Below are 121,896 nucleotides of genomic sequence, written 5' to 3'. Positions count from 1 at the left end.
CCTTCTGCAGAGCAGGACCGATGGGGCCCCTGGCGGCCCCCTGCAGGGCGAGCAGGGTCAGGGTCTGAGGGTCAGGGGCATTCTAGGCGGCAGGCACTGCAGGGGCGGCCTCGGGCAGGTAGGTCCCACCTCTCTGTGCCACGAGCAGATGGGACAGAGGCCTCCACGGGCCCTCGCACGGTGCCTCCGGGTGCCTCGCACAGTTGACTGCCTGCACCTCGTTTGCATCGCTGGTGAATAGGGCCCTGATCCCACTGTCCACCAGAATCCTCCCTTGGCTAAGCGAGGGCTCGCTTATGGTGCACTTCTGTTTCGGTCATGGCCCACAGCTGAGCAAGGGACAAGCCTCTCAGTTGGCTTCTGCAGGAAGGGGCGTGTGTCGGTCCCCGTCACCGATACCCTGATGGGTATCACTTGCCATCTCTCAGCCCTGCTCTCCTCTGTGTGGTCTCCGGCCTCCGGAGGAAGCCAGCACCTGGTCTCGTAACAGCCCCACTGCAGCGACAGCCAGAGCCCCACCACACGCCCACCCTGGTCTCACTTATGAAACACCGGAAGCAGCATCTAGAGGTGACTCCCAAAGGTTGAGGGTCCTGCAGGGGCTGGGCCTCCAACCAGCCCCTTACCTGCCACTCCCAGGGTGCACCACTGCTCCCAACACGTCCGCCAGGAGAGGACAGCAGTGGCTGCGGACAGCTGCTGGGCTCTAAACGCTCATCAAGAAGCCTTCGCAAAGCAGGTGTTAGTAAGCATACCACCAGGACCGAAGTGAGACCAAAATGTACAAATACAGTCACAGCGTTCTCCTTCAGGCTCGTGGGCTCAAATCTCAGCTCTGCAGCTCCCTGGCTGTGTGAATAAGCCGCTTGGTGTCTCCGAGCCTCAGTTTACTCCCCTGTCAAATGGGGATGCCCATATCATCTCAAACATGAACGTACCTTTTTCAAGTGTACTTAAAAAACAACTGAAAGGGGGGCGCCTGGGTGGCGCAGTCGGTTAAGCGTCCGACTTCAGCCAGGTCACGATCTCGCGGTCCGTGAGTTCGAGCCCCGCGTCAGGCTCTGGGCTGATGGCTCAGAGCCTGGAGCCTGTTTCCGATTCTGTGTCTCCCTCTCTCTCTGCCCCTCCCCCGTTCATGCTCTGTCTCTCTCTGTCCCAAAAATAAATAAACGTTGAAAAAAAAAAAATTAAAAAAAAAAAAAAAAAACTGAAAGGAGTTTTATAATTTTGCTCTGGAATTTACTTGGCTTCCTGATTCTGCCTTAAAAGAAAAATTTTTTTTCATGTTTGTTTATTCTTGAGAGAGAGGCAGACAGAGACAGAGTGTGAGTGGGGGAGAGTCAGAGAGAGACGGAGACACAGAATCCCAAGCAGGCTCCAGGCTCTGAGCCGTCAGCACAGAGCCCAACGCGGGGCTCGAACTCACGAACTGCGAGATCGTGACCCGAGCCAAAGTCGGACGCTTAACCGACTGAGCCCCCCAGGCGCCCCCTGATTCTGCTTTTGATGACTGTGGACCAGTCACCTAGCCTCTCTGTACCTCAGCCTGCTCATCTCGGAAAGAGGGATAATGAATGATGGCCCCAAGTCCCAGAATTCAATGTCAGCACTTGCAAAGTCAGAAAACATGGTAAGTCCTGCATCCATGTTTGCTAAATAAGATGAAATACATATCAGTACACTTTAGTTTCTGATTTCCCATTGGCTGTCTGGCATTCTCAGAATCCTTGCTGCATGAGAAAATCGAACCCACAAAGAGTTCTCAAATGTCGTGAAACTTCTATGAATGTCAAACCACACATAAAGATGATCCGGTGTCATATCTTGTAGGTATTTAATGAAGCATCTATTAATTTTATTTATTATTTTTTAAAAAATTTAACGTTTATTTATTTTTGACAGAGAGAGAGAGAGAGAGCGTGAGTGGGGGAGGAACAGAGAGAGAGGGAGACACAGAATCGGAAGCAGGCTCTCCAGCTCTCGGCCCTGGCTCACCCCGCCGGTCTTTCCATGATGTCGGGGCTGGAAAGGTACAAGGGGACATTGAGTCAGCCTCCTCACTGACAGACGGGAGGCCCAGGGCTCTGGAGCGAAGGAGACTAGACAAAGTCCAAACTGTGTTGGTCCCAGGTCCCCGCTCCTGATGATAAAATTTCTTTCCCTGTTTGATCCCTGCCCACACTTGGCCTCGTCCCGGGGTAGCCCAAGACTGTACTTCCCAGCAATGACCCCGGGGCCTTGCAGCTCCTCGAAGCGAATCTTCTCCCTTTGAAACTCATTACCCCACGTCCGTTCTCCAACGGGCCTTGCCTCCTAGAACGAGATGAGTTGATGCCGGATGGTGTGTGTGTGGCTGCCTCTCCCTTCCTCCTTCGGGAGCTTCAAATGCTGGCTCCAGATCTCACTTGCTGTGTGATGTTAAGCATCACTCAGCCTCTCTAGGTGGTGCTGGTCTTACCCAACACATGAAGACAATACTAGCCGCCTTCCAGGGCTCAGGACCGTACTTGTCCACATTCAAGGAGCTTCCGGCATAAAGCAGTTCCTTGGGCAATGTGGGCACGTCCCCCGTCCCCAGTCCTATCAGGCATGTCTTCCTGCAAACCTTCTTGGGTCCTTTCTTCTCGCTACTGTGTCGGTGCCTAAAATAACTTTGAGGTTATCCCCTCCAGGAGAATTTTAGCAGGGATCTATTTTGAAAAAGCAGAGCAGCTGAGGATGTGAGAGTATTTCGTGTGCGGCGGCGCGGATGGTGGAAAGAGGGCCGGAGGAGGGGAGGAGGGAGGCGGTGAGCCTTCTCAGGCGGTACCCCTACCCTGGCGGCAGGTGAGAAAACCCCAGTGTTTCGGGAGCTGTTGCAATCGAGATCTGGGAGCGGTCGGGTTTCGATCTCCGGAAAAACAGAAGGATGAGGGACAGGGATCTCAGCAAAGGAGAACCGTCAGTGAGTCACAAGGAGGGAGAAGTCAGGCCAGGAAACTCACATGACTGTGAAAAGTATTTTAATAGATTCTCTGGAATGAATGAAAAGCCTCTGAACCTGACCCTTGTGGTTCTTGTGCTTAATGATCGAAGGTGGGGCTGTGCAGACCTAACTTACCCCCGGGGAACCGTCTTTTCTTCTTGAGGACCAAGGAGAAAAGATCAGAGCCCAAGTCTAGACCCACGGAACTGTACGGGCAGGAGGGAATCTCAGCCGTCATCCGGTCCTGTCCACCCTCGTACGGACAGTAGACAGAAGCCTGGAGAAGAGAAGGTCGGTGGCACCACTTCACACGAGCCCCTGAGGCCTTCAGCTATGTAAGAACCACCGGGAGAAGGGTTCTCTGGGAGCATCTCTTGGTGACACTGGCTCTTTGAATCCGTTCAGCCCCCAAACATTAGGGCTAGAAAAGAGAGCTGTATACACAAGAATGGTGCTTGGGCATTGCCCCGGCAAGAACGTTGGAAAACGAGAAAACTGACCTAGTAAAGCAGATGGGTTGTGGCTGACTTTTGCTTCTGCTCATCGTTGCTTAATGGTTGCCCTAGTGTGTTTTGCAATCACCACTCGGGGAAAAGAGGCTTCAGCTGTAGGGCTTTCGTGATTCCCTTTGTTGGCTCATTGTATTGTTTTTCTCTCGCTGCCCTAACTCACAAAAGAAGTACCTCGAAACAACGTAAATTTAGTATCTCACAGTTCTCTGAGTATGACTGGGGTCACACTTTGGGCTAAAACGAAGGTGCAGGCAGGGCTGTGTTCCTTTCTAAAGGCTCTAGGGGAGAATCTGTGTCCTGGCCTTTTCCAGCTTCTAGAAGCTGCCTGTGTTCCTTGACTTGTGGCCCCTTCCTCCACCTTGTGTGATTAGATTGGGCCCCCACGGATAATCACGGAGGATCTCTCTGTCTCAAGGTCCGTACCCTTAATTCCAGCTGCAAAGTCCATTTTGCCCTGTAACAAATATTCACAGGTTCCAAGGATTAGGGTTGGACATCTTTGGGGGACATTATTGGGCCTACACTTTTTTTCCCCCCACGTGGCTTTTCTAAAAGCACAGCTCATGTATTTGCAGAAAAGAACATTTTCATCATCATAGGAATATGGCTAAACCAGAATTTTTCCAAGGATCTTTTATTGTGTTTTAAATGTATTTTATTTTATTTTTATATTTTTATTCTTTTATTTTTAAATTTTATGTATTTGATTTTTTTTTTATAAAATTTTTAACGTTTATTTATTTTTGAGAGAGACAGAGTGTGAGCAGGGGAGGGGCAGAGAGAGAGGGAGACACAGAATCCGAAGCAGGCTTCAGGCTCTGAGCTGTCAGCACAGAGCCCGATGTGGGGCTTGAACTCATGGACCGCAAGATCATGATCTGAGCCAAAGTTGGGTGCTTAACTGACTGAGCCACCCAGGCGCCCCTGTATTTGATTTTTTAAGTGTATTTATTTATTTTGAGAGCGAGAGGGAAAGAGAGAGAGAGAGCAGGGGAGGGGCAGAGAGAGAGAAGGAGAGAAAGAATCCCAAGCAGGCCCCCCCCCCCCCCCCCCCCGTCGTTGTGGAGCCCTGACGCCAGGCTCGAACTCAGCAACTGTGAGATCGTGACCTGATCCGAAATCAAGAGCTGGACACTTAACTGAGCTCCCCAATAACCCCTTAAATCGTTTATTTTTAGTTCTATTTTATATTCTGAATATTTATATACACAAAAATACCTAACTCACGAAAGTACAGCTCCTTTTGTACATCTTCCATGTAATCAGCCCCCACGTCAAGAAACAGAACATGTTCTACGGTCCCTGCTCACACCCACTTTAAGTGAAAGACGCGATTCAACATTCGCTGATATTTAAAAGTTCCCTATGTGGACCATACCTGGGGTATCGTTGAAACAAAAACCAGAGGGCACAAGCGATGTTCATTTATCCATTCAACAAATTAAAAAAAAATTTTTTTTAAGTTTATTTATTTTGAGAGACGCAGAGACAGGGGCAGTGGGGGGGGGCAGAGAGAGAGAGGGAGAGAGAGAATCCCAAGCAGGCTCCTTGCTGCCAGTGCAGAGCCCGACGCGGGGCTGGAACCCACGAAACCTTGAGATCATGAGCTGAGCTGAAACCAAGAGTCGATGTCGAACTGACGGAGCCACCCAGGCGCCCCCATTCAACAGATATTTTCTGACACCCGTCCTGGGCTGGATACCGGGGTAAAGACCGTGAGCCGGTCCAGTGCTGGTCCTATGGCACAGTCTATGGAGGTGACCGTGAGGGGAGAGGTGGAGCTGATGACGAAGCAGGTAAGAACACAAACGCATTGGCCAAAACTAACCAGAAGGCTTACCGGTTGACGGTGGGCCTTGAAGCCAAGCTCAGTGGAGACGAGGGGATTTCAGGCCCCGGGGTGGTGGTCGTGGGGGGGGGGCGGGGGGGAGGACAGCATCAGCAAGGGGGAGGCAGGGGGAGCAGGCAGGGGTATGACCATTGGGCTTGCCAGCCTGGCAGCCCTCGGCAAGTCTCATTTCCCGTTTCTACCAGCCCGAAGCCCAGCTGCCCAGACTCAGAACTGGTGGCCGTAGCCCTCAGGCCGGTGTCCTCATTTTACAGGAAGGGACACAGACCCAGAGGGGAAGAGAGGCCTGCCGATGGCCAAACACGTGCTTCATGACCTCTCTTACCCCACACTTCCGTACAGAGTGCCCCCCACCCCACCCCCAGGCCTGGCCAGACACGGGCCCAGGGCCCCCAAACCAGCAGTGAGGACTGAAGCAGGGTCCAGACCACCCATTTCCTCCCCCAGGCTATTATGCCCCATGGTCCCAGGCCTCCTTACTGCCTCGTCCAAGAGGCTTTCCTGCTTCCTATCAGGCCTCCGGTCCATTCTTTTTTTTTTTTTTTTTAACGTTTATTTCTTTTTGAGACAGAGAGAGACAGAGCATGAACGGGGGAGGGGCAGAGAGAGAGGGAGACACAGAATCCGAAACAGGCTCCAGGCTCTGAGCGGTCAGCACAGAACCCGACGCGGGGCTTGAACTCACTAACCGTGAGATCATGACCTGAGCCGAAGTCGGACGCTTAACCGACCGAGCCACCCAGGCGCCCCTCCGGTCCATTCTTAACACATTCCTCCCACATTCATTTACAGGGCATCCGCCATGTCTCCACAGTGTTCTAGGTACCAGCTGTGAGCTGTGCAGGAATCAGACACTGAACAGAATTCACAGCTATGCAGTGTGATGTCCCCGGAGGTGCGTGCTGTGCTGTGAAGACAAATAAAGCAGGGTAAGGGACTAGAGGCGGAGGGAAAGCGGGGTTTCAGGTGAGATGGTCAGGAAAGGTGCCACGGGGACCTGAGGGAAATGAGGGAACAGGTTTCACAACGATGGGGGAGAAGAGCACAGCTGACCCTTGAGGGATGTGGGGCTTTAGGGATGCCATCCCCCACGCAGGTGAGAATCCCCGTGTAACTTCTGACTCCCCCCAGACTGGACCGCCCGGTGCTGACCGATGGCACCGTCGCAATGTGTGTTAGGTTTGTGTTACGTATTCCACGTGTCTGTGTATGTATTTGCATACTGAATTCTTACCATACGGTAAGCTACAGGAAAGGAAATGTTAAGAAAATCACAAGGAAAATACATTTATAGTACTGTACTGTATTTCTCGAAAAATATCTTCCTGTAAGTGGACCCTAGTCGTTCACACAGTTCACATACCCGGGGGTGTTCAAGGGTCAACAGCACTTGGGCGGGTGGGGCGGGGCCTGGAGGCAGGACTTCCCTAGAGGGGTCAGAGCTGAGACCCCACCCCCACCCCAACAAGGTCTCTCCATTTCTACCGCCCCCTAGAAGTGAGCTGGCAGGCGTGGGTGCCCGCGGAGGCCTCTGGCTGCTTCTTCCCTGGGTCTCCCTCTATCAGCGGGGGCCGGCTCACCAGGGGCGCCTGGCTGGACCTTGGCCTTCATCAGGACCATATGCACAGCCGACCTCCTACCTCCCTACTTCTCAATCCCCTCATACATAGTCAACACTCAGGGAGATACCCCCTTGCACAGCTGAGGAAACCGAGGCTCAGAGCCTTTCTCAACACCCTGCACTGCACTCGGGCCAAGGACTCAGCGCGGGGAGGGAAGCGCTTTGCCTCGTGGCCCCTTTGACACTTCTTCATGGGGAGGGATGAGTTCTTCCTGGGTTCCGCGGAGGATGCTCCCGGAACTGGACGGAGAGAAGAGTGGCAACGGCGGACGGAGGTGACAAAGTGTTGTCTCGAGGGACGAGGGTGGGGTGGGGAGGGGGATGGGAGGGCAGAGGGGGCGCAGAATAGGCCCCGAAGGGGTGATGGGAGGGGCTCAAGGACGCCAAAGTGCTGGATGATGTTTGCGGGCGGGGAACGGCCGCGGGGGTTGGGCCTGGAGGAGGCGGGCGCAGGGGCTGAGGGGCGGGGGAGAAACAGCAGACGAGGCGCGGGAGGTCGAAGCGGGCTCAGGGAGGCCGCTGTGGGTAGAGAGCGGCTAGAGAGTGTCGGAGGTGGGCGGGGCCGGAGCGGCCGCGGTCGGTGGGGGTGGGGAAGGAACCCCACCCGCCAGGCTCGGGGCCCTGGAAGCCCGGCCTGGGGCGGGGCCTCATCGGTCGGGGGCGGGGCCTACCGGCCCAGGGAGGGTGGGAGGTGGGGCGAGCAGCGCCGGGGGGCGGGACGGGACGTGCCGGGAGGGGGCGGGGTCTGGAGGGCCGGAGGCGGGGCGGGAAATGGCCGGGGGGCGGGGTCTAGCAGAAGGCGGCGTGGGGGCGGGGCCCGGCGGGCCGGGGGCGGGGCGGAGCCGGGGGCGGGGCGGGGCGGGGCGGGGCGGGGCCGGGCCGGGCCGGGCGGGGCGGGCGGTGGCCCGGAGGCGCGCGGGCGGCCGCGGCGGCGCGGATCTGCGCTCGTTTCCCCGGACTCGGCAGGCGGGCGGCGGCGACGGCGACGGCGGCGGCGACGCGCACAAAGGCGGATTGTGGCTTCACTGGTGCTCGCGGCAGGCGGCGCCGGGGCGGGGGCGGCGGGGCGCGCCGGGGGCCCCGGCGGGCGCGGCGCGGGCGATGAGCCGGGGCCCGGCATGGCCTCTGCGCGGCCGCCGGGCCGGGCCTGCGCCTCGGCGCCCGCGGCCGCGGGGCTCCGGGCCGGGCCGCCCGCCCTCGCCGCCGCCGCCGCCGCCACCTCCCCCGAGCCTGCGGGCGGCGCCGAGGCCGAGGAGCGCTCGCTGCAGCGCATGCTGCGCGCCATAGCGGAGGAGCGCGGCCGTCTCAGCCTGCGCCGGGAGGTCTGCGGCCTCGGTGAGTGGGGTGGGCCGGGGCCGCCAGCGCCGCGGGTGTGCGCGCCTCGGTCTGTGCGTGCGACCCTGTCTCTGAGCCTGTCTCGGTCTCTCTGTGTCTCCGTCTCTGCGCCTCCGTCCGTCTCTGCGTGCGTCTCGGACTCTGGGTCTTTCGGTCTCCGCGTCTCTCTCCGCCTCTGCGTGCGTCTCTGTCTCTGGGTGTCTCCGTCTCTGCGCCTGTCTCCGTCTCTCTGTTAACGTCTCTGCGTGTGTCTCTGGCTCTGCCTGTCGTGGCCTCCTCCATGCGCCCCCCAGGTCTCCACGTATGGGTTTTTCCTGTGTCCCTGTGTGTTGGTCTCTGATTTTGGTCCCAACAGCGGCTCTGCACACTCACGTCTCTGTGTCTCTTCCTCTTTCCCGGGTCACTCGGCGTCTCCCTCTGTCTGTCCCTTCGAGTGTGTCTGTCCATCCTTCTCCTTCCTCTCCGGGGTTGTGACAGGTCCCTTCCTTCTCTGGGAAGCCCTCCCCGGGGCTTCGGTGCCGCTGCAGGGAGTGTGGGCGTGGGATCTGGGGAGACCCTTGGCCCATCACCAGGCGGGGGCGGAACAGGCCCCCAGTGGGCTCTGGGCGGACCTCCCTGTCAGCGTGTCCGGGCCACCGTCCCCCGCTTCCTGAAGCCTTTGTCTTCCGGCACCTCTCCACACTGCCATTTCTTCCTCTCCCATTAGCTCCAACTGGGGACCTGTTGGGCCTTGCCCCCCCCCCCCCCAACCCACCTACTCAGCGGAGGGAGCAGGGACTGCCGCCTCTCTGGGTGTGATCCTGCTTAGCTGAGGCCCTGAGTCCTACCTCTGCTGGTGGGGTGGGGTGGGGGGCACCTGGTATTGTTTGGAAACGCCTGGGGCTGAAGGTGTGGGTGGGGTCTCCCGGAGTGGCTGGGTATGAGGTAATCACTACTGTTGGATCCTGCCCGACCCGAGCCGAGGAGCCCCCTTCCTTGTAGTGTGTGGTTGTCATTTTTTTTTCCATGAAAAGACCCCTCCCTTCTTCGTGCCGGCATGATTTCATACCACATTGTCAGCCAACACCCCCCCTCCCCACCCCAGTCTGAGCTGGGAGTTTCAGAGGGGGTGACAGCGTTGTGAAGGAGGGGATGCCAGCCTTGGAAATTCTACCCTTGCCCCCTTCCTTCACCACTGGGGAGTCCCAAAGTGCCAACATATCCCCTCTAAGGTCACACAGCAGCAGGGACATGGCATCCCTAGGGGTCCGGGCCCCTCAGCAGGCCACACCCTGAGTCTAGAGAGGAGAGGAAATGAATCCGAATCCTCGTTTTTTTTTGTAGTTACCTTAGCAGAAGACTACGTGTCCCCTCAGGAAGCAGGTCCCAGCCCAGCCTGCCCCAGGAATGACCTTTCCTGGAGCGAGGGTGGGGTGCCTTGGAAGTAGGGACGGGCCAGGAAATGGGTTTCTCAGGTTTCTTTTCTGATAAGGCGTCAAGACTCAGTGTTGAGCAGACATTGAGGGACCCTCATGAGTTCATTCTAGCGTTCACTGAGCACCTACTGTGTGCCAGGCTGCGTGCCAGGCCCACCTGCCACCTGGCCCAGGATGTCTGGGATGGGAGGGGTCTGACGGACCATCTGCTCCAAGCCCCTCCGCCCAGTTTGCTCCCAAGCTCCAGGCAGCCCCTCCCCACCTCTCTGAGCACCTTCTCTCCTCTGCCAGGCCCCGCCCCCAGGAGCCCAGGGGGCCATTCCCTGAGGCCGATCCTAATGAATTCTAGCACCTGACATTTCCGGAGCTGCTCACCCTGTGCCAGGGCCTTTATGCGCTCTGTCAGTTCCATTCTGACTTGGCCTGATAGGAGTGTCATCTCAGTTTCACAGATGAGCAGGAGGTTCTGGGAGGGGGGAGGCTTGCCCAGGGAAAGCCAGTGAGGAGGTGGCAGAGCTGGGGTTGACCTGTGGCCAGTCTGACAGCAGAGCCTGCTGTGTCCCTCCACTGCTCCCCAGATGTCCCTGGCCGGGCCTCGCCGTGCCTGTCGCCCTGCATCTGGGGGAGGAGAAATGCCCCGTAGTTCCCGTGTCTCCTCTCCGGGCACGCGGTCCCCACTCCCACACCCTTCCCCCCCCTCCCCTCCTCCCTCCTGCCTTACCCACCCCCCAACCCCCGTCCTGAACTCCTGAACTCCTGAACTCTGTCCCTGTGGCGCTCTGATGCTCTGTGCTTTTATGCCCGCTCTCTTCTCCTCCCGGAAGGCCGCCCCTACTCCCCTGCTCCACGCACACCTACAGGGGTCTCTCCAGGCCTCAGCTCCAATGCCACCACCCTAGTGGCCCCACCTCCCCTTCCTGTGCCACTGCCTAGGCTCTTTGTGCCCGATGCATGTCTTCTGGATCATCAGGCTGATTGTGGCGCCGTAACAGTCTGTGTGACCGTGTCCCCGGTTAGCAAGCGAGCCCCTTGAGGCCACTGCCCAGTCTGTGACTCCTCAGTGCCCAGCACAGGGCACGTGCAGAGCAGGTGCCCAGTAAACATTTAGCAGCACCAGGGAGAGGCTTTCTGGACGAGTAAATAAGGGTATGGGTGTATAGAGAGTAGGCTCTTAGCCTCTTAGAAGGGTGCACTTTGTCCCTCTTTCATTTTTCACGAGAGAAATGCTGTGTTCAGAGAGGGCCAAGCTGAATAGTGACCTAATGCCAGAGTAGAGTCAGGACCCAGTGGGTGGCCTGCCCACCCAGAACGCCGCCCCCAAAGAACCTTCGCGTGTCCAGCAGATCGCCCGGCCCTTTCTTCTCCACTTCACAGCTGTGACAACCTGTTACGTTCCTGCATTTTAAACCTCCCAGATTGTTGCCGTGGTTGTTCAATTAAAGCTGAGGCTCTTGAGAACCATGCCATGTTCTCTGAGGTTGTTTTGAAGGTGTGAGGGAGCCTCTGGTGGAGACGCTTGACCCTAGACACACTGTTGTCATTTCTGAGTCACAGCGTCTGTCTAAGATGGGAGAAAGCGACTGCTTCTCCCCCCCCCCCCCCGCCCCCGGGGCTTGGGCTCTCTCCCGGGCCCTGGACGTCAGCTGAAGCGTCCCGTACCGGGAAGGCTCCCTCTCAACAGAGGCAGCACCCCGCTGACGTTCAATGGGGCCGCGTGGACTTGACCTGGCCCCGGGGTCTGGTGTGCACCGTGGACAGGCGCTGGGAGGGGAGGGGCCTACATCGTGCTGAATGTCTTTGGGCTCTGCCTGGGCCGAACACCTTTCAGAGCGGCTCTGCCTGGACCGATGTCCCCTTTTAGGTGGCCTAGGGCATTCTCTCTCTGGCCGGGAGTGCTGGGGGGGGGGGGCGGGGAGAGGAGTGTTCCGTGTTCACTGTTTCCTTTTATTCTTGAAATTGTCCTATAAGGTGGGTATCGGTACGCTCTTCTCTTTGTCCTGAGGACCAGATGCAAGTTTCGAGGTGAAGTAATGTGTCCCCGGGTCCGTGGCTCGTAAGTGGCAGGATGTGTCTGAGCCTTAGCTCTCAGCGGCGTTGGGACCCACCCATACCTGTCCTCAGGGTGCTGGTGGTCCAGTCATCTCAGGTGTGCGCAGGTGGATTGAGGAAGGGCCCAGGTGGAGGCATGAGAGGTTCCCTCAGGGGCCACAGAGGAGGGAGCCACCACGGCTGCTCAGGGGCATTGTGCAGTGTGGGGCCTTTGAGAGGGGCCACGGCAGGGCAGGACTTGCCTGGGCGGAGGGGGGGAGGCTGGCCCGGCTGGAAGGAGAGTGGAGGCTGCAGCAGTGGTCTGGGCCCTCGGCCCGGCCTCGGGGGGTTTTGTGGCCATTGACTTGGGCTGCCTGCCCTGTGCCCGTCGCACGGCAGCTGCAGTCACGCCCATGGGGGTAGGGTCTGTTGGCACCCCATTTTGCAGGTGAGAAAAGCAAGCTTCAGGAAGCCAGGCGACTCACCCAAAGTCATGTCGCTGGGAGGTGGCAGAAGTGGGATTTGTGGCGTTCCAGCTGCGGCCCGTCAGATGCCGGTAGCCATCCTGCAGGGGGTTCGTGGAATGAGCCAGAAGGAATGAAGTGGGGAAACTGCCTTCCAGGGAGCCTGCCAACCTGGCCCTTTCTCATTTTGCTAGGTGCGGCGTAGCTGGGCATCGGGGGGGGGGGGGGTTAGCGGGAGGTGTGCCTGGAAGGGAAGACCGGGGCGGGGCTGAGCCTCTGTGAAGTGGCCACCCAGAGTCTGTGGCGTCACGGGAATTGCAGGAGAAGTGACAGCTTCACGGGCAGCGTGAGGAGCAAATGAGACAGGGCAGGTCCAGACCCTACACGGAGTCGGACCCCAGCCTTGCTTTTGCTGTTGCTGTTACAGAAGATACAGAGCACCCGGGCCGGTGCCCGTGCGTGGAATTGGGGTTGTGCTTGTGCGGTCCCTGAGGACAGTTCCCCGGGGTTCCCTGGGGCCCCAAGCCCTCCAGCCTAACCGAGGCAGGCTGGGCCGGGTCTGGGCCCGTGCTGTGGGGAGGAAGTGTAACCGTTTGCGTGGTGAGCGGTGCCTCTTTCGGTTCCTGGGCCTATTTTTAAGGCCTGTGGGTTCCGGCCTCTGTCTGTTTCTGGGGCTGGAGGAGGCCGCCCTGTGGTCTCTCCTGAGGCAGGGACTCTGTGTCCTTTCAGGGAAACCTGAGGACTTTGGACCTCACACTTCAGAGACCAGGCAAGGGGCGCCTGAGGGCTCAGTCGGTGGAGTGTCCGATTTTGGCTCAGGTCATGATCTCGCGGTTCATGAGTTCGAGCCCCACATCGGGCTCGCTGCTGTCAGCACAGAGCCCACTTTGGATCCTCTGTTTCCCCCCCGCCCCTCCCCCACCTGTGCGCGTGCACTCTCTCTCTTTCAAAAATAAATACACATTAAAAATAAATAAATAGGGGCGCCTGGGTGGCGCAGTCGGCTAAGCGTCCGACTTCAGCCAGGTCATGATCTCGCGGTCCGTGAGTTCAAGCCCCGCGTCGGGCTCTGGACTGATGGCTCAGAGCCTGGAGCCTGTTTCCGATTCTGTGTCTCCCTCTCTCTCTGCCCCTCCCCCGTTCATGCTCTGTCTCTCTCTGTCCCAAAAATAAATAAACGTTGAAAAAAAAAAAAAATTAAAAAAAAAAAATAAATAAATAAATGAGGAGACCAAGGGTCACATCTGCAGGGCTGTCTCTGCAAGGCAAGAGTGTGAGAGGTTGTGTGGCCTGCCCAGGGTGGGTGCCGTGGCCCCTCATGGCCATATTTGCCTCCTTCCCTGAGCCTGGAAGCCTCGGGAATACCCGCTGAGCCGTGAGGCCACTCAGGAGACTCTGCACGCAGGATACTTGTTAAAAAAACAGCCTCAGACGCCCAAAACCAAAATTTTTTTTTTCCATTGAAAAAGTGTTCCACGCACATTACAGAAACTGGAAAATTTAAGAGGATGGGAAAAAAAAAAATCACAGTTCCAATCGTGCAGAGACGACCGTTAACTTTGCAAAGTCTTGCTTTCCAATCCTTCTAAAGCCTTCTTAAGGAATACTCGACATTCCAGACACAAAGTTTCCTAGTCACGCTTTCTTACTCAAAACTCCTGAAGCATCTTCCGTGTTGTTCAAACGAAACACCGTCGCAACGACCGCAAGGTCATTGGGTGGCTGTGCCCTCGTTTCCCGGATTGGTCTTACCTCGTGGGAAACTTAGCTTGGATCCAGGTTTTCAGCCGGCCTCCTGGTTTGGGCTCAGGCAGCAGAACGTCCTGTGGGTCACAGCCCGGCCTGGGGAAGCCGGATGGACAGGAAGGATCCGGAAGTCCACCGGCCCGACCCTGTGTCTGCACAGACAGCGGGGTGAGGCTCAGAGAGGACCCTGCCACAGGTGGACCACAAGGGGCAGGGTGCCTGATCTGACCCACCTGTAGCCCCCCGCACAGGTGAGAGAGAGAGCTGATTAGCGACAGGGCAGAGGCAGAGGCTCCCTTATCTTCCGTTTGCAGTGACAGGGCCAGGACGTGTGACGGGGAGTAGCTCAAGTGCACCCCTTTCAGGGCCCCCGTCGGCTACAGACGGGGGCTGGGATGTTGCTTTTGGACCTACAGGTAAGGGGTTGGAGCGGCTGGAGTTGAGCCCGCAGCGGTGGGGGCCAAGGTCGGGGGCCACCCAGCTTGGAAGGAGCCTTTGCCCAGCCCAGGCTGGGCGGCAGGAGCATCAGCTCAGTTAGAGAGGGACCCCCTCCTTTTAAAAAGGGAGTCCTGGGGCGCCCGAGTGGCTCAGTCGGTTAAGCGTCTGACCCTTGCTTTCGGCTCAGGTCATGATCTCACGGTTCTTGAGTTCGAGCCCCAAGTAGGGCTCTGCGTTGCCGGTGTGGAGCCTGCTTGGGATTCTCTCTCTCAGAATAAGTAAAGAAACTTTGAAAAAAAAAAATAAGTAGAAGGGAGTCCCGTGTCTGACATGACATGAGACAAACATCCGGCCAGCTTGAGTTTTTAAAAGAATATAGGGGCGCCTGGGTGGCTCAGTCGGTTGAGCGTCCGACTTCGGTTCAGGTCACGGTCTCACGGTTCGCGGGTTCGAGCCCCGCGTCGGGCTCTGTGCTGACAGCTCGGAGCCTGGAGCCTGCTTCGGATTCTGTGTCTCCCTCTCTCTCTGCCCCTCCCCCACTCATGCTCTGTCTCCCTCTCTCTCTCTCTCTCTCTCTCTCTCTCAAGAATGAATAAACATTTAAACAAATTAAAAATATATATATATATACATATATATTTCCCTCCCTTGAACGACCAGCAAATACTTGAAAAATGTCTGTTGGCAAAGCAGAGAAGAGGGGGCTTAGTTTTCAGGTTTTTGTCTTGGTGGTGGAGTTGTTGTTCCTGTTTATCTTTCAGGTAAAACCCCTTTGCTTTTGGATGTGCTTTGAAAAATCTTGAAAAACGCCTTTTAGACTTGGGTTTCTTAAGACAGTGCGGAGGCAGGATCCTCTCCCTCCCTCGCGGAGGAGGGAAACGCTCCCTCTGCCTGGGTCTGGCCTCACCCTGTCTGCTGGAGATCTGCGCCTCTCTGTGGCCCTTGGTGGGGGGGGGGGTGGCTCTCCGGCCACTTCCTGACCCCTTGACAGAATCAGTGCCCCTGCCACTCCGCCAGTCCCACCAGTCCCGTGCCGCTGCTCTCCCTGCTCTGTGTGTGGCCTCCCCTCCCTCGCCCCCGCCCTGCCAGGCCTCCCTTCCCTCCTGGGTTGTCAGTGCTGTGGCAGCTCAAGGTGGGCTGACCAGCCCAGGGAGGGGGTGGTGGAGGTGGTGTGGGTGATGGGTGGATGGATAGGTATCCAAGGGGTGCTGGGGAGGGGTGTCCCTTGAGTGGGCCTTCCTCACGGAACTGTCTGCCTGGCAGAGACCAAAAGTGGGGAAGAGGGCAGAGAAGATTCAGAATTTAATTTTTCCGAAGTGCTGTGCTGCTTTGGGGAAACCACTGCGGCTCTCTGTTCTCCTGGCAGGGTAGGACCGATTTTGTTGTGCCTCCACCTAGGGCAGAGGTCAGCCTCCAGACCCAGAGTGTCGGAGAGTGTCACGGAGGCTGCCTGTGACAGGCGACAGAGCCCGGGGTCGAATCCAGACTGTGGGCAAGGCCCTTCTCCCCTCTGGCTCTCAGTTTCCTCTTGCATCAAATGAGGGAAGGAAGGTTGACCTGGAGTAGCGTTCTCAGCCCGCAGCGCCCGGACGTGTGTTCACCAGGCCGCAACGCCACTGCCTGACACCGAGCAGGGCCACTGACACCGCCTCAGGGAGCTCGGTGCCACTGGGGTGCCGTGGCTCAGGACGGCAGGAATGAGATGGGAAGAGGCAGAAACGGGAAGCGTCACGGATCCCACCCCCCAACAAGGCGGAAACGAGGACCCTGTCCTTCTGCCACCCGGGGCCCCGGCCTCGCCCTCAGGCTGCAGCCTTCATGACCAGCAGGTCCCCAGCTGCGTTTGCGGGGCCTCCCTGGGTGATGCCAACACGGTGCCACCTGCCCGATTCCAGATTCCTCCCGACCCCAGGAGGAGGGGAGCGGCCCCCACGCGGCGGGGCTCCGCGCAGCTGCAGGGCGCAGGGGTGCGGGCCTGTCTGCGCGGAGGCGCTGCGCCCGGGAGCCCGCCGGGGAGGCCACGAAGCCCGCTTGCTCCCGCAGAGGGTGGCCCCGCACAACCCTGTGGCAAGGGGTGTTCGCCCCATTGGCAGGTGAAAACGGCGAGGCCCAGAGAGGCCGGGGCGCTTTGTTCAGGGTCGCGGAGCAGCGAGGGCGGGACTCGAGGCTGTGGCCTGTGCGCTCTCGCGCTCGGACGCGCCGTCTCCCCAAGGGGAGGCGTTTGGCACCCACTCACCCAGTGGCCTCGCCCGGTCTGGTGTGTGAGCAGGAGCCGGGCCGCCTGGTTTCCACAGTGAGGGGAAGGGGATCGCGACACGGAGACGGATGTGGGACCGGCCCCTCCTGAGCACGCGGCTGTGCGGCCCAGGGCCGTGACCCAGACCAGGGGGGGGGGGGAGCAGGCCCCCCCGGGGGGCTGGGGAGGGTGCGTTGGGCGCGTCCGTGCGCTAGGGGACGTTGGCATCGGTGCGCAGAATGGATGCCGTCATGTGGCCTTGAGTCCCTCTCGCCAGGCTGTGTGTTCGCAGGGATACAGTGCTTGGAGCGGGCGGGCTGTGGACGCCTTGCAGGGCTGACCTAGGCCTCTGGGGCTCTGTGACCTGCCCCCACCCAGGTAGCCTGTGGAGGTGGGGCCCTGGGCCGTGGCCAGGGCCACGAGCAAGTGGTCTCCTGCCCAGGCAGCGGGGTGGGGCGCAGGTGGGCGCGAGGGTGGCCGGTCACAGCTCCGGTCTGGGATGGGGCACCTTGTGCGTGCGTCTGGGAGCCTCGGTGACCCTGCAGAACCGCAGCTTGTCTCATAGGCTCTGTTTTAATGTGTCAGAGCGAAGCAGTGAGTCAGGAGTTCGAACAAGGCCACAGCAATGACGAGCTCACAGGAGATGGAGCTTTGAATGTGCGGCTACTCTTGGGCCATAAGTGCTCCGGCAGGATCGAGGTATCTGGGAGCAGTTTGTGGGGAGTGAGGTGTGGCGTTGAGTGACAGTGGCCGCGGGGCATTTGCAGGCGCTGCCGTTCTGGAGAGTCCGGAGGATCGCTTTTGGGAACCTCGGGCCAAGGACCCCTCGGGCGGACGCCCTGCCCCGTGAGAGCGACCTGGCGGTCAGGGTCAGGGTTTATTTTTCACTATGCCCGGGGCCTCATGCAGAGCCCGCTCTCGGAGCCGGTGGTGATCCGCCCTGGCATAGATTCCAGTCCCAAGGCCCAAGGCCCATTATGGCCCTTCTGGGTAACCTGGGTCAGGTGCCTCTGTTTCCCGCACCGTGAAGCGGGTCATTAGGGGGATCCCGGATGTGACGGAGGGTTGTAAGCGCGCTTCGAGGATTTCACAGCGCCGTGCATGTGTGAGAAGGGGTCGGGAGTAAAGCGCTTGCTGGTGGAGGCTCTGGGCGAGCGTCAACGCTTCCTTCCGTGGTGTCTGTCCTCTGAGCCAGCTGGAAGCCGGAGGTCGGTCATCGTGACGTATTTATTTGTTCAGCCTTCGCTGGTGCCTGCTGGGGGCCCCACCCTGTGCTGGGTACTGGGTCATCCTGCCAGCAAGGTGTCTCGTCCTGGAGGGGAGGGACACCCAGGCAGGTGTGTGGAGCCGGCGTGCCGAGGCCGTGGCCTAGAGCTAGGAGCGCAGCTCGGAAGGCAGCCCCGGGCAGGAGTCTGGTCCTGCCGCCTACTTGGAACTTGACGTCAGACGGGTGACTCGAGCTGCGAGCTTCACGGTCCTCATCAGCTGAATGGAAGCAGTGACTTTACCTCACAGGGTGCCTGAGCTGGAGTGTGCATCGGAGGCGGAAGGGATCAGGTGCTCGGGTGCAGGTGGCCTGGGGCGGTGGGGGGGGGGGTGACAGCTGCGGTGTCAGCACAGACAGGCTTGAGACCAGCACGGCCGGGGGCAGAGACCCTACGGTGGGGGGACTGGCGGGCTGAGGCTACGTTGGAGTTTGGCCAGGGAGGAAGGGCGGGGGACCACACTGCAGACTTTGGGGGGGCTGTCTGGAGGGCCTGGCTCATATGGTGAGGAGGACGGGGAGCCGGGCAGGGGTGTGGGGCCTCACCCGATCTGGCCGCCTTGCGTCACCGAAACCCCATGCTTCCCGGAGGACTGGCCAGGCCCGTGGGATCCCTCACGTGGGGACCCGTCTGACCAGTGCTTCCCCTTCCAAGGGCCTCGTCACCACAGCCGGGCACCCCCGCAGCTCCTTTGTTTGTCTTCTGTGCCCCGAGGCAGGGTCTTCAGCCCTCTAGGAGCACTGAGAGGCACGAGTTGGTGAAAGGCCTATTGAGGGGCCACAGAGGCCTATTCATCCCGCCGCCCCGGCTGCAGGGGTGTGGGGGTGGCCAGGGGCCAAGGTCTCCCTGGGACTCTCCCCAAAGAGGCTAGTTGACCTCCCACCTTTGGGAGGGGGCCAGGCGGAGCAGAGGCGTGCTCTCAGGAGGCCCCTCCCCACAGCAGAGAGACTCCGCCCCACTCCCTCCCCGCCCAACCCTTCAGGGCTCCCCTGGCCCCTGCCAGCGTGGAGGCCCGGAGGCCCCATTCAGTGGGATCCTCTCCAGCTCTGGCTCCCACTGGGCGTCTTTACCCCTGGGCCCCTTCCCCAGCCGGCCTCACCGGGCATCGCCCACAGGGGGGCCTTGAATGTTCTTCCCCTGCCCTCGCCCACTTAACCTGTAGGTTTGAGCCCTCACATGAAATCTCTCCTCGGGGGAGCCTCCCTAGTGCTCCTGACCCTTACCGAGGCAGTATTAACACTTGTGTGTGTGTGTGTGTGTGTGCGCGCGCGCGTGGGTGAGTTGTGGATAAATCCTCCCTCCCCTGATGCTCCGGGGGGCAGGGGCCGCCCCACACCCCGCACTGAGCATCTAGCCCCTACGAGTGGCACCCCATGCCTTTTGGCTCCAGATTAAACAAGGTGTGGATGGGAGTGACCTTGGACAACCGTGTCTTCACTGGTAAATAAAACCTGCTTCACACAGTGTTAACGTCGGCAATACAAGTATTCAGCACAGTGCCCGGCACTCGGTGAACCCTCGGTGTTATTTCAGTTCAGAAGTGTTTATAAATGTACGACAGAGTATGTGACAACCAGGAAGAGTCATTCCAGCACTCTGAACACGAACCACCGTGGGCCTTTGGTTTACTTCCTTCAGTCTGTCTTAGGCTTATTCATTTGCTTATTTGTGAGGGGGGGAGGGGAAGAGAGAGAGGGAGAGGGAGAGAGAGAATCCCAAGCAGGCTCTGCGCTCTCAGCTCAGAGCCCGAAGTGGGACTCGATCTCACAAACCATGAGGTCCTGGCCTGAGCCGAAACCCAGAGTCAGACATCTAACCGAATGAGCCACCCAGGCGCCCCTTCTGTGACTTTGAGAACAGAACACGCTCAGGGCACTGAACTCGAAGGGTATGAGGAGAGTCATCGTGAAGAAGGCCCTTTTCTCTGTAGCCCGTCTTGGGACGCCGTGGTGGCACCAGCGAGGGCGTGAATAACGCTTGCTCACCCGCCAGCGTCCTGGGGAGGGCTTCCCGTGTATCCGCTCATTAAAACCCCCAGCAACCCCGAGAGGTGGTTTCCATTCTTACTGTGGTTTTACAGGTGGAAAACAGGGGCCTGGGGTCTGCCAGGCACCGGCCAGAACCGCTGGAGCCCGGCGCCCGCCCTCCTGTGCCTCGGAGCGCCAGCGTTCGGTCGCCGCCGGCTGTCCCGTTAGCAGGGGGGACCCCTCGGGCTGCTTTGCTGCTCACTTGATCCTGGAGACCTTTCCTCACTGGCACAGGTAGAGCTCTTTCCCTTCTCGTGGAACAGCCGCATCGCAGCCCACTCTGTAAACGATCTCTGACCTCTGTCGTGACTTCCCTGTTGAGGGGACCATTCCAGTATTTCGCAAAGGGCTACAATCAGTTACATTATTTGGGGCAAACCCTCGGGAGGAGAATTGCTGGGTGGAAGGTATGAGCATTTGTGGTTTTTGTCCCCCGCCGTGTCCGCGGAGATCGTTACCCGTTCCCCTTCTGCTGCCGGACGCGAAGTCCTGTTCCTCGGCATCGCCTTCACCCGGGGGTGTTGTCAGGTGTTTAGATTTTTGTAGATCGAAGAGGCGAAAAGTAGACGTTTGTGGTTTTCATGTGACATTCCTGTAATTGTGTAAGTGGAGCCTGTTTTCACGTTTGAATCTCCCCTCGCCGTTTGGATCTGCCTTTGCTTTGCATCCTGTTTCATTTTGTGTGCATTAGGTGAAACTTGTTATTTATTAGGGAAAATCAACCTCAGTTAAGCGGTCCAGTAATTTCGGGGCGCCTGGTGGCTCAGTCGGTCAAGCGTCTCATTTCAGCTCAGGTCATGATCTCCCAGGCCGTGAGTTCGAGCCCCACATTGGACTCTGTGCTGACAGAGCGGAGCCTGCTTTGGATTCTGTGTCTCCCTCTCTTTCTGCCCACCCCCCCCGCCCCCAACGCTCACTCTCTCAAAAATAAATAAACATTAAAAAATGAAAAAAAAAAAGAGTTCCAGTAATTTTTCTGGTGTGTGTTTTCTTTTGTTTATGATGCATGTGGTGCTTTTTTGTCCCCCCATAGAAATATTTTATTTTTATGTAGTTTGATTAATCTTTTCTTTGAAATCTTATGCGGTCTATTTAGAGAGGCTTTTTCATCTCTGAGAATAAAAAAAATGCTCTCACAGTTAATTTATTGATTTTTTTTTTACGATTTTACTTTTAACATTAAAAGCTTTGATCTTCTGGAGTTTATTTTGGTTGAGCACAGACCCAGCCTCGTTCTTTTTCCTTAGCCTGCCAGTTGCCCCAAGACCAGTTGCTGAAGAGTCGGTCTCCAGCCTGCTGGTTTGAAGCGCCATGTTTACAGAAACTAAATTCCGGTGTGTTTTTTCCGTGTTTGCTTTCTGTGTTCTTCCCTTCATCTGTCTGCTAAGTGCTATCACCGTGTTGCTTTCACTAACCAGTTCGTTCATGTCACTTGCTTATTCAGTTAGCCAATATTTATTGCTTCCCGTAGGCTGAGCACTCTTCTAGGGACTAAGCATGCAGCCGCGAACAGTATGATCACAGGGGGAAAATATTCATACCTTCACGGAGCTTACGTTCTCATGGGGCATCTCTGTCCTCCTAGGGGCAGGTGTTGGCAAAGCGTGGGCCAGTTCTGGCCTGATGCCTGTTTTTGTGTAAATAAACTTGTGTTCGAACATAGCCATGCCCATTTCTTCACATGTCGCTCTGGGTGATTTTATAGTTGAGACAGGACCATATGGTCTGCAGAAGCTAAAGTATTTTCTGTCTGGACCTTTTCAGGGAAAGTGTGTTGACTCCTGTCCTAAGGAGAGGCTGAGAGCAAAGTAAATACATAGGTAGAATATGGATGATGTGCTACAGTGCCAGGTTCAGGAAGCTGGAGAGGAGATGTTGGGGTGGGGTTTGCAGGTTTTAGTCGGGTCAAGGGCTTGGAAAGGCTTCCCCGAGAAGGTAGGTGTTTGAGTGAGGTGTTGGAGGGAGGCCAGGAAGCACCTGATGGGAGATTCGGAGGAAGTATCCCCCGCAGGGAGGATTTTAAGCAGGGAAGGGACAAGAACTGATTTCACAGGACCAGTTAGAAAGCCGTACCAGTAACGAAGGCCGGCAGGCGGTGGTGGCTTGGGCCCTGGTGGAACAGTGGTTCCTGAGAGATGGTTGGATCCCAGGTTTGTGAGAAGATGGAATCCATGAAATGATACAAAGTCACAGTGGCAGGGAAAACAAAGGAAGCAATGGTAGAAACGAACAAATGTGTACATTAACAAACCTGCCCAAGAAAATGATGGAAAAGTTTTTGTTGGAGTCAGCTTCTGGTTGAGACGGTAGCCGGAAGGTGATGCAGGGCCGGGACGTTTCTCGGTTTGTTTTCTAGCATCCGGTGAGCCTCGACGTTGTATTTGCCACAAGTCTGTGGGTTAACAGGTCCCCGCTCTCTCCTCTGTTCTTGACCTCGCTGGTCAGTTTCGGTCCTGCAGGTAGACCTGCGCGAGGCGGGCGAAGGCACCCCACGGCCCCGGGCAACACCAAAGGGTGATGATGGGTGGTTGGGGCTGTTAGTAGTGCCTGAGGGTTTTTAGCTTTTTCCGGTGTGGTTTTTAACAACGATAGGAACTCTGTCCCCACATGGTTCTTCCCGAAGTGTCCTGGCCGTTCGCGCTAATTCGGACACATTTCTCTTGGCATTTTCTATTGGCTCATGTTAGATTACCAAGTCGCTCCCTCTGTGATTTGAATATTCCCAGCTAAGATCTCAGCGAACCTGTCAATTATTCAAGTCTTTGAAAAAAACTCTGAACGGAGCATTTCTTCCCGTTACACCTTCTGCCTGGATTTATACTTATGACTTCTAGTGTTTGAATCATTTTTCAGTTGAGTGTTTTGCATTTTCCAAGTCAGGTATAATGTCATCTGTCGGTCATGATAATTTTACTGGACTTTCACGATTTCTATTCTTAATATTTTGGTTGTCTAATTGCAGTGTCTAGTATCTTATCTAGTACCTAATTATACTGGATTGTGATAATACTTAATTTGTCTCCAACTTTTTCTACTTGAGCTGTAGACCATGTTTAAGGATCTACTCATTCATTCCTATTTTATGGAGAATTAAAATTTTTTTTAACGTTTATTATGTATTGAGAGACAGAGAGAGACACAGAGCATGAGCAGGAGAGGGGCCAAGAGGTGGGGAGGCACAGAACCCGAAGCAGGCCCCAGGCTCCGAGCTGTCAGCACAGAGCCCGACACGGGGCTTGAACTCATAGACTGTGAGATCATGACCTGAGCCGAAGTTGGTCGCCCAACCAACAGAGCCACCCAGGCGTCCTGAGAAATTTTTTTTTTTTTTAATTTTTTTTTTCAACGTTTATTTATTTTTGGGACAGAGAGAGACAGAGCATGAACGGGGGAGGGGCAGAGAGAGAGGGAGACACAGAATCGGAAACAGGCTCCAGGCTCCGAGCCATCAGCCCAGAGCCTGACGCGGGGCTCGAACTCACGGACCGCGAGATCGTGACCTGGCTGAAGTCGGACGCTTAACCGACTGTGCCACCCAAGCGTCCTGAGAAATTTTTTTTTAAATCAAAAAGGGTATTGTATTTTACTGAATGTTTTCTCAGAACCATGGAAATGATCACGTGTTATTATTATTATTATTTTTGATCTGTCAATATATAGTGCATATATGGATGGATTTCCTAATATGGGACCGTTTTTGTATTAGATTAAATCCTGCTTGGAAATGGCATATACTTTTTAATATTGCTTCGAAGATTTTTGTGTCGCTGTCCACAAGCCTGTGCCTTCCTGCGTGCGCATGTATATGCATGCACTATTTTTGGAATCAACATTATGCTGCCTTGTTAAAAAGAATTTGCAGATTTCTTAGGCTCTAAAAATGTATGAGTCGCACTGGAACTAGCTGTTTCTTGAGGCTCTGGTAGAATTGCCCTCTCAAAAACATCTCTTGGCCTGCTACTCGAAGTACCTTTTTTAGAAGTGGCTCTCGGACAGTTTTCTCCGTTGTAATACACGGTTCTCATTTTTAATGGCTGTGAGTGTTTTACTCGGGGTGTTGTTACAACGGCTTGCTTATTAAGCCACGTGGTTTAATGGTCTTAAAGTGGACGGGGGTGATTTCAAGGAATGCCTCCCAAAATCTAATTCACGATTTTTCAAAGGTCTGGTCAGTGGACAATAATTTGCCGGAGGCAGGGGAAACAGTTGGACCCCTTGGGAGCTGACGGCTATGAGTTCTTCCCATATGGCCCATCGTCATTATTCATGGATCGGTATTTGGAAATTCACCTGCTTGCTAAAATTTATTGGTGGCCACCAAATCGGTACTTACGGTGCTTTTGTGATTAATTGCAGACATGCGCACAGTGGTGAAAAGTTTGAGTTGCCTGACGGGTGCAGGTTACCCCCCCCCCGAGGTCGAACAAGGTGACATTCTGCTTCTGCCTTGTCTCAGCTCATACGGTACACGAGTGTCCTTTTGCGGTCGATTTAGTGCCTGTATTTTGCATTTTTGTGCTTTGTGTTGGTGATTTTGCTGTTGAAAACAACACCAAGGGGCGCCCGGGTGGCTCAGTCGGTTGAGCATCTGACTTCAGCTCAGGTCGTGATCTCATGGTTCGTGAGCTCGAGCCCTGCTCCCAGTGAGCCCCACTTCTCTCTCTCTCTCTCTCTCTCTCTCTCTCTCTGCCCCTCGTTCACGTGCGCCCCCATCTCAAAAAATAAAAATAACAAATAAAGCAACCCCAAGCATAATGCTTCGGTCTGTCTGGTCCCAGGCATGAGAAGGCTGTGACGGGCCCTTGTGGAGGTCTGTGTGTTAAGTGAGCTTCGCTCAGGCGCAAGTTACTGTGCTGTTGGCCTGCGTTCGGTGTTGACGAATCGACAATGTATCAAATCAGGTGTCCTGAAACAAACACACATAAAACAAGGTTGCGTGTTGATTGGTGGACGACAGTGTGTCCAGAGGCTTGCGGAACCTAACTGGGTGGGTAGCCCCTTAGGGAGCGCTGGTGTGGCCCCGCCAACCCCGTGCTGGGGTGACAGTGTGACCCCGCTGACCCCACGCTGGGTGACCCCACTGACCGCGTGCTGGCGTGACATGGCCAACCCCGTGTTTCTGGCTACTTTAAAGAACATAACGGGGCGCCCGGGTGGCTCTGTCAGTTGGGCATCTGACTTCGGTTCAGGTCATGGTCTCACTGTCCGTGAGTTCGAGCCCCGCGTTGGGCTGTCTGCTGACAGCTCAGAGCCTGGAGCCTGTTTCAAATTCTGTGTCTCCCTCTCTCTCTGCCCCTCCCCCACTCACGCTCTGTCTCTGTCCCTCACAAATGAATACACGTTAAAAAAAAAATTTAAAAGATGCTGCTTTAGGACCCCGGGCCAGCAGGGGAGGTGGCCCTCGGGCGGGGGGGCTGTCTGCAGTGTTGCCCGGGTGAGTGGCCCAGCATCAGGGGCTGCCTGTCTCCCATAAGTCCCTCCACTGGGTTCAAGGGTCCTGAAAACCCGCTGGCGAAGGAGACAGGGACACAGGGACGGGGAGAGTGTTGCAGGTGAGGGAGCTCCCTGCTGGAGTGGCAGCTGCCTGACTAGTGACCCAGGGGATCTCTTGCTGGGCAGGCCTCGGGAAAGGCCACGTTGCTGAGAGAGATGTGCAAAGCAGCAGCGCAGAGGGTCCCCACGAACCCATGTGTGGATGGAACTTTACAGCTTGCAAAGGACGCTCTGTTGGCCTCTCACCCCGTCCTCACCGTCGGTTCCGGGAGGGTGGCAGGTGAGACCCATCTTACGGACGGAGTCACTGAGGTTCAGAGAGGTTGCGTGAATTGGCTGCCTGGCTAGTGCGGAGTAGAGCTGGGACCTGAACTTGGGCGTGCCTGCAAATTCTGACACCGCGCGGTGCCTCCAGGAGCCAGAATTCTCGCCCAGTCTGGACTCTCGACCCTAGCTTTGGACTTGGAGCGCGAGGTCTCCGAAGACTGGCGGGGGGAGGGGGGGGTCCCTTCTCCACCCCCGTCCATTCTCTCTCTCTCATCAGCCCTATGACATTCACCAAAAGTTGTACCTTCACGGGAAAAGGGGGTGTCCTCTTCCTGTTAGCAATACTGGAAATCAAATACAAGCAGAAAGGAAAAGATAGTCCCTATCGGGTCCAGCAGCTCCCGTCACTCTCGTTGGTACTTCCTTGTGGCCCCCCAGCTCTGGTCAGCGTGTCTGCGGCCGAAGCCCTGGGCTCTTCCCCGAACGTCGGATTACACGCCATCCTGGACCCGCTACAACTTTTTATTGACGTTACTGGGGCCTAATTCACGTAAAACAAACTGCACGTGTGTAAAGCGGAAGCCCCGATGGGGTTCGTGGCTGCGCGTACCTGGGGAGCCACCACCACGAGAGGCAGAACGTGTGGGGACACTGGCCGTTTGCTGCTTGTCCCTGCAGGCAGAAACCCGCGTAGCCGTCTACGCTTGTCTTCGGCAGGTCTGGAGATTCATCCCTAGCATTGTGTGGGTCAGAGTTTGTTTTTACTTTCAGTAATAGGCCACTGACTTGGCTGTGTCACGTGGGTCCGTTTTCCTGGCCTCCAGTTTGGGGCTGTCACGAATAAAGCTTCTAGGAATATCTGTGGCCCGGTGTTTACGTAGACACGTCTCATCTCTTGGGTGAGTACCTAGGAAGGGCTCAGTCGGTGGCAAACACGTATGTTTGTAAGACCCCGCCAGTTTTTGTAAGTGGGATTTTTGTAAATACCAACCCTGCCCTCTTAAAAATGACAGCTCGTTCTTTGTCATGGATTTTTCATTACCAGTGGGATTAATGTTTTCCCACATTTTTGTTAACTGGTTATGCTACCTCTTTGGGTGTTTCGCCCATGTAGCTGTTAGGGTCTTAGGCATTTCCTTCTGTAACTTCTGTGATGTGAGTTCCTTCTATATTACGGACGTCTGTTGCTCGACCGCGGATTTCTGTCTCCTGGTTTTCGAGTTCCCTTTGATTTTCGTTTTGCTACTCTGGGACACGAGGGCAGTTTCAAGCGTTCCGGAGGACAGCTCTTGACCTTTGTGATTCCTCTTCCTGCTCTTTGACTTTGAGCGTCCCGGGGGGTGGAGATGGTCTGGGGGTCTGCGCCACTGCCGTGTCGCCCGTGGCCCCCTTCTGGCGGCTGTCCTGGTGGTTCTTTGACTTGAACACCTCTCCCGCCTCCCGGTGGGACCTTCTTCACCTTGTGTTAGAGTGAGGTGTGCGGGGCTTTCCCTGACAGTTTGAGTTTCTTCCTGCGGGGCTTGTTGGGTTGGTACTAAGATAACGTTAATGATTAGATTAACGTTAAGATAATGTTAATGGCATCCGTGGCGTAGACCGAATTTCGAAGCCCCTTGTTCCGTTCAGAGATCGGCGCTGCGTCTCCTAACTTGCACGTGCCGGGCGCCTGGTGGCAGGCTGGGCGAGGGTCAGCCCTCTCCTCTTCTCTCCCATCGCACCTGCTCGGTGCACACAGTAGGCCTACCCGCCCCACACACTCGTCCTGCTTCCACCATGGAGTCATTGCTTTGGGCCCTGGGGAGCCCAGCAAGTGCGGCTTCTCTGGGGCTTGTTAAGTCCGGGACCTGTGGCTGACGGAAGGTGGCCCGGGCTTCAGCCGGAGGGTCCTGACTGGGCCACTTCCCTGCTGTGGGCACCAGGGCGAGTTGCCCACCTCACTGAGCCTGTGAGGTTGGGATGAGCCATTAATTTTGCCAGCATTTATTGAGTGCCTCCTGTGTCCTCAGCTCTTTCCTGGGCTCCGAGATCTGGCGGTGACCGTGGTGACCCAGACGACGTCCCTGCTCCCGGGATGCGTTCCTACAGTGGAGGACAGAAGTGCAGACACCGGGGGCAGGATGGTCGCGATGCAGTAAATAAGATGTGGTATGACAGGAAGACCCTGAGGGCACGTTAGTAACACGGGGTCAGGAGAGGCTCCGTGATGAGGCAGCATTTCAGCCGTAACCGGAATGCAGCGAGGACCTGCCTGGACAGGGGTCCCAGGGCAGACAGGTGGAGGCGCGGGCTGGCGCCGGGCAGGGGCGGGACTGTCACCGCGGGGTTGTGGGAACTCTAGGTTTTGTTCTGAATTCCGGGGGAAGGTTCTAAGGGGGGCAGGAAGAGATCCTTCGGTAAAGATCCCGTGGCTGTGGTGTGGAGAGTGGGCTGTTGGCGGGGGGGAGGGGGGAGTGCAAGTGGCAGCTGCCGTGTCCCAGCAGAGGTGGCGCTCGCTGGGGTTGGGGGTTTGCGGGGAGAAGGGGGACGGCTGGGCACGTGGCACCCACAGACCGCTGCCGGCCACCAGGCTGCCGGGGGTTTGGTGGGGGGCATTTGCGTGCCGGGCCCAGCACCGTCCCCTCCGAGAGGTTTGGGTGTGGCCGGAGGAAAGTGGGCGACCCCGGAAGGGTGGGCTTTGGGCCGAGCCTTCGTACGAGGCGTGAACTACTAGCTGGCCGTCTGCTTCAGGCTCCGGGGCCTGCGGACTTTACTCCAGGGCCGGGGTGGACGGGGTGCGACCAGAGTGTTTTTAGCGCCGTGAAGCAGGGAAACGGGGGCCCCCTCGCCTGGCCCCCGCTGCGCCCCTCTATCGAGGGCAAACGGGTGCTTGTTTTGCGCCACCCCCGGAACTTTGCTCCTGAAGCCAGACTCCATCCCCCGCCCGGGAAGCCTTCCGTCCTCTGCGCTCCTCGGGCGCGACAGCTGTTCACCGGGCATCCGGGTCCTTCGTTCCGCCAGGTTGCCCAGCATAGCGCGGGGGCGTTTGTCAAGAGCCTGAGTGCGGGTCCGAGGGGTCTGCGGCTGCATCAGCTTCTAACTGTGAACTTGAGAGGGTCCTTGAACCTCCCGACGGTGGGTTTCTTCTCCTGTGCGGTGGGCGGTGAAGACAGGGCGCTGTGACTGCTGAAGGGCTCCCCCACGTGGGGCTCCTCGCCCACGACCCACAGGTGGCAGGCGCGTCACGAATCACAGCCGGTGGCCTGCTCGTCATCCCTGACACTGACTGGGTGCCCAGCTGGCACCGGGTCACTGCCGGGTGACTTGTGTCAGCACAACGAAAGGGATCCCCCGTGGAAGGACGCTGACAGCCAGCTTCTGCCTCTCCGTGGCAGGTGGCGGGGTTTTGAGCCGCGACTCCAGCAACTCACGGCCAGAGTTGCTTCTGGGGAGTTTTCCAGGGCTGACGGGGCGCCTCCCCTCGCCTCTGCAGGGCACCCGTAGTGCCTGAGGTCGGCGTGGTGGGAATTTCAAAGCAGCGATGACACCCGGTGGGCTTGGTTCCACCTGGTGCCGGTGAGCCTGGGGCCGACGGGCAGGCTCCCTGACCCGGACCCCCGATCAGAAGGCCCCTTCTGTCTTCCTTCCTCTGGGAGCCAAGCAGGGCATGGGAGTGGGTGGGCCACTTCCTTCCTCTGGGAGCCAAGCAGGGCATGGGAGTGGGTGGGCCACAGACTGCGGGCGGCGGCCTGGCAGAGGGCAGAGGCTGGTTTGGAGCCCCGGTTCTTTGGTCTCGGTGTGGCTGAAATGAACAAAAGCCCGGGGTTTTCTGCGATTCAGTCTTCCAGAGCCTGACGGCTGACCCCACGGGAGACCACAGTCCTGTGTTGGGGGAGGGGGCCGGCACCGGCCGGCTCTCGGGTTCCCCATCTCTAGGGGTGGGGATTAGGTCTTTCTGGCATCCCAAACCCAGGACGAGGTCACAGTGCTGGAGTAGTTTCTGGAAAAGAGAGGAAGAAACCAGCAACAGTTTCATCTTTTGAGTTCATGAGAAGCAGCCCTGTCGGGTACCTTGAAATTTCGTCGGGTCTGCCCAGAAAGGAAGGAAGCCCACCGTCGTAGACCCCGCTCTGCGCCAGGCACGGGCTCTGTATGTGCCGCTTCCCCGGGCAGCTCTCGGTCAGTCGACATTCCCTGTGAGGAACCTACGGACCAGAGAGTCCCAAACAGCCTGCCTGCCGTCACCCAGCAAGTGGCAGAGCTGGAGCGGGCACCCAGGTCTTTCCCACCAGAGCGCTTGGGCGACTTCTCGTGCGGGAAGGACGATGACAGATTTATGTATCCCGAAGAAAAAGTATTTGTAATGAAAGAAAGAGCCCCCCCCCCCCCCGAAGATCAGGCAAGAACAGATCTGGCGTGAAAGGCTCCGCTGCGTGCAGGGGTGAGGGAGGGGGTGGACGCCTTCCCTGCTTTGTGCCTGCGGCCGGGGCTGTTCCTTTAAGTCGGGTTCTCCGTGGGAACTGCCGCAGCCTGGGGTGGGGGTGGGGGATGCTGGCCGAGGGTGGTGCCAGCCTGCCCGAGCTCCCTCCGGAGCCTGAGCCGTCGTCGTCAGCTCCCAGCCCAGACAGCGGTGACGCTGACTCTCCTCAGGGCCTCCCTTCCCTCCGAAGCTGCTGATTCATCCACGCTGAGTCGCCGGGGCTGTGGGGCTGGGAGCCGGGGCTCTCGGGCTCTGCTGGGTGGAGGCATTGGGCCTGCTGGGAGGTGTCCCTGAGCCCCGGTCCCCTGGCCGGGGTGGGGGTGGCGGTGAGGGAGCAGGGGGCTTAGCGCATCGCAGAGAGAGCTCCAGCAGATTTCCAAGCAGACATGCAGGTTGGGGGTTGGGAGTGCGGAGAAGGCGGGGGAGACAAGGCTTGGCCAAGGTCACACGTCAGGGCCGGGTTGGCCCGTCCTTTCTCAGTCTTCTCTGGCCTCCCCGCTGCAGGGTGCTTCAAGGATGACCGCATCGTCTTCTGGACGTGGATGTTCTCTACCTACTTCATGGAGAAGTGGGCGCCACGGCAGGACGACATGCTTTTCTACGTGCGCCGGAAGCTGGCATACGCGGGCAGCGAGGGCAGCGTGGACGGAAGGAAGGTGAGCAAGCCCCTCCGGCCCCAGCCCCGCATCCCTGCGGGGTCCGCTCTTAGCCAGCCGCGTCGGCCTCCCTGCAGTCCTCACGCAGGTGATCAGGGGAAAGTGATGCCCACGGAGCACCTGCTGGGTGCCAGGGGCTGCGTGGAGACGGCCACACACGCCCGCTGGTCTTCGTGACCCTGGAAGGGCAGAGGTTCCATCACAACTGTACCTTCGAGGAAGCAGGTTCAGAGGCGAGGTGATTTGGCCGGCATCTCCCAACGGAGCAGAGATTTGACCCCGGGGGCCAGGGGCGGCCCGGGCTACGGGCAGGATGCCGCAGCTCAGAGATGATGCTGGCAGGTCTGAGCCCTTACCGTGCAGCAGACACGTTACCTGTCGTGTCCTCCCCGCCACCGGACAGGTCAGACGGGGAGACCAAGGGCTCCGAGGCGACGTGACTCACCTAGGGCGTTTCCCCCCACTAAACCGAAGTGCGTGGACGAGTTTATAAGACAAACTTCGCACATGTCTGTCTGTTTTTCAGAAACGTTGCTAGCTCGTAAAATGTTTAAGCGACCTGTATGCCAAACGTGGAAATGCGTCGTTTTCCTTTCTGCCCCAAACTGGGAGGGCTGTGGAGGCGGGTCTGGAGCTCACAGACCCCTGACTCCAGGTGCAGTGGCCTCTGACCCCTCGGCCGCGGCCTGTGAGCTGTGGCCCGTGTGTCAGGTGCGGGGAGCCCCCTCCCTGCCGTGTGCCTGTTGGGCGAGCGTGGCACTCACAGCATAGGTGTTCTGCGAACGGACAGGCCTGGTGGCTGCTGCAAAGGAGACGCCGTGATTGGGTGCTGGCGGCCTGAGAGCCGACGCAGGAGGACCCAGGGTTGGGCGGGGCCCTTGGGCATCCGCGTGGCGCGGCAGCCGGCTGTGTACCCGGAAGTGCGTCACACAGAGCCGGGGGACACGGTAAATCCGGTGACTGGAAGGGGCAGAAGTGGTCGGCAGAGGCCACTTGGGTGAGGTGAGTCTGCAAGGGTGGAAGGAGGTTCCCTAGCAGGAGGGGCGATGGCTCAAAAGGGGGGCCTGCAGCTGCGTGAAAGCCCCGTGCATTCAGATGGCCGTGGGCGGTAGCGTGCGGCCTGGGCACAGAAAGGTGGGAGACGAAACGAGGTAGGCGCAGGCCAGACCTTGTGGAGGCTGAAGGTCGTGGCCAGAAGTTGGGGCTGATCCCTGAAGCTCTGATAAAGGGAGGAGGGGGGCGTGGTCAGAATGCCACTTAGCAGGCTCTCGGGCTGGAGGGGTTGGAGCAGAAACGAGGGAGGGGGTCAGGTGCAGGGGCACGGACATCAGGTCGGGACGCAGGGGCGCAGTCAGTGGGCGGGGTGCAGGGGTGTGGTCAGCGGGCGGGATGCAGGGAGGCCAAGGAAGTGGGCTCAACTAGCAGGGCTTCAGGTGACTGAATGTGGGCCAGGTCCCTGACTTGGGCCCAGGGTGAGTGCGGTGCCGTCACAGGAGGGGACGCAGGGGGACGGAGTTGAGTGTGGGGCAGGTTGAGTGCTAGGTGCCCGTGGGACATCAGACGACGATGTCTTCTGGTGGTGATCTCCTGTCTGAAAGTCAGCAGAGAGACCAGGGACAGGGTCTCGGGTCAGGACCACTGGCTCTGAGATGACACCTGGGGCTGTAGGCATGTGTGGGAAGTGGAGGGAGACTTTGAGGTGTGCCGGCCAGAGGGCCTGGGGCCGAGCTCTGAGCTAGCCTGAAGCCAGAGGGACCAGCGGGAGACCCTGAGCTGCTGGCTGGAGAGATGGGGGTCCCAGGAGAAGGGGGCGTGGCCAGCGGGGACACGGGACCTGACGAGCCAAGTCCGGCAGGGTGAGGAGGGGGGCAGGGGGTGCCCTCCGGGAGGGACGAAGAGAAGGCCCCCGTTGGTGGAGTTGGCGGGGGCAGGTATTGGTGGGGAGGTCCATGAGCTGAGCACCTCGGGAGCCTGGCCCAGGGCTCCTCAGCCCCGGGTCACCATTCCTGCCCTGTTGGGGGGGGGGGGTGCATCTGGGAGATCCGCCATTCCGGCTTTGTCTCCCCGTGACTTGCCATGTGACTCTGGCCGATCAGTTCCTCCCCGGGGCTCAGCCTGTCCGGGGAAGGGGGCTGGGCAGATGCGCACTAAGGTTAGGGTCCTCTGATTGCACACGCCCGGGACACCAGACGTGTGGGATGGCGTGACCACATGAGTCCCCCGGCAGAGAGGGTGGTGAGCACCGAGGGAGCCTCACTGGCTGTGACCCTCACTGTGGGCATGCTTTCGTCGCTCAGCGCAGCCCAGGGGCACAGGCTCACCTGAGAGGAAACGGGAACCACCGAGCATTCTGCCCAAGGGCACGCCGCCAGGGGACTGCAGGGCCGTGGCCTCTGCCCTCCAGCCGGCACCACTCTGGCCTGCCGGCCTCTGCTGGAGTTCACGTTGCAGACATTGGGAGTCTTTTCCCAAAGGCCACCTGCTCAGATCAGAGGCTCTGATAATAAGGATCGCAGCTGGACCTTGAATTTTGGGGTGGGGGGAGGCCCCAGCTCTGGTTAGAGATGGTTTTCTCAGCCCTACCGAGCCTTGAACTCTCCGGGAGGCAGGTGGGAGAACAGAGAGGCCAGGTCCCAGGCATGTTCCCAGGGGGGCCAGGTGAAGAGGTGGGAAGGAAAGTTTCTTGGATTCAGGACTGAGGAGTTTGGGGACCAAGTGCAAACTCTCAGGAAGGTTTGGGGAGCATGTGGCAAGTCCAGCTGCCCCCCTGCTAGAATGTTCCATTGAACACCAAAGTGAGCAAATGCAGAGGCCCCTCCCACTCCGCACTGGGAGCACAGAAGTGACTCAGACCTGGCCCTGCCCTCGGGGGGCCTGCAGTCTATTGGGACACACAGACGGCACAACCGGGGACACAGGGCGGTCGGTGCTGTTGTAGTGGGAAGAACGGGGGGCGGGGGTGGGGTTAGGGGGAGCCCACAAGAGAAGGCGGTGACACCTGGCCTCAGCGTTGTAGGACAGAGTGAGGGGACCACGGTGGCCCAAGGGCATTCCCACTGGAGGGACCAGCACACGTGGAGCTGGAGGGGGCGCCAAGCACCTACCAGAGCGGACTGGGTGGCGTGTGTAGTGTTGGGAGGGCAGGGGGCGGGCGGCGATGTGGGGAGACCCTGCGGGCCTCAAGGGTGCAGGGTGGGCAGGGAGGGACACACAGGGAGAGCCGACAGCCGTTCCCAGGCAGCCCCTCCGCCCCCACCGCCCAAAGGAACAGAAAGGGAGGAAAGCGCTGGGCAGGCGCAGTGTGGGCGCTTCCGCGGCGGCGCCTGCGCGCTGCGGCTTCTCTGCGGCAAGTCCACCCCCTCCTCCCCCTTCCTGCGGCTGAGCTGGTACCCGGTTGCCATAGCGACCCGCGGGGGGGGGAGGGGGGCTTCCGGCGCTCGGCCGGTGGTGGCGGGTGGCAGGGTGGACAGCCCCCTACAGGCAGGTTGCACGGAAGCCGTGTGGGTGGGACGGGAGGCTGGGCTCCCCACGACCTGCTGCAGGGCCCGAGGGACCCCCCCCCCCACAGGCCCACTTCTTGACCGCCCGGGGGTCGCATCGCTGGAGTCCGCGTCCGCGTGAACACCTGCCCCCCCCCCCCCCCCCGGTAGTGGGGCGGGGGTGGGGGGGAAGAGCCCCGGAGGCCACGGCCAGGCTCATCCGTGCCCATCCTCGCAGCCGGCAGAGACCGAGCCCGAGGTGGACGTGGAGGTGTACCGGCGTGACTCCAAGAAGCTGCCGGGCCTCGGGGACCCTGACATTGACTGGGAGGAGAGCGTCTGCCTGAATCTCATCCTGCAGAAGGTACAGGGGTGTAGTGGGGGGCGGGGCTCCCGGAGGAGGGCTGTCCTAGGCCCCGAGGGACAGCAGACCCCTCCACGCATGCCGCCCTGCGCGCTCTCTTCCAGCTGGACTACATGGTGACATGCGCCGTGTGCACGCGCGCCGATGGGGGGGACATCCACATCCATAAGAAGAAGTCCCAGGTAAGCAGTGGGGCTGAGGGCCCGCGGGCCTCCTGACGGCCGGCGCAGCCCAGAAGTGGCAGCCACTGGCCGCTCAGGGTTTTGGTGGGGGACACCACCCGCCCCCTCCTCCTTCCCTGCCTCGAGGTGAACTTCTGACCAGAAAGCCACGCGGCTCCTGGGGTCCTGTGTCGCCTGCAAGGAGCGCACAGAACCAGGTCGTCCCCAGCAGCTCCTTGCGGAGCGACGTAGGACCTGACCTGGCTTTGGCCTGGCCCTGAGCAGCGTGACCACAGCCACCTGTCCCTCGAGTGGCTGTGGGCCTGGGTGCGGGGGTTGGGCCTCGCTCAACCCTCCACATCTCCTTCCTTTCAGCAAGTGTTCGCGTCCCCCAGTAAACACCCCATGGACAGCAAGGGCGAAGAATCCAAGATCAGCTACCCCAACATCTTCTTCATGATCGACAGCTTCGAGGAGGTGAGCCACACGCGCCCAGCCGTGTCTCCCCTCGGGCTCGCGGTCAGGGGCGCGGAAAGCTGGCCTCCCTGGGGCCTCACATGCTTGCAGACGGGCGAGGGCGGTCCCGACTCCGATCCCTGCGGCTCCGCCTCTTCCTGGTGCTGGACTTGGGGCCAGGGGGGCCCCCCTAGCCCTGAGCCTGTTTTCTCATCTGTAAAGCGAGCGTCACGATCACGCGTCCTACTTACCTTACCCGTCAGGGTCGAAGATCAAACGAGCTCATGGGTGGAAAGATGTGTCATGAACGCCTATAAAAAGGGCTGCCCGGGCAGGAGTCATTAGTGTCTCCGTGAAAACTCGAAATAAGTGCCTCCCCGCCTTGGGATGCTAAGACGTCAGGGGGGCCGGGCTTCGGAAGTTTCTGGGCCAGTCTGGGAAAACTGGGACGCACGGCAGAAAGTGACTCACCCGGGGAGCACCGGGCGCACCTGCCCCCACTCCGCTCCTGCCCAGCTGCTCTCCTCCTCCGAGGTGCTTGTACTCGCCTGCAGGTGGCCAGGACCCCAGGGAAGGCTCGCAGAGAAGGGAGCACATGTTGCGGGGTCTCACCTCAATTTCACGGTGCCTTGAAGCACCACCTTAGTTAGGCTCAGGGGACGAAGTGCCCTCTCTAGGCTCGCACAGCCCGTGCGTGGCACAGCCGAGATTTGAACCTGAGTCTGGGTGACCTGGAAGCCGGGTCTGCGCACCAGCTCCTGGAGCAGTGACAGGATGCAGAGCCCCCTGTGGACCGGTCTCGCAGGTGGATGGCCACTCTGGGTGCTCCTGAGGGCAGGGGTGGGGCGGCTGGGGCTGGGTGCCCGAAGCCAGAGGGAAGGACATGCTGGACAGCGGGACGGACAGACCACGCGCGCCGTTCGACTCCACGTGAGGGCGTGCGATGAGCGTCATCGTCCTCCCAGTGGCCAGCGGGTGGTGCATCCCCTTCCTGTCCCAGAGTCACTGTCGTGAACCTCCCCCTGCCAGACACCGGCCCTGCTCCCCCCGCCATGGTTAGGCCGCCCCTGTGCTGGTCCCTGTGCCACAGGGGCGGGGCTGCGGCCCTGGCCGAACAGCGTGACATCTGTGTCCCCTGCCGGATGGGAGCTTCTGAGCAGTCCTCCTGGCGGCCCCGGGCAAGGGAGGGGTGGTGGCCTGGGAGGCAGCCAGTGGTTTGGGAGGTGGGCAGCTGACCCTTGTCCCCTCTCCTCCTCTGTGCCCCATCCCAGGTGTTCAGCGACATGACAGTGGGGGAAGGAGAGATGGTCTGTGTGGAGCTGGTGGCCAGTGACAAAACCAACATGTTCCAGGGTGTCATCTTTCAGGGCTCCATCCGCTACGAGGCACTCAAGAAGGTGTATGACAACCGAGTACGTGTGCGGGTGGCCCCGCGGCCCCTCTGTCCTGGTCCGGCTCCGCCTGGTGCCGTCACCGCCCCTCCTCCGCACCTGTGGTCCCGCGCGCCTCTAGGTGCTTCGGGGCCTGCGTTAATGTTCCTCCTCGCTGATCCGGGCACGCTTGATCCGAGGGACAGGAGGCCCCACCCCGAGTGCAGACACTCCTGAAGCCGGCCCTGGCTGGAGGGAACGGGGAGGAACCGGGTGGACAGGCCGCTGTCCTGCAGCCGGGCACCGTCCCGAGGCTGGCCCCTCCCAGGACCCTAGTGACTTGTGTCCCCAGGAAGAGCCCATCCCTCCGTGCGCTGACTCAGGCCGTCCCCCGCCTGCCCACAGGTGAGTGTGGCTGCCCGCATGGCACAGAAGATGTCATTCGGCTTTTACAAGTACAACAACATGGAGTTTGTGCGCATGAAGGGGCCCCAGGGCAAGGGCCACGCTGAGATGGCAGTCAGCCGCGTGTCTACCGGTGACACATCCCCCTGCGGGACGGAAGAGGACTCCAGCCCGGCCTCACCCATGCATGAGCGGGTAAGGGCTGCACAGCTCGGGGAGGGGCCTCCCGTCCCTCGGATCCGCTTCCCACCGCCTCCCTGGTCCTTACAGCCCCCCGGTGAGGTAGGTGGCATCACCCCACCCCTCGGGTGAGGAGGCCGGGGTTCAAAGAGGGCAGTGACTTGCCCAAGGTCACACAGCAGGTCCGTGCGTGGGCCAGCTTCCCTGAACTGCCAGCTGCAGCTGGGCTAAGCCTAAGGGGAACCCGGGCTGGTCCTGGCACCTGCCTCCGGGGACACGCTGGCCGAGCGTGGGCACACAGCCAGCCTTCCCTGGGGACTGCCTTGGGGATGACGATGAGTTAGCCTCTCCTCCTGCCCTGTGAGGATGAGCGGGAGAACGCGAGGTCCCGGAGCCGCCCAGCTCTTCCCTCGGCCTGGCCCACCGGTTTACCAGGTGTCGTACATGTTGAACTCTAGCAGCAGCCCGTGGGTAGGCATGGGTGTTCCTGTCTGCTTGCCGGATTTACTGGCGCTGCCCCAGGTCACACGGCTCTTCGGGTGGCAGCACGGAGCCTTTGAACCCCGCTCTTTCTAGGCCACCGTCCTTCCGCAGGGGTGGGAAGCCGAGGTCGGTGGCAGCTGTATTCCCGGGGCCTCCCGTGGGGCCCAGGGCTCGGGCGGGAGAAAGTCTGCAACCCGCTGGCTGCTTTGGCCCCGCTTGGGTCTGGCAGGGGGTTGCCGCTCGGAGCTGTGGGTCTTGGCAGGGGTGAGGTGAGTGAGGGTGCCGGGGGCCAGGAAGCAGCTTTGGCCAGCCCGCCTCCAGGAAAGGACTTGGGGGTGAGACACCGTGGGCTGGAACCCGGGCACCGCTGCTCGCGTGACCTGGGACCAGTCTCTTCCCATCCAGAAGCGGGGAGCCCCGCGGTGGTGGGAGGCTCAGAGTTGCTGCTGAACAGCGGACACCCGACTCGGGCGTGACCTCAGGGGTGCTTCCCCAGCCACCAGTCACCACTGGCTGTTGACCTGCTTGGGAGAGTGACTCTGAAGGGCGTAGAACGCCCTTAGTGCTGACGTGCCCGAGATGAGGAAGCCTGTGTTTGCTACACTTTTTAGTGTAAAACCGTTAGCCGCGCATATGCCCAGGCAGCCAGATAGCAGGTGTCTCTCTCTCCTTCGTAGCCTTTTTGGTTTCGTTCCTTCTGCAACGGATGTGTTTGAGAAGCAAAATAAACATAATTTATTTTTTTTGCTATTTTTTTTTTTTTTTTTTTTTTTTTTTTTTTTTACCAAGACCAGGGTGGGGGTTCCAAGCGGAGGCTTCCCCTATCCGTGAAATAGAGGCTGTTGATAGATTTCTGAGCTGACGGCGGAGAAAAGGAGTCTGACTCCTCTCCCCGGCCCTGCAGAACGTGTATGTGAAAGGCCTCGCGAACAGAGAGATGTGTTACTGGACTTGCCCGAGCCTTGCTGTTCCCATCCATCGAGTGGCAGTGACAGTCCCTCCCTCCCGGGGTGGTAGTTGGGGGAGAAGGAGAGGGCACCTGGCTCAGAGTCTCAGGGAGGCCCGGGGTCGAGGGAAGGGACCCGCCAGGGTCATGCAGGTGCCGGTGGCGGGGCCTGACCTCCTGGGGACTGCTCCGGCCCCCCGCCACCTCTGTGCTTCCTGCCGCTTGCCCCCCTTTTCCGGAGGGGTCCTTTGTAACCAGCTCATGACAAATACAGACTGTGTGTGTATTGTGGTATCTGGTGTTTTGTTTTGTTTTTTCTATCTTTTAAAAACCTTCCCTGGCTTGTGGGAGGACCGTCTGCAGCCCAGCGGCCGCCGCGACTTGGCTGGATGTCGGAAGCCGTGACGAGGAGGCTGATGGGGCTCCTGAAGTCTCAGTCCCAGCTCACGTTGTTCCTCAGATTCTTGTTTGCGTGGGGAGGAGGGAGGAGATGGGCCAAGTTCCCTCTGCCTGGAACGCCCTTCCCCCCCTTCTTCACCTGGCGAACTCCTACTCGTCCTTCAAGACCCATCTCAAGCGGCGTCTCCTCCAGGAAGCCTTTCCTGATGTCCCAGGCTGTCGACCCCATTTGCTCTGTGCCCCCCTGTGCCCTGTGCTTCCCTTTTTCTGTCTCAGCAGCCAGCATTCAGTCTGTGGTTGTCGCTTTCCGAGTGTGTCGCCCCCACAGCAGACTGTGAGCTCCTCGAGGGCAGGGCCCGGTGTTGTGTGCCTGTCTGTCCCTTGTGCTGCGCCTGCCTGGCCCCGCGTGGGTGTCCAGAACGTTTGGTGCCTGAGCGGTGTGGTTACGAGAGACGAGGGGACGGAAGTGTTGGCTGCTTCGCCACTGCACTTCCTCGAAAGGGTGCGGGGGCCGAGAGGGACGGGGGCTTATCAGCCGAGAAGAAATTGGGGTGAAGAGCTTAGGAGGCCGAAGACCTGGGTTGAACCCTGGTTTTGACCCCCTCCTGCTGGGTGACCTTGGGCGGGTCAAGGTCGCTGTCCCACCTTGGTTTACCGATCTGTCCGATGGGGCTCCCGTCTTGCGGATTGGTTGGGAAGCTTGCGTGGATCCGTGTGCCGTGGCAGGGGGCTCGGGCAGCGTCCGCAGCCAGGCTTTGTGCTGGTCGGTGTCTGGGGCCCCTACGGGGCCCCTGGCCCCTCCTTGGGCAGAGCTGGCAGCGAGGTCCTCCTGCCCTCCCTCGAGCTGGACCGGCCCCCGGTGCCCGCCTAGCCCCAGGAAGGCCCGCCCTCCGGTGGGTGGGGTCGGGGCCCTCCCGGGGTTCCTGGGCTGCCCCGTGACTGCGGCTCTTTGTTCCCAGGTGACCTCCTTCAGCACGCCCCCCACCCCGGAGCGGAACAACCGGCCCGCCTTCTTCTCCCCGTCCCTCAAGAGGAAGGTGCCCCGGAACCGGATCGCTGAGATGAAGAAGTCTCACTCGGCCAACGACAGTGAGGAGTTCTTCCGGGAGGACAACGGAGGGGGTGAGTGCGGCCGTTTCTGCCCGGAGGGCCAGCCGCGGCCGTGTTTCCTCGCGGTTCGGTCCCTCGTCCGCAGCTGGAGAGCCGGCGGGTGCCCGTCAGGGCTGGGGAGGAGCTGTGGACGGGCAGACGGCCAGACAGAAGTCCCTGCCCTGAGGAGCTCCCGCTCTGTGGAGAATAGGAGGCACCGTCGGTTTGCAGACTTTTCCGGATGTCGATGGTGTGACTGTTGCACACGGAGGGTCCGAGAAATCCTCGCCTAGTGGGAGATGAGCTCTCTGGTTGATTCCTGCACTCGGTGACTTCAGGCTGCCGCTGTGCTCCTCCTCAGTGCCCTCCCTCTAGAGCCTGCACGGGGGTGACCGTCAGGGTCTCCTCAGGGCCCACCTCCCCGCCTGTGGTGACCGGGCGTCTCTGCCTGGGTCTATGGGGGCCCCATCCAGCCCACTCGTGCCCTGCAGAGTCTCCCAGCTGCCCCGCACCTCCCACCGTCTCCCCGGCCGGGGCAGGCCCGGCAGCCAGCGAGCCCCACGCCGCGAGGGCGGGAGGCACCCCATCTAAGCGGTGGGAGGCCATCGGAAGGTTTTAAGCAGGGAGTGACGGAATCAGATGTGAAGGCTCGAGTAGCACTGAGTGGTCCCTGCAGGGAAGGGGCTGTAGGAGGCAGGCTGGCTCCCGGAGATGAGATGTGGGTGCTGGGCACCGGGCGCGTGCCCTGCAGGGGTGAAAGGGTGGCCCCTGGCCGGAGCTGGGGCCGTCCTCGTTCTGAGCGCCAGGGCCCAGAGACAGAGGGCCCCAGCCTCGACCTGCTCGTGTGTGCTTGGGCAAAGCACCCTCCCCACCTTGGCTCCTTTCCAGATCAGTAGGGAAGGGCTGGTAGGCACCCCAGCCTGCCTCCCTGGGTGATCCATCAGAGTGGGTGGGGCCTCCCAGCCTCGCCCTGGGCCCTGCACGCTGGTGGCCCACTTCCGGTGACAGATGGGCCACGGGGAAGCAGAGAACACAGGGGGACGATGAGCCAGGCCCTGCAGAAGAGACTGTCCGGGATGGGGAAGGGGGGTCAGGGACGGCTGGAGGGGCGGGCAGGAGGGAGTGGGGCAGCCACAGGCCAGGGGCGGGCAGCTCTGCGGTAGGTTGGGGCACGGAGGGGCTGGCGGTCAAGGGCCCAGGCTGCGGCAGAGGCCGCACCGGCCCCTTAGGCAGCCGCCTGCGGTGGGGGGTGCTCCCCTGGTCCTCCCAGGGGCCCTGACTCGGCCTTCTCCCCTCCAGCGGATCTGCACAATGCCACCAACCTGCGGTCTCGGTCCCTGTCTGGCACGGGGCGGTCCCTGGTTGGGTCCTGGCTGAAGCTGAACAGAGCGGATGGAAATTTCCTTCTCTATGCACACTTGACCTACGTCACTTTGCCGCTGCATCGGATTTTAACAGGTAACTACGCTGCTGGAGGCCGAAAACCGGATGGCTTTTTCGTAGCCGACCTGAGACCTGCTCCTGGGGCTGTCCTTCCCTGTCCTGTTGTTTCCAGCCCAGAGCCCATCAGCAGGTGTCCGTGTTGGGTTCTCGGCCTCCCGTCGAGGCCTGTGGATGGGGCCCCTTCTCACAGCTCTCTGGAGGCTCCTCCTGTCCCCCTTGGGTGACTGCGGGCCCCTGGGTGTGAGTCACGGGTGGGCGGGGCGAGGCGCCTGGGGCCGGGCAGGGACTCCAGACTCGGGCCGGCCGGTACCGGAGCCCCGCTTCCCCCCCACCCCCGCCATGGCTGGGCCGTGCAGCTGCTCCGAGGCCGGTTCCCGTCTGGAGGATGGGAACGACCGGTCTCGCAGCCCCGGGAGGGCGCGCGAGGAAACGCGCGGAAGTACTTGGCGGGGACTGCCCACGGAAACGGAGCGCTCGGGGTATTCACCTCCTGGTCTCGCCCGCCCCCTCCCGCCGCCCTAGACATCCTGGAGGTGCGGCAGAAGCCCATCCTGATGACCTAGCCGTGTGCAGAGCCCGCGCGGAGCCCCCCCAGCCCTGCCCGGCCCCGGGCGTGCTGCCAAGTGCCTACCCGTCCACCGCCACCGGGGTCTTCTGTGACAGCCCAGCCAGGCGGGGCCGCTCGACTCCGGGGGCCGGGGCCGACTCCACGAACACCAGCCCAAACTGAAGTGCCTCTTTCTCCTCCCCTGCTGGCTCTGCTCCCGCCCCTGTGCCCAGCCGCCATCACGCCCCCCCCCCCCACTCCCCCGGCCCCAGCCCGTCTCTGGGGGGCCCTCGGCACCCAGAGAGGCCCAGAGACGCCAAGAGGCTGTAAGAGCAGAGGAGCGGCCGGCGCCCGGCGTGTGTCCAGACCTACGGATCCGACGTTCACGCTCGGACAGACCGCAGGTGGAGAGACCCCCCCCCCCCCCCCCCCCCACCGGTTGGGGGCACTCAGTGTGTCGGACCATCAACACTTCCCCGAGGAGAACTGGCTTCAGAGTCTATAACGCTGTACCGGTGAACTCCAGCGTCCGAGTTAGTCCCAACCCATCCGCCCTCCCCGTTCACCACTTGGTTATAAATGGGTTACCGCGGGGTTTTAAACGGGGCGCGCGGCTGTTGAGGGTTTTGCCCTGGGCTGGGAATACCTCACCCCCGCCTGGTTCCAGAAAGGCCTCGAGCTGAGCAGACAGGCCCCGATCCTGCCAGAACGGCCTTTGCTTCCAGCCAAAGAGCACCACCAACACACACACCTCCGCCTTGGAGATAACCCCGCTCTGCGCCTCGGCTGGCGCGACCTGCGGAATTTGGACTCTGAGGGCAGGTGGGACGGCTCGGTCGTCAGACAGAGAAGAGTGTTTTGGGGGAGTGCGGTGGAGTCGGCCCCCTCCCGGGAAGGTTCTGGGTAGAACCTCCATCCCATCCCAGGGCCGGGGTTGGGGCGGCGGGGGGGTGGGGGGGGGGGCTGGGAAGGGGATGGGGTGTTTCCCGGAGCTCGTTTCCTTTGACTGAGTGTGCTGGTCCCGTTTCTCAGACCAGCTCACTGAGGCAAAGCGGAACTGGCCTCCACGCGGCTGGTCTGGTGGGTTGGCGTGAGCGGCCTGGTTCCGGCTGGAAGGAGTCCTGCCGGTGATGACAAACCACGAGCCTTCTCCAGAGCGGAAGCGTGTGCCCTGCCCCCATGGGAATAAACTGTAAGCTGGGTCTCTGTCGCCACGTTGTTTTGTTTGAAGTCCCCTGGAACACGTGAGGGTTTCCAGTCGTGCGTAGAGATCCTCTCTGCGAGGAGAGAAGGGGCCGGAGGGGCTCGCCCCCACCTGTTCTATTCTGCGCACACTCCAAGGGTTTGCGCTGGGCTCTGGGAACAGGGGCTGCTTTGGGGCTTTCTCTAGATTTTGTATGCTGTTATTAAAAGCAAGCTATTGCGTTTCATTCTGCCTCAGTTTGCCCACCTGTACAATGGGGCTGATACCACCTACCTCACCGAAGTCTCCAGGGTTGCAGTGTACGACTGGGTCGGGCGGCCACCCTGCACGGCTCGGCTCGGGGGTAGACCTGGGATGCCTTCCCGCCCCCCAGCACCCGTGTGTGTGTGTGTGTGTGTGTGTGTGTGTGTGCCGGGGCTGGGCTGGAACAATCTCGCATTCTCGGCAGCGCCCAGCTCCCGCTTGGCTGTATCCCAGCTGCCTCAGGACTTTGCGTTCCAGAGCAGTGTTTCAGGACAGCACAGAGCCGGGCCTCACCCCTCAGACCCCTGAGCGCGGCCCCGTGTTCCAGGAGTACTCTTCGGGGGACCCGAACGCTGTCCCCCAGTTTGTGTCTAGGGTGGCTAAAGTACAGCTTTTTCTTCGGGAATTTTTTCCTCCCTGGTCATCTGGGGTCTTAAGACTCTGGAACTCAGGTCTCGGGAGAAATACGGTCCTGACGTCTCTCCCGTGGAAGAATGAGGTAGCTCCCACGCAGAAGTCCAGAGGGGCACGAAAGGGTCCCCCCCCCTGCCGGAACCAGGCCCTGAGGCTCAGCCCCCGCTCCTGGGGGCCCCTGGGCACACCAGACGCCTCCTCCATAAGGTGACACACGTGAGTTCTGCCCGCGTCACAGGCGAGCTGAGGGTTAGTGATGGTACCGTGCGCGTACAGGTGCTTGGCGGGTCCTAGAAATGTGTGCAACGGTGGTGTTTGGAGACGACCCCTCATCTGTGACACACGCGAGCGGATGCGCACGACGGTCTGGCTGTTTTCCATCCAGCACAAAGGTGGCGCCAGCCTGCGCGGGCACCGTGCTGTCGTCACGCCCAGCCTGAGGGCGAGGAAACCGCACAGCGACAGCCGGAGTCCCATCCAGGCAGCCGGCCCCGGCCGTACCGCGCCGTGACAGACGGACACGCGTCGTGGAGGCCACCTTTCTCGATCTTTGCAGGACATGCTGGTTTTAGAAGCACTTGGTAGCTGGGCAGTAAGCTGTCCCCGAGGCTTATTTTTTCAAAGCGACCAACAACATCAATGGCAAAGTAACAGTAACGAGGGACAGGGCCGAGACCGGGGCCCCAGCGCCCTGGTCCTGCTGTGTTCCTGGCGTTGGTACGGTTTGCCTTCTCGCAAGGCCATCTTGCGTTTTGCTGGAAGCGTGCCCGTCTCCTGTGTAACGCGGGGATGACCAGAGCACGCGTGCATTTCTCAAATGGGAACTGGAGTCAAAGTACAGTTTTCCTGGGAAGAAACGAGGCGTCGCTTTTTGGGCCATGAACGAGAACGTTCTCTCTTGACCAGAAATGTCACGGTCCCAGAGTCGATGGACGGTGTGTCGCCTCCACTCCACCTGTTAGCGCCTCCAAAGCTGCGGGAGCGTTTGGTCTCCCACGCGGAGGTCTTACAGGAACTGCCCGTTGCTTCTATAAACAGCCGAGGCTCAGTATGTCAGAAAAAGAATATTATTTATGATATTGTATAGTCAACAAAGAGCAACAAATAAGAAAACGAGGAAAATATTCTGCAGCCCAATCAACTTGCAGATGGAAGGGTTTTCCGAAGAGCCCCGTTCTTGCCAACGTTTGGGCTTTTCAAGGACCGGGAACAGACCCTCAGAAATGAGGTTTCTGTTCTACACGGAGCAGTGGCAGTGAACCACACGGAGGCTTGCTGCTGGTTTCCTCACATAGAGTCTAGCCAGTAGATGCTATGGTGAAACTTCTTTTTTCCCCCCGTTAAAAGACATTCCAGAAGGTGGGCCCTGTGCGGTCGGTAAATTCTAATGACTGACGTGACTGCATTTGACCCTGTCATAATTTGGAGGTCTTGAGGCGCTGGCCGAGATTCTTTAAAGGCGTCCCATGTTAAGAGGCTGCCAGCGTTTTCCACGAGCCTGGATAGCTTCTGCCCGGGCACGTGTCCTGGGCGGTTTTGCACATTAGCGAGAATGGGGGTTTCATAGCCAGTTTCAAGCCCAAGTATCTTTTGACATGACGTTGATTCTTCCTGTTCAGGCTGCTTCTCGTCTCTGTAGCAGAAAGCAGAATTCTCTTAAAACACATCGCCACCCTGACGGGGACACAGGCTCCGGGAGAGAGGGAGGCAAGGGCCGGCCGACACCTCCCCCAGAGCGTGAGCCTGAAGTGACCTCCCGGTCCCGTGGCCTGAGTCGGTCTGGGTGTGGGGGGGGTCACCTCTGGCTGCTTTCCTCTCTTTTCCACCTGGTGTGGCACTGACCTGGTCCTCGGGGGGAGAAGGGAGTCCTCTGGCCTTTTCTCTGAACCTCCGGAACGAACAACCTGGAGAACCCCTTGGTTCCCATGCACAGAAGCCAGGCCGCCAGGCTGCCGAGGGGCCTGGGGCGGGGGTCAAAGCGCCACGGCGGGTAGCCCCCCAAAGTGGAGGAAGCCGCAGATGCACGGAGAGAGTTCACGGTTTTCCTCGGTCCCCAAGGCAAGCGGGCACCTTTATTTCTGCGGCTCCGGTCCTGACGCACAGGAGACCAGATGTAACGGTGATGCCCCAGCTCTGCCGAGGTGGCAGCGGCGGGAAGCTTTCAGTCCTTCTTACCTTCCTTGTGCTTTTACGCACGTCCTCAGCTCGCAGGGGGGGGCGGGCGGGTTGGGTGTAAATAGGGACCTTTTCTGGTTTCCAGACGGACTCTGTGTGTGAGAATACTCAACCCTGCAAAGAAAACCTGTTGAGATTCTTTTTCACGACCTTGAGGCTTGAGTAACGTGGTTTCTACAAAACCTGTTTTAGCAAAAACAGCACGACGGCATCATTGGACACGTTAGGATCTGACTGTCCGTGGCGTTTCCATAGCAGCAGCAGCGGCAGCTTCTGGGCCACCCATCTTCGGTATACAGAAACCATTTCTGAGCAGCTCTTGGTTGGCTGTGAGCTGTGCTGTGCGGGTTTTGCATTTCTGTTGAAGGTTGATTTGCATGTTGGATATTAAATTTCTTTTTCCTCTGTGTTTTCCTCCAGTGGATCTGTACTTGGTTATTTTCTTTTCCTTAATGGTAATTTCAAATTAAATACGGATATTATAGCAATTCAAGAAACTCGGTGATTGAACCTTAATTTGCCCCCCCCCCCCCCCCCCGCCAAAGATTTCTTCTTCAACTGTTTTTGGAGCTTTCACACGAATGCCTGTTTTGGAAGTGTCAGAGCCGGACAGCATCCACCCCAGGGCCCCGGCTCCTGGGAGCTGGGGACTCAGGCCCGGGACTGGTGTGCCCGGGGCTTTGGTTTAGGCAGAGGTGGTTATTTGCAAAAACAAATCCCAAGAGACATGTCTCTGGTTTAGCTCCAGTCCCCGTGAAGCAGTACACGCCCTTCCGCCACACCATCAGATTTCCCACACTTAATTTCTAGAGAAACTCTTAAAAAGCCCTCATGGCAGCGGGAACATGACTAGGGGCAGAGTGAGGGGTCCCAAGTTCAGGGACAGGCTTGCAGGCTCTCGACAGGCTGCTCGGCCTCCGGGAAGATGGCTTTCTGGGCCGTGGCTCTCTGTTGCCTTGAGACTCTGCAGTTAATCACGCTGAGTGGAGCGTGTTGCCTGTTTTCAAGCGGGCTCTACCCGCCAGAGGTTGAGGCGGGCCGGTCGCAGACGTTGGCAGCCTCTGCGTCTCGGGGCTTTTTGTTCCCACGCGCCAACAGACTCTCAGTTGGGTCTAAGGTGCAGAGCACGCATCAGCTCCCACGGTGGGAAGCAATGGGACAGGAAGTGGAAACGGGAGAGGGGTCTGAGAGGAGCACACATGTAGATCCAGAAATATGGCGAGAACGGTCACATTGGTGACCCCTCTGACAGTCTTCGCGTTCGAAACATCTGCACCAGAATTTTCAGAGGCAGCATCACCAAGGGCAGCCTGGGTGAGAGCGTGCTGACAGCAGGCAGTCTAGGAGCTGAAAAAAAAGGCAACGTCCTGGTTGCCATCCAGATCCAACCCCCTTCTCGCTAGATAAGGAGGCCTTTTTAAAAGTCACCTGAAAGGTCTTCAACAGGTGTCTGGAGGGGGCTGTCTGGGGGGCTCCCTGCAGTGAACTCATCCTGTGAACTGCCTACTCCTTGAAGGGCTAACGCTGCCGTTTCGGCTCTTTTTTCCGCCCTGGATGAACTTTTAGGGATCGTCATGTCCTAGCTTAGAAGAACATGTCGACTGGAAGAACAGACCTTTGGGAATTTTATATTGGGAGGAGGGGAAAACGGAAGAGAAATTCATTCGTACAAGAACATAGTCCATTGTATATACACATGGTGAACGGGGGACATGGTGGACTTCGTGCTGGGCTGTTAAAATGACAAAACAGCTGAGAAAATTAAAGAAGGGCAAGTGTTGGCTTTGGGGGGGGGGGGGGCGAGAAACCAAAAGGCATCCTTTCTTTTGCTCACAGACTCGTTGATTCCCTCTTGCCCTGGCCTCTACAAAAGCCGACGGGTGTGACAAAGGATTTCTTTCCTATGTGTGGATTAAGGTCGTTCATCTTGGAACTGGACTTTAATAGAACAATTGGATTGCTCAGTTGGAAACAACCATGGTTTTTAGTGAACTTTATCGTTGTTTTGAATAAACAACTTTGTTTCAGAAGGCTTTCGTCCATTCCAGAAGCCAGTGAGTGGAGTCCTTGGACAGGCGCGCACACGCCTTCGAGCGGCACGCTGGGCAGAGCCTGCGTGGCTCTGGGTCTCCCCAGGCGCGTGGCAGCGGGGGCTGGGTTTTCTCAGCCACAAAGTGGGCTCACCACCTCCCGCCCTGGGTGCACAGAGGGTGGGGACACGCGTGTGAAGAGGCTGCCAGAGTTCCTGTCGACAGTCCCGGCCGGCCCCCTGCTGAAACGTGCCCCAAGGGCATCTCCTAGGTTATCTTTAAACAAAAGTCCTAAGGGAGCACGAGGGAGACAGCCCAGGAGTTCTCATGCTTGAGCCTATCCACCGGAGGAAACCCAGATGGTCAGCGATGAAGCGTTCCAGAACGAGTGGTGATGGTTGCACGTCTCTGCGCCTGTACCAACACCGACTGAATCCCGCACTTCCAGGCGTGAATTTCTCAATAGACACACAGCAAAATCCATCCCCAGGCTCCGATTCCGGCAGGTCTGGGGGGAGGGGCCCGAGGGTCTGCAGTTTGAACAAGTTCCCAGGTGTCACCCTTTTGAGAACCCTGTTCTCACCCAGCCGTCCTGAGCGCCCACTGTAGGGCTGGTGCATTTCCGGGACAGGCTCCCTCCTCAGAAAGCACCCTCTTGTGTCGCTCGGACGGCACCCATTGGACCTTTGCAGCTTGGGAGTGCTACTTTGACGGGGAGGTCGGTCCTCCCAGTACCGACCCAGGTGACGCCTCGGGTACAGCCTGGTGCTGAGTCAGCCCCGGACCGACGACACAGCAGTATCCTAACGACTACTGCAGTTTAATCTGTGAACACCTCGAGAGCGGTTTGCCAAATCGCTGAAAATTTCAAATTCTATAACCTCAGTGTATTTTTTTCTTGATCATTTTGGTCCTTAGTCTTAAAATATCCTTAGGAGGGTTCAGATTTCTGACAGACGACCCGGACAAGATGCCAGCTCCGCTCACTTACGTGGAAGAAACACACTCACCTGCCCAAACCCCTGGCTTTGCAAAACCCACCGCAGGGCCGTCCGGGGGGTCGGCCCGGGCACTGGATGCAGAGGGCAGCGCGCCCAGCGCAGTGCTTCCCATGGTGGCCGGTGACCATCCACCGTCCCCGCCGCAATGCTCATTTGTGAAAACACGAATCCGACACGGCGAACTCCGGTGGCTTGGAAGGGGCCTCACCTGCACGCACGGGGGCCGATGGGTAGGTCTGTCCTCACCTCCAGATCTTCCTGCGACCTGGGGGCTTCTGGGCACTGCCTCCCCACACCTCTCCTCCCTCTGGTCCGCTTGACTTGTGTCGACACCAGGAACATCACAGGAGCATAAAAGTGTCAAACACTGTGACTTTGTTTACTTTCCATTTATTCACATTTCATGGATATTACACTTCCTCAAAAACTAATACAAATTGAGATTACATTGTCTGACAATTCAAGTATTTTAGTTTTAGAAAACAATTTCCTATGTGACATAGGAAGCAAACATCTTATCCAACTGATTGCTAACAAGTTTTACAGCTGTTACAACTGCACCTGCACCGGCAGAGTCCACGGTCCTCAGCACGATGGCCTCTGGCCAAGAACGTACCAGTGTGTAGAGCGCGGCCTGGATGGGCTGCTCCCGGCCACCTGCTGGTACCACAGGACACATCAGGTCCTACCACAGATTCTCACTTCCAGAGCGAGCACAAGTACCCGGGGATTGGGGAGTGAGCCATTTGGTCTGCAAAGCCTTCAAACGCCCGCGCTTGCGTCCTGACTGCTCCGAAGTAAAGAGTAACTGACGAATGCTCAAAAAGCAAACAACCTGTTTAAACTTTAAAACTAAACCAAAAAAAGGCTCAGTGACAACTTGTTCTGAACTCTGATGGTAAGGTGAATTGTTTTTTCTCTACCCCGGAACAGGTAGATCTTTTTTGGCATGCAGCTTATCAAAACTATAACGTAGAACTGAAATTGTACAACAATAATCCTTGTCAAGAAAATCAGTTTAACAAATGGCCAGACTTGTCCTTCCGTAGGAAACACAATCTACACACTGCTTTAAAAATGGGACACACGTTTCCAGCCCGTAATTCTAAAAAGAAGACAGCACAACGCCCAAGTTTTTGCTTACTGGGGAATGCTCCAGAGGAGATGGGACAGGCACCAGTTTGAAAAAAAAAAAAAAGAAAAAAAGAAAAAAAAAGGCCACTGGGACACTCAGTATGACGCAGCACAGTTAGGATCAAAGGTGATCCTTCGGGCCACGCAGATGATACACATCACAGATCCTTCAACTAAATACAAAAATTTCCATCTACATCAGACACTTTAAAGCCAAATTTCTAGTTATTTTGTTAAAAATAATTCTAACTAAAGCCAAGGGGTGGAACTGAGCTATTAGTACGGTGGGGGGTGAGCTCTCTGGGGGGCCCCGCCCCCGAGTAACACATAAGCACTTAGACTTTACAGTAAAATCCACACACACTCACGCTCTTTTCTATTAGTACATAATTAAAATGGAGGCCAAAGTTCCTAACGCACAAGGGACACGGAGGAAATAGCACGTTGTGAGTGATGGCGCACATGTCACATCTGCCCCTGTAATGATCACTTTCACAGTGACAGCTGTAGCAGCAAGTTTGCCGGGAATGTTAGGAAAAGAGAAAGCCACACATACCCACTACTTCAAAGAGATATGAGCTATTTTTCCAGGGGGGTTGAGAGGTGGCCCAATTCTGATGTTTTCGGGCCATTTCTGGCAAACGTCCCACCGGACAGGCGGAGGCTACTGCCACCGAGGCGCTTCTGAAGGCGCCTGGGGACCACGGGAGCACGTGACGCCAACGTAGGACACAGGGGGCCCCACATGTCCTCGTCCTTCCAACGGCTGGATAAACCTCAGGTGAGGGAACAGGACCAATGACACGGAAACGGTGTCAGCCACCCGCTTACCACAGATTGCTGGTAACAGAAACTCACCCACGTACTCTTTCTAAAAGGAAAATGCAACAGAAGTGGCCATGCCCTCCCTGTTCTCCCAGGTGAGAGTCTGACTACGTCTCACAAAGTGTAAGCACCTCTCTGTGTATTTGTCCAGAGTCACACACGCGGGGGCCAAATTCTCTCAGCAGAACCAGAAAACAAGTACAAGGATCTCATGATAAATGTTGGGCCAACTACCACACTTCAAGTGTTTAACACAGTTGATCATAAAACGGTTTCCCTGCCCCCCTTACATCTAAAACTTATAGCTTCTTTTTTAAAAAAGCAACTGTACTATCTACAGTTATCGTGACTGTTCTTTCGTAAGTCAGAAAACATTCTATGCGCTGAAGATCAGAATATACAAACGTGAGCCCTCAGGCACGGACCCTGAGCCTTTAAAACAAGATCATTAAATGACTAACGAGGAATGAAAGTGGACATTTAAACATTAAAAACTGCATCTAATTCATGTGCCCAGAGTCTTCCCAGAAGGCTAGGATTAGCGACCCAACAGCGGTGGCGAAGTGACGGGATCTTCTCATGCACAACCACGGCTCCCTTCCAAATGGACATGCCGAGTATCTTACTCTTAAAAAAGTCCATGGAAACTTATCAAATGCAGAATAATATACTTCTGTCTAAAGTTAAAGGCAACATTTGCACACACGATTTCAATTCCATGACCTTATTGCATGTTTCCTGGTGAACTTACATGGCTCATGTGTAGTAAAAGCTCTGAGATCCTCAGGGTTCATCACGGTACAAATGAACTAGGACAGATTCACTTTCTTTTTTGTACCGTGCTCGAACTTTAATTTTTTTTCCCCCAGGTTTTGCGGTCTATGGTCTATTAACTATAAGCTACCAAATTTGTGCTTTTAAACCCTCATTCCTGACCACCCCCCATTCTGTCTGTAGGGGACGCACTGGTAACAGCACCTCAGGAATGCCACTACAAAACCCCATCTACAAAACCAAAGAACAAACTCGTTTCCTTTTAAAATGAAAAAGCAGTTCCTGAATCAGGTAAAACAGGCCACAGGGCTAAAAGGCCGATGTCTGCAAATGATAAGCTAAAGCCTCTAATGCGGAGGGGGAACACTTGGTAGTCAAGATTCAGCTTTAAAACAAGACGATGCGGCAAAGGAAAAACACCTCTGTCACGGCGTGGTAGCGAGATTCATCTGGAAAGGGTGCTGTCCTCCCAAATCAGGCAAGCCCACCAGAGAGAATGCCACAGGCAAGTTTCCTCCTGGACGCAGGGGTTGCCGGCACGCCTTGCAGGCCGCAGCAGCGCACCCCAAAACCCATGGATCGGAACAGCCTTTGGGAAGTCTAATCGATACCCTGATTTTAGTCTATTAAGAAATCACTTGCGGTCAGTTTAATAAATGAACATTAAAAATCTTCCAAAAAATTTCATTCAAACGTATTTTACACATCAGACAGTTGTTAAGAAGGGAGAATACGGTTTCTTGACGCTTAACATTTGCAGGTTTTATTGGCCACATTCATCTTCCTCACAAAGTTCTAAGTTACCGTCCGCGGCGGGCTGACTACGCGGAGGGCGGGGGAGGGGGGGCAGCAGCTCGGCAGCGACTCCGCAGAGGGAGGGCGTTCAGGCGTCCTTTTTCTCCAGTAAAATTTTGTGCAGCTCATCTGCGTCCTCACCTGTTTTTACCCGGATTAACATGGTGACCGGGACGGTGGCATTCTTCTCATCGATGGGTGGGTTTGGGACACACACAATAAGTACGTTGTTTTTCCCCGTTCGGGTGCACGGCATATTGGGCGGGATCAGGACATTCAGCAGTATGTTGCCTGCATTTAAGCAAAGGAAAAGGTACATCAAAATCACACAGACCCCGTGTCGGGAGACTACAGCTTTAATACGCGAAACATTCAGTCCAGAAGCCCTCTTCAACTTAACCGATCTAACGCAGGGGGCCATCAGGGAGGTCACGGGAAAGGGCACTGGATCCCCGGTGCACACGCCAGCACGGCATCCCTCCAAGAGGACCACGAGGACTCTGGCAGGCCCTGGCCCTGCTGCGGGGAAACCGCCTTCCACCCTGCTCCTGCCCACATCCCCGGCCTCCGTGGCAGCAGCCAGGCCCTGCTGAGAGGCGTCCGTTCTTATACGAAAGGAAGAACACTTTGGCACGACCCGCAGCCTTCACGAGGTCATTGGAATAAAGGCAGAATGGTCAGCAAAGAAACTTCTGTCCGAGGCAAGCATGGCTCCCGGATGGGTAGTGGGGCGGTGGGGGGGTGGACCCACTAGTACCATGATGGCGTCACCCATGCATCAAGCCTTCGGGGAAAAAAAGCCACAGGGAAGTTTCTGTATCCAGCCTGGCAGGGCCCAGAGCTACCCACCACTTCCTCTCAGACCTGCCCCGTCCTCCTTCCGGCGGGCTGTTCTGAGGGCGAAGCTGGGTGTGGGGTGAAGGATGGACTGTAGCACGTTCAAGTTTTTTGCCTACATAAACCAGATTCCTTCGAACGGTTAACTCCCTTCTGTGTTTATTAAACCATCCACTTTATGGATAGCTTCTTAGTTACATTTCTAACAAATTAAAACGAAAACCATTTTGGTGACTTCTTGGCTATAGTTTTTAACACACCTATATCTCCTTACACGTTGTCACTTACTTAAATCTGTAAATAGTCAGTAAATACAGGATGCATTTGGTTTGAACGACTGCTATTCCGACCCCAAACACAGCAATATACTCGACCTAGAGGACTGCAGTGAGCGAAGGGAAGTCTTTTACACCATGTGGTTATGAGGACTTGGGCCACTTGAAAAAAAGAGATACCCACCTAAATTGGTGTCTGCCCGCACTAAAAGCTGTGTCTTCTGATTTGTTGTAGGTTTTAAATGCAAAGTACCCACACCTTTCTCTTTAAATTCATTGTCTTTCTTGTAAAATAGCTTACACCTATGGGGAAAAATAGGCATCATCAGATATTCCAAAGACAAACCAAGTCACAAGTTTTCTGACCACCACCGTTCACACTTGTGTGGAAAGACCTGCATTAAACGAGCAGAGGAAGCTTCAGGATGAATCCTTGATTGATTCAAGCTGGGTCTGGGCACAAACCAGAACAAGCAAACTGGTTAGATACTGTAGAACCCCTCCCTAATTTTAAAATAATAATAATTCTTAAAATAGTGGCTCATGGGGCGCCTGGCTGGCTGTCAGCTGAGCGTCCGACTCTTGATTTCAGTTCAGGTCACGGGGCACGGAGCCTGCTTGGGATTCTCTCTCTCTCTCTTTGCTCCTCTCCCCCATGCGCACATATACCTGCTCTCTCCGAAAGAAAAATAAAATTGCCACTAGCTCCTAAAAAAATAACCCAGTGGGTCACATACAACTTTTAAAACGACACTTTCTAAAATGGACACATTTCTCAGTTCAGTCAAAATTACAGCTAAGCAGCCCACAGGTCTCTGCTGTGCTCCTCTGGCCCCGAGCTCAAGAGGTTGACCGGGTCCTTTAAGGACAGGAATAAATACAGGACACTCTGCTCCCATCTCTCTTCCCTCTTTTCCTATTTATTTTTTAAGTTTCTTCTGGACTCCAATTTTGGGTCTACCAAATGCTGAAATCTTGGAAAACATTCTTAAGCAAGGCTGAACTACCAGTAATGTAATCAAATGTCTCCCAGCCTGCCGTGTCCCACCTCTCCTTAGGTTGTTAATAAACAAACCCAAACCACTGCCTGCTCCTTTGATTTGTTCCAGCTAGCAAAGAATCTCAGGTCAGGATCACTCCTTTGTATCACCTGTGTAATTAAGAATAAGCAAAAGGAATTGTTGGATCCTTGAAAGTTCTCAGATATAACACTTGAGGATTCCATAGAATATGGTGACCTGTTATGAAACTCAGTCTGAAATTTTTGTTACTTAGAAAAACACATGTAGGGAAGCTTCTAAAATGGCACAAATAAGTATTCTGTAAATATCTTTATTAAAAAGCACTAATTTCATCTCACTGGGATGAGAAAATTCAAAATCTCCTCTGATCTTTCTTCTGAAAGCAACAGCTCTCATATAAAAACAAACAAAAAAACCCAGAACAACTCTCATCACTGGGGGAAAGACCAAGGGATGGTCACTGTGCACAACTTGCTGGCTGAGAAAAGCCACAAAGGCCAGCCATGTCCCCATGAAGACAGGAGGCCGCCTGAGGAAGAGCGGGAGTAAAACCAAATCTGGAATCAGTGATGAGGTGACTTTGTGCAGGAAGGAGGAGGGGGAGAGAAGGAGAGAAGCCCGAGCGGAGATGGGGCAGGTGGGTCACGGAAAAACCTATCTCTAAAGCACTTTAAAAAGCAGGAAAGAAGAGGAGCACTGGGGTGACTCAGTCAGTTAAGTGTCCAACTTTGGCTCAGGTCGCGATCTCACAGTTCGTGGGATCGAGCCCTGCGTCGGGTTCTGCGGCGGAGCCTGCTTGGGGTTCACTCTCTGCCCCTCCCCCACTCGCTGTCTTGCCCTCTTAAAAAAAAAAAAAAGGCAGAAAAGAAAAATAACAAAGAGTAGGATACGCCCACAGGAAATTTACAGAATCAGCTTGCTGTAAACACACAGGTCAAGAATTCTTCCTTGTCCACTTCAAAGGGCAAGCACAGCCTGACCCCGGGACGGGATGCTCGGCGCGTTCCGTGGGCCCCCTTCTTCCTCCCACGTCTCCGAAGACATGCTCACCGAACGCACTCCCAGGACTCCCACTTACTTTTTGGAGTAAAACGCATCTTCTTCTTTCACTTCAGTAACTACTACTTTGGGTGGCTCGTCACTCTCTTCTTCATCTCCGCCTTTTATGAAAACAAGACCAACTCAGTAAAATTCAAATCGAATGCTTAACGATGTAACAGAAGAAGCTGTCTATCCCCGCACCACCCCCCATCCTCAACCTAAAAATCCTACGTAAGCCGATGTAGAAATCGAAAGCACGTGTCTAACTGGGCGTGGGGGAGCGGGAGGACTCGCTGGATTTTAACGGTTTTCTGAAAAACGAGAACAATTTTTAACAGGACCCTACTTCTCTCTTCTAGATGTCAATTTGTAGAAGGCCTTGGAACGAAAAGTTACCGGCGTGATTCAGCGCCCAAATTTTAACAGGAAAATAACCAATCAACACCCACACATACTCAAGATTGCCCCACTAGAGAAGAAGAAGAATGTCAGATGGGGTTCTAGCCCCCTTCCCCCCCAAATGCTCCTGCCAAGGAGCTAAGGAGCTAAGGAATAATCGATCTGAGCAACGGCCAAAGATAAGGAAGATAAACTTGTTTACAGGACTTGTCAGAGAAACCACCCCCGTGTGTAAGCAAGCTTTGCCTGAACTGCCACACCGCTTGGGGCTCGGGTCCCAAGGGTCCCCTCCCTGACAGAGCCCAGGGCCCCAGGCACAGGGGAGATTGAAGTCACTATGGGATGCAAGTAACATCCTCCGGAGAAAGACAGTCTCAGGAAACTCAGTAAATTAAACAGCAACAATGCTGGTGCTCAAACAATTCAAAGACAAGATTTAAATTTTAAGAAGGCAGTCCTGGGGGGCCCCTGGGGGGCTCTGTCCGTTAAGCGCCCGACTCCTGGTGTCCACGCAGGTCACGAGCTCACCGTCATGAGTGGGGCCCCACGTCAGGCTCGCGCCGAGCGTGGAGCCTGCTTGGGATTCTCTCTCCCTCTGCCCCTCCCCTGGCTTGCACCCTCTCTCTCAGAAGGAAGGTAGTCCGGAGTTAGGCTCTCCACGGCAGGCCCCAGGCATCCCGGTATTTTAGCAAGCTTAGTCCTTCCGATGCGTCAAGCACCTCAAGCACCCGGAGAAGCAGGCACCCTCACTTCCACATCCCTCCCACAGGCTCTGCCACTGCCCCGGGCCCACTGGTCCTGTTGAGGGGAGGGGAGGGGAGGGGAGGGGAGGGGAGGGGAGGGGAGGGGAGGGGAGGGGCGGTCTCCATCCTATGCTGTGCACGGGGCAGCCGGTGCCTGAGGGCGCACCTGACGGCCAGGCAGAGGGGTACGGGCAGTCTCGCTCCAGGGAGGAGGGACATGGAACATTTGGTGGCAAACCGGCCACCGCGGGTTCCTTTCTTTCTCCCTCTCACGAAGTTCACATCTCCTGAGACGTATACTTTTTAACTGCTTACGAAGAAGTATCTTCACACGTGTGGGCTGTTCACAGTCACCACGTGATGACAAGCGATTGGAACGCGAACCCCTCTCCTCAAAGAGCGAAGAAAAGAGGGAGGGAAGGCTGACTGGGGGCACTGATACTACACAAGGTGGAAACTTCTGGAAAGGCGGCTGCAACCCAGACACATCCAGGGAAAACCCCGTCAATTTGTTCCCCATGGCTAACAAGAGTCTACCTGTTTTATTTATAGTAGGGCACTTTTCTGCCATGTGACCTCACCTATGATTATAAAAACCTAAACACGAGAAATCCCATAGATGTTTATGACCAGTTTTTTTTTAATTTTTTTTAACATTTATTCATCTGTGTGAGAGAGAGACAGAGCATGAGCGGGGAAGGGGCAAAGAGAGGGAGACACAGAATTGGAAGCAGACTCCAGGCTCCAAGCTGTCAGCACAGAGCCAGACGCGGAGCTTGAACTCATGAACTGCGAGATCATGAGTTGAGCCGAAGCCGGACGCTCAACTGAGTCACCCAGGCGCCCCTATGACCAGTTCTTTCAATAAGACACAATTGTCAAACGAAGTTAATTCACTTAATTTTTATTTTAGAGAGAGCATGAGCAGGGGAGAGGGAGAGACGGAGAGAGGAGAGAGAGAGGAGAGGAGAGAGCAGAGGGGAGGAGAGAGATAGAAGAGGGGAGGAGAGGAGAGGGGAGGAGGAGAGAGAGAGGGAGGGGAGAGGGGAGGGGAGGGGAGGAGGGGAGAGGGGAGAGGGAGAGGGGAGGGGAGAGGGAGAGGAGAGAGAGAGGAGAGAGGAGAGAGAAGAGGGAGGAGAGAGAAGAGAGGGGAGGAGAGGGAGGGGAGAGGGGAGGGGAGGGGAGAGGGGAGGGGAGGGGAGAGGGGAGGGGAGAGGGGAGGGGAGAGGGGAGAGGGGAGAGGGAGGGGAGAGGGAGAGGGGAGGGGAGAGGGGAGGGGAGGGGAGAGGGGAGGGGAGAGGGGAGGGGAGAGGGGAGGGGAGGGGAGAGGGGAGGGGAGAGGGGAGAGGGGAGGGGAGAGGGGAGAGGGGAGGGGAGAGGGGAGAGGGGAGGGGAGAGGGGAGGGGAGAGGGGAGGGGAGAGGGGAGGAGGGGAGGGGAGAGGGGAGGGAGGGGAGGAGGAGGGGGAGGGAGAATCCTAAGCAGGCTCCACGCTCAGCACAGAGCCCATCGTGGGGTTTGATCCCACGACCCTGTGATCATGACCTGAGCTGAAATCAAGACTCGGGCACTTAACCAACTGAGCCACCCAGGCGCCACTCACTTAATTTTTTACACGTAAAGCCACGCGTTTCATAATTTTCAAAGTCATCGTGCCAGATATCTATATGTTCCTCACTTTCACCTTTATATTCTTAATCCTTCCGATAAACTTTACAAAAACGGTCTTACTCCATTTTACAAGTAGGGAAAACAGACTCAGAAACAGCTGGCCAACTTTGTCCGGGATCGCACCTAGGAAACGACAGTCACAGCGTGGATCCAGATCCGTCCGAAACACACACCTACGCTCGTGCCACTACACACCAACTCGGACACACCCGGAGCCGACTCGCGAGGACGGCCTGGAACTTTGTCATTACCTTTGCGTTCGTTGCTGCCGCCGTCGGCTTGTACCTCCAGCGTCTTCGTGGCGAACGGTGAAGAGACCGCTTTATTCTGGCTGGTATCTTTGCCAAATAAACCGGAGTTTCCAGAAGAGAATGAAAACCCAGTCAGGGGGCCAGAGTTTAAGGAGCCCAAGGCAGAACTCTCGATCTTCTTGCTAAAGTGAAACGAGGCACCTGCTGCTCCGGCCGACGGGTCCGCTTTCTTTTCAGGATCCGCCTCCGTCTTCTTTTCGGACGTGTCCTCGGTTTTGCCGCCATGAAACAAAAATGTTGACTCCTGCTGTGGCTTCGCTGACCCAAAGAGGGAGGGAGACGGGGTGGCGCCGGGCGTCTTGTCGGAGTCGCTTTCGGAATCCCTGCAGCTGCCGCTGCTCCCGAGCTGCTGCTCGATCCCTGCCAGGTATTTCTCGTAGTCTTTGAAGATGGGCGTCAGGTCGCAGAGCGGGTTTGTGTTCACGTGCTTCACGATCCAGTCCCGCACCGAGCAGTTTAAGGCAGCCAGCTGCTTGTGATAGGCGTTCCTGGGGCAGGCCGTGCTAGAGGGCAGGCCGGAGGAAGAGGGCTGCTGGCTGTCACCGTTAGTTTTGGGATTTAAAATCTTTTTATCGACCAAGGAGGTAGGACCATTTGTGGCAACAGATCCTATAGGAAATTAAAGTTTGAAGAGTTTACTGAGAGGCTGATTGGATTCTATCCCCCAGATTTTTATGCTGCACTGCCTTCGTATTTTCTTTTACCGTACCCTGGTTTTGTGACAGTTCAAGAAGCGTGTGCACGTCTGACATTTAGGAAGCAGTGATCACAAAAATCAAACTTTGTACAAAAACGGGGCTCGCGTCAATTAAACCTCTAAAGGTTTAAAATGGTCTTTTCTTTCAAAAGGATGCCTGATGCCTGCCTTCCCCGAGAACTGTCACAACGGTCAGGGGAAAGCTTAACCCCCAACGCCTTGGGATGAGCACGTACTCGTGCAGTTAAAATCTTAACAGGGAACGCTAGCTTCATCACACCGAACACTCCGCCTAATTAACACCCAACGGGCCACACTTAAAATACCTAGCGAAGTACAATCCAACCAGCCAGGGTCACTTCTGAAAACCAAAGACCGCAGCACAGGATTCCCTTCTCTGTCACTGATCCCGAGAGCTCTTGACCAACTCTCTCAGAACAGATCAGGCAATCAACACACGCCGGGCGAAACCAATCTAGGCCGGAGGACCCCCTAGGTTCCCGGGGGGCGCGCACCACACAGAAAGTCCTCGGCCCCCACAGAACGAATGAGGAGACGGGAAGGCAGGTCTTTACAGAGGGTCCACTGAGAGCGTCCTCTTCTCCTTTGACCCTCAGGTCAATTCCGAGGGTCACTCTCAATTTCACAGTTGAAGATCTAGACGCTCACAGGCTAAGGGACTTTACCAGGGTCACAGAGCCGGCGACCGGCAGAACTGAGAACAGAACCTCGGTCTATCCTGGCTCAAAAGCTTCTGCTGTATTCACTTCCTCTGCAAATAGCCGATATCTAATTTGCATCCCTTTCGGTATCACCCTGTTTCTGCTCGTTTAGTCCCAGGACCCAGGATAAGTACAAGAAAAGTATCTTTGCAGAGTTACTTTTCAGATGGTCTTTACCCAGATGTGACCAGGGGGAGGGGAACCTACTCACCAAAGGCTGCCTTGGTCTCGCTCGCTGCCCTGGCACTGGAGAAGGGAGGGGCACTCGTTATGCTGCTTCCATTAGACAGTCCTTCCAAAGGCTTCCCTCCAGCACCGTTACCAAATCCAGAAAACCCTCCTCCTCCAGATGGTACGACCAAACCTTTAAAACCTTTAAAGGCCCCTCCACTATCGGACTGAAATACAAAGAAAGAGCACACATTAGATAAGTCTCTTTTATAACTAAGTAAGTAACAGTATTATCTTGGCTCAACAGCACCTAGAATCCTTATGCCAGCAGCATTAAAGGAAAACTGCCAGCACAAGCTGGAAATGAGGCAGATTTTCCTCCTGATGACACAGCTCTGCCATCCAAAGCTGCCTTCCTGAGACAGCCATGAAGGGCAGTCCCAATTTACAGTGAGATTTGTTTTTAAAAATAGATTTAGCAAATAGAAGACAAAAAAGACTAACGCGATAAAGTTGTGTACGCAGCCTCAGAATTGTAACTAAAAGCAAACATTTCAATACAACGAATCCCTAACGAACCATTTTTCACATACTATGCAATCAAAAAGACCATTAGCCCAAGGATGCTGTAGAAACATCAAGTCAGGTGAACTCCAAGTGCTTTACCCACTTACCTGTAATCTCCTAAGCCCTTCTGCAGCCTTTAGTCTCTGGGAACTGGTGAAGTTGACTCTCAGATCTAGACTTTCCCTTAGCTGAGAAATCCACAGGCAACATTTTTATTCTCCACTTTCTTGCGACTTCCAGTAGCAGGGTCTTTCTAGCACTTTCAACCCACTGTGGCTGGCTCTCTCACCTCTCTAACCTGAGATGCTCTGGAAACATCTGGCACGCCTATGAACCTCTAACACTGCTCTCTGCCCCTGGAAACTTTTGGAGACACGTTCCTCAGTTTACAGTGCTTGACTGAAGTTACTATTTCCCTCCCGTTCAAAACAGTGGTTCTACCGCAGCAGGGGATGGTCTGCTTTTTGGATCAAGAATCCAAGGGAGGCTCTAGAAAATACTCTCAAATACATATGCTCAGAACATCCACGGGAGTGCACCAACCTTAAGTTCACGCACAAACGAATTAGAATCATGAGCTCACAAAAAATTGCTTACACGAGAAACTCTTCATTTTCTAAATGGGCCAGTTAGCCTAATATTATTGCAAAGTTTTAAAAAATCGTTCAAAAAGTTTCAATCATAAACATAGGATTTCACATGGTTACTGACCATGGATACAATTGTGGCAATAAAATTAGGCCAGAAAAACCCAGAAAACAAAAACAAAAGCAAAGCCTTAACTTGCATAAATTTCAATGCATGTAATAAATATAGTTCTTCGGTTCTGACACTATAAATTTGATTTTTAATGAATCAATATCCCGAAGACACCACACAGAGCGCTATCATTTTATAAGATTCCACGGACAAAGCATAAAAAGCTGTGAGCAGCTCCTCAGAGCCTTTTACTTTGCATGAGATTTGAAAACGAGAGAATATTTGTAGTTATTTTAGAGACTGCTGACAGTACATTGGCTCTAGAGCCATCACAAAAATTCAAGAGCCACTGGCTTTTAAATGAAGGAATGGAGTCATTCAGAAAAATGAGAGTACAAGTGAAAGAGGTAATCCACCGGGGCTCACACCCGTGTCTGTCAATCTCCCTCACGTACTTTGATTTTTCTCCATGGCACTTACAGGAAAACTAAAATTATATATTCAGCGTGTCTCTTCCATCGTTAGGACGTAAGGCCCACCAGGCACGGATATTTTACTCACTCCTGTCTTCACCCACCAATGAATCGCTAGTGCTCAGCACAACAAATCCAGGACAGTTGACATGGGAACAACCAGGGGTTAGGGACGCCAACATCCTCCCTTATCAAAAAAAATAATAAATCTGCGTATAAATGCAATTCAAACCCGTACTGTCAACAGTCAACTGTATATAAGAAAAGTCACATTTCAGCTCTTAAGCAGATGATATAACGGTTAATTTCTCTAATACATAAGCTCTGATGGAAACCTGACGCTGCAAGTTATAGTCGAAATTATGTGTCTTTTATTTCCTTTAGCAGCCAGAGGGCCCCAACACCCTTCCCTCTGGCCCAGTCTGGACTGTGGTGGACACGGCCCGTACTTCTTCACTGTCCCTCATCTGACAGCCGGGCCATCCCTCCCTGAGGCGGTCTTCCTCTGGTTTCTGTCTACACCGTGAGATGCCACTCTCAGCCACCCTCCCTGGTTTTAACCTCCTGCGTGGTGAGGACTCTCATAGCTGCACCTCCTGTTCCAGGAAGCCGCCCACGGACCTAGTGGTCTTCTAGAACTTCACCTCAATGTACCCCAGGCTCTTAGAACACATTTCCCCAACTGAACCGATCACTTCCTCCACAATTAAGTTGTCCTTCCCTCCTGCTGCCCCCTCTCCGAGGAAGAGCCACCAAACTTCACTAGGCTGGATACCTAGGTTTGACCGGTCACCAGTCTTTAAGAATGAAATCGGATCAGTGAAAACTTGGAATAACAAAACCGAACAGAGTCACCACGGAAGGTGCAGGGGAGCTGATTCATTCCAAAGCTGCCACCCCGGATGTTCAAAGCAGCTTCTCCAGCCTGACAACAGATGTCCGGGCCACCGAGTCAGCACTCAGGTATCTGGAAGGTATCTGAGGGCTGGGAATTGTACCGGGGAAGACTAGTTAAACGTGGGAGTGACTGCTGAATACGGACCACGTGATTTCCATTCACAAGTTACAGTTCATCTTTTATCCTTGTGAACACAGGAAGGAAAACACTGTAACCTACTACACTGGGAAGAAAACCCGCACCTGCCATGCTTCTTTCAGAGCTAAAGGACTCCCCCTGACCCTCCCCTCGACGCCAGGATGCAGCAGGACTCCGAGGACACCTTGCGTGTCCCTTCCCTACGCCACCTGCCACTACTTCTGTTTGTATCGTTCCATGTGTCTTTTCCTCTCCTTACTGCCGTTCGGCTGGAATCTTGTCTATAGGATCGACATTGGATTTCTGCAACTCGGTAAGGTACAGCTCTCACGCTTCTCGTTGTCCATCTCCCGTGGTCTACATCAAGGATTTTCACAAGTGGAGTTAGCATTTTAAAAAGCATTTATCGATCTGACGGCTCCCACAGGTAGAAATGCTCTGCAACTCAGGAGTCAAATTAGCGTTTAATGCCAAGGGCGGTAAGAAAACACTCACTTCAAATCCAACATTTCTACGCTTTGCTTTCTTTATGGCTCTATTCTTCAAGACTTCCTCACTGGCCACTGAGAATGTTCCCACCTGCAGGTGTACAAATTAAACAGCAGTAAGATGAGGCCCCAAAAAAGAAATGAACAAAAAAGCCTAACCAAACTTATCTTCACATCTGGTTTTAACATACTGTTAATACTGATAACAAAGTAAGGAGAGGGCAGATTAAAATAAAGTCTATGTCTGTTGTCTACATCGTGAATCCCAAAGCTACTTAGATGAATCAGAAATCTCCCAGAACGAGGCGCCTAGGTGGCTCAAACATCTGACTCTTGATTTCGGCTCAGGTCATGATTCACGGTACATGAGTTCCAGGCCCGTTCTGGGATCCAGATCAAGCCCCCAAAATGGGCTGCGTGCTGGGCTGGGCTCCGTGAGGAGCACGGAACCTGCTTACAATTCTCTCTCTCCCTCTGCCTCTCCCCTGCTAGTGTGCTCTCTCTCAAAAAAAAAAAAAGGAAAAGAAAGAAGTCTCCCAGGATCTATGCAAATCCAGGCTTTGCATACAACCCGGAGAGGAGCACACACAGAAAAAGTTTTGCTAAGACCAAGACCATCAAAAGTTTGGTAGAAAACTATTCAGAACTGGTTCTTCAAATTTTAAATATATTTAAAGACATGTATCTTAAAATAAAAATCCACTTTTAAGAAGCAAAATTCTTCAAAAGCCAACAGTTACCTTAAAGATCATCAACAGTTAACGGTGGTGGAGCCAGTTCTAAAACCCAAATGCCCAAATCTAGTACGTTACTACTTCAGTTTCCAAAAACACATTTTATTTTTATCACGTGTGCATACCATTTTTAAGAGAAACCTTGCCCATTTGTCTATCACCCAAAAGCCCACTGATGTACCCGGGACTCCTAAGGGCCCCTGCTTGGAAGCTACCGCTCTTCCCAGGAGCTAAAGTACCTCGTCCATAATCAGAAGTTGGCTGAAGATCTTTGGGTTTATTTCAACCCTTCTTTTACCCTGTAGGGCTGGCATGAAATACTTTCTGTAAGAAGATGTCATCCATAGTTATTTCAGGTAAGGTTAAAGAGACCTCCATGCTTACAGACGGGACTATTTGGTTGCATTTGTCCCCAAACAAATGGAATGCCCTTTCAGACTCATTAGATTCAATCCAAATGGAGGTCCTTTCATACCTGAAATATCTTAGCATCAAAGCAAATCATTATGCCGCAGTCTCAAATCTTACTAGGCCCAGAATGAAACTCGGCAGAAGATCTGGAAAAAACCTGAGTTACCAAAGACCTGGTTAAAAAGCACCAAGTCAGTTAGAAATGTTAAAAACCTTGTCGAAATATTAATAAACTTGTGATTTTGGTTTCCCTAAACACAGGAATACATGTATTTGTAAAGGAAAAAATGTTCATACGACAAGACAGATTCAGCAAGAAGACAGTTTTAGAATAAGCTTGGAAACAGTTCTGCAGATTTCTACTTCTTCCTCTTTTTTTTAAACTTAGCACTATTCTATTGGCCTGGGAGCATCAAACTGCTGACAAGGCACTAAAAATGCAGCTGTTATTTCTATTCTTTGTAAGAGAGAAAAGGAAATATTTCTGAGGGAAGACCATTTTTATTTTGTGAGGAAAGAAACTAGGCCATCCAAATTCTACTTCATTGTTGTGGGGGTGGGGGCGGGGGTGGGGGTCTCAGATCTGTGCGAACATGAAGTAAGACAGGCCTCCAAGAAGCATTAGGGTAAGGGAGGTGACCCCAATCAGAAATCTCAAATTACGGGTGCGGCAGACGGAGAAGTCACGTGGCGTAGTACCACTTCTCACGTTCGGGCGCGATGCTAAGTTCACGACCAGATCACTTACTCACCCTTCAGGCTTGACTAAAACTATGAGTTTAGAATGCAGCAAGTATATGAAATTCAGGAAGGTGCTTCTACAAAGGTGCAGAATATTTCAGGAACGGGAACTAGTGGGAAAAAGACAGCCAAATGTAATAAATAAATTTCTATACTAAGTACAGATCATAAGAAACCATACTATTTCCTGTTCTGGCTGTTCTTTAAAAGGCCTTTTTTTTTTTTTTTTAATAAAAAAATTTTTTTTAATGTTTATTTATTTTTGGGACGCAGAGAGATGGAACACGAACGGGGGAGGGGCAGAGAGAGAGGGAGACACAGCATCCGAAGCAGGCTCCAGGCCCTGAGCTGTCAGCACAGAGCCCGACGCGGGGCTCGAGCCCACGAACCGTGAGATCATGACCTGAGCTGAAGTCAGCTGCTTAACTGATGGAGCCACCCAGGTGCCCCTAAAAAGGCCTTTTGATTTTCCTACCAAATCTGCCCAAGGAATCCCAAAATGAATTTAAATTTAGAAGCAGCAGGGAATCGTTCTTGGGGAAAGATCTTACCTCCTCTGCTTCGTCTTCTTGATCCCAGTTCCTGTCGGTCAATTCCTTCTCAGCAATTCTTTTGGCCATTGTTTCAACCCTACGTTAAAAGTGAAAGAAGTGAAAAGTTTACTTTTCTGGATCAAGATGTAATTCCTTACAACGAATTTTTAAAGAATTTTTATGAAGAATTTTAAACAATGCTAAACCAGCTCCGTTTGAAAAAACACTATAACACTGATTTTTAAAAATCTGAAGTACTGTATACGTAATCAACAAGTGATTAATTTATTCTATGCAAATTATAATCACAGTCTTGCTACAGGCAAAACATTTTAAACACTTCAAATTCTCCTAAAGATGATTCAGTAAAGAAGCTCATCCTTAGACAAGAATTTTAATAAGGCAGTGGAAATACCTTCACAGCATGAGTACCTTTCTTTAGGCTACAGACAATTGATAGAAATAAATTTCCCGAGACTGAACAATTACCCCAATCTGTATACTGCTAAGCTAGAATATCATTTAAAAGTTCAAAATGTAATTAATATCGATGTGTTAACATTCTGAAAATTTACATATAACCCTTCAAGAATAAGACATAAGCTCAACTCTAAAGCCACTGTTATGAGGCGGGGGGCAACAGTATTATCTCTGCAGTGGACACAAGCAGCTAACCAGAGAGGGTCCTTGAAACCATCCCTTAAAATTTGCAATGTTTTCTGATCCTAATATATGTTGTTTACTATAAAAAACAAAAATACCAAAACACTCAACAGAGAGCTCCACTGTGAGTGCTGAACTGGCTCGTTCTCTAACTCACCAGCTAAATGGACCAAGCAAATTCCATTTCCCGTGCTACCCGCCTTGCCTGGAATTCACCAGTTCATTCAGGGTCCCTGAAACCTGTCTAGACTCCTTTCTGAAGGTCTTTCCCCACTCATTTTACTCAACACCACCACCTACCAGAGTCAGTTCCTAGAATTTCATGGTCATTAAGATACACATTTACACCCGGCCTATTTCTCTTTAGTATCTACACAATAAAATTCAAATGTTGACATTCCAAAGTCCTCCAAACTCTGGCCCCCTGTGGAGTCATTACATAGGGGATTTTCAGCTTTTAATAATATCTTAATAATATCTAAACTTCTCTTTTACAAGTACGTACATGCTTTCTTTCCTGATTATAGAATGGTTTTAAAGCCCAAGTTGCTAACACATGAAATATGAGACCCAGCCATTACCTGCAAATCCTTTTTTAAGGTCTCCCCCCACCAAATACCTCGTTAGGTTTTGCCATTAATCTTTGTTATTCAAACAATCAAGGTACTTTCAGACATGATCTTACTGAACTCCAAAGGTTCAGAGGCCAGGTCTCTGCTGGGATTCTTTTCCTACTCAGTAAGTAACACCTCCACCAGAGGGCAGAAGAGGGGAGAAGTTGAAATAGTTGCTTTTGCCGTAACTGTAAGTGATTAAGGCAAAAAAGGGTGACGCTGAAAGTGCAAAAACCATAGTAAAATTTCAGCATCTAACTCACACCCACAAATGAGGAGACAACCAGCAGAGTAAAAACCAGAATGAACACAGCTGCGTCTGTATCCTACCCTATTTATTGAATCTGTGACCTCGCCACAGGGCAGGGATCTTCGCTGTGTTTACTGACCCCCTCCAAATGCCCCGAACCTGTCCATCTTATAGGAGGTATTCCAGAAGTGCTCAATCAGTGACCCGGGGCACTACGGATTTCGGAAAATGCTACACGATGCCGGCATCTCAGTTCTGCCATTTTCTTGCTAGACCTTTGGCAAGTTATTTAATTGTTGTGACTTGGCCTCCTCATCTGTAGACAAGGCAGGTGTGGTGAAGTAAGATCAAGGAAAAAAGTTAGTTTAGGGGTGCCTGGGTGGCTCAGTCGGTTAAGCGTCCGACTTCGGCTGAGGTCATGATCTCACGGTCTGTGAGTTCGAGCCCTGCATCGGGCTGTGTGCTGACAGCTCAGAGCGTGGAGCCCGTTTCAGATTCTGTGTCTCCCTCTCTCTGTGCCTCTCCCCTGCTCATGCTCAGTCTCTGTCTCAAAAAAATTAAAAAAAAAAAAAGAAAAAAAGTTAGTTTAGCACAGTGCCCAGAACAGAGGAAGGGCTTAATGCATCTCATTAAAGAAACAAATTTTGTTAGAAGCAAAAGCTATAAAAAATACTATTTTTTTTCTTCAAAATGTACAAAGTACAGTGTGGAAAAAAGACTTCAATTATGAGCCAGGCTTTAAAGTATATTTTAGCAAATCCATATTTTATTTCAGAGCACGATGCTTCAGTTAATAAATTTTCTTTTTATGCAAAAAGAAGGGGGGGGGAGGAAGTCTCTGTTAAGTACTCAGAACGAGGCCTAGCACCTAAGGAGTTTTATGTCCTGGCTATTACTAAGAATTTAGGGGCACCTGGCTGACTGAGCCAGTAGAGCGAGGGACTCTTGATCTCAGGGTTGTTGGTTTCACCCCACTTTGGGTGTAGTTTACTTAAAAATAAAATCTGTTTAAAAAAAAAAAAAAAGGATTTAGAAAACGTTTGGGCTTGTGGTTAAAAAGGTACCAGCTTTTGAAAGGATTCCTAGGTGGGAAACACTGTCATAGCAAATTGAGAGTTTTCGTAATTGGGAAAAAGCTATTATTTGCGCCGGAGAGAGTCATGCGGTCTCTGCCACCAAGTGCTGCCTCATCCTTGGGGCTGAACTTTAGTCAACACCAGGGTACCCTAAGATGAAAACACATGTGCCCACATTTGACCGAGGGAAAAAACAACAACAAAAAACAAGGGGGCAGACCCCGGAGACTGACATGCCAGGGGAAAAGCGAAGTCTCAAAATTGCTTCTTAAGGGAACAGAGTAAAAGAGCCGATCGATAGCCGGGGATTGCACTAAGAAAGTGAAGCCGAGGCAGAGGTAGCGTCGGGAGCGAGGAGAGGGCGGCGAGCTGGCCAAGAAGGACGAAGTACCGCTCCGGCCTCCGCCGGGGCCGCCTCACCCAAGTTGGGCGCCGCAGCCCCGACAGGTCGGTCCGGCGCCCGGCTTCACAAACAGCACCCGACTACGCGCCGCTGGGATCGTCCCGCCCCACCCTCCCCGGCTGACCCCACCACCCCACGGCCCGGACCCCTTATCCCGGCTTCTCCTTCCAGATCCGAGTCCCGCGCCCGGACCCCAGCTTCCTCCACCCCAGACCCAGGTTCCCTCACCCCGGCTCCCGCCCAGAGTTTCCCTTCCAGGTCCGAGTCCTGCGCCCGGATCCCAGCTTCCTGCTCCTCAGGCCCGGGCCCCTCACCCCGTCCCCCGCCCGGAATCCCCCTTCCAGGTCCGAGTCCCGCGCCCGGACCCCAGCTTCCTCCACCCCAAGCCCGGGCCTCTCACCCCGGCTCCAGCCCAGGGTCCTCCTTCCGGGTCCGAGTCCCGGATCTGGACCTCGGCTTCCTGCCCGGGGTTCCCCTTCCAGCTCCGACTCCCGCACCCGGACCCCGGCTGCCTCCTCCTCCCCAGGCCTGGGACCCGCAGCCCAGCTCCCCCTTCCAGGCCGAGTCCCGTACCGTGACCCCGGCGCCTCTCCCCAGGCTCGGCTCCTTCTCCTGCCACGCTGCCCGCCCTCCTCTTACCTCCCAGGCGGCCGCCGCGGCACTCGCTGGGTTGTGGGTGCGCCGAAAGCCGGGTGCGCGACAGCGAGCAGGTGCGAGGTTGCAGCCGCGCGGGCCTCGGGTCTGGAGCGGCCGCTGCTCGCCCGGTTGGGCGCGCCTGGTCGCTTCCGGTGCGCCGAGGTTCTCGAAAGACTTGGTGGTCAGCAAGCCCCGGGTCTCCAACACCATGTCCTCTGGGGGCCTCGCCTCGCCTCTCTGTGTTCGGCAGTGAGGGAGAGCCGCCGCTCAGCCAGAGACCGCCGGGGGAACGGCACCGAATATGCTCCAAGCCGCCATTTTACAACTCCAACCTCCCCCCTCCCCCCAACCAACTCTATAAAAAGGAAGGAAAGAAACGCCCGCGTCTAGTTACTGCGCAAGCGCGCCCGTGCTCAGGCGCGCAGCACCTCCCTCCGCGGGCACTGGAACGACACGCAGCGCAGGCGCCCAGCTGCTAGGAAACCGTCGCCGGGAGGAGCGCTCCCGTCTCACGCATGCGCGCGCATGCGTGCATTCACGCACGCGCGGGCCTCGGCCGGGGGAGCCGGCGCCGGCGGCGGGAGTTTGCTCGCGGTGGTCACGTGTCGGCGGGGGGGGGGGGGGGGCGCGTTTGAGGCGCGGGTGTCGCGCGGGTCTGTGCTGTCGGGTGAAGTGGCTCTGCCAGGCGCTCTGGACCGCACGGTCAGGCAGTGAACGTGACCGGGGCACGGGGTGTTCCGTGCGAGGCGCCGCGGGACTGCGAAGAGACAGGCGGCGGTCGGGAAACGTGAGTGGATTTGGGATGCCCGGCGCCGCCTCCTGTCCCCAGAGCGCTGGCCCAGGCGACCCTGCTCTGATGGCGGCGACGTCCGTCCCTGGCCGCTCAGGGCAGGGAGGCCTGGGACTGCGGAGCGCGGAGCACCGGCCTCGGTCGTGAATGAGAAAAAAAAAAAAAAACGGATCTACTTGGACACCCGGCTCGTATTTGCTTCCCGCAGCGGGTGCCCCGGAGGCGAAGTAACTTGCTTAAAATCGGGCCACTGGTGAGGACCAACGAAGAGGCGGTGCGCAGACGCGATGTTACACTGCGCAACTTAATGCATCCGTCCCTGCGCTCTTGTCGGAATACTACCGCCTAGCCCTTCCAGGTGCTTCGGTGCAGGGCTTCGTGTAGTGGAGGATTAGGTTACGCCGCACGGAGCAGCGCGTCTGTCCCTGCCTGTTGGGGGTCACGAGACTTGCCAGCCGCGGACACCCCGGGAGTCACTCGCGAGAATTAACTATTTAGGAAGCTTGCTTCAGAAAAGGAACATTCCTAGAGCGATGGTTCTTAACCTTTTTCGGTGGGGGAGGGGTTTATGGCTGTTGAGCATTTGAAAACCTAAAGGTTTGTGCATCCGTGCTCGTAGAGGACAAGTTCGCATACGATTTCCCGTGCGTGGGAGCCCTCCCTAAAAGCCCATCCTCGGACCACTGTGTTAGAGACTCCTTATGCAGCTCGATTGCACACACAAGGGTTAAAGAAAGGTGGTCCCTCGGGCGCCTAGGTGGCTCGGCTTTTGACTTCAGCTCGGGTCATGATCTCCAGCCCCGCCATCGCCATCGGGCTCTGTGCTGACAGCTCAGAGCCTGGAGCCTGCTTCAGATTCTGTCCCCCCACGCTCTCTGCCCCTCCCCCACTCGCATTCTGTCTCACTCAATAAACATTTTTTAAAAATTAAAACAAAAACCAGTGGTCCCTGCGTTGGCCATTTAAAAGAAAGCCTGATGTATTCCCTGCCCTTACGGTGACTTCCCCTAGGAATCCAAAAAGGTAGATGTTGCCAGATGTTTGGTTTTCCCCCTGAGGATAGATAATGAAAAAAATGTCCAGCCAGGAAACTGGATTAGTTGTTGCCTGAATTTGTCTCACTGTCCTTGTTAATTGTATGTGTAACTAGCCCAAGAACGTTGACTAATCATGTGCCATCGCGTGGGCCTTAATGCCATGCTCATTAGCGGTTTTGTTTTTATCAGTTTTTGTAGTACAGCTCCTTCTGGGTGATACATGACTTATCAGAGCTATCCGTTTGGTTAGTGCCGGAACCCAGGTCTCACTTCAGCCTGACGTCCCATTCCACAAGCCCTTTCAACAACCGTTGAACACCTGCCTATGTTGGGGACTCCACAGATGTTTGGTGCCGAGCCAAGTGGCCACTCATGTCTGCTGTCTGTCCCAGGTCAGCCTTCCTATTCTTTACAGGGACTGTCCTAGACTCTCCTCGCTTAGACCTTTCCAGCCACCTTCCTCCCTGTTCCACCTGCCAACCCCCAGTCTCACCTCACTTCATCTGTAGTTGGGTTGTAGGCACCCAACCAGTTACTAAAAGAACAAATCCATCTGTTTCCTTACTGAGAGAGATATTATCCCAGACTTTCCTGATCTGATCAGCAGCTTGTGAGTCTTCGTATTTGGTTCTGTGTGAAGCTCATTCATCCCAAAATGTCTCTAGTGTCTGTTTGTTTATTTATTTATTTATTTATTTATTAACATTTTTATTTATTTTTGAGACAGAGACAGAGCAGGAGCAGGGGAGGGGCAGAGAGAGAGGGAGACACAGAATCCGAAGCAGGCTCTGGGCTCCAAGCTGTCAGCACAGAGCCCGATGCGGGGCTCGAACCCACGGACCATGAGATCATGACCTGAGCCGAAGCCGGACGCTTAACTGACTGAGCCACCCAGGCGCCCCTCTAGTGCCTATTTAAAAAAAAAAAACAGATGGGGCGCCTGGGTGGCTCAGTCGGTTAAGCGTCCGACTTCGGCTCAGGTCACGATCTCGCGGTCCATGAGTTCAAGCCCCGCGTCAGGCTCTGGGCTGATGGCTCAGAGCCTGGAGCCTGCTTCCGATTCTGTGTCTTCCTCTCTCTCTGCCCCTCCCCCATTCATGCCCTGTCTCTCTCTGTCCCAAAAATAAATAAACGTTAAAAAAAAAAAAATTAAAAAAAAAAAAAAAAGACTGTGCGAGTGGGGGAGGGGCAGAGAGTGAGAATCCCAAGCAGCCTCCTTGCTGCCGGAGCTGACCCCGACTCCAGGCTCGAACCCACAAAGCCACGAGATGATGACCTGAGCCGAAACCCAGAGTTGGATGCTTAACTGACTGAGCCCCCCAGGTCCCCCTCTAGTGCCTTCCTGTAAATTGAACGGTAATTGTTAACGTGAAAGTAGAAAGGCTAGATTACTTGATCTGGGTTGTTACCACCTAAGAGACAGACAGCTTAGGTAAGTAGGGGTAGCCTTTCGCGCAGGTACAGGTGACCCTTGAACAACGCAGACTTGAACCATACGGGTCCACTTAGGTGTGGATTTTTTTCAATAAATACAGTGTAGTACTGTATTTTTCTGATGACTTTCTTAACACTCTTCTGTCTAGCTTATTTTAGGCTAAGAATACAGTGTACAATGTGGATACAAGCTCTGTCAATGGTTAATTGACTATGATTTGAGTAAGACTTCCAGTCAACAGTGGTTCGGTTTTGGGGGAGTCAAAAGTTATACTTGGATTTTTGACAGGGGAGGCTGTCAGTGACCCTTACTCCCGTGTTCAGGGATCAACTGTATTTACCATTGAAATGTAGCGAGTTAAAATCACAACTTTTATTCTGGAAATAATACAAAAGTTTTCTTGTGAGGCGAAGCAAAATAGTACATTTACTTCTTAATTGCGAATTGTAGCGTGAGGTGATGGATGCCTTTCTAATGCAAATAAAAAGATTTATGCATTTAATAGCACTTTGGCTGACTTGCACATTATGTGTTAAAATTCCCTGCTTACTGAAATGACAGCGTTAAACTGGCTATAACTCAGGAGAATAGAGGCAGTTTGCACACAGACCTCTACCTCCATTGAATTTGGCTGCGTCCATTTAGTGAAGGTCTTTGGGAAATTTATGAAATAGTTCTCCAAAGGTGTTAGACAGTATTTCTGAAATCCCTTTCACTTTGCTTAACCACCGAGGATTTTTATGGTTGCCCAGGCTGGGTCATTTTCTTATGTTCAGTTAATAAATACCCACACCTGTTGGTTTCCCTGCTTCACCTAATTCAAAACGAGTTCATTTAGCCCTGCCTTTGTGCTGCTTGAGTTCCACTAGCGGACAGGAACCGCCACTGGGTTGGCTTCACACTGTGATCAAGTCATTAACGTCGTGGACAATTGAAGTCTAGTTTAACCCGGTGAAGAAAATTGCAAGATAAGATCTGTTGAATGGCCGCTGTGTCCTGGCCTCTGGTTCAGGTAGACTTGAACTTTGAGATTGGAATCATTCTCTATTAGGACGTAACAGAAAGCGCGGTTCAACGGGAAGCCTACAGGGCCACTCTGCTCCCGATGTTACGGAATTCACATATGAGATGTACCGTCAGCCCCGCAGTGGGGCTGCTGGTGTGGAGTAGGGCTGCAGAAGTTCCCGACTAATAGAAGCCACCACCTCCTTTGTATCTGCAATGGCCTATTCATTTATTTTTAAGGAGGCTTCATGCCCCGTGCAGAGCCCAATGTGGGGGCTTAAGCTCACAACCCTGAGATCCAGACCTGAGCGGAGATCAAGAATCAGATACTTAAGCGACTGAGGCACCCAGGTGCCCCTGCAGTGACCTCTTTATTATTTTTTTAATTTTAGAGAGCATCCAAGCGGGAGAGAGGAGCAGAGAGAGAGAGAGAGGAGAGAGAGAGAGAGAGAGAGAATCCTAAGCAGGCTCCACACTCATCACGGAGCCTTCCACGGGGCTTGATCTCACGACCCCAAGATCATGACCTGAGCTGAAATCAAGAGCCTGATGCTCAACCGACCAAGCCGCCCAGGTGCTCTTTAAATCTAGAAATGACCTCTTAAAATCTAGAAGTGTACTTGCACCTTTGTCTTTTATTTTGGGTCATTTGTCGAAGAGAATTTGTGCCCTGTCCTGGAGTATCTTTTATCTAAAGAAAAAGGGGAAAAGAGGTTAGAACAAACGGGTAGAGAGCAGGCAGTGCCGAAAAGAATATCACGTGCTGCTTTCCTCATCCCATTCTTCAGTTCCCTAGGAGGGTGACTGAGTATTGATAAAACGATATCCACGGTCAGGAGGAGGTAGGTGCTAAAAGCAGCAGAATGAAGAATTTGGGGTCGTTATTCCCAGACCATAGAGCATGGAATTCTTAAATGATTGTGCCCCCAAACGCCATAGTTCTTAGAAGATACGCATTTCCCCGGACTCGTCTGAGGTCCAGAAATCCACAGGGTGATGTGTCTCCAACAGACACTCCCCAAGAGCCTTGTTTCCTCCCATGCTGCTTCTTGCCTGAACTTGAAGCTACTGGGAGCCCTCCTCCTTTAGTTGTTGGGAAGGCAGAGGCTATCCAAAGTGAGAGAGGAAAGGGAGATGAATAAAATCCGGAGACGAAGAACATGAGCTCTGGCATTAATTGCCCCTTGATTCCCGAGCAGGCTGCTTGCCAGCTGGATGGCCTTGGACAAGCTATTGAACTCTTGGACAAGAGCTCACTCAGTTTCCTCATCTGTAAATTGAAGGTAGTAATAATGCCTTCGTTAAGTTGTAAGGATTGAATGGGAATATTAAAGGTTTTTAATTGTTTTTTTCTTTCTTTTTTACATGCTTATTTTACTCTTGAAAGAGAGAGGGTATGTGGGCGCAAGCGGGGGAGGGGCAGAGGGAGACAAAGGATCCGAAGCAGGTTCTGCTCTGACAGCAGAGAGCCCAGTGTAGGGATTGAGCTCATCGTGAGATCGTGACCTTTGCCCAAGTTGGACGCTTAACTGACTGACCCATCCAGACACCCCTAAATTATTTTTTCTAACGGGATTCTTGTTTTAAAAGATTTTAGTTACAAAACGATAGTTTCCTTTTACTAATCAAAAACGTACCATTCAGAGGTTTTGGCTTCCACACCATAACTAATGTAATTCACCGGGTTCTTACGATTCGAGCTGAAAGCAAAGAACGGTGATGTTTTAACTCGAGTAGTTTTATTGTTAGATTTATGATTTCCAGTAGGTTTTTGGAACGTTGCCCAAGGGCCGGAGACTCCCTATCCCCCTTTATAGATTCTAGACTAGATCTTTCGATGTCGACACGTTTGGTTTCATAACAAAAAAGTGTCAATGATTCAACTGGGATTTAGCTAGATTCTCAAGACTTTGAGCAGTGCCTGACTTGCTTCGTCCCAGAGACTCCACTCCATCAGGTGCTCCCAACATGTCACAGCTTTTGTGTTTTTCACATTTCAGACATCAGTACAAAAGGATTAAGACAAACTGCTACGTCTTGTACAGCTGTTACTTATTTTCTCGTGAGGCTTTACGGTCTCTGAAAACGCAGTAGCGGTATTTAGCATGTTTAAAAAAATGCTCGAAATACCATGAATTGTATAGAGTAGCCTATTGTATCATGTTTCTGGGAACAAAATTTTGCCAACAAGAATTAAAAGAATGAAAGGAAACCGTCAGGAGATATTGTGGCCCAATGATGGCAGAGGCAAAAATTGTTCTGGGCTCTGAAGCGGGAGAGATCCCCGCAGAGGGCGTGATGAAGGACGCGTTCCCAGCACTGGGGCTGAGTGGCCTCCAAGGTGAGTGGGTTTCGCGTACGTGGAAAGGTGGCAGAGGTGGCGACGGAACGGTGAAGTGACTAAGGTGCACGAGTCTTCGAGACAAAGCCAGAGAGAGGCCGCACGAGAGCACGTCTGCCACGTCTTTGCAGAGATCCGGCTTGCTTCCATCCCCCGCCATGTCTAACGTGTTTGGAATAAGACGCTTTTCTCCTTTCTGGTCGCTGGTGCCTCCGAGTGATCAACAGCGTCGAGGTTTGCTGAGCGCAGGCGCTTTTCTAGATGCAGCCGAGGATGGTGCCTGGCCTGCCTCTGAGGACTCTTCGGAATAACGTAATGCAAACGCGCTATCTGTGAGACTTGTCCTCAACCAGCCCACAGTCTTCCTGCACCTGGTCTGTCGTGGCGCCTCCAAGTTGACGTGCTTGGATCCTTCATCTGTTTTTGTGGCTCGCCCTCTCTCATTCTTGGCCTTCTTTCTGCCTGTCCACCCGCCACCCCTGCCACATACTTTTTCTCCGAGTCTGTGGCTTTCGGGGACTCTTCTGGTAAGGAGGAGGAGAGGGATAGATGCATACGCGTTTAGCAGTGAACAAATAAATGCCTGCACGTGATGTAACTGCCATGTGACCTAAGGTCGCGTCACGTGGAATATAGTACTTGAAACAAGGGAGGTGGTCTCTTCTGACTCGAGTAGGCACGAGGCGAGGCGGCATAGAGGGTAGAGGTTAAGAGTACAGGGCTCTGGAGACAGGCTGCCTTCGTTTCAGTACCAGCTTTCATTTCCTAACTTGGTGGCCTTGAGCAACATACTTAACTTCCGTGTCTGTTTCCTCATTTCTAATATGGGGAATAATAATAGTAATCTTATCTGATGGAGTTGTTGGCATTAAATTGAAGTTCTGTAATTGAAGTGCTTAGAAGGGAGCCTGGCACATAAGTACTCCATAAAAGTTAGTTTTTACAGTTGTCGGTTCCGGGAAGCATTCTTTCGAGAAGCGTGCAGACGCAGTGTGGCCGACTTCGAGGATGTGACTGTGGGGGTGAGGGGACAGGCCATGCGATCTAAGTGAAGGCCGCAGGAATCAGGGAGGCTGAGACTAGAAAAGAAAACTCAAGGTTTTTTTTCAGAGATCTGTGGACGTCTCCTCTTGTGTTTGTCATCTGTCACCGTGTGTATGGCCCCAAAGTGATGGCCTTTGTAATAGTCTTGGAGGAGGTGAAGGAGGCAGGGGGGATAGGGGTGACAGGTGTATTTCCATGATCACGTCAGAGTCCAGATTCCAGTTCTGTCCTCACCACGTTTGACCTGCAGCTTTACTCACATCTTTGGTAGCTCAGTTTATTGATCTGTAAAATGGAAATAATAACGACTTGTGCTGTTTTGATGGAAAGAGGTGCCAGGGATGCTAGCGGTTTGTAGTGGGGCAGAAGGGTACCTGCAGGTGTCCGAGATCTGGCCCTCAGCCTGGCAGGTGTAAGCTTCTGTTAGTAACTTGCCCACAGGAGATTTTGGCGACAGACTGATGCTAATTTCTCTCTTTCAGCGCTGGAGTAGTGGCCCCCAAAAGATGTATCCATGGTCCTCGTTTCCAAATAAAGTAGCATTTACAAATCCCTGGGATTAAGACTTGCTGTCTTGGGGTGCCTGGGTGTGGCTCAGTCGGTTAAGCGTCCAACTTCGGCCCAGGGCATGATCTCGCAGTCCGTGAGTTCGAGCCCCGCGTCGGGCTCTGTGCTGACAGCTCGGAGCCTGGAGCCTGCCTTGGATTCTGTGTCTCCCTCTCTGCCCCTCCCCACTCATGCTCTGTCTTAAAAATAAATAAAACATTAAAAAAAAAAAAAAAGACTTGCTGTCTTTGCGTGGCTGTTGTTCAAGCTGCTGTGATGGACCGAGGAAACAGAACATATCCCCCTCTTAGGTGTTTGTTTATGTTGATATTTCCTAATACATCCTGTGGATCAATATTCAACCATACAAAAGGAGATACAGAGAATAATGTCTTATCTCTTGATCTCAAAGGGGGCTATGTGGATATATCTCCTTTCTGATCATTCATTTAGCTGTACCCTTATGATTTATAAACTTTTCTCTGTATATCAAACTTTGATTTAAAAATTTTAGGGGCGCCTGGGTGGCGCAGTCGGTTAAGCATCCGACTTCAGCTGGGTCACGATCTCGCGGTCCGGGAGTTTGAGCCCCGGGTCAGGCTCTGGGCTGATGGCTCAGAGCCTGGAGCCTGTTTCCGATTCTGTGTCTCCCTCTCTCTCTGCCCCTCCCCAGTTCATGCTCTGTCTCTCTCTGTCCCCAAAATAAATAAACGCTGAAAAAAAAAAATAAATAAATAAAAATAAATAAAAATTTTACCTACTGGGGCGCCTGGGTGGCTCAGTCGGTTAAGCGGCCGACTTCGGCCCAGGGCATGATCTCGCAGTCCGTGAGTTCGAGCCCCGCGTCGGGCTCTGGGCTGATGGCTCAGAGCCTGGAGCCTGCTTCAGATTCTGTGTCTCCCTCTCTCTCTGCCCCTCCCCCGTTCATGCTCTGTCTCTCTCTGTCCCCAAAATAAATAAACGCTGAAAAAAAAAATAAAAAAAATAAAAAAATAAAAATAAATAAAAATTTTACCTACTGGGGCGCCGGGGTGGCTCAGTCGGTTAAGCGGCCGACTTCGGCCCAGGGCATGATCTCGCAGTCCGTGAGTTCGAGCCCCGCGTCGGGCTCTGTGCTGACAGCTCAGAGCCTGGAGCCTGTTTCAGATTCTGTGTCTCCCTCTATCTGGCCCTCCCCCGTTCATGCTCTGTCTCTCTCTGTCTCAAAAATAAATAAACGTTAAAAAAAAATTAAAAATAAAAATAAATAAAATAAAAATAAAAATTTTACCTACTGAAAACCCTAAAACATCTTTCCATCCCTGAATATTCTCTTGTGATTTCCTCACCTGAATGTCTTTCCCTCTTCTCTGCTTATCCCAAATTCGTCTTCATCTGTCAAAGCCCGCCTCACCTCCTTTCCTGAGTGCTCCGCCTTTTTTTTTTTTTTTTTTTTTCTTACAGTTCTGTTATTCATTTATTCATGTATGCCTTCATTCGTCCATTCAATGGCATTTATCAAGATGGGATTAAATATGAGACTTGGCCAGGCCCAGGTGATACCTTTGCTGTCAGGGGGAGTGAGAGTCGGCCAGGAACAGACAGGGAAGCAGAGATGGTCTTTCCTGGCTGGCTCTGCTGAGTGCCCCAACTTTTGAGGAGTCCCCACTCAGAATCCCACAGCTGTATCGATCTCCTGCTCCGTAGCATCTTTATCTGCGGCGTGATGGCATTTAAAATAAGAGTGTGGGGGCACCTGGGTGGCGCAGTCGGTTAAGCGTCCGACTTCAGCCAGGTCACGATCTCGCGGTCCGTGAGTTCGAGCCCCGCGTCGGGCTCTGGGCTGATGGCTCGGAGCCTGGAGCCTGTTTCCGATTCTGTGTCTCCCTCTCTCTCTGCCCCTCCCCCGTTCATGCTCTGTCTCTCTCTGTCCCAAAAATAAATAAAAACGTTGAAAAAAAAAATTTTAAAATAAGAGTGTGTATGGTGGGAGTGTGAACACGTGACCGTAGAGCCTCCCCGTGTACATTGAAGATCCTAGAGCAGTGGGTTTCAGCTTCATGGTCCCTTGTTCTCCAGAGGCCTTAAAGATGTGGTAATGGGTCTAGTCAGCTTAAGACAACCAGGGACATTGCTGGGGTTGCAAAATGAGTGAGATGGGGTCCCTGTTGACAGGGATTCAGAATCTAGAGGGGGGATGCAGTCACAACCACAAAATGGCGATACGATATGCTAAGTGCTACGATGCAGACACTGTGTGTGTGTGTGGGGGGGGAGCATACACTTCAGCACACGTGACACTCCAGAAAGTCTTGTCTCCAGCCACAACACGCACACACATACACTCACACGCTCCCCACAACAAGTCCTCACAGGTCGATGTGAATGTCAGGTTCTCCTCTTGGTTGAGATTTTATCAGCTCAGTATGGTGATTCTAGATGTTACCTGCTGATCACATCTGACCGGCCTACTGTCTTTGATTTTTGGAAATGAAGAATTTATAAGTTAATAAGTGTACTTTGGCAGATGAAATCTTTCAAAACCTAGGAGTCCACCGGGGGGAGAAGTGACCAAATGGCATAAAAGGAGTCCCTTCCCTAGCAGGCGGTGTCTCACATGTATCATCCCTGTGGTAGCTTTTGCCATGGGCTGAGCTGTGCCCTCTCCCTTCCCACACCCCTCCGGTGTTGCAGGAGTAACCCCATGACTCAGAATGGGCCACATTTAGAGTTAGCGTCTCTAAAGAGGTCATTAAATTAAAATGAGCTCATTAAGGTGGGCCCTAATCCGAGGTGAATGCCATCTTTACAAGAAGGGGGGGGTTTGGACACAGTTGCACGTACAGAGGGACAGGTGCGTGAGAACCCAGGGAGAAGGCAGCCGTCTGCAAGCCGAGGAGGGAGGCCTCAGAGGAAACCAACCTTGCTGACACCTAATTTCAGATTTCTCGCCTCTGGAAGGAGAAAATTAATTTCTGTTGTGAAGATACCTAGTCTGTAGGGGGCGCCTGGGTGGCTCAGGTGGTCGAGCGTCTGACTCTTGATACTGGCTCAGGTCAGGGTTTTGCAGTTCATGAGTTTGAGCCCCACGTAGGGCGCCGCGCTGACAGTGCGGAGCCTGCTTGGGATTCTCTCTCCCCTCTCCCTCTGTCCCTATCTACTCGTGCTCTCTCTCTCTCAAAATAAATAAACTTAAAAAAAAAGATATCTAGTCTAACAGCTCTAGTAAATGAACATGTTGAGTGGTATTTTCTTACTTGGGGAACGTAGGCTCTTTGGCACTCGGGGACCTTCACATCTTGTCCCCAGTTCCTTTTTCCAGCCCCTCCCCTGCCAAGCCTCCTTGTCATGCCTTCTGTACCCTCTAGACCCTGTAGCCTCTCAGTGTTCACCAGATACATCCTGCCTTTTGAGGTGTCAGTCCTTGCTGGGGATTCTCTCTTCCCGGGTTGCTGTTTCCTCACCTAGTCGGGCCTCTTTGAAAACCTTGCTCAAATCTGTGCTCTGTGGAGCCTTTCAGAACTCGCAGGCTGAGTTGGAAGCACTGATCACGTATTTTCACGAGACGTCCCTTCTTACTAGATTCTGTGCTCCTGAGGCAGAGGGCTTTGTCTCATTTATCTGCCTCTCTCTAGAGCCAAACATGGTATATAAGTCTGCTCAGGTTGCTGTAACAAAACGAGCGGGGTGGCGTAAGCAACGGACATTTATTTTATCACAGTTTTGGAGGTGGAAAGTCCCAGATCAAACCCTGGCAGGGTCCATTCCTGGCTAGTCGATGGCTGGCTTCTCACTAAGTCCTCACACGGCCTTTCCTCTGCACTGAGGGGGACGGCAAGAGAAAGAGGGAAAGAAGGATTTCTGTGTTGTCTTTTTACAGGACGCTGATATTAGATCAGGGCCCCACCTTTATGGTCTTATCCGGCCTTAATTCCTTCTACACCCTGTCTCCAGACACAGTGACTTCTGGGATTAGGGCTTCAACACAATGAATCTGGCTCTGGGGGCACAATTCAGTCCATAACGTGGTCGATAAGGGCTTAAATTGATTTGGAAAAAAAAAAAAAAGGCTCAAAGTGTTGTTAGTAAACACTAGTCTCAGTCTAGACATGAGCTATAGACCAATAATTCTGTTTGAATAAAGAGAATATTTTGAAGGAGAAGTGCATGTAGAATATTGAAAACCCCGAACACAAGTGGAATGAGATAACCTAGGATTATATGTATCTACCTTATTACATGTGACACTATTTGCACCGAGCTGTATTAGGCAAGGATACTCTAAGCACTGTAATTGAACTCTTTTCCAGGAGAACATGTTGGATTTCAGATATCTATAATAGCAATAAAGCTCCCAATCTATGATTTAGCTGAATTATTTCCATAATTGTTTTGAGACTCTTTTGCCAGCAAAACTCACATTTGTTCAACTGCCAAGTGCAAAAACAAATCTATGATACTTACCTTTGGATAAAATTCATAAGGAAAGAACATCTCAGAGCATGTTAGGAAGACAAAGACTGAAGGTGGAGACGGGACTGGCTAAAACTCATTATGGAGACTAATGAATGAAATTCTGATTCAGCATTTCACTTTGAGTTTGCTTATAGTAGAAACCCACATTGTGAGAGAGGAGTGATGGCGAAACAAGCAGTTAAGAAACTAAAATAGTCTGTGATACACAAAGCTATGTACTGAGAAGTTGGGGAATCTAGGAATAGTGACTTGACCTGGGATGCAGTCTACACAGATTCTAACATAGATTCTAGCTGGAGATAAGATCCTGACAGCTGTGTAGTTTGGCAATTATGACTTCCAGGTGAAATATATGGTTTGGGTGAAATACAATGTAAAGTTTGAGGATATTGGCGATATGGGGCACATCACTTTCACCAGAGAAAACTGAAGAGGTCATTAGGGGTCAGTATGCCAGTTTTCAGCTACAACTTTGGTCATGACCTTCATATGGTGCCAGATGGTGAGATCTGTGAGCTATCTCTGGAGAAAATGAATATTATCATTGTGCACTGTGAACTATGAACCCTGCTACCACACCCTAGAAGCCATGTATAGAAGAATATTGATCTCCAGTGGAAAAGCTCACAGGTTTTCTGGGCCCCAAACAAGATATCAAAGATGGAAGCACTTCTGGGATGATAAGGACCTCCAAAAATCAACTAACCTTTCATAAAAGCAACCAAAGTACATGAAACAAAAAGAGACAGAATTGGAGGGAGAAATAGACAACAATAATAGTTGCAGATTTCAATGTCCTACTGTCCATAGTGGATAGACCACCTTGGCAGAAGATCCCCAAAGAAACAGATGACTTAAACAACTCTCGAAACCCGCGAGACCTAACAAGCATCTTCTGAGCACTTCGCCCAACAACACCAGAGGACACACTCTTCTCAGGGGCACATGGAACATTCTCCAGGATAGACCATATGTTATGTCATAAAACAAGTCTCCTAAGGTTGAAAGAATTGAAATCATACAAAGTCTGTTCTCAAACCACAGTAGAGTGAGATGAGAGAGGGAGGAAATTTGGGGAATTCAAAAATATGGAATACTGAAGCAGCGCATTCATAACGAAGAGTCAAAATCACCAGAGAAACTGGGAAATACATAGAGGTGAAAGAAAAGACAATATACGAGAACTTAAGGAAAGCAGCAGATGCCACGCGTAGAACAAAATTTATATTAGAAGAAAAGTTCTCAAATCAATAAACAAAACTTCCACTCTAAGAAACGTAAAAGAGAGAGAGAGTGGGAATAAATGAAAAAGAGAAAAGAATTAGAAAAGAAAAGCAAAGACTGATTAAAAAAAAAGAAAAAAACAAAAGTAAAAAGTAGCAAAATTTTAGCTAGTCTGACCAAGAAGGAAAGAGAGAACACACAAACTGTTAAATCTGAAATGAAAGAGGAAACATCACAACTGACTTCAAGCAATAAAAGGGACTCTAAGGGATATATGAATAACTATGCTAAGAAATCACATGACCGAGAAGCAATGAACAGTTACATAAATGTTTATAATTGTTATGTCTTCTTGTTGTATTGAACCTTTTATTAACATATAGTGTCCTTCTTTGTCTTTTGTATCCTTTTCTGATTTAAAGTCTGTTTTGTCTGATATTAGTAGAGCCACTGCTGCTCTGTGCTGATCACTATTTGCATGGACTAATGCACTCTCTCATTTTCAGTCTGTTTTGTGTTTGGATCTGAAGTGTCTCTTGTAGACAGCATATAGTTGGGTCGTGCATTTTTATTTCTCGTGCCAAACTGGATCTTTTGAATGGGGCGTTTAATCCATTCACGGCTAAAGTAATTACTGATGAGAAGGACTTTGATCATTTTGCTGTTTGTTTTCTGCATGTCCTCTAGCTTCTTTGTCCCTCGTTTCCTGCATTACTACCTTCTTTTGTGTTCAGTTGACTTTTTGTAGTGAAATGCTTAAATTCCTTTCCCATTTCCTTTTGTGTATATCCCAGGGCCGTTTTCTTTGTGGTTACTGTGGAGATTATATTTAACATCCTAAAGTGACAATATTCTAAACACTATTTTTTTTTCAACGTTTTTTATTTATTTTGGGGACAGAGAGAGACAGAGCATGAACGGGGGAGGGGCAGAGAGAGAGGGAGACACAGAATCGGAAACAGACTCCAGGCTCCGAGCCGTCAGCACAGAGCCTGACGCGGGGCTCGAACCCACGGACCGCGAGATCGTGACCTGGCTGAAGTCGGACGCTTAACCGGCTGCGCCACCCAGGCGCCCCTAAAGTGACAATATGCTAATTTGAATGTATACCAGCCTAACTTCAGCAACATACAAAAGCTCTGCTTCTTTACAGCCCTGTCCTCACCCCTTTTGGTTGTTGATGTCCCCCAGATTGTATCTATATATATTGTATGCCCAAACATAAGCTGGTAATTCTTGTAAATGCATTCATCTCCTATGTGGAAAACAAAATTTGGACTTATAAACCAAAGTTACGACCACATTAGCTTTTAGAATAATAATCCTGTTCACATAAGTCTCTAAATCATGCAGAAAACAAAAAATGCATTTACAAACCATTGCTACAATACTAGCTTTTAAATAATTGCCCACGTGTTTGCCTTTATCGAGATCTTTATTTCTCTGTACGGCTTCAAGTTTCTATCTGGTGTGCTTTTATTTCACCTCACAGGACTCCCTTTAGCATTTCTTGCAGGGCAGGTCTAGTGGTAACGAGCTCCCTCAAATTTGATTTATCTGGGAATGTCTTAATTTCTCCCCTCACTTAAAAACATTTTTTTTAACGTTTATTCATTTTTGAGAGACAGAGACAGAGTGTGAGCAGGGGAGGGGCAGAGAGAGAGGGAGACACAGAATCCGAAGCAGGCTCCAGGCTCTGAGCTGTCAGCACAGGGCCGGACGCGGGGCTCAAACTTATGAGCTGTGAGATCACGACCTGAGCCGAAGTTGGACGCTCAACCGACTGAACCACCCAGGCACCCCTTTCCCTCACTTTTTAAAAAATGTTTATTTTTGAGAGAAAAAGAGAGACAAAGTGCAAGTGGGGGAGGGGCAGAGAGAGAGGGAGACACAGAATCTGAGGCAGGCTCCAGGCTCCGAGCCATCAGCCCAGAGCCCAACGCAGGGCTCGAACCCACAAACCATGAGATCATGACCTGAGCCAGAGTCGGATGCCTAACTGACTGAGACACCCAGCCGACCCATCTCCCTCACTTTTGAAGGATATAGGATTCTTGGTTGACAGGGTTTTTTTGTTTTTTTTTTTTTTTCTTTTAGCGTTTTGAGTATATTGGCCCCCTGCCTCATGGCCTTCAAAATTTCTAATAAGAAATCTGCTGATAATCTTATTGAGGATCCCTTGTATATGACAGTTTGCTTGTCTGTTGTTACTTTCAAGATTTGCTCTTTGTCTTTAAAAAGTTTAATTATGTTGTGTTGGTGTGGGTCTGTTTGAGTTCATTTTACTTGGACTTCATTGAGCTTCTTGGATGTTTATATTCATGTCTTTCATCAGGTTTAAGGAGTTTTCAGCCATTATTTCTTCAAATATTCGCTCTGCCCCTTTCTCCTATTGTGAGACTCCCGCATTACGTATGTTAGGCTCCTTGATGGTGTCCTACAGGTCCATTAGGCTTTGTTCACTTTTTTCCAATGTTTTTTCTTTCTATTCCTGAGAATTAATCATTTCCACTGTCATATCTTCAAGTTCAGGGATGCTTTCTTCTGCTTGCTCAAATCTATCTTTGAATCTTTGTAGTGAATTTTCTGTTTGAGTTATCACACTTTTCGGTTCCAGAATTTTTTTGGTTTCTTTTTAGGGTAACTGCTGCTTTATTCCTATTTGCATTTTGTTCCTACATCATTTTCTTGACTTTGTTCACCTCTTTCTATAGTTTTTTGAGCATCTTTAAGACCGTTGTTTTAAAGTCTTTGTCTAGTAGATCTGCCGTTCAGGTCTTTTTTTTCAGGGATAGTTTCTGTTTTTTGTTTTTCCTTTGAGCCATACTTTCTGCTGCTTTGCATGCTTTGTGTTTTTTTGTTGTTGTTGAAAACTGGACTTTTGAATCTAACAATGTGGTAACAGTAGAAATTATATTCTCTCCCTCTTTTCCAGGTTTGGTGTTTTTGGGTATATTGTTTCGTTTTGCTTGTTTATTTAATTATTTTTTAACATTTATTCAGTTTTTAAGGAGAGAGACAGAGTGTGGGCAGGGGAGGGGCAGAGAGAGGGAGACACGGATCCGAAGCAGGCTCCAGGCTCCAGGCTCCGAGCTGTCAGCACAGATTCTGATGCGGGGCTCGAACTCACAGACCACGAGATCATGACCTGAACTGAAGTCGGACACTTAACCGACTAAGCCACCCAGGCACCCCCAGAATGACTTAAAAAAATTTTTTTAGGGGCGCCTGGGTGGCGCAGTTGGTTAAGCATCCGACTTCAGCCAGGTCACGATCTCGCGGTCCGTGAGTTCGAGCCCCGCGTCGGGCTCTGGGCTGATGGCTCAGAGCCTGGAGCCTGTTCCCGATACTGTGTCTCCCTCTCTCTCTGCCCCTCCCCCGTTCATGCTCTGTCTCTCTCTGTCCCAAAAATAAAATAAAACGTTGAAAAAAAATTTTTTTTAAATGTTTTTATTTCTGAGACAGAGAGAGAGAGAGAGAGAGAGAGCAAGAGAGAGCATGAGTGGGGTAGGGGCAGAGAGAGAGGGAGACCCAGAATCCAAAGCAGGCTCCAGGCCCCGAGCTGTCAGCACAGAGCCTGACACGGGGCTCGAACCCACGAATGGTAAGATCATGACCTGAGCCGAAGTCAGACACTTAACCAACTGAGCCACCCAGGCGCCCCTCTTTTGTTTGTTTTTGTTTTATTGTAGGCTGTCTCGGTGCTGAAGATCAGCCTGAGGGTAAACTTTAAGGTCTTCTCAGGTCTTTTCCAAGCCTTTCCCTGGGTATGCGTGGATCACTTTCTAAGTTTTTTTTCCTTACACGCAAATGTTTTTTAATGTTCTAATCTTTAACGTCTGGCTTCCAATAGGGGAGGAGGAGAAGAATGAGGCCGGGGGAGGGGGGAAAGGGCACTGGCCCTTTAGATCTACAGAAGTCACTTCCGGCCTGGGGGGGAGGGGCTTGCAGCTGGGCCGGAAGGTGCACCAACAGTGGCTGCCCACTCCTGCCTGCCCCCTGGTGGTCAGAAGCAGCAGTCAGTGGCCAGAGCTCAGATCACCACCCTTCGGGTTGGGAAGGCAGCGTCCTTCTCGCCCACCTTCGCCCTCACCAGCTGTGTGCCTGCTGCTGCAGGAACCAGCCGCGTCGAGTCTCCTTCCTTAAATCCTTTTCTTTTTGTAAAGCAGCTTGGTTTGCATTGTGTTTCTTATATGCATGAGTCTGCCTCAGCTCTCTGAGTTCCGATTCACCACATTTTTATCTCAGGACCAACAGCTTAACTATGATAGCTTCACAGTAAGTCTTGATAACTAGCCCAGTAAGTCTCCCTACATTATTCAAAGCGTTCTTGATATACTTGGCTCTTTGCACTTCCGCATACATTTTGGAATCAGTTTAAAAGTTCTTCAAAAAGCCCTGTTGAGACTTTACGTAAAATTGCATTTAATGTTAACATTTAATGTTAGTTTGAGGAGGATTCCCGTTGTTAAAATGTCAAATTTCCTTACCGACTTACGTTATTCAAAAAGTTTTGTGATGTTACGCATCTTTTGTTTGATTTGTTCCTAGATACCTTAAATGCTTTGTAGCGATTGCAAAATGGTACCGCTTTAAAAATTAGTTCCCAAATATTTATTGTAGTCATTTGGCCAATAATTAATTTCTGGATATTCATCTTACATCCTGCGGTCTCACTGAACTCTCTTCTACCAATGGCTTGTCCTTGATCCTCTTTGATCCTCAATATTGGGGTCTTCTGCTAATGACTTTTTTGTTTCTTCATTTCCAACATAAAGAGTGTGTGTGTGTGTGTGTGTGTGTGTGTGTGTGTGAGTGTTTTGTCTTAACAGCATCGGCCAAGAGGGGGTAGAATGGAACAGTGGAGGGGAAGTGTAAAAAGTATTATTACTCGGTCCTAAGTTATTACAGTTTCTGAGTTCTTCCCCCAAGAATTATTTTGAAGTTTATTTTTTTTTAATGGCAATAGTGTAGACATTTTTTGCTTATTTTTTGTTATATTTTTATGATCTTGAGTTCAGGACTTGGTCTTTACTATGTTAGTTTTTCGTATTTGTTGAGTCTTGCATTATAGCTTAGTACATGATCAATATTCACAAATGTTCAGTCCGTCCTTGGAAAGATGGTGAATCCTCCTACTTCACTGTGGGTTTGTCAATCTCTCCTTGTAATTCTGTCAATTTTTGGTCTGTATGTTTTGAGATTATGTTGTTAGGTTCCAAGCAGGTTCAGAAATTTTGTGCCTGTGTGAGAAAATGTTCCTTTTATCACAGCCTCTTAAGTCTAACGACAATTTCCATCTTTCAGCTTTTTTCTGATATTAAGATAAGTGCACCAGCTTTCTTTTGGGTAATATTTTCCTCATAAACCACTTTCCCCTCGAGTCTCAGTCTTTCCGGTACTTCAGCTTTTGGTACGTGTCTCATAAATATCATACAGGTGCATTTTTCTTATTTCTACCTTGTCTGTGATCTCTGTCTTCCGGTGGTAACTTAGATGGGTAACGTAGATACGTATGCATTCATTTCTGCCGTCTGCTTTCGTACCTTCTATTTTTTGGTGTTTTTTTTAGTTACTCGATTAAAAAAAAAACCTCTTCTTGTCTTTGGTTGGATCAATTGAATTTTCATTACATCCCTTCATCCACTCCCACCCCTCCTTTTTCCATACTTAACATTCATTTTGACTTAATCTGAAATTAATAAATATCTCTCCTTTAGTCTTGAATCATGCCAAAGCCCTAAAATGCTTTAATCCAAACACCCCCTCCTGTCTCTATGCCATTATTGTCAATTTTTTACTTCCGTCTCTCATTCTTACAGCCCTCAAATCACTTACTAGTGCTGTTGTTTCCAAACAGGCAGTGCTGATTTAGATTTGCCACATAGTTACAATTACTTTCTAGTTGATAAACTTAACATTTCTCTCTTCCGGATTTTTTTTTTTACCCTGAAATAAATCCTATAGCATTTCTTTCGGTGAAAACCTTTATAGTGGTACTCTCTTAGTCTCTTAAGAAAGAAAACCCTCTTCTCTCCCTCATTGTGGTATTGGCATTTAGCTGGAAAGGGAATTCTACATGGGCCTTTATTTTCTCTCAGCAGAAAAATCCGATTATGTTCCTTTATAGAGAGATTCTGGTGTGCCAAATCCAGTTAGTGGAGGAACTGAGACTTGAATCTATGCCCGTGTAGCACCAGAGCGTAGTTTTTAGCCACATCTTTTGTATTTGGACCCACTGAGTAACACAACATTTGAACAACAACAAACTAGGTCTATGTCATGACAACACATAGGCAGATTTGAAAATGAAACGTCCGGTCCAGCTGAGCAAGTGCTTTTAGGAAACTTCCCTTATGCTAGGCAGCATGGGGGATACAAAGGGGCATGGTTCTGTGATGGACAAAGTGCAGTCCCATGAGGGGAGCAGGAGGTGGCCCGGCAGCATTTATCCCATTACACTTGAGCGCCCTGGCCGGCGTTCCGGGTCTCCTGATACGCGGAAATCGAAGACACGTCAGGCTCTCTCTGAGCCACGAATGTCCTTGTATATTGACTGTCTCCGGTTGTGCGTGTGCACTGGCTGGGGAGCACCTAGAAGGCAAGCCCGAGACAAAGGTGTGCACGTTCCTTCACGGTTTATTTTGAGCGCGAATGATTCCGGAGACCGGGAGAGTGCGGCAGGAAAGGGGGAGAGCCAATACAAGAGTGCATTCTCAAGTCGGTCCCTGGGGCTCTGTGTTACTCAAGGCTCCCCAGAGAAGCAGGACGAAGAGATTTATTTTAAATAATTGGCTCATATGATTACAGAAGCTAGGAAGTCCAAAATCTGCAGTGTGGGCCGGCAGGCCCGAGACTCACAAGAGCCGTTGGTACACATGAAGTCCAAAGACAGTCTGCTGGAGAACTTGCTCTGGGAGGTCGGTCTTTGTTCTCTTCAGGCCTTCAACTGATTGGTTGAGGCCCACCCATATTCTGTGGATGGCATTCTTCTTTACTTAACATTCGCTGTTTCGATGTCAATCTCATCCAAAACACCCTCCAAGTTGGCACATAAAATTAACCATCACAGACTCAGTCCCTGGATCCCTCCTAGCAGTGTGTAAAGTGTGCCTTGGACGGTGCGACTCTGGACAGAGAGGGAGCACTTGTTCACGGGTGCCCCATGTTCCGTGGCCACGGCCTGTCCTCTGGGATTAACTCTCGTTTCCTGGTTGTGCAATGTGGATGTGTGAATGCTGGGCAGATTGTCACAGGTGTCCCACACTGCCGCGTCAGGGCAGGCCTGGAGCCAGAGACACACGGGGCGTTCCAGTCACACCCGCAGGAAACGGGTTGCCGCAGCGCTGGCCGGAGTAAAAGCTAGGATGAGAGGCTTGAAGGCAGAGCATAAGAGGCACCTAATTCCTTCTGAATGCCCTACTTCTCTGCTTCCCGCGAGAGAGCTTTGACTTACCGCTTTTCCCACTCCTGGTGGGAACAAGCATTTACCTTTTCATCCCTCTCCGGGAACCGTCACTCTCTTCTCCGTGTCTGAATGACCCTTCTCTGTCCATTGGTGGCAAGGTGTCCCGCAGTCCTTATGACCATACCGTCCTGCAATCACTGTTGAACTCCCTGACGGCCACGAAGTCCTCGAGGGCGAGGACCTGCCCCGTGTTTCCTGGTTCCTCGGTTCCTTGGTTCTTATGAATTGCTTAATAAACGTGGCTGGAAGAAATGGAACAGGTTTTTTCTCTTTGACTCTGCCAGTATTTTATCACCACAGGGGTTGTTCTCACCGTACATTTAATACTCTGTGATTGTGCCTCGACCCAGTCCCTGAGCCCCTCTGGGCCCGTTTTCTCACCCGTGATGTGAGGGAAATGTGACCTACTCAAAGGTTTGTTGCTGGGTGAGATGAAGCAGTGGCTAGAAAAGCACTTGTACAAAGCGAGGCTCTGGCTCGGGCTGAGTGTGACCGTGGCCGTGGCGGAGGTGGCCCTCTGGGCCCCGGGTCCTCTCTCCACACCTTCCACAGGAATAGACTTGCCATCGGGCTGAGTGGGAAGTGACACTTCCCGTCTCCTTTGTTGCTGGGGAGGCCTGGTGGCCAAGCGCAGGGGGATGTGCAGACACAGTGGTACAACTCCTGGGGTGTCCCGAACACGGACGATGGGCCCTTCCCCGTCCCCTTCTCGTAAGCTGCCCTGTGAGTGTGCTCACCGCCTACACTTGACCCCGGGCAGAAGACCGTGCCCTTGGGGCCAGCATAGCAACGAGGTGGAAAGGGTCTGGGTCACCGTCCTGGACCTTGGGACTGTCAGGTGACAGGGAAGTAAACTTTTCTGTAAGCCTGTAAAAGTTTCTGTAAAAACTCTGAAATTTTAGACTTTCTCTGGTTCAGCAGCCTGGACTTTGTCCTGTTATTATAAGCACAGTGTTGGAAGGGGGTGCCTGGGTGGCTCCGTCTGTTAAGCGTCCGACTTTGGCTTCATGATCTTGTGGTTCTTGGGTTTGAGCCTGGAGCCTGCTTCACAATCTGTGTTTCCTTCTCTCTCTCTGCCCCTCTCCCACTCATTCTGTCTGTCTGTCTGTCTCTCTCAAAAATAAACATTAAAAATTTTTTTGTAATAAAATAAAGTAAGTACAGTGTTGTGGCTCCTGGGTGGCTTAGTCGGGTTGAGCATCCAACTTCGGCTCAGGTCATGGTCTCACGGTTCGTGGGTTTGAGCCCCGTGTCGGGCTCTGTGCTGACAGCTCAGAGTCTGGAGCCTGCTTCAGATTCTGTGTCTCCTTCTCTCTCTTTGCCCCTCCCCTGCTTGTGCTCTCTCTCTTTCTCTCTCTCTTTCTCTGTCTCAAAAATAAATAAATAAACATTTAAAAAAATAAGTACAGTGTCAGCTTGAGCCTCAGCTGACCAATGCCTTCCCTACCTTTGACACTAAACTCATGTTGGACAAGAATCACGTGGCCGTCTTTCTTAATGAGGACACGAGGTTGGAGGTGCAGGAGAAGTTGAGGACTGTATTACGCCTTGCTTGCTTTTCCTGCGTGCACGTAGAGTGACTCTAGACAAAAACATTGACTTCATAGCAAACCATGCACTTCGCGAAGCCTTGGGCAGAGAGGGTGGAGCTCATACAATGAACTCTTTGCTTTCCTTCTTGTGGCCTTGGCCAGGTCTTTCTGTGACACAGCATTTATAACCAGAGTCTCCCTGTAAGTTGCAGCTGAAGAAATTTTCCTTGAGTGGAAAAGGCCCAGTGCTCCAAGTCAGACGAGCCAAGTTCAATTCCAGTGTTACTACTTAGCAGTGAAGTTACTTCATCTTCCCGAGTCCCCAAGTATTATCTTCTTTCCATCTGTTAAATAAAGATGCTGCTGTCTGCCTCCAAGGGCTCCCAGATCACCTGTCATTGAGACCAAACGGCCTAGCAGGTTCCTGGGCATTTTGTACACTTCACAGATACTAGCTTCTGTCTTTTTTTTCTTCCTTGCTCAGAAAAAAATGGGGGGGAAGCCTTGACTGACAATTTTTTCTTGAATTACCGTATATCCCACTTTCTCAGAAAGTATCTGCGGCTCCGTCCAAAATGTACATAATTTATAAAGGTTACAAAATGCTTTTGCAGTCCTTTTAGGGCACATGATTTCCTTCGGATCCTGAGGGGTGTGTGTGTGTGTGTGTGTGTGTGTGTAGGTGGGGCGGGGGGTTAGATTTAGCTAACCCTCTCCGAGAGAGAAAGTGCTAAAAGATGCAGTTTGGGAGAACTGGGCTCTGGAGGGGAGATCGGGGCCCCTGGGGCAGCTTCCTGGGTCACTGCAGATGTCCCTCCTATGGAGTCTCCTGACTGCACCCCTCACCAGCCCCTCACCAGCCCCTGCACGCCCGGCCGAGTGATGGAGAGTACGGCCCCTTGCTTTCTGTTTCGCGCGGGGCACGGATGCTGCAGGCTGGCAGCGGCAGAGCTCTGCGAACCACCTGTGCTGCTCAGGGACAGCCTGCACTCACTCAGCACCTACCGGGTGGCCGGAGACCGACTTGAGTGTCCTGTAGCGCTGGCCTCCCCCAAGCCTCTTAGAAGCGTTGCTTGAACCCAGGGAACCCATTCCTTCCAACCTGGCCTAGTGCCTGGCACCTCATGTTCAATGAGCATTCAGTATGTTTGAACCCAGTCTTGTGACCTGGGTCGGCTCAGACCACGTCCCCGGGCTGCTTTCCGTTGCCTTCTTTGGGGGACTTTGAACGAGACACTCTCTCCAAGGTGCTTTTCAGCTCTCGAGTTCTCATATTCCACACGTGATGTCACTTTCCGGTAGCTTCTGGTCTCCAGCTACTTCCATCCCCCACTCCAGCCCAAAGACAAGAATCAGCATGGCCTAGGGTTTGGGGATACATATCGAGCCGGAAACAGATGGCTCCCATTTCTTTCTTTTACATCCAAGACTATAATCCTGGTTCTTAGCATCTGACTTTCATTGATGTGCTGGAGCTCCCCAAGACCACTCTCGGGTTCAAAAATCGCTCGAAGGAGTCCCAGAACTCAGAAAAGCCCTTACACGCACGGTCACGGGTTGCTACCACGAAAGGATACAGATTAAAATTGGCAAAGGTAGGGGCGCCTGGGTGGCTCAGTCGGTTGAGCGTCCGACTTCGGCTCAGGTCGTGATCGCGCAGTCCGTGAGTTCGAGCCCCGCGTCGGGCTCTGTGCCGACAGCTCAGAGCCCGGAGCCTGCTTCGGATTCTGTGTCTCCCTCTCTCTCTGACCCTTCCCCATTCATGCTCTGTCTCTCTCTGTCTCAAAAATAAATAAAAACATTAAAAAAAAATTTAAAATTGGCAAAGGTAATAGGCGCGGCGGGCAGAGTCCTGAGAGAGCAGGTGTGGAGCTCTCCCAGTGGAGTTGTGTGGACGGACAGTGCTTCCTTCTCCCAGCAATGACGATGGAAGGAAGTGGGCAGGTTTGACAGATACCTAATCTGATTTGAGGAGGTCGAACTGGTAATGTGGGTCTGAAGTTCAAAGAGGAGGCCTGAGCTGGGAGGCATGGGTGTCCAGGGATAACCGGAGCCCTTCAGTGTATGAATTTCCTAGGGGTGGATTTCAGAGAGGGCACGTTTGGCAGGAACTCCAATGCTCCTAAAAATCCCCGGAGGATGGTAAGCCAGCCAGGGAGACCGAGGACCATCGGCCTGGGATGTAAGAAGGAAGCTGGGAGGAACCATCTAACGTTCCAAGAAAAGGGGGTGGTTAGGGGTCTTGGCTGCACGGAAGGATTACGTTAGTTGAAGATCGTACAACAGCAGTTGGAGCTCGCAGAAATAATTGGTCACGGGCGATGCTGAAAAGAAGCCATTTCGGAAGCGGGAGGGTGAGTTTAGCGCTTTGCAAGGGAGGGAGAGATGAGCAGAGAAGCCGTGGGGGGCTAACGTAGGTAACTCAGAGGTCTGGCTGAGAACAGACGTGTAGAGAACGGGAAATAGCCAGAGGGGCAGCACGGTGCAGGGGTGGCTTTGTGTTTTTGTTCTTAAAAGCGGGAGAGCCCTGAGCACGTCAAGGTGCAGCAGGGAAGAACCTAGGGAGAGGCCCAAGACACAGAAGGGAGCGCGAGAAGAGAATGCGGTTCTTGAGAAGGTGGGGGCCGGAACGCAGGGCCCACGGGGACACTGACGCCGGGAGAGAAGGACGGAGGAAGGGAAGCATGGCCCACGGGCACGGGAAGGGTTCCAGAAGCACCACTTGCTGCCCCGACGCCGCGGGAGGGGGCCACGGGGGCCACTTTTCCGTTCAGTTCGACTCTGCACCCTCCCGCTGACGGCCGACTTGGGCCAGACAGACGGGTGACCCGAGGGCAAGAGGATCCGGGGCTTTCTGGAGCTAGAGAGGAGTGGGCGAGACGGACAGCCAGGGCCGGAGCTAACACGTGTGGAGCGTGGGCCCCGAGCCGGCGGCCGTGGCATCTCACTCCCGCAGGAACCCCGGGGAGTGGGCGGCAGGAATAAGGGAATAAGGGAAAGGAATAAGGGAAACGGAGGGAAAGGGCGGGCCTGCGCCGCCAGCCCGGGCTCCTCGCCCTGGAGGCTACACGGGCTCCTCATGGCAACACCAGGCACCAGCTCCCCCCCATAAAGCGCGTCTCAGGGAAACGGCCGGCCGAGATGCCCGAGATGCCCGTGCGCCCGGCTGTCACCGCTTCTCTGGGGGCAGATCCTGGCTTACGTCAACCCCGTCCTCTCCCCGAAGGCGATTCGCTCGCTTTCCTTCTGGCGCCCCGGCAGCCGGCGCGCTCCCTCCGGGCAACCCGCGGCCTCCTCCGCGGGGCTGGTCTCTCTGGGCTCTAATCCTCCTCGGGTTCTCATTATAGCTATTTTCTGCATCCCGAACTGGGGCACGGAAGATTTGTTTTAACTTAGCAATCTGCGTGGGAAATCCTAAACGGCTCGCAGAGAAGATGGCACGAGGTTTGAATCTTCCGCCCGAACCTCTCCCCCCCCAACCCCAGCTCCAAATACGCAGTCGTGTATACGGCAGCCGTATTTGGAGCCTGGCAGATGTCTCTGACTTCCAAGCTCGAAGCCCCAGGGTCTGATCTCCACCGCTGGCCCTACTCCCCTTGTCTGCTGTCCCCAACAGCCCTCCCATCTCAGTTACCAGCATCTCCACAGCTTCCCAGGTATCTCCGTAGGTATCTTGACAGCGATGACTCCACGTGCTTGGGATTATACCTCTCCTTCTCTCCGACTCCACGTATAATGGGCTGATGTATCCCATTTTTTCTCACTTCAAATTGTGCATGTCCACAGTCCAACCATATGATGGTTACAAGACTACTTACAACAGAAATGTTTTTAATTAAAAAGAATAAAGCAGTGGACTTTGAGTAAAGCAGATGACCCTTCAGGATGCGGCGGGCCTTGTCCAATCAGTCGGAGGCCTGAAGAGAAAAAAGACGGACTTCCCCCGAGGAAAGAGGGATGCTACCTGCAACTTTGGACTTGAGTTGCAACATCAACTCCTCTCTGGGTCTCTAGCCTGCTGGCCTTCTCTGCAGATTTTGGCCTCCTTGGTTTCCATAATTGTGTGAGCCATTTATTGTATGTAAATCTCTCTGGAGAAAGAAGAAACACTCTTTCTGGAGAAATGAAGAAACACTCGTGACAACCACAGTCGTCATTTCTGTGGCCGTTGATGTGGTCGTAGCTAGTATTTGTAACTACCTTCTTCCACTACCTGTTCCATATTCCCTTTGCCTTCAGCAAAGACCTTAGCTTGTCATGATTTTTGTACCTAGTGGGTGACCCAGACCTTCATTCCTGAGGGGTCTGGGTGTTATTAGTAGCTCTGCTTGAATGTAATAAAGTCCCTGACTTCAATCCTAGGGCATGGTGATACTAAGAGACACCCTAAGGGGTCTTCTGCACTCCAGACACACTCCTCCGTACCTCCTGGTGGAGAGGTGGTCCAATTTCCCCTTGGTAGTCGGAATCAGTCACCCAGCAGGCACAAGGACTTTCTTCTTTGCTGGTTGATTGAGAGGCACGAGGATCCCAGAGTGGCCAGGTGGCCGTCCTAAGTTTCAGTTCCTTGGAACCATACCTGCCACCTTCCCTCTCTACGACCTCTAGGCCAGCTGGACACGGGGCGTATATAGGAAACAAACATGTTTGCTAGTGGAACGCTGGGAGTGATAGTGAGTGGCATGCAGGCTGTATGCAGACGAATGCAGAAGAACTGGCTGGATGTGGTAGGGGGGCATTCTAGACGAGGAGACTGCAAACGTAAAGGCCTGGGGAGATCAGAATGGGCATGTTATGTCCATCTCCGTAGACACTGAACTGGACAGGAAGGGTGAGGACGAGTGGCTTGGGACGTACAGTGAGATCTCTTGTGAGTTTCCTGTTCTTACGTATAAAAATTCCACTTTGTCACTAACTCAGGAAGCTTTTCCTGGCTATTCAGAACTGACTCTTATGGGGGGTGCCTGGGTGGCTCAGTGGGTTGAGCATCCGACTTCGGCTTAGGTTGTGATCTCACAGTTCGTGGGTTCAAGCCCCACGTCGGGCTCTGTGCTGACAGCTCGGAGCCTGGAGCCCGCTTCGGATTCTGTGTCTCCCTCTCTCTCTGACCCTCCCCTGCTTGCACTGTGTCTCTCTATCTCTCTCAAAAACAAACAAACATTAAGAAAAAAAACACAAACTCTTATTTTATTTAGACGCAAGCATTTGGTGAAACTCAGTGTTACCTCTTTTTCACTTTCCCCACCAACTTCTTCCCTTTGTATGAATTCACATGGAATTAGCCAAGTGGGGCTTTGGAAATTTTTCTCACATACATACATCTGTTTAAGCCATCAACCAGATTACCAGTTGATATTACAATATTAATAAGTGGATTATAACATTTTTACAAGTAAACTTTTTTTAAAGTTTTTATTTATTTTTGAGAGGCAGAGAGAGACAGAGCACGCATCGGGGGAGGGGCAGAGAGAGAGAGAGGGAGACACAGAATCCGAAGCAGGCTTCAGGCTCTGAGCTGTCAGCACAGAGCCTGACGCGAGGCTCCAGCCCACAAACCGTGAGATCATGACCTGAACCCAAGTCGGACGCTTAACCGACTGAGACACCCAGGCGCCCCTAAAGCCAATCCTCATTTCAAAATCAATTTGGACTCATTAGAAAGCCCATTGGCTGCTTGGGGACTTTCCCCTCCCTCTTGACCTGCCTAAAATCCCTCCTGCTGGGAGGAGTCCGGACCGAATCCATCGCATTGTCTTGATGAGGAGGAGGAAGATGTCTAGCTCACATTATGCAGCCCTCTCCACCTCTCTGTGTGTGTTCATTTAATCCCAACAACAACCTAAAAGCATGGGGAGATTGACGCACGAGAGCCTGAGCAGGTTGTCCCCGTCACAAGGCAGGTGGGTATCTGAGGCCAGTCTGAGCCACAGAAGCCAGCACTGTGAGCTGCGCACAGTGAGCTCTCTGGGGCCTGGTCCCAGCCTAGCGCTGAATCTTTGTTTCGTGGATGCCGATGCGGAACCAAAGCCCCTCCTTACCGCTGTCCCCTCTGGGGAAGAAAAGAATCACTTCAGGCCACGTGAACATTGGCACATTTGCAGCCACTCCAAGTAATTTTCCCGGTCATGGTAGCTTTTACATCATACACCCACGGTATCAACTCACCATGACCCTTAAATCGATAACACAATGTATATACATCAGTAAATACAACGTATTAAGATATAAACGAACACATGCATTTGAGTTGATGAAGGCCATGGCTAACAGACCCTCGGTGGACACTCACTGGTTCCCAGGGATTCCCTACCATTCCTTTTTTAAAGTTTATTTATTTATTTTCATAGAAAGAGAGAGAATGGAGGAGGGGGAGAGAGAGAATCCCAAGCAGGCTCCATGCTGTCAGCACAGAGCCCGATGCAGGGCTTGAACCCTCGAACTTTCTGGGTTTCTGCACTTTCTGGCAGAAGTTCTGAGAGGGAGGGAGTCAACACAATGTCTTTGTATTTCAGGTACTTTCACCCTTTGTCGGTCGCTCCGTGAACTTTCCTGGAACTTCTTAGACCCCTTGCCACTCTGTTGAATTCTAGTTATTTATGTGCCAATTTCATTCCCCCCTCCCCTGCACTCCAAGGATGGGCTGGAGCTTTGATTCATCTGTCTATCTTCCTTTCCACTCACTAGAGCCCACCCTTCCCCAGACAGCATCTGGTGCCATCCCTTGCCCACGGGAAGGGCTCAGTACATATTTGCCAGGTGAATGAATGAAGTGTCCCCTCGCTAAGACCCTGCCTAATGGAAGAGACCCATGCGCACACACCCAAGCTTGTCTCCATGGCCTTGTCTCCACTCAGGATTTCTCTACTGGACTTTCATTCTATCAAAAGGCCTAGAACGAGAAGGCAGAGCAGGTGCTTTCAGTAAAGTCCAAATAAGACCAGCGAAGTTGTACAAATGTTGGAAGGAAGACATCGAATTCCAACAAAGATGGTCTAGCTCCCAATACCATCACCACAGTCACTGCCACTGAATCACTGTTGGGTTCCGGAGCCTCGGTGACCCTGCGATTGTAAAGGGCCCCACCCCTGGCTCTGCCCTCTCTACTTGCTGGCAGGTTGCTGTCCCGTAGCCTCGTCTCTGAATGACCTGAAGCGCATGGTCTGCAAATCCCCACTCGGGGGCTGATGAGCGTCTTTTCCGCAGGAAGGAAATACATCTCAAATAAAGTGGTAATAGTCTCTTAAGTAGCTTTCTTGGAATCAGGACTCCATTCTGGGTATGTGGGGGATGGCTACGGTCTCTACCCTCGAGTTTATATTCTCATTGGGAACATTTAAAAAGTGACGCTAGAAGTTAGACATCAGTGTGAGCGTAGCATGATGGGAAACAACGGCCCAGGGTGTGTCCCTGGGGTAGGACGGGATATACTCGTATGTGGCGGGTCTCAGAATCCCGAGAACAGAGCGGTGCCTCTGGGCTGAGCCTGCTTGGGAAGGCTGCCCCCAGGGGATGATCCCGTATTGCCCTGGAAAGTAGAAAGTAGCAGCGTGCCCGGGTTGCTGGTCAGCAGGCTGACCTCCCTGAAGCTCGACAGCCAGACTGGCACAATTATGGTGGAAATCAATGAATGGGGTGATTGATTGATGCTTTCCACTCCCCAAGCTGATTTCTTTCTATTTCTTCTCATTGCTTGATGAGCCTGTGTGCTAATTAATAGCTGTTACTTCGTCCTCAGCAGCTTAAGCAGCTGCTGAAAATTACGACGGGGCTGAAAACGAATGATTGCCAAGATGCACTAATTACGTCTCAGGGGAAGTGCCCGAGATATCCAGACTATTCTCTGTCTCCCTTCTGGTTGCCTTCCCCTAGTGGGTAAGTTTGCTCTAATCACTTTTGAGGGAAGCAAGCTGCACTGTGATTCTAGCACGTTGGGGTTTGTAAGGGTGAGAGCTGAGAGTAGTACGGAATCTGTTAGCAGAGTGGTCGGCAATCTTTGGAATGAGATGTGCCGAGGCCCAGCCTGTTTTCTGTCTCATGTGCCAGGAAGGGAGATGCTGCGTATACGTTGGCACAAGAGGTAAAAGAAGGCAGGTGGCAGGATTGGTATGCATTCTCCAGCTCTTGACTCAGGCCATCGGCCCTTTCAACCCAAAAGGAAGAGGGTGAGGTGGCAGAAACAGCCCACAGACCAACAAAAACTCGGAAGGCGCCCTCCGTGCTACGAGGGTGGCTCACTGGACACAGGAGGACCTCACTGCATCGCTTCCTTTGGACTTCATACTGTATGGGTGTCCACGTTTAACATTTTGAGTTGATAGTTAAGGTTTAAAGACCTTGGCTGGAACCTATGTGGATCAGATGTCTTATATTTTTGATCTACTTCCTTTCGCTAAATAAAATTCGACAAAATTTGTTGGTGTTTGTGGCCAGCACGGCTGGCTCCCTCTCCTTCCCTCAGCCCTCGTTTCTACAGGTGGAGAGCACTTACCACAAGCACCAGAAACTCTTGTCCTGAGGACTTTTCCTCTGTCTCTGAGATCATATGGGGCCTGGACGTTGGGCAAGCCAAGCCAGAAGTGTGGGAGAGTGAATGCCCCAGAAGCAGCCCTCAACTGAGGTTGAAATAATTATTATACCTACACCTACTAGCCATTACAGCACTCCTTAAGCCTAGCTTCCCAGCCTCCCCGTGGGGTAACTCCCAGATGTGTTCTGTGGGTCCCTATGGATTGCGCTCCGAGTGCCCTGTCAGCAACTTGCGTGATAACACTCTGTACTGGTCCTTCCCTTCCCTGCCCCATATCCCAGCCCATCCCATTGGAGTTCCCAGAGATCAATCCCGTCCTATTACAGGTTGAGTTGTGCCCCCTCCCCAAAGACATGTTGAAGTCCTAAGTCTAGATACTTGTGACTGTGACCTGATTTGGAAATAGGGTCTTTGCACATGTAATCGAGTTACGGTGAGGCCATACTGAATTAGGATGTTCTTGAAGTTTTTTTTTTTTTTCAACGTTTATTTATTTTTGGGACAGAGAGAGACAGAGCATGAACGGGGGAGGGGCAGAGAGAGAGGGAGACACAGAATCGGAAACAGGCTCCAGGCTCCGAGCCATCAGCCCAGAGCCTGACGCGGGGCTCGAACTCACGGACCGCGAGATCGTGACCTGGCTGAAGTCGGACGCTTAACCGACTGAGCCACCCAGGCGCCCCAGGATGTTCTTCTAAGAAGACGAGAAGAGACACAGAGACACACACAGAAAGGAGGCTGTGTGAATGTGGAAGGAGAGATTGGAGTGATTCATCTACAGGACAAGGAAGCCCAAGGATGGCCAGAAACCACTATGGGACCTTGAGTCCCTATTTCAGGGTCTGCTTCTCAGGGTCACTAACCTAAGACCAGGTGTATAGGAAAGAATAGATTATTGAGCATTGTCTCTTGAATATCTTAATGAACAAGGCGTGCCCTTGAACAGAAAGAGGCTCTTCTCTTTAATTTTTTTTTTTAACATTTATTTATTTTTGAGAGACAGAGCGCAAAGAGGAAGGGGCAGAGAGAGAGGAAGACACAGAATCTGGAGCAGGCTCCAGGCTCCGAACTGTCAGCCCAGAGCCCGACGCGGGGCTCCAACTCACGAGCCGCGAGATCATGACCCGAGCCGAAGTTGGACACTCAACCGACTGAGCCACCCAGGCGACCCTAGGCTCTTCTCTTTAACAGACTAAAAGAAGCAATTCTATTTCCATAAGGGGAACAAATGTTGGAAAAATCATATATGATATCTGTAGAATAAGTGCGTATGGTATAAATAAGAGAAAGCTGGGAACTGACGTGGTAAATGGTTTCCTTCTCATCCGGTGGGCCAAAGACATGTCTCTGATTCTCTGCCATTGGAATTTCTTTCCAACAGTTCAGTTGGGCAGTCAGTGCCTCTGTGTCTTCTGCAGATGTGAGATTGGGAAGCGTGGCATCTGGGCCCAGATTTTTGTCCCTCGTGGAACTGCAGATAACACAGGGTGGCTGTCACTGTAGAGCAGTCGGTTGAGTCGTGACAGCTTGTCAAAATCGAGAGGCCGAGGGCAACGCTAAAATGTAATAGACGTGGACGTCTGAAGCTAGACCTCGCTGTGCAGAATTTCTAAGGACAGCTTCGGGGACTGCTTCCGTGGCGCTGGGACCCTCAACTCACGAAGGCGTTAAGAAAGAGATCCAAGAAGGAAGGGGGGGATTGCCAGGAGTCCGTTTGAAGACATCTCGCTTCATCCTGTGACCCCATGCAGAAAGCTGCTGTGTGTGCCCTGCCGGGAGAGGACGCTGTCCCGGAGCGACTTTGCGATCTGCAAAGAGAGAAGACGTCACCCAACTCCCGAGAGGAGGTGGAGCAACAGGGACTCTCATTTCACTGCTGGCGGGAGCGTGGAACAGTACGGCCTCTTGGGGAGACTGCGCGGCAGTTTCTGAGAAAGCTAACCGTACTTTTACCAGACGATCGAGTGACTGGTGCTTACACAAAGGAGTTGAAAACTGCATCTACCAAAAATCTGCACATGGACATTTATAGCAGCTTTATTCATGATCACCAAGGCTTGAAAGCAGCCACGCTGGTCTTCAGTGAGTGGATAACTGAACTGGCCCCTCTGGACAAAGGAATACGGGATTCCCCTTCTACCCGAAAGTAGAGGGTGCCTACGAAACCTTGGGTAAGCCACCATGGTGCAAAGCAACGAAGCAAATACCACTAATTTATTTATTTATTTAAAAAAAATTTTTTTTTAACATTTATTTATTTTTGAGACAGAGAGAGACAGAGCATGAATGGGGGAGGGGCAGAGAGAGAGGGAGACACAGAATCGGAAACAGGCTCCAGGCTGAGCCGTCAGCACAGAGCCCGACGCGGGGCTCGAACTCACGGACCGCGAGATCGTGACCTGAGCCGAAGTCGGCCGCTCAACCGACTGAGCCACCCAGGCGCCCCGCAAATACCACTAATTTATATGGAAAATTTTTGAGCATTCCCAGACCGCCCCCCCCCCCAAAAAAAAAAACACCTTTCTTAGGCATTCCTGATAACTTAGGACACATCTTGCTAACCAGGGCAGATATTTTGTCTTGTTTCCAATCTCTCTGCTGAACTTCAAAGGGCATAAAACTTTAGTGGCATAACGAAAGTTGCACCCTTACCCCTTCCCATTTCTGCCCGTGATGTATTTCCCTGTGCGTTTTGGCGTCTCTATTACATACGAAGTTATCATAAGCAATATATACCATTCATAATGTATTTTAGGTGTGCAAAAATGGTGTGCTGTATCCATCGTTCTGGAACTTGCTTTCGTCGCTCAGCTTGCGCAGAGGACTCTCCGTGTGGATCCGTGCAGATGTGGTTCATTTGTTGAAACTGCTACCTAGAATCCCGTCACACAGTGGACTGCACCTCAGAGACTCAGGTCTTTCTTCATGCAAATGTGGAGACAGCGCTGCAGTGAATGTTCTTTTCATGTCTCCTTGGGAGCATGTGAATTTCTTCTCTCTGGTGGAATCGCCTCGCCAGGTTGAATCTCCTGGTTCAGTAAATAGGACTTGCAAGGGGCTAGGGCTGGCTGCGGTCGTGCTCAACCCACGACTCAAGGGACATCCCCAGGACTCAGTCTTCCCGTCTCTTAACTCTGTTTTCAAACGCATTGGCTTCATTCTGACATAGGCTTTCTCTGTGCAAAATTGGCAGCTCCAGACTTCTCTGATCCGCAGTGTTGGAGTCCCCAAGAGGAGAGACATTCTTTCTCCAAGGGTCCAGCTCTGCCAGGCTGACGTGCCCCTCTGCTACCCCACAGGCACAACATCTGTGCTCTGGCCAGGCTGGTGCAGGAGCCCACAGTGACTTGGGAGAGGCTGGGACATCAGAGAATTGCATTGAGTAGGTGAGGGTGGTAACAATGGAGAGGGGAGGGAATCTGAGCAGGAAGATGGGACAGTTGTCATTTGTAGGAGGGGGGAGGCCAGTTGTTGCCTGCGGTTAAGGCATGTGAATATCATGACTCCAGGGCAATAAGTGATTTTCTTTAGCTCCTACTTGTAGGACGAGGACTCAGTAAGTCCCCTGATCCTCAACCCTGTGGGCATTTCTCTGCCCTTTATTTTATTAAAAAAATTTTTTTTAACATTTATTCATTTTTGAGAGACAGAGAGAGACACAGAGTGCAAGCGGGGGTGGGGCAGAGAGGGAGGGAGACACAGAATCCGAAGCAGGCTCCGGGCTCCGAGCTGTCAGCACAGAGCCTGACACGGGGCTCGAACTCAGAGTGTGGCACCTTGAGATTTTTTTAAATCTTGTTTTATTATTACAATTATGATTACATGTTTGTTGTAGAAAATTTTAGAAAATGCAGAACGTTAGGGAAAAACTCATTCCGAAAGGTAACTGGGCTGACAGGCTGGCATATTTCTTTCTTTTTTTTTTTTAAGTTTATTTATTTATTTTGAAAGAGAGACAGGGAGAGTGGGCAGGGGAGGGGCAGAGAGAGAGGGAGAGAGAATCCCATGGAGACTCTGCACTGTCAGAGTAGAGCCTGACGCAAGGCTCGATCTCACAAACCATGAGATCATGACCTGAGCTGAAACCAAGAGTCAGACGCTGAACCGACTGAGCCACCCAGGTGCCACTATACCTAAGCCATATACACAATTTTGTACCTGCATCTTCCCCTAAAAATCATAATTTTTTTCAAGTCTCTGTCTCAACAGTCTGCCAGTGAAGCCCCCAGGTTGGGGCTCCTTGAAGTGCCTTTCCTCGGATGACAGGATGGCCAGGCCCCAGGGCCGGGCTGAGCTTTCCGTGGGGGACCCAGGAGACTCACCCACAGGGGATGCGGCACCTGGGACAAGAGGCCAGGCAGGTCCTGAAACACTTTCAAACAGCCCGACCCTCTTCTTCGAGACCACACTCCTGCCTCCAGGTCAATGAGCAAAGGAATCCAGATGGTTTCCCATCGGCCACCTTGCTACACAGGCACTGCCCGCCAATGTGATGGAGGAAAACCAAGGACTCCTCCGTCCTCAGCCTGGCTCCTCTCCTTTTTTCCTTTTGCTGGCTGGGGGCACATGGTAACGTCTAGTCTCTTTGCTGGTTGGGTGCGCATCCGCCGGAGCCCCCCCGCCTTAGCACAAAAGGATTTTCAAAGACAATTTCTGAGTGTTCGATGGTCTTTCAGACTGGCCACAGTTTGAGTCCTGAGCGATGGTTCTGGCACACACTCAACCCACCTATGAAACGCAAGCTCTCTGTTCCACGGCAATGAGTGGGTCCCAGGGGGCTATTTTCCTCCATTGTGTAAATCTATGCTTAGAGAAGTTTAGCGCACGGATTATGCACTCAGCCAGCTGAAATGATTCTCTGTTGCTATTACAGTCAATGGTGAAAATCACACACACCACTCTGTAAAGTAAATGATTTTTTCACCTGATAGATCATAATAGCTCTCCAGAGTTGTTAAGGCCTAAACAGTCCATTGAGAGCTTCTGGAGATGGGGGTGGGGCAGGGAGGAGGAAGAGGGGGTAGGGGTAGAAGGAATGGGTGGGGGCCAGGAGGGGAGTGCCATCATGTCATTCCTTCCAGAAAGCCGGCATGACAAAAATGGGTGCTCGCTTTTACCGGAACTCCGATCCTTAGCCACTTCTGTGCTTAATGGGCTCATAAATGTCGCTGAGTCCCTTTCTGTATTTCCAACACAAGTTACTGTTTGGCTGACATCCAGCTCCACTCTTTCTCGGTAAATCGCTTGCAACATGTGTAAAGAACAGAGGAAGGGCCATGTGAGTGTTAACCACTTGCAGCCCGGTGCCACTCTGCTTTGAGGTCTAACTCAAGACCCGCCTCTTGATGAAATATACCTACTCCCTCGATGCTCCCCTTTCCTCTCCATCCTGGTGATGGTGACAATGCCGATGCCGATGACGACGATGACGGCCATCACCCACTGTGAGCCGTGCGCCACCCTGTTCTAAGTCCCCTATCTGTGTCAATCAGTCTAAGACAAGAGTAGGCCAAGCTAGTTAATGTCATTCCTGGTATGTAGGTCAGGAAACCAAAGCAGGACAGGCTAAGTGACCCGCCTATGAGTGGTCACATAGTAGGTGCTGGAGACTCACAGAATGAATGCCCGAACGAACGGGCACTCGAGGCAGTTAGGGTGGGTCAGAACCGGGACTCTTGTGTGTCTGCACAAGTCCATCCTTTCTCGGCCCATCCCCACCAGGACGGGGACAGGTAGGAGCTCCTGGGCAGGAAATTGAGGACTTTCTGCATGTACCTCAGCCAGTTGCCTACACAACAGACCAGAGAGTCCACAAGAGACCTTCTCAAGGGGTGGACTGTGGGCCAACCGCATGTCAACACTGGGAGGACAAACTCTGCAGGTAGTTCTTATGCGGATGGCGCTTGTGTCTATTAGGAAGGGAAAAAATGAAAGTGGAGGGGCGCCTGGGTGGCTCAGTCGGTTAAGCGTCCAACTCTTGGTTTTGGCTCAGGTCGTGATCTTACCGTTCATGAATTTGAGCCTTGCATCAGGCTCTGTGCGGACCGTGTGGGCCCTGCTCAGGATTCTCTCTCTCCCTCTCTCTCTCTCTGCCCCTCCCCTGCTCACTCGCTCACTATCTCTCTCTCAAAATAAATAAATGAACTTAAAAAAAAATAAAAGAAAAGTGGAGATATTGTTCTGGTGAAGATAGTTTTCGATAATTTTTGGACAATGTTCCCGCCCCCTTTTTATTGTGATAACATACACATGATATACATTTTAATATTGTAACCATTTTTGCCTAAGAAAATTTATGCAGTTTATTTATTGCTAACAGCAGAATCACAAGGTGATATCATATAGATGCACTCTTGATAGGAATAGGATTTTGAGATTCTTAAGATCTCTATTAGTAGGATTCTTCTGTTATTTATGTCCTTTTTTTTTTTTTTACTGAATTTTTAAATTGAAGTCTAATTAATGTGCAATGTAATATTCATTTCAGGTGAACAATTGAGTGATTCAACAATTCTAGACAATATTCAGCGCTCATCACAATAAGTATATTCTTTAAATTTTTTTTTTTTATTTTAGAGAGAGAGAGAGCATACGAGAGCATATGCAAGTGGGGGAGGGGCAGAGGGAGAGACAGAAGCTCGAGCAGACTCCACACTCAGCACAGAGCCCGACTTGGAGCTCAGTCCCACGACTCTGGGATCGTGACCTGAACCGGAGTCAAGAGTTGGACGCTCAACCGACTGAACCACCCAGGCGCCCCCACAAATAAGCATATTCTTAATTCCCTTTATCTATTCCATGTCCCCCCCCAACCACCTCCCCTAGATTTCGACCATTTTTAAGTGTACAATTCAGTGGCATTAAGTACGCTCCCATTGTTTTGCAACTCCCACCACCACCCAACTCCACACCTTGTTCATCTTCTAAACTGAAACTGTCTCCATGAAACAACTCGCCATTCCCCCACCCCGGCCTCTGTCAATCACTGTTCTACTTTCTGTCCTGTGAATCCGCCTGTTATGGGGGCCTCATGTAAGTGGACACGTACAATATTTGTCCTTTTGTATCTGGCTTCTTTCACTTGGCAGGTGTCTTCAAAGATCCTCCATATTGTAGCATGTCAGAATTTTATTTCTTCTTAAGGCTGAATAACATTTCATTGTATGCACAGACCACATTCTGTTTATGTATTCATCTGTTGATGGACAATTGGGTTCTTTCCACGGTTTGCTTATTATGAACAGTGCTGCCGTGAGCATGGGTTACGAGGGTCCGTTCGAGTCCCTGCTTTCAATTCTGTTGCGCACATACCTAGGAGTGGGATTGCTGGATCATATGGTAGCTTTATTACATTTGTTTTGGAATGTAGACATTATTTATTTATTTTTTATTTTATTTTTTTTTATAAAATTTTTTTTTTAACGTTTATTTTTGAGACAGAGAGAGACTGAGCATGAACGGGGGAGGGGCAGAGAGAGAGGGAGACACAGAATCGGAAGCAGGCTCCAGGCTCTGAGCCATCAGCCCAGAGCCTGACGCGGGGCTCGAACTCACGGAACGCGAGATCGTGACCTGGCTGAAGTCGGACGCTCAACCGACTGAGCCACGCAGGCGCCCCTGTAGACATTATTTATAAAGATCATTGTTCGCAACCAATCAGACCTAATACCTCCTTTTATTGACATTAAAAAAAATGAGGTTAGAAAGCACATAATGTAAAACATTACCATATTTTGGAGCACCTGGGAGGCTCGGTCAGTTGAGCATCTGACTCGATTTCGGCTCAGGTTCTGATTCCAGAGTCGTGGGATCGAGCTCCAAGTCGGGCTCTGTACTGAGGATGGAGACTGTTTGAGATTCTCTCTGTCTCTCTCCCTCTGCCCCTCTCACTCTCTAAAATAAAAAAAAATTACCATCTTTCAATTACACTTCAATAAATAATAAAATAAAACATTATCATTTTACCCATTTTTAAGTGCATAGTCCGATAGTGTTAAATATATTCACACTAGTGTGAAACAGATCTCCAGAACTTTTTCATCTGGCAGAACTGAAACTCCATATATGTTAAACAACTCCCCTTTCACTTCCCCCTGGCCCCTGGGAACGACCATTCTACTTTGTTCCTATGAATTTTTTTTTAACATTTATTTTTGAGACAGAGAGAGAGAGAGCATGAATGGGGGGGAGGGGCAGAGGGAGACACAGAATCCGAAACAGGCTCCAGGCTCCGAGCTGTCAGCACAGAGCCCGACGCGGGGCTCGAACTCACGAACGGCGAGATCATGACCCAAGCCAAAGTTGGACGCTCAACCGACTGAGCCACCCAGGTGCCCCTGTTTCTATGAATTTGACTACTTTCGATACCTCGTACAAATTGGAGTCATTCAGTTAATAACAAATATTTTGTGATGCCACTATATCGTGTTGAAGTGAAATTCACTAACAGCGCTTTCTGAAAACATCATTTTGAAGGGGAAAAAAGTGTAATGTCCTAACCGTACTATGAAGGAGAAATGAAAGAAATTGATAATGAAATGCATATTCCAACATGTAAACGCTGAGGTTTGGCTCCACCGAAAGACATATAGAGTAGTGAGAAGCTGACACCCATACAGTTTTTGGAGAACCGGTGTGAATGGGGATGGCTACGGATGCGAACCGGACCAGGAGGGTGAACACAATGGGAGCCACAGCATGTTGTAGGCAAGGGCAGGATGTTTTGAAATGGTCCACATTTGGTAAACTTCCAGCAAGAGCCCAGAAACAGTGTTCCCTCAAATTGCTCAGCACCTTGTGTTTAATGTGTAAAAACCTCTGTGCGCGTTATGTGAAAGTCAAGCCTCAGATCGTTGTAAACACTTTTTTCACCAGCAATAATGTCCGCCAGGACTTTTGGGGGAGAAAAAAAAAAAAGGAGACACGAAGGAGATTGTCGTTGGGCACTGGAGAACATCTAGCAAACCTGGTCCCACCCACAAAAGGCCTGAGGTAACACCATCAGTGTGGTAACAACATCACCCGTAATGTTCCCAAAACGCCCCTCAAGGGGCAGTGTATACAGGCAGAAACACAAAACAAATGTGCACCTTCATAAATCACAACAACAAAAAACCAATACCCTGTTAACCCCCACCCAGGTCAAAAAAATACCTTGCCAACCATCCCAGAAAAGGCCCCTCCCTTCCCCCCTGCAGGGGCTAGGGCCAGGGGTAGGGCTAGCCTGACTTTTATCCTAATCACTTCCTCACCTTTCTTGATCATTTTGCCATTCAAGCATGCCTCCCTCAACACTACAGTCTACTTTTGCCTAGCTAAATGTTTAAATATGTTTTTCAGTTATTTTAATCTTACAAGCTTCCCCTGTGTGCTTTTTTTTTTAATGTTGATTTATTTTTGAGACAGAGAGAGACAGAGTGTGAGCAGGGGAGGGGCACAGAGAGAGGGAGACACAGAATCTGAAGCAGGCTCCAGGCTCTGAGCTGTCATCACAGAGCTCGACCAGGGCTCCAACTCAAGGAACCCCAAGATAGTGACCTGAGCCGAAGTCAGATACTTAACCAACTGAGCCACCGAGGTGCTCCCCGCCATGTGCTTAAAATTTTTTTTTTCTTTTTCCCTTATAATTTATCTGCTAAGGAGTGGGGCTGTTTGACCAGTGGAATTCCCTGCTGTCTAGATTTTGTGAAATGCCTTCTTGTGGGGCTATCTGGCAAGTGCCTCTGTCTGCTGTGTTTCCTGCACGTTGGCACCGGAAGCATGGTATCCCTCCCTTTGGCAAGACTGGGTACTGATGCCTTTTGCTTGCTTGCTTCTCCCCGCTTCCTACTGTCCTCCCTTCCTCCATCCCTCTCTTCCTCCCTCCTTTTTTCCTTCCCTCCCTCTCTCCCTTTCTCTCGCTCCCTCCCTCCCTTCCTTCCTCCCTCCCTCCTCCCTCCCTCTTTCTTTCTTCTTTCTTTCTTTCTTTCTTTCTTTCTTTCTTTCTTTCTTTCTTTCTTTCATCAGAGAGCCCATAATGTCTCCTCACCTCTCCTGGCGATATTAGGTGTTGATTAATGCTGACATCCACCAACACACTAGGGATGCAAAATGGTGATATTCTGTCATTTCTTCTCTATTTTCTGTTGGAGTTCTCTACAAAGAGATGCTTCCTTTCACCTATTTGGTTCTCTGTTCATGTTGGAAGTTCTTGGTTCTTTCCTTCTATTTACCAATTTTCAACATAATGAATTGGTTCCCTTTTGTCCTCCAAAGGTGACAAAGTGATTTCAACAACAACAACAACGACACGGTGAACTCATGGATTTAAGCACATTTGATAGGTTTCAATCCACTGTAATTAGTATCTTTTGTTGAAGTAAAATTTCCCGGTTTTGGCCAGTGGTAAATTCAAGTTGGTTCCTGAGTCTTTTTGACAGAACCTAGGAGCCATTGGTTAGATAGTTCCCTTGCTGTCTAGTATGACAAGGTATTCTGAGCTCATCTCGTACATTTTGGGTTTATTTTGCCCCAGATCTGGAATCAGCCATTTCTCCAAGAATCCTTGAAAAATTTTTAAGTGGGAAATGATATTTCAAGACCACAATCTGGACATATGTTCAGTTATCCTGGGTTGGTCGGTCAATGTTTGTAAGCCATTAAGCCTTTTTCAATGGACACAGTTAGGTTATGTAATCCCCATCCTCTGGAGGCTGTTCAGGACCACAGGATTTCTCCATAATCTCTTCTGGGTTACGTGTACATCTCTTTTCTTCCCCTCCAAGAATCTTGGTCCTCAACAACACAAGGATGACACAATTAGAACACCCAACTCCGGTCCCCACTTGTCAAGGTCTAACCCACTCATCGAGGCCTGTGGCCTCCATATTGCCCAGCTAATGGTCAGTTGTCAATCCTCATCAGTTTGACCCAACAGCAGCATCTGACTCAAAGCAACCATTCTCTCTTCCTTGAAATACATTCTTCTCTTGCATTTCAGGACACCCCGCTCTCCTGCTGTCCTCTGTTTCCTGGTGCCCTTCTCAGGCTCCTTTATGGATCCCTCTCCATCTCTGCAACCTCCGAATGCCGGTCTTTCATCTCCACCCACCCCCATTCCCTGTGCGATCTCATCGTGGCTTCATCTGCCATCCCGCCACAGCCCGGATTTCTCCCCAAGCACCCCACTCCTGTGTCTCCTCCACGTCCCCTATGGGCATCACATAGCCATCTCATACTCAGTGTGTCCGCAGAGGTGTTTTTGACTCTTCTCCCCCCAAACCCTCCCCTCTCTCAGTCTTTTCAGCTCAGTAAATGGATGGCCGCTGCCAGGCACTTAGGGCAAAAGCCAAACACGTGGGAGTCACCCTTGACTTGTCTTTTCCCCTCATTCACACCAAAGCCAGCCAGAAATCCCTTGGCTCTCCAGACTCCTCATTGGCCCCCTGGGCCGCCTCCTTCTTCATGCTCTCATGGTCTCCTGCCTCGATTTATAGGGCAGCCTCCCACCTGGTCTTCCTGTTCCACCTGCCCTCTCCCGTCTGCTCCCCCACAGCAGCCCAACGATCCTGCTACATCCCAAGACCCTCCTCTGCCCAGACTCCCCCGCCCCATGGCTCCCATCTCATGGGTGGGGAAAGTCACCATCCTCACAGTGGTGGGCAAGGTCCTGCGTGGTCTGACCCCCGTCGCCTCTCTGCCTATTCTGCCCCGCTGCCCCCCCCAGCCCTACTCCACAACTTTGCCTGGACCCCCTTCCTCTGACACCATGTACTCCTTCGCTGTCTTCGGGGCCCTTTTTCAAATGTCACTGTGCCAGCAAGTCCTTCCCTTCCTGCCCTGGTCAGGGAACAGCCCAGGGCCCTGGCCTCACTTGGCTCCTCTATACCAGTATCCTCACATCTCACTCTTGTTCGTTTGGTGGTGCTTACTGAACTGTAGGCTCTACCGTGGCAGGGTTGTGTCTGTTCGGTTTTTATACTGGATCTCCAGTGCCTAGAACAATCTTTAGCACGTGGTCACGTCCCTGCTTGCTGATGAACGAACAAACGAACGAAGAGGCAATGAAGAGGTTCTTGGGAGTGATGCTCTATTCAATCTGACTCAGCACTTGGGCTCTCACACTTCTCTCTCTCTGGCAAAATATACATACCAGAAAAACTCACCATTCTAACCATTTTAAATGTACAGTGCGGAGACGTTAAGCACATTCACAGTGTTGTGCAGCCACCACCACGCTCTCCAGAACTTTTTCGTCTTCCTAAACCGAAATTCTGTCCCCACCCCCCTCCTCCAGCCCCCGGCAATCACCATCCTACTTCCTTTCTCCATGAATTTGGCTCCTCTTGGTACCATATTAGGTGTAATCACACACACAAAAAATCGTATTTGTGTGTGTGTGGGCGTGTGGCTTACTCCCCTGAGCGTGATGTCCTCAGGGTTCATCCGTGTTGCAGCCTGTGTCCGAATTTCCTTCCTTTTTAAGGCAGAATCACATTTCACTGCATGTGCGTTTCACATTTTGTTCATCCATCCATCCATTGGCGGGCATTCGGATTATTTCCAGCTTCAGGCTGTTATGAATAGAGCTGCTATGAACACGTGTGTACAAATACCTTTTCGAGTTTCTGCTTCCAGTTTTTTTGGGTGTATCTCTAGAAGTGGGATTGCTGGGTCAGATGGTAATTCTGTGTTTCATTTTTTGAGGAACGGCCATACCTAACTTTTTTCTTTCTCAGCAAGATGTTTTGTTTTAATGTACTTCCCACCTCTCCTCACGTCTCATCTCCTGGGTGACAGTTCTGTGGCCACCTGCATCCATGGAGCGCCTGGTCCGAGGACCGCCCTCTGTGGCCTCTTGACTCCTTCCTGGCCTTGGTCCATGGCGAGCGAATGCTCCAGTTGTGTTGAAGCCATGTTTCGTCCTTCCTGGCTACCTCTAGGTGCCACTAGATGGCGCGGGAGAGTAGCTTGGTCTCGTTTCCTGGGGAGAAAGCCCTCTTTTGTTCCTCCTGCCAGGGCCCGGGAGGGGGTTGGGGCATTGCTTTACAATGTTCCCTACCTGGGATCACACTGCCTTGACACTTGGCAACACGTTTGAGTTTCTAACGTCTTCAGTTGGGGAAGCCCGCACAATCCTTCTTAGAAGGGGTCATGGTGTTGGGAAGACATTGGCACGTTGGAAAGAGCATTGGGTGGGGGTGTCAGAAAACCCTACATTTTAATCCTCCTTCCTTCAAGGGCTCTGTGTGACCCGAACACATCATCTGGGCCCCCCTGGCCTCAGTTTCCCTATCTGTAAAATCAAATTAGTCGGTGGTTCTCAGTTCTGGTAGCGTGTGATGATCCCCTGGGGAAAGAGAATAACGGTGCTGGTTGAATCAGAAACTCCAGGTGCTTTTCAAAGCTCTGCAGGTGATTCTAATGCTGGAGGGCGGCGAACCCCTAGATGAGGTGGGCTCTGAGACCCCTTCCGGCTGTAAGGGGCTGTCACCACCTGAGAAACCTAGAGCAAGGAACCCTTTTAGTCCCCAGGTTTTTCATCTTAGGAAAAGGGAATGACAATAGTACCTAGCATCACAATGTGTGTGAGGCAGAGGTAGACGAGGCAATGTGAGTTAAGCACCTAGCACGGTACCTGGGCGCGTGCAGCCAGTGCTCAGATGTTGCCTGGTCTTGCTATTTCTAGACCAGCTATTCTCAGAGCATAGGCGGCAGGGGTCTATCAACCCACACCCCCAGGAATTTTTCAGAAGACACCTGCTACCCAGGGATCCCCATTCCAAGCTTCGAATGAGTGGGACAGGGTAGGCCAGCCCTAAACCCTTTGAAGCCACCCCCCAGCCTGGCACCTCCCGGCACTCACTAGATGCTCTATAAATGTTCGGTTAAATAGCGCATTGAATTAAGGAAAGCTTCCAGAAGAAAGTGACCCCAGAGCTGAGCCTTGAAGGCCAACCAGGAGTTCGGACAACGAAGGGTTGTCCCCTTCTCCCCAGGTAGCAGGTGTGTGAACTTGTTGTGGGGTCGTGGAGCGCACCGGTCAAGAAAGAGCGAATTCTGGAGATGTTTTATGGTGCAACTTAGTAGGTTTATTTGAGTAGCACGGGGACGGGACCCCTGGGTAAAAAGAGCCTCACTTTTGCTGTGGAGGCTGGTGCTTCCATGCTTAGTGCTCAAGGAGGAGGGACGTGCAGAGAGTATTAGGTCATAAATGTCTTCTTCGAATTTCTACTCATTAAACTACTTCCGAAAGATTTCTCTGGTGCTTATCACTCAGTTCGATATTAACTATGGGTAAGGTGTACAGACAGGTCATGAGCCCCTTTAAGAATGTAGCAACCAGGGGTACCTGGGGGGCTCAATCGGTTGAGTGTCTGGCTCTTGATTTCGGCTCTGGTCATGATCTCGCGGTTCGTGGGCTCGAGCCCCACATCGGGCTCAACGCTGGCAGGGCAGACAGAGCCTGCTTGGGATCCCCCCTCTCTCTCTCTTCCTAGCTCTCTGCCCCTTCCCAGCCTGTGTGCTCTGTCTCTTTCTCAAAATAAATAAATAAAGAATGTAGCAACCAGCGCGAAGTTGATCCTGATTGGAACCATGCAGTCTGTAGGTCAGCCTTCTGGGCTGCAGGTGAACCTTCTTCTGCTTTTCTCCCTCATCAATCTCAGGGGTGTGGAGCCGTGGGGCCGGCTGAGGACTCTAGACTTGGTCACAAACATTCCCTTGCGGGGCCCTGCAAGACAGGATGGAGGGCAAGGTGGACACGCTCCCTGGTGGGGAAGCTGCAGGAGCTGCCCAGTTCCTCTCCAGCAGAACTGAGAAGTCCGGGCTTTGCCCTGTGTGTTCCGAAAAACCTGGAATGGGTTTAGGGCAAGGGAGTGTTGGGGGAAACAAGCATGTCCAGTGGGTGGTAGATGGAGTCGTGAGGGTGGGACAGGAAGGAAAGGGGAGCTCTCTCCGGAGGTCAGCACGCTCAACCTGGGCGCTGGGAGCTGAGGCAGTGATGTGGGAGGTGGGTGGATTCAGGAGCCACGAAGGAGGGGCCTTGAGGGGCTCGAAGGCCAAGGTGCTCATCGAGGAGGAAGAAGAGGGCGTGTCAGGGCACCGGGGCCTTGCTGGCCATCGTGAGGGCTCAGCTCTCACTGAGTGCCTCTGGGAACTGTAGGGTTTGAAGCAGGGAAAGCACACGCCTTGATGTGGGTTCTAAAAGGACCACGCTGGCTCAGGTGTAGAGGTGAGGGGGACAAAGGGAGGAGGGTCATCATCAGGAGGGAATTAAAACAGTCCCGTGGTCTCTGGCTCCGGTGGTGGTGGAGGTGGAGAAGGGGAGGAGAGGCCAGAGAGAGGGAGAGAGAGAATCCCAAGCAGATTCCTCACTGTCAGCATGGAGCCCGCTGCGGGGCTCGATCCCATGAACCGTGAGATCACGACCCGAGCCAAAACCGAGAGTCAGACGCTCAACCGACTGAGCCACCCAGGCACCCGGAGAGAAGACTTGTAGCCTGAGCGGCTGGAAGGCTGAACTGTCCCTCATGTGACTTTGCGGACTGGAGAGGGTTGGGGCGGAGAATCTGGGGTGTGGGTGCTTGCCCGGCCATCGAGGGGCTCAAGCAGCCAGACGGGCAGAAGCCAGGCCCGGAGGGTGGTCTCAGAGTAACAGTGCTCGATGGAATTTAAAGTCGACGGACGCAGTCACGCCCGTTGGCTCAGGCAGTGGAAGGCATCGGGGACTGAGCTCAGGGGCTGTGGCCGCAGTGGGGGGTCTGGGTGGGAGCTGGAGGACAGTGGTCACGAGGAGGCCGGCACGGGCTGGGGAGCGGAGGCAGTGGAGGGAGCAAAGGTCAATCACCTGTCATAGTCCCCTAACAAGTGCCGAAGACACTTACTCAACAGACACTTATCTCTGACGGTTCTGGAGGCTGGAGGCCCGGGATCGCGGTGCCAGTATGGTCAGGTTCTGGCGAGAGCCCCCGCTGGCTTGCACACGGCCACCTTCTGTTGTGTCCCCTCTGTGGCGGGTGGGGTGGGGAAGCAGACACAGAGAGAGAGCCAGCTCCTGGCGCCTCTTCTTCCAAGGACGCTAATCCTATCGGGTTTGGGTAGGATGCAAACGTTTCCTAACGCCATGCGACAGGGCGGGGGCAAGGCCCCCATCTTCCAGTCTAAAGGATGGACCCCCACCGCTAGAGTGCGGAGCCCCCCCCCAACGTGCTCTCCTGCCCCCTCCACTTCTGGAATGACCTCCTCCCTACTCTGCCTGCCCAGGTATCAGGCCCAGCCCAGACACTCACCCTCTGCGGACTCTCTTTTTAAAAACTGTACTGACACCAAACTCATCAAATTGTGTACATTGAATATGTGTGGTCTTTAGCATATCAATTATACCTCAATAAAGTGGTTTAAAAAACCGTACTGCGCGGGGGGGTGCCTGGGCGGCTCAGTCGGTTAAGCGTTCAGCGTCTGACTTCAGCTCAGGTCATGATCTCATGGTTTGGTTCATGAGTTCGAGCCCCGCGTCAGGCTGTGTGCTGACAGCTCAGAGCCTGGAGCCTGCTTCGGATTCTGTCTCTCTCTCTCTCTCTCTCTCTCTCTTCCCCTTTCCCACTCATGCTCTGTCTCTCAAAAATAAATAAACGTTAACATTTTAAAAAACACTGCATTGGGGCACCTGAGTGGCTCAGCTGGTTAAGCATCCGACTTTTCATATATGTATAATTTATTGTCAAGTTAGCTAACATGCAGTGTATACAGTGTGCTCATGGCTTCAGGAATAGATTCCCACGATTCATCACCTACATGCAACACCCAGTGCTCATCCCAACAAGTCCCCTCCTCAATGCCCTTCACCCATTTTCCCCGCCTCCCGCCCCCTCACTCCCTTCCACTGTTAGTTTGTTCTCTGTATTTAAAAGTCTCTTATGGTTTGCCTCCCTCTCTGTTTGTACCTATGTGTATATATATATTTTTTCTTTCCCTTCCCCCATGGTCTTCTGTTAAGTTTCTCAAATTCCACATGTGAGTGAAAACATGATATCTGTCTTTCTCTGCCTGACTTGTTTCACTTAGCATAATACCTCCAGTTCCATCCACGTGGTTGCAAATGGCCAGATTTCATTCTTTTTCATTGCTGAGTAGTATTCCATGGTGTATATATATCACATCTTCATACTCCGTTTATCAGTTGATGGACGTAAGCGTCCGACTCTTGATTTCGGCTCCCTGTGATCTCAAGGTTCATGAGTTCGAGCCCCGGGTCAGATTCTGCACTCACAGCTTGGAGCCTGCTTGGGATTCTCTCTCTCTCTCTCTCTCTCTCTCTCTCTCTCCCTCTGCCCCTCCCCTGCACGTACTCTCTCTCTCAAAATAAATAAGTAAACATTAAAAGAACCTGTATTGACATCTTTTATTTGTTTTTCTTCCTCTTCTTTTGCTCTTGTGGCTTTATACGCTCTTGTAACCTTCTCGTAGTTACATCATTGAAGTATAACTTATGTACGATAAGCTGCACCCACTTAAATGACACAATTTGGTGAGTTCCGACTTGTTTAAAATTTTTTTTAATGTTTATTTATTTTTGAGAGAGAGAGACAGAGCGCAAGCGGGGAAGGGTCAGAGAGAGAGGGAGACACAGAATCCGAAGCGGGCTCCAGGCTCCAAGCTGTCAGCACAGAGCCCGACATGGGGCTGGAACCCACAAGTTGTGAGATCATGACCTGACTCAGATGCTTCACCGACCCAGCCACCCAGGAGCCCTGCTGAGTTGAGGCTTGTGGGCGTTGCCATGGCAGCAAAGGTAAAGACCATTGTCATCACCCCAGATTTCCTGGCTTCTCCTTCCCTCTTCTCTCTGCCTGTACTTTTCGCCACACTTCTTTCTGCCTTTTGCAGAGTCTCATGCAAGCAGACTCCGGGCATAAACTCTCGCATCTGGCTTTTCTCACTCAGCATAATGATTTCGAGATTCATGTATTTGTGTGTGTCAAGTAATCAAGTTCTTTTAATTTCTAAATATTATCCCAGGGCATGACATACTGTCTTTTTATTTTGTTTATTTTTTTAATGTTAATTTATTATTTTGAGAGAGAGAGACAGAGCATGAGCGGGGAAGGGGCAGAGAGAGAGAGAGAGAGAGACAGAATCCGAAGCAGCTCCAGGCTCTGAGCTGTCAGCACAGAGCCCGACGTGGGGCTCGAACTCACGAGCCGTGAGATCATGACCTGAGCCGAAGTCGGACGCGTAACCGACAGAGCCGCCCAGGTGCCCCTATCCCTCTCCCTTTTGATGGACATTTGGGTTTTCGGTTTGGGGCGATCGTGAATAGACCTGCTGTGAACATTCCTGTGCAAGTGTCTGTCCTGGCAAAAGCTTTCATTTCCCTTGAGTTCATGCCTAGAAGTGAAATTCCCGAGTTGTATGGTAGGTGTCTGTTTAAGTTCCCAAGTTACTGTGGTTTCCTGTGTGCTCGAACCACCTCCCGTGAGTGATTCAGTTCGGCTACATTCTCACCAACTCTTGGTGTCGGGTTTTACACTTAGATAAAAAGCTCAGCCGTTCTCTCGTGTGTGTAGAGGTAGCTCATTGTGGTTTGAGTTTGCATCTCCCTGACAACTGATGACGTTGACCATCTTCTCATTTGTGACCGTTCGCGTATGTTCTCCTGTGACGTGAGCACATTCCTGATCCTGTCGTCTGGCTGCATTTCTTCCTTAAGTCCCCCAGACCGGGGTACAAATAAAAGGGTCTTCCTTGGGGGCACCTGGGTGGCTCAGTTGCTTAAGCATGTGACTCTAGATTTCGGCTCAGGTCATGATGTCACGGTTTGTGGGTTCACACCCCACATTGGGCTCCACGCTGACAGTGCAGAGCCGGTTTGGGAATCTCTCTCTCCCTCTCTTTCTCTGCCCCTCCTCCTCATTCCTTCCCCTCCTCCTCCTCCTCCTCCTCCTCCTCCTTTTCCTCTTCTTCTTCTTCTTCTTCTCTCTCTCTCTCTTTCAAAATAAGTAAACAAAGATTTTTAAAAAACGGTCTTCCTTATTTTACTGTTATTTATAGGCGAGCCTTCTCCATCACCAGATCAGAAATTTCTCAGAGGTAGGAACAGGTTCTTTCTCACCTGTACACGGCCTGGTCTGCCCAGCACAGCGGGCCTGGCAGGAATTCAGTAAAGTTGTTGAACCCCGGTGGGGAGACTCCAGGTCCCAGCTGACCTAGATCCAGAAGAGTGGAGCCCAACATGGGAAGAGGGACTTTCTACCACTCCTTGCAATGAGCAGATGAATTAAGAAGATATCTTTCTTTCCACTGAGATGAGCGTGTAAATGAACAAAAGCCATTCTGGAAAGATCTTCTCAGGAAAGATCCGGCAAGAAAAGAATAAGGTATCAGTGGACGAAGGTGTGTACTCATTAGGCTATTTGTTGTTCTTGGTCTCACGAAGTCCAGTAAGCACTGGTTGTAGTAACGTGGGAGAGTTCTGGGGTGGTGACACTATGGTGCCCTGGCTACAAATTCAGTTCTATGATTAATTTCTAGAAACATTTCTAATGACGCCAATCTCGTTAGCGTAATGCTGCTGTTACCCAACAGCACGAGAAGATGCTCCTTTTGCTACAAACGGATTTTCCAAATAACTGAACGACATTCCTTTGCGTGCTCAGCCCCTTCTTTCCATTTTAACTTTTAAAAATTTTTTTTAACGTTTATTTATTTTTGAGACAGAGAGAGACAGAGCATGAACGGGGGAGGGGCAGAGAGAGAGGGAGACACAGAACAAGAAGCAGACTCCAGGCTCTGAGCCATCAGCCCAGAGCCCGACGCGGGGCTCGAACTCACGGACCGCGAGATCATGACCTGAGCTGAAGTCGGACGCTTAACCGACTGAGCCACCCAGGCGCCCCTCCATTTTAACTTTTTAGATGAACACTCTTCTAACGCAGAAGATATGCTTTCTTTCCTTGTTTAAAGATTGTGGTACAATGCACACAATATCACACTGACCGCTTTAACCGTATTACGCGTATAGTTCGGTACGTTAACGCTGGTGTGCAGTCATCGCACAACCGTTCAATTCCAGAACTTTCTGTCTTCCTAAACCGAAACGCTCTCCCCGTCAAACACTCACTCCCCATTCCTCCCTACCCCCAGGCCCTGGGGGCGACGTTCTAAATCTAAATCTGACTACTGTAGGGACCTTGTAGAGTAGAAGAAGCATGCGGCCATAAAGTCCTCAAGATCCATTCATGTTGTAGATTATATTGAAATGTCCTTCCTTTTTTTTTTTAAGTTTATTTATTTATTTATTTATTTATTTTGAGATAGAGAGTGAATTGGGGAGGGGCAGAGAGAGAGAGAGAGAGAGAGAGAATCCCAAGCAGGCTCAGCACTGTCACTGCAGAGCTTGACATGGGACTCGATGTCCTGAACCGTGAGATCATGACCTGAGCTGAAATCAAGAGTCAGATGCTTAACTGACTGAGCCATCCATGCACCCCTGAAATGTCTTTCCTGTGTCTTTTTTTTTTGAAGTATATTCATTTATTTTGAGAGAGAGAGAGAACATAAGCAGGGGAGTTGTAGAGGGAGAAGGAGAGAGAGAGAGAGAGAGACACAATCC

General features: G+C 52.6%; 2 protein-coding genes and 3 long non-coding RNA genes across 9 annotated transcripts; 2 read left to right on the top strand and 3 right to left on the bottom strand.

Annotated features, from left to right (window-relative positions):
• Positions 1 to 8,179: 8,179 nt before the first annotated feature.
• KIAA0930 (KIAA0930 ortholog) lies at positions 8,180 to 46,628 on the top strand. Of its 5 annotated transcripts, none has more exons than XR_003970095.1 (12): positions 8,180 to 8,282; positions 30,622 to 30,773; positions 34,491 to 34,616; positions 34,721 to 34,798; positions 35,153 to 35,254; positions 36,505 to 36,645; positions 37,009 to 37,203; positions 39,976 to 40,138; positions 41,405 to 41,563; positions 42,071 to 42,917; positions 43,128 to 43,287; positions 44,233 to 46,628. XR_003970095.1 is itself a non-coding variant. In XM_030320903.1 (10 exons), the coding sequence occupies exons 1-10, from the start codon at positions 8,219 to 8,221 to the stop codon at positions 42,109 to 42,111; spliced, it is 1,221 nt and encodes a 406-aa protein (XP_030176763.1). In that variant the 5' UTR covers positions 8,180 to 8,218; the 3' UTR covers positions 42,112 to 46,622. The 5 variants fall into 5 exon arrangements, 1 of the variants encoding a protein (XP_030176763.1); XR_003970094.1 differs by having other exon boundaries at positions 43,537 to 46,628; XR_003970093.1 differs by having other exon boundaries at positions 43,128 to 46,622.
• Positions 46,629 to 49,536: 2,908 nt separating this feature from the next.
• On the bottom strand, positions 49,537 to 70,263 carry NUP50 (nucleoporin 50). The gene is made up of 8 exons (XM_030320902.1): positions 69,906 to 70,263; positions 66,279 to 66,357; positions 63,849 to 63,932; positions 60,619 to 60,805; positions 58,929 to 59,597; positions 55,903 to 55,984; positions 53,987 to 54,105; positions 49,537 to 52,981 (listed from the first exon to the last, which is right to left on the bottom strand). The coding sequence occupies exons 2-8, from the start codon at positions 66,345 to 66,347 to the stop codon at positions 52,779 to 52,781; spliced, it is 1,413 nt and encodes a 470-aa protein (XP_030176762.1). The 5' UTR covers positions 66,348 to 66,357; positions 69,906 to 70,263; the 3' UTR covers positions 49,537 to 52,778.
• Positions 61,444 to 63,834, bottom strand: LOC115517861. The gene is made up of 2 exons (XR_003970097.1): positions 63,093 to 63,834; positions 61,444 to 62,504 (listed from the first exon to the last, which is right to left on the bottom strand). It is a non-coding gene; the product is annotated as an uncharacterized LOC115517861 (long non-coding RNA).
• A 4,437-nt stretch (positions 70,264 to 74,700) lies between the features above and the next one.
• Positions 74,701 to 78,106, top strand: LOC115517857. Its single transcript, XR_003970092.1, has 2 exons — positions 74,701 to 74,743; positions 78,037 to 78,106. It is a non-coding gene; the product is annotated as an uncharacterized LOC115517857 (long non-coding RNA).
• Positions 77,163 to 84,177, bottom strand: LOC115517856. Its single transcript, XR_003970091.1, has 3 exons — positions 84,099 to 84,177; positions 83,508 to 83,510; positions 77,163 to 77,173 (listed from the first exon to the last, which is right to left on the bottom strand). It is a non-coding gene; the product is annotated as an uncharacterized LOC115517856 (long non-coding RNA).
• Positions 84,178 to 121,896: the final 37,719 nt, after the last annotated feature.

The sequence above is a fragment of the Lynx canadensis genome, chromosome B4, assembly GCF_007474595.2.
Source record: "Lynx canadensis isolate LIC74 chromosome B4, mLynCan4.pri.v2, whole genome shotgun sequence".
Lineage (NCBI taxonomy): Eukaryota > Metazoa > Chordata > Mammalia > Carnivora > Felidae > Lynx > Lynx canadensis.
The sequence above is the reverse complement of the archived record's forward strand: the minus strand, read 5'-3'. Positions and strand labels throughout refer to the sequence as shown.

Bases quoted from the DNA above. Each gene is read 5' to 3' on its own strand.
- NUP50 (XM_030320902.1), bottom strand. From the start codon at position 66,347: ATGGCCAAAAGAATTGCTGAGAAGGAATTGACCGACAGGAACTGGGAT. The intron at 63,933-66,278 runs GTAAGATCTTTC...GTACACCTGCAG, and splicing joins AAGAAGACGAAGCAGAGGAG to GTGGGAACATTCTCAGTGGC. The intron at 59,598-60,618 runs GTGAGTAGGTTC...AATTTCCTATAG, and splicing joins CGAGACCAAGGCAGCCTTTG to GATCTGTTGCCACAAATGGT.
- KIAA0930 (XM_030320903.1), top strand. From the start codon at position 8,219: ATGCTGCGCGCCATAGCGGAGGAGCGCGGCCGTCTCAGCCTGCGCCGG. The intron at 30,774-34,490 runs GTGAGCAAGCCC...CCATCCTCGCAG, and splicing joins GCAGCGTGGACGGAAGGAAG to CCGGCAGAGACCGAGCCCGA. The intron at 34,799-35,152 runs GTAAGCAGTGGG...CCTTCCTTTCAG, and splicing joins TCCATAAGAAGAAGTCCCAG to CAAGTGTTCGCGTCCCCCAG.